The 126143-nt window shown below is 50.5% G+C and overlaps 5 protein-coding genes across 5 annotated transcripts; 2 read left to right on the top strand and 3 right to left on the bottom strand.

The window, feature by feature from the left end:
• The first annotated feature begins 7860 nt into the window (after positions 1 to 7860).
• Positions 7861 to 31815, top strand: NMT2 (N-myristoyltransferase 2). Its single transcript, XM_054385112.1, has 12 exons — positions 7861 to 7970; positions 17607 to 17742; positions 20257 to 20401; positions 21465 to 21583; positions 21686 to 21777; positions 21884 to 22000; positions 23475 to 23645; positions 25301 to 25409; positions 28052 to 28222; positions 29045 to 29212; positions 30957 to 31094; positions 31788 to 31815. Exons 1-12 carry the CDS (start codon positions 7861 to 7863, stop codon positions 31806 to 31808), a joined length of 1497 nt encoding a protein of 498 aa, XP_054241087.1. The 3' UTR covers positions 31809 to 31815.
• Positions 31816 to 36542: 4727 nt separating this feature from the next.
• RPP38 (ribonuclease P/MRP subunit p38) lies at positions 36543 to 37394 on the bottom strand. The gene has a single exon (XM_054385093.1). The coding sequence runs from the start codon at positions 37392 to 37394 to the stop codon at positions 36543 to 36545; it is 852 nt and encodes a 283-aa protein (XP_054241068.1).
• Positions 37395 to 46971: 9577 nt separating this feature from the next.
• Positions 46972 to 52741, bottom strand: OLAH (oleoyl-ACP hydrolase). The gene is made up of 6 exons (XM_054385067.1): positions 52600 to 52741; positions 51612 to 51750; positions 50218 to 50317; positions 48756 to 48931; positions 47316 to 47401; positions 46972 to 47105 (listed from the first exon to the last, which is right to left on the bottom strand). Exons 1-6 carry the CDS (start codon positions 52727 to 52729, stop codon positions 46972 to 46974), a joined length of 765 nt encoding a protein of 254 aa, XP_054241042.1. The 5' UTR covers positions 52730 to 52741.
• Positions 52742 to 66380: 13639 nt separating this feature from the next.
• CROT (carnitine O-octanoyltransferase) lies at positions 66381 to 83969 on the top strand. Its single transcript, XM_054384817.1, has 16 exons — positions 66381 to 66492; positions 68607 to 68731; positions 69545 to 69726; positions 69977 to 70101; positions 70937 to 71045; positions 72824 to 72917; positions 73012 to 73137; positions 74104 to 74205; positions 74799 to 74882; positions 74979 to 75086; positions 76204 to 76334; positions 76906 to 77029; positions 78279 to 78357; positions 79527 to 79620; positions 80650 to 80769; positions 83027 to 83969. The coding sequence occupies exons 1-16, from the start codon at positions 66381 to 66383 to the stop codon at positions 83145 to 83147; spliced, it is 1836 nt and encodes a 611-aa protein (XP_054240792.1). The 3' UTR covers positions 83148 to 83969.
• Positions 83970 to 85746: 1777 nt separating this feature from the next.
• Positions 85747 to 121922, bottom strand: LOC128970124 (ATP-dependent translocase ABCB1-like). The gene is made up of 27 exons (XM_054385144.1): positions 121831 to 121922; positions 119492 to 119546; positions 118845 to 118992; positions 116940 to 117033; positions 115909 to 116100; positions 114771 to 114942; positions 113111 to 113235; positions 111180 to 111351; positions 110741 to 110854; positions 108937 to 109047; positions 105699 to 105824; positions 105321 to 105524; positions 104776 to 104946; positions 101825 to 101986; positions 99970 to 100137; positions 97196 to 97342; positions 96128 to 96232; positions 94681 to 94758; positions 93820 to 93903; positions 92312 to 92515; positions 91218 to 91318; positions 90785 to 90925; positions 89716 to 89872; positions 88598 to 88795; positions 87614 to 87820; positions 86474 to 86620; positions 85747 to 85953 (listed from the first exon to the last, which is right to left on the bottom strand). The coding sequence occupies exons 1-27, from the start codon at positions 121920 to 121922 to the stop codon at positions 85747 to 85749; spliced, it is 3882 nt and encodes a 1293-aa protein (XP_054241119.1).
• Between the last annotated feature and the right edge of the window lie 4221 nt (positions 121923 to 126143).

The raw sequence follows: 126143 nt of genomic DNA, 5'->3' as shown, positions 1-126143 counted from the left end.
TCTCTTGATGAACATGTCACTACTTATCACTGAAGACTTTGGAAAGGAAACCCTGTACCACCAAAATGCTCTGTGGAGCCAGCTGTCCTGTGGGACCTGTCTTCTGAGATGTCAGTGGGTCCTTGGGCTCACTGCACACTTCCCACTTAATGAAGTATGTCCATCCAAAGGAGGTAAAGTGGGTGAGCCCCAATCTTGTGGGATCCTTGGTACCTTCTCAGTTTATCATGTCCCCATTCAGCTCTTTGTGTGCAGTGCTAGCAGCAGTTGTGCTTCATGAAGTCAATGGTTGTGTGGTGTCCAAAGTGAGCAGAGAAGGTGTCAGGTTGCCCCAGTTTGGTGGGCAGCAATAAGTTCTGACTCACTGCTGTTTTTCAATAGATGCCAAGAGAGTGGCTTACCTGGGAGTCTGGGCTTTTGCCTAGTCCCAGTTTCCCTGTTCCCAGGCCAGTGCCCCAGTGTCCCTCTCTTCCCCAGGGCCACATCACCTCAGGTTTGCTTTGATCCATGTTTGGAAGTGTGGAGAAAGAAGAGTAAAATCCCATTTGTGAGGGTGCTGGCGCCCTGGAGCAGGCTGCCTAAGGAGGGTGCGGAGGCTCCTCTGGAGACTTTCAAAACTCACCTGGACATGTTCCAGTGTGACCTGCCCTGGGTGATCCTGCTCTGGCAGGGGGGTTGGACTGGATGATCTCTAGAGGTCCCTTCCAGCCCCTCCCATTCTGTGATGTGTGGAGTGCAGTGCACATTGAAATCCCCCCCATGAGCAGTAAGTTGCCTCTGACTCATTGCATCCCCTCCAGCTTCTGTCCTCTTCTGTTTGGGAATCTTGCTGAGCTAACTCTGGGTTGCTCGTTGCCAGTCTCTGCAAGTGCACTGAACAGAGAAGTACAGCTGGCAAGGGGCAGAATTGATCAGGTGGCAGGCAGTGCTGGCAGCACAGCATCACTCATTGATCAGGAATCAGCAAGGAAAGGCTCTGGCTAAAACTCCCACACACTGCGATTGTAATGCTCTTTAATTTTCATCTTTCTCTTGTCTTAAATCTGTCCTCTTTAATTACATTCATCCTCAGAGTCCTCCACAAAGCTTCCATCATGACTGCCTTGTAAAGCTGCTATTAAATGGCAGTTGCTTTAGCCATGTAGGGTTTGTGTTTGGGCAGAGGCTGATGGGTTGCTGGTTTGTGGAGCTAATCCAGCAGATCTCTTTGGACAAACAAGGTGAGTGTTTTGCAGACTTTAAAGTGGCCTTTTTGAAACTGCTGTGCTGCCACCAGGCAGAGAACAGTTGGATTTTTCAGGGTGTTTTGTGAGTCCAGAGGAGGCCACAAAGATGATTCAAGGGCTGGAGCACCTCTGTTGTGAGGACAGGCTGAGAGAGCTGGGGTTGTTCAGCCTGGAGAAGAGAAGGCTCCAGTGGGACCTCAGAGCTGCCTGCCAGTACCTGAAGGGATCCTACAGGAAGGCTGCAGAGGAACTTTTCCTGAGGCTATCTAGAGAGAGGACAAGGGGGAATGGTTTGAAGCTGAGGCAGAGCAGGGTTAGACTGGATCTGAGGAAGAAGTTCTTCAGTAGGAGGGTGGTGAGACTCTGGAATAGGCTGCCCAGGGAGGCTGTGGCTGCCTCCTGCCTGGGGCTGTTGAAGGCCAGGCTGGATGAGGCCTTGAGCATCTGAGTCTAGCTGAGAGGTGTCCCTGCCCATGGTGGGGAGGTTGGAGGAGATGAGCTCTGAGGTCCCTTCCAACCTGAGCCATTCTGGGATACATGGTTTGTGAAATGTGATTCTCAGTGTCTCCAACACAACTGAGCCACACGTGGAATAAAAGTGGAACTGAGCAAGGGTTTTGAATCAGTCCTGCCCTTTGGGTCTCTAGCATTTGGAATTCCTAAAGCTGGGGTCCTTGCCACCTGGTGGTGGCTGCTTCTCTCTACACGTTGTGTGTAAAGACCTTCAGCTGTGTGTTTCAACCCCCTGATTCCACCTTCAGCTTTGTGCCAGACTAACACCAGTGAGACAAACAATGGAGCACTTCAATGACATTTGAGTAAAGCTGCTTTGAGGGGAGGATGAGGCTGGAGATAAAGGAAGACTTCTTCACTGAAAGGGTTCTCAAGCATTGGAACAGGCTGCCCTGGGTGGAGGCAGAGTCACCATCCCTGGAGGTGTTTAAGCAGCATGTGGACCTGGGGCTTAAGGACATAGTTTAGTGGTGACCTTGCAGTGCTGGATTGAAGGTTGGAGTGGGTGATCCTGAAGGCGTCTTCTAACCAAAGATACGCTGTGACTCTGAGGTGTTGGTGAGGGTGAGCTTTCCCAGCCTGCCTTTGCATGTCTGACATGAGCTCTGCCTTGACTGTCACACCTCCTGACCCTCCCTAAGATGACACAACAAGGGTGAGGGGAGCAGAACGTGGTAACCACCTCCCTCCATGTGAGGAGGGCTTTTCTTCTGAGAGCCGGACTGCTCCTGAGTCCTTTGAAGCCAGCCAGTTGTGTGTGCACAGGTACTTGCAGGCAGGAGTTTAAGACAGAAGCTGGTGCAGCTGCTGCTCTTAGCATTCCCACAGCCAGCAGTGCCAAAGGAAAGGTCACTCACCACGGCTGACTGGAAGAACCAGCCCAGGAGCTCATAAAGGCTTCTATTAATTAACTTAATTGTCCTTGTGGGCTGGCATTGCAGGTCAAAGCCGTGCTTGATGCTGTTCCTATTCCATGGGATTTACTCAGACTTGCTTAGACCTGATGTCTGAACTTTGTGATTTAAATTTAAACTGTTTTAAGCCATTTGCGATCATTGCAACATTTGAGAGGCTTTTCCTTGGCAGGAAAAACCATAAAGTTGTGTAAAAACACCCCCTAAATTGCCCAGAAATGGAAGAGTTAGTGCCTGAGTGTCCACATCTTCATGGCCAAGACCTTAGCCTATATTCAAGGTGGCTCAAAACCTCTTAGAAGGTTGCTCCTGCTCTGAACTGGAGCAGAGCTGGATGTGCTCAGTGCTGACACTGCCCAGCTCAGGCTCTGCTCAGTGAGGCACCTCCTGCAGCTCAGGGCAGGTTGGCACAGCCAGGGGTTGCTGCTAGCAGGGAGATCAATGATGGTTGGAGTTACTGCCAAGGGTTTCATGCAGACCAAGGGCACTGCTAAACTGTGTGCCCCATTTTGGGGTGCAGAAAGCCAGAGGTGACACCTGCAGGGAGGAGTGGACAGGACAGGCAGCTCTAAAGTGACCAACAAATGATTCCATCCTGTAGATATCTTCAGGATCAAGCTGAGGGATTATCAGGGTCAAGCCTCTTCCTCAATGGCTGGTGTCCCAGGAGGACTCTGTCCCTTCTGTCTTAGATCCTGATCCATGAGTTCCTGAATCCAGTTCCCATCTGCTGCGGAGTCCAGTCTGGGACTTCTGCCTCAGCATCGCTGGTGACAGTGACCAACTGCCATCAGGGGTTGGGTTCCATACTGGTTTGTGTCTCTTTATCTCATTTTGTTGTTTCATTAACAATGAAACCTTTGGGAAGGGAGAGGGGCTCATGGAGAGCCTCTGTCACTCATCTAGTCCCTAACCCTTGACATTGGCACAGGTTAGTTTGGTGTTGCCACAACAGACCCATGACTGCATCTGGTGTGGAGAGCTGAGGAGAGGCAGAACCTGGAAAGAGAGGTAGGATGAGGAAAGCTGGGATCCCAGAAAGCAGGGATTTATAGGTGCCCCTTACACCAGTGTGTTCCTGGGTGGCTGACACTGGTGGGAACAGTGGGCAGAGCTGCAGCTGCAGAGTTTCCCTAACCTGCCTCCCTTCCTTCCAATCTGTTGCCATAAGCAACCAGTAGCTGTTTTGGCCACAGGTAGCAGCAAACCTGGAGTCCCTGCTAAAGCTCTAAGGAGACCTTTGACAATAAAAAACCAGTCAATGAATAATTCATCAAATGCTTCAGTTATTCCAACTGATTCTGTGATACTCTATTTGCTGGGAAGTGTCTCCTGATTAGGCAGCCTCTTTCCCTCTCTTATCCCTCCCTTAGCTTTTCTGCTTGCTTCTTTCTCATCGTCATCCAATAAAAGGCTTTTCTCTCCCCCCTACATCTAGGAAGAGGAGTTTTCCATGGGTTGAATTCACACCTGCACAGGCTCTTTCCCTGGTAAGTTTAAAATGAACTATTTCTGATGGCTGTTGATGGCCTCTTTAGGCTGCTGTGTGGGGGGAGTTCCCAGATGCCCCCAGCTGCCACAGCAGGTCTGGGGAGTACAGGTGCCCACAGGCAGCCTCTTTGGGCACATCAGGTGCAGGGCTGATGCATTCCTCTAGCTTCTGGATGTGAGGGGATCTATCAATGTCTATAAACACCTGAGGGGTGGGTGTCAGGGCCAGGCTCTCTTTGGTAGTGTCCTGTGATAGGACAAGGGGCTATAGACACAAAGTGGAACCCTAGAGGTTCCACCTCAATGTTGAGAAGAAACTTCTTTGGTATGAGGGTGCTGGAAGCCTGGAGCAGGCTGCCCAGAGAGGTTGTGGAGTCTCCTTTGGAGACTATCAAGCCCCATCTGGATGTGATCCTGTGTGACCTGCCCTGGGTGATCCTGCTCTGGCAGGGGAGTTGGACTCAATGATCTCTGGAAGTCCCATCCAACTCCTACCATTCTGTGATTCTATGATTCTGGTCCACTCTCCACTTGTGGTACAAGCAGAAGTCACCTTTTGATGAAGTGCACAATTCAGTCTTGTGGCCTTCTGACAATGAGATCAGACAAGCTCAGCTGTGCCTTTGAAAGACAAACTGTGATAACCATGAGGATATTCCCCACACAGGAGTGCAAAACAGCAGCTGTTCTGCAGGTACATTCCTTCCCCTTCCAGGGAGACCTCCTGGCAGGGGGACAGCAGGTGGCAGCTTGCTGGGAGAGGTTTATTTTGCCTCTATCATTGTCACTGTGAACTGCAGGAAGAGTCAGGATCCAGGCTTCCTATCTCAGAATGGGAGGGGTTGGAAGAGACCTCGGGATATCATCGAGTCCAACCCCCCTGCCAGGGCAGGGTCACCTAGAGAACATCACACAGCAACACACTGTGCTGGTTTGAGGCCAGCCAGAACATCTCTTGCCCCGAAAGGGACAAAAGAATGACACACGCAAACGGATTGGAGAGTGATGGAAAAAATTAAAATGGAAAAACGAATTGGTGAAGCTACAGAAAACTACAAACTACAAAGCATAGTGGAAAAGAACATCCTAAAGCATACAGAATCCCCTCACAGGATTCCCAAAAGCTTCCCAGTCCTCCCTTCCTCCCACCTGAGGGTCTACCCAACCCCTCAGGGCTCTTCCTTCCCCCCCCCTCCTACTGCTAGGCAAGTCTCAGGCTGGCCAGGTCTGAGACTGCCTCCCCCTCCATTCTCCTCCTGGCATTAGGCCTAGTCAGGCCTAAGAGGCCTTGAGGATACTCCCCCGGCATTACCCGATAAGAGAGGACATCTCCCAGGGGAGCAGAGGGAAGAAAGAGGAAGAGAATGACTCTGCAGATGGCCTTATAGGGCGCAGGATTTATGGGTAGAAATACGCCATTTCCTGTGTCCACCCCTCTGGGTGGGCACCCAGGACACCAGAGGTGTATCTCATGTAGCAGTGGCAGGGGGCATCCAGCCTAAACTGCCACACACACCCAGGTGGGTTTTGAATGTCTGCAGAGATGGAGACTCTGCCACCTCTCTGGGCAGCCTATTTCAGGGCTCTGTCACCATCAAATTATAGAAGTTGCTCCTCATGTTCAGACGAACTTCTGATGTTCCGGTTTGTGCCCCTTACCCCTTGTCCTGTCCCTGGGCACCACTGAACAAAGCCTGGTCCCATCCTCCTGCCACCCACCCTTGAAGCATTGATCACCATTGATGGGATCACCCCTCAGGTTGCTCTTTTTCAGACTAACCAGCCTAAATTCCCTCAGCCTTTCCCCATCACAGAGACTTTCCAGGTCTCTCAGCATCCTTGTAGCCCTTTACTCCATTTATCTCAATGAAGTGAGGAAAAACTGTGGTGAAGGACAGAAAATGGCTCAGCCCCTAGTTTATCCAGCACTGATTCAGTCTAGCTGGTTAGTCACTGCCGCGCTGTTCTTCACTCTCTCCTACACATCATTCCGAGGGGGGGAGAAATCATTAGCAATTAGTGAATTAACTTCACTGCAGGCTCTGGGGCAGCTGCTCAGAATGGGGTTTGTTACAGAAAACTGCTGGGAGCTGTGCCTCTGGTTGGAGTTTTCCTTTCTCTCCCCTATGCCCCAGCTGAATGAAGGTTTCCTTCTGAAGGTCACTTCCAGAGCATGGTGACGCAGCAGACATCTTGCCCCCCTGAACTACAGCTGTGGCTTGATGCTGGGAGGTCACACTTGGCCAGGTGGTGATGACAGCCTCCATCAGTGCTGAAGGAGCTGGGGGCAGGCCACCTTTTTTTTCTCTCCCTGGATTCACTTGTGGAAGAACAGCAGCACCTTACCCTCACCATGCTCAGAAGTAACTGCTGTTGGTAAAGACACACATGCTATGCTATGGCTTATTATTTTGGACTATGCTGGTTGGTTATTTTCTAGCCTTACTGAGTTGGTGCTCTTGAATCCTGCAGTCACTGCAGCTAATATTTCAAAACTGTCAAGGCAGCAACTATCTGTCAGGTGCTGGAAGTCCAGCATAACTTAGGGAAGTGAGCATGCCCCTGGACTGGGCAGCGGTGAGGCCACACCTGGAATTTCTTTGTCCACCACTCCATGAAGGACATTGGAGGGCTGGAGCAGGTCCAGAGAAGGGCAAAGAAGATGGGGAAAGGTCTGGAGCACAGGGCTGGGGAGGAGTAGCTGAGGGACCTGGTGGTGTTCAGTTTGGAGGAAGATGAAGGGAAACTTCTCTATAGCACCCTGAGAGGAGGCTGGAGTGAGGTAGGGATTGGCCATGTGCATGAGGATGGGTCAAAATGGGATGAAACAGGGGTAGCCCTTCAATGTGAGAAGACACTCTGCCCAGAGCCATTGTGGCTATCCCATCCTGGAACCGTTCCAGGTCAGAGTGAAGGGGGCTCTACGCTGATTCTATGACTTTCAAGGGGTCAGTAGCGCAGTGATAAGGAGAAGTTACAACTGACACATGCTATTCTTACATTCTAATGTAGTGTTTGGCACCACTGCCAAACCCTAAGCACTCAAATTCTGAACCTCATCCAGAAATCTTGATGTGACCCTGGAAACCACAAGAGTTCAAACAATTAACACAACTTTCTCTACTTCTTTCCCTGGGTTCAAATCGCTACTGTTCACTCCAGCTTCTCTAGCCTGGAGCTCTCGGAAGTACAAAAGGCTTTGGGAAAAGGAGTGCAGGGAGAGCCGGTGGCTGCGGCCGAAGCGGGGAGAAGGCCGAGGATGGGCGCGGCTGTGCGGGGCGTGAAGGACGCTACCGGGGCCCAGCGGCTGCCGTCCCACCGAGGCCTGCAAGCGCCGACCCCTCGGCACGGGGACGACCCCCGTCGGGTCTGCTCTTGGGCCTCGCCCGGCAGCGGAGTGGTTCCGGCCCGCTGCGGAGACCCGAGGCCTGCGGGCGGGCCGAGTTTCAGGACGACCACGGGATGGGTCGGGTAGGGCCGGGCGACGGGGCGGCACCTCCCGGGAGCGAGGAGCTGTGCACGGCTCCGCCTCGGACCGGTCCCCTGCCCGGCAGCAGGGAGCGACCGGCCGGTCCCGGCGGCCTCCATCTCCTGCTCCAGCGGCACGGGGGAGGCCAGCAGCTAGAGGGAGCTCCTCCGGACTGCATCTGCCCGTGCGCCCCGGCTCCTTTCATCGGCCCGCCCGCCCGCCCCCTCCCCTCCTTCCTTCCCCCGTGATGGCGGAGGACAGCGAGTCTGCGGCCAGCCAGCAGAGCCTGGAGCTGGATGACCAGGACACCTGCGGCATAGACGGCGACAATGAGGAGGAGGCCGAGCACGCCAAGGGGTAGGGGCGCGCTGCGGGACGGGCGGGCACAGCTCATGGAGGCAGCCCCCGGAGGGCTTGGGGGTGCTGCCGCGGCCGCTGTGCGGGCAGGGCCGGGCTGGGCTTTCCTCGCCGCCCGGAGCGGGCCAGGCAGCAAAGCGGCGGGCGTGAGAGGCACGGGGCTGTCAGCCTTGGGGCGGCCTGCCGGGCCGGGCCCGGCGCTTCTCCGCGGCGCCTGCGCGTCTGCTGGCCGTGGCCGAGGGGGCCCCACCGGCAGGGCGCCGCGTCTCCCTCCTGGGCTGCCCCCCGCCGTGGCTGGCAGCGTGCGAGAGCCCTGCTGTGTCCTTGCTGTGGCGCCCGGCTCTGGTGGCGGCCTCAGCCGTGGAGAGAGGCAGGGCCCGGGCCCCACGGCCTGAGGTGAGGGAGATGGCGAGGCCGGCGCTTCCTGCCGGACCCCGGCCTGAAAAGCGAGCCTGTACACGCTGCTTTGCTGCTCGTGCTTTTGCAGGATTTGGGGGCTTTTCTTGTTTGGTGTTTGGGTTTTTGTTGTGTTTTTTTTTTTTTTTACCTCGGTCGTTGGGAAGCCCCTGTGGTGGGCCCCGGCGCTGTGGGGAAATGCCTTGGTGACGGTGGGCTCCAGCCGGCTCCAGCCGAGCGGCTCCCGTACTGGTGAACACCTTCTCGGCGTGCCGTACCCTAGCGCTCCCCTCCTCGGCCTGGGCACCTGGCCGAGCATCGCCTGTGTCTGTCCGTCCTGCGGACGCTCCTCAACGTTACCTATTGTGCGAAAGGCAGCGTTCCCTCCAAATGCCCGCGTTGCGGACAGCTGGGAGCCGGTCTGAGCAGCGGGAGTGGCAGCTGCCCGTCTGGTTGCCTTCTCCGCTCCTCTGGCGCTGGCTGCCCGCTGGGCTGCGGCCCCTGCCCGATGCCCCTGCAGGCATAGGGAGCCGATGGCCCGGCTTGCTTTGGGGGCAGGGAGGTGGGAGGAACGTACTTTAGACATCCGCTGCCTAAATTTACGTTCAATTTTTGGAGGGGTTAGAAAACGTGATTGCAGAGAGGAGGCTTTGTTGTTGCATCGAGGAGTGGCTGGAGTAGCCCAAAATAGAAAGAGGTTGATCAATATATTGCCACGCAGCTCTCTCCCGAATGTCTGTTTGGTCTGGTAGAGCGTTTCTGCAGGTGGCTGGTGTTTGAGGATGTTGATCGTTGGCTTCTGCCCCCACGATTTGCTTGGCAACGAACAGCTCTGCATCTTGGATGTGGCAAAGAGAATTGGAGGCGCTTGGGAGGGCTGGCTGGGCTGGAAGGCAGGGCTGGGGAAAGCGTTTGTGCTTGCTGCTGGCAGGGACTTCATGGTGTGTGCACTGAAGTAGCTGTGTCAGAAATAACCATAGTCATAGAAAGCCCCGGGAGGGGAGATTTAGACTGGAGGTGAGGAAGCAATTCCTGACAGTGAGGGTGGGGAGGCACTGGAACAGGTTGCCCAGGGAGGTTGCGGATGCCCCCTCCCTGGAGGTGTTCAAGGCCAGGCTGGATGAGACCTTGATCAAGCTGGGCTGGTGGGAGGTGTCCCTGCCCATGGCAGGGGGTTGGAACTGGATGATCTTCAAGGTCTCTTCCAACCATTCTACAAAATCCAGTATCCTCAGAAGAGACAAAGTAGTCTTTAATGATCTTGTTACATTCATGTAAATATGCTACAGTTGAGGAATCACAAACAGATAAAAGTGCTACTGCCAGCAGCAGAGAATGAGGGGTTTGTTGGTTTTTGTTTGTTTGGTTCGGTTTTGTTTTTTTTTTTTTTTACTGGTGGAAGCCAGTCTGAGGTGCCAGGCAGGTAGCTGGGTGATGCCTGTCTAGAGTTCATTGGTACTTCATCCTTACTTCAGTTTTTCCTGTTTGTGTTTGTGCCAGGGCTGGAGCTGCCGTCTGTACTCCAGCTGGGTTTGGCCACAGGCTCTGGCAGCTATGACAGCAAAGTGTAAGAAGCAGTTGAGGAGCAAAGAATTGCACTGCATGTGTTCTGGGTCACAGCTTACTGCTCTGCTCCACCTCTGGACTGGCTGACCTCTGAGGGACAGCTGTTGAGCGCTGCATGCTCTTCTCCCCAGAACTTGTTTTTGTTGAATATCCCAAATGTGTTTTCCTTAGTATTCCAAAGAAGCTGCTTTACTCACGTCTGAATAAGGATGTGGATGCTTCCCAGTAATGCAAAGTTTCATTACGTTAGTAGTAGATCATTCCATTAGAAAAAGCCTCTTAAGTATTAGTATAGTTTTTCTGTCATCTTTCTGATGGATGAAGTCTAATATTGACTTCTAAATTACGTTGTTTTCCTTTAATCTTCGAGGATCTTGTTTGCTGCTATTTGTATGCAGGCTGAAGTATGCAGATTCCATCACAGGAAAAGATTTTGATATTCCAGCAAACACAAAGATCCACTTTTGATCTGGAAGATGAACATCTGCTAAGAGGAACCCAATTACTCCCTGTTTTCTCCTTATCATAGTAGATTCATTTTGGAGGCAACTTTAAAGTTTAAGCTTTTAGATTAGGTTTTATAGACCTAAGTGATTGTGTCAACTGACTTGCTAAATTCTGAGTAATCTGCGCTGCTGCTGATTTCATCTCCTGCTATTTAAACTCCTTTTTTTTAATGAGGAGGTAGAGCATGTGTTGTGCAGCAGTCTATAGTAGGACTCCTTTCTAAGTGAAGTTACTCTCAAGCTGTTTCTTGAAGATAGGCCTTTATAATATTAACCACAAGTCCCCATGATTTGTGTGGGTGTATATATATGACTCTGATTTTATTTATCTTTTAACGTTGCTGGGGTTTTTAACGTGCTTGAGCTCTGAATGGCTGCAGTAGAAAATACCTTTTTATAGCTCTCAGCTATGCAAATGTCTTTGTCCTCTGTTTCTGCTTCTGTTTTTTAGATGCAGGATTATGTATGTTGTGTGACTCATTGCTGCTCTCTTATTCTGTCTGCAGCTTGCTCCTGCTAGATGCCTTGTGCTGTACTTGTTCTGTTTCATAATAAAGTGTTGTTTACAAAGTAGCTTTGTTCCTGGCCCTGTAGAGAAATGGATTTATTGTACCTGAACCAACCTGGCTGAGCCTGGCTGTGTGAGCAGTCCCAGTTCATCCTAAATAGCTCCTCATGCTCAGTGGCACAGAGCATTTAGTAAAGAGATGAGGAAAAAAGCACAACCTGTAAACGACTCCCCCAGGCCCAAGGAATCATTTGCTGTGAATGGTTGCAGTGCTCAGTCTGAGCAGGTGAGGTTCACGTCCAGGAGCACAGAGGGAACAGAGCTTTGAGGGCTGTTTTAAAGCATTGCAACTTGGTTTTCATGCTCAAGAACCTTGCATTTTCCAAGTACTGAAATGTATGCAAGTGAAATTTTCCTCCAGAGAGGAGGTTAGCAGTGGTAGTTTGTTAGTAAAGGGAATTGGAAGGGCTTAACCCTTTCTTTACGATGAGGGTGGTGAGGCACTGGAACAGGCTGCCATGGGATGTGGTTGAGGTCCCATCTCTGGAGACATTCAAAGTCAGACTTGATGTGGCCCTGGGCAGCTTGATCTAGCTGGAGATGTCCCTGCTGACTGCGGGGGGGTTGGACAAGATGAGCTTTGAGGCTCCCTTCCAACCCGATGCAACCTGTGACTCTGTGAACCCCTTCTGACAGGACTTTCTTGAAGTGGACCAGTCTAACTCAGCCCTTTGCAGCCTCCATTTCCTCTATGAAGCAGGGCCAGCCCTAGTGTAAATAAAAAAATATTATTTGGGAGTTTTCTGGAGTCTTACCCATATAGATGAGGTCTGATTTTTATGATCCAAAAGGCCTGTTGAACATCTTCAGATAGGTGGTTTTGCAGCCTCACTCACTTTGAAGACAAAAAACCACACAAGCCTAGGCCTTCTCAGCATGAAAAGAAGCATCTGAAGTACATGCTTGGTTTGAAATTGGAGAAATCACTAATTTAAAATTACCACTCCATCTCATTTAAAACACATTTATAGATTCACAGAATGGTTTGGGTTAGAAGGGACCTTGAAGATCATCCAGTTCCAGCCCCTTGCCATGGGCAGGGACACCTCCCACCAGCCCAGCTTGCTCAAGGTCTCATCCAGCCTGGCCTTGAACACCTTCAGGGAGGGGGCATCCACAACCTCCGTTGGCAACCTGTTCCAGTGTCTCCCCACCCTCACTGTCAAGAATTTCTTCCTAATTTCCAGCCTAAATCTCCCTTCCTCAAGCTTCAGTCCATTCCCCCTTGTCCTATCACCAGAAGCTCTTGTAAAAAGTCCCCTGCCTGTTTTCTTGTAGGCCCCTTCCTGTACTGGAAGATACTGCAAAGAACTGTTTCATCTAAAGCAGAATTCAGTGTCTAAAAAGGCAACTGAAACAACTGACAAATATCCAGTGGGAAAGAAAATCTCAACTCCACCATGGGAGCCAAAACTGTGTGACCACCTGAGCTGGGTAACTGTGGTGCTCCTCCTGATTCTTCCATGTCAGGTTGTCATAGATTCTCTTGGAGCTCCACAAAGGAAATTTCTCTGCCTTTAACATGCTCCTTCCAAATGCAGCAAGTGTCCTTGTATTTAATTTTTGTGAAAAACAAAACAACAGATGCAGGGGAGAAGCAAAAGTCTTGTTTCACGTCTCTGCAAAACACCAGATACGTGCACATAAGTGGAAAGGTGTGTGGGTGGCACCATGGGCTTGCATCTGCAGCTTGCACACAAAATCATCCAACTGTGGGCCCAAGTGACTGCCTCAGAGTCATCTCCACAGACTCTTCCTGTGGCAAGGTTAAGCCTTCTGGGGCAGAGAGAGATCTTTTGACTCTTGCCTCAGCTGAATTTGGATTTGCATCTCAATTCTATGCTGGCCTCCCTTTTTTCTCATTCATCAGGCTGACAAAACTCTCAGGGTGGGTGCAGTTAAAGAAAACTTGGACCACATCTGTGCTTGGTTGTGGCAGAGTCTTGGTGTGTAGGCTCACCCTCCTGGTCTCGGCGTGTCTCACTAGACTGGCACAGTTAGCACCTTCCTCAAGTCTTGGAGTATTCTCCTCAGTGTAACCAGCTGTGACTCTAGTGGGCAGGACTGGAGCAGCTGTGAAAAGGTGGTTTCACCTGGCAGATGTAGCACCAGCCTGAGCTGCACATCCTTCTCCTCCCTCTCTTGTGGGACCTGTGCTCGAGTGTTGTCACTTCAATGGTAGCAGGGTGGTTCAGCAGCAGAGATTCCATGCTCAAGGGTCACTTCCATAAAAGTGGGTAGCTTTTTTTCCAGGCTTCATATAATCACAGAATCACAGATTGTCAGGTTGGAAGGGACCCCAGGGACCATCTGCTCCAACCTTTCTAGGTGACAGTGCAGCTGAACAGGCCCAGCACCCTGCCAAGCTGAATCTGCAAACTGCCCAGTGCAGGGGACTCCACTGCTTCCCCTGGGAGATGATTCCAGTGTCCAACTGTGCTCGTGGGGAAACATTTTCTTCTGGAGTCCAATGGGAATCTCCCCAGCAGTAACTTGTCCCCATTACCTCTCATCTTTCCCATGGGACTCCTTGGGAAAAAGGGAGTCTCCATTGTCCTAGACTTCTAAGTGTGAGATGAATTTCATGGTATTGTTATCTAGATGTGAGATACATTTGATGACATCTTCATGTTGCTGTACCTGACCAGACAAAGGAGAGCTCAGATCTTAGTCAGCACACAAGGAGGTTTAATTAAGAGAAAAGCTTTTAATAGGAGTCTTGGCTCTTAATCTTGTTACCTTTGCATATCCTTCATGCAGTTGTGTCCAGCGTAATTACAAGAAGCGAGCAAAGAAGTTCCTCACTTCCCACCATCCTCACTCCCAGTTTTAGAGCCTTTTGGTTCTTTGCAAGGACAAAAAATGCTGAGGTGTTTGGGTTTTGCTTTTGCCCTGATTTGCTTGCTATCTCTGGTTGTTGTAACTTGTGTTGGACAAACCTGTTTACTCAGTAGAAGTTTCTGCCTGCTGCCAAATCTCTGGGTTGCAGGCTGTGTCGGTGTGAGCTGAAATTCCCCCCCACCGACAATAACCAGGCTAGCTCAGTGTGGAAGCAAATGAAAAGCTGTATTTACAAGCAGATGAAATGCAATGAATATGTGCAAATATACAAAATTCACAACACTTACAAATATATACAATCAACAGAAAAACACACCCAAGCTCCCTTTGCTCCCCCCCCCCCCAAGGGGACCCTCCCAAAGGGGCCTCCCTCTCCCAGGAGCTTCCCCCCCAGACTCCCCTGGACAGAGAAGCAGAGTTTAGTTAGAGCAGAAAGTTGTTAACTTAGCTGCCAAGGTCAGTGTGTTATCTTCAGCCAGAAGAGAAGAAGAAACAGCAGCCAGACAGCCCAGCAACTGCCCCCACTGCAGAATGCAGAATGTGCAGAATGCCTACTTTGTTTTGGGTAATAGTTCTTAAACATTTCTATCTATCCAATGGAAGTGTTTAGAACAATCGTTATTTTGCTTTCTTACACCCAATAGTGACTTATTTACATTCTTTCACTTTCTCTGTTCTGAACTTTGCAAGGAAAAATTAAAAAGACAGTTTCAAACCACCACACAGGCGTGCCTAAATAGGTGAAGGACAAGTGGGGCTCTCTTGAAATCCTCTTATTACATTTTGTGGTCTGTAACAGTAAAAACAAACAAACAAAGAGCATAAAGAGCTGCTCTGAAAGGTCCCTGGATGACCTGTCAGACAAAGATACTGATATTTGTTCTGCAGGAGGCAGTGTGAAAGCTCTATAAACATGAAGGTTGGGAACTGGGGTCTGAGTTTTCAGGTGACAGTAAGTTTTAAACACCATGTCTTTTTTACAGCTATTACTCCTGGCTTCCCTCTTTCCCACCTCAAAAGTGCACATTTCTGTATGAAAAAGACCTTGAGTTGGTCAAAGAACAAACTAAGATTATCCTGATAAAAGCAGAGTTTAGCTGGGGATAGCATTAGTGAGGCTTGGCAAAGCTGCTTTTTGTCTAGAGCTGCCAACCCCCTTTTTTTTGAGTACAGTTGGCTCATTATTTCACCTGACTAAATTAAACACTGAGCCTCAGGTAATCCCAGCAAACACAATTCCCAGGGGTGGGACTGGAGCCAGATCCTGCTAAAGGGCAAGAAGAGAAGTAAGACTTAGAGCTTGGTGCCTGCTGGGCGTCCCTGGTTGCTGAAGGTCCTGGTGGACTTGTGCTCAGTGCAGAAGCTCTTGAGAGGCAGCTCAAGGACACAGTGGCATCTTTTGCTTGCTTTTGGAGGAGAAGGAGAAAGTCTGGAGATGTTCAAGGCTAGGCTGGATGAGGCATTGGGCAAGCTGGGCTAGTGGGAGGTGTCCTTGCCCAGGGCAGGAGGTTGGAAGTGGATGATCTTGAAGGTCCCTTCCAACCCAAACCATTCTGTGACTATGATTTCAGGAAAGTGGAAAAGTCATTGCTTTTCATCTCTTTTCATAGAATCATAGAAAGGCTTGGGTTGGAAGGGACCCTGGAGGTATTTACTCCAACTCCCTGCCGTGGGCAGAGACACCTTCCACTAGAGCAGGTTGCTCAAGGCCTCATCCAGCCTGACCTTGGACACCTCCAGGGAGTCCCTGGTCTTGCACATGTTTGGTTTTTCACTCTGTCATGTTTTCAACTTCTTGCCAGGCCTCAAGGGCTGTTGTATGTTTTAATTTCTGTAGAGGCCTTCAAATAGCTTGAAATTTGGTTATTTAAACTCAAAGTATAGAAATTGTTGACAGAGTCACCTGGGTGGTCAGGCAGCATCTTCCTTCTGCCACAGAAAATGTTCTCCCTGCCTCACTTGCACAGCTTCTCCTTTTGGTTCTGCAGGCTTCTAGTAAATACTGCAAATTCTCTTCCTCCTCTCTTCCTCCTCTCTTCCTCCTCTCTTCCTCCTCTCTTCCTCCTCTCTTCCTCCTCTCTTCCTCCTCTCTTCCTCCTCTCTTCCTCCTCTCTTCCTCCTCTCTTCCTCCTCTCTTCCTCCTCTCTTCCTCCTCTCTTCCTCCTCTCTTCCTCCTCTCTTCCTCCTCTCTTCCTCCTCTCTTCCTCCTCTCTTCCTCCTCTCTTCCTCCTCTCTTCCTCCTCTCTTCCTCCTCTCTTCCTCCTCTCTTCCTCCTCTCTTCCTCCTCTCTTCCTCCTCTCTTCCTCCTCTGCAGCCTGTCCAGCTCCCTCTGGATGGCCCCATCCCAGCCTTCAGTCTTCTATCAACCACACCACTCGGCTCGGTGTCCCTGCAGACCTGCTGAGGGTGTCTCAGCCTTGCTGGCGATACCATGATCTTGCAAGTGAATGACATGGCCCTTGCCAAGCACATTGATCTTAATTTCAGTTTTGTTCTTCTGAGTTCTCTTTATTTTGGCTGGATTATTCTTTTCTCCCTCTAGAATTAAACCAAGCAATTGTTTGTTCCATTGGCTGTTCTATTTTCCAGTGAAAACTACCCAAGCCCCAACATTGCCTTGAGCTCCATGCTGGGACATCAACTTCTTGAAGAGGATTCAGTGTTAACTGACTCACTGCCTCCTTGCTTGCTTTCCATCTGAGAGCTGCCAACACTTCCCACACTTGCCAATTCTCATCTAATCTTCAGTCTAGATCTCGATTATTTGTTCAATTAGAATCTCCTTAAGGAAGGAGTTGTACTATCAGCATCAAAATAGCTCAGGTTCTGCCAGGGGGCTTTAAACTCTGTTGTGTTTTGGGAGTTGTTGTTGTTTGTTGCTTTTTTAAAGGTGACCCCATGGTGCTTATTTTGAAACACAAATATTTGGTTAGTTTTGCCTTACTGAGATTGAAGCAAGACTCTCAGCACTACTGGAGCTACAAACAAAATGCCCTGAAAACAGAGTGTTTGTGTTTCAGACCTGTCTGAGCTTTGAGCATGAAGGGAAAAAAATCTCAGGCCACTAACAGGTCACTTTGCTCAGTGCCTGTGCTTCCCTGAGTCCCTCCAAGCTCAGCTGATTTTAGGCATTCCATCCTTGTGTTTGGAATGGTCAGGAAAAGAGCACTGGTTGGTATCTGGCGTCATGGTTTGACACTAATGTGCTGGGGGCTGAGTGGAAAACAAATCAGAAAGCACTTGTAGGAAGCTTTACATCACTGTTCTCATCCCCTTCCCTCTCTCCCTTCCCTCTCTCCCTTCCCTCTCTCCCTTCCCTCTCTCCCTTCTCTCTCTCCCTTCCCTCTCTCCCTTCCCTCTCTCCCTTCCCTCTCTCCCTTCCCTCTCTCCCTTCCCTCTCTCCCTTCCCTCTCTCCCTTCCCTCTCTCCCTTCCCTCTCTCCCTTCCCTCTCTCCCTTCCCTCTCTCCCTTCCCTCTCTCCCTTCCCTCTCTCCCTTCCCTCTCTCCCTTCCCTCTCTCCCTTCCCTCTCTCCCTTCCCTCTCTCCCTTCCCTCTCTCCCTTCCCTCTCTCCCTTCCCTCTCTCCCTTCCCTCTCTCCCTTCCCTCTCTCCCTTCCCTCTCTCCCTTCCCCCCTCTTTCCCAGTGCTGTTAGTTTTTTCATATTAGGATGGTGTTTTTTCTATACTTCACCCTTTTTCCTGAATTTGAAGCTCAGTGGTATTGATTTTTCTCATTGCACATTCTCTGACTCTCTGGCAGAAGCCCTGGAGGAGATTTGGGAGCAAAGAAGAAGAAGAAGAAGCAGAAGAGAAAAAAGGAGAAACCAAATTCTGGAGGCACCAAATCAGATTCTGCGTCTGACTCCCAGGAGATTAAAATTCAGCAACCTTCAAAAGTGAGAGCCTGGTTCTGGTTTAAATCATGCTTGCTTTGGAATTTCATTTTAATTTGTGTTGGTTTTTTGTGCAAGTGAGTTGGTAGCTGTGCCTCAGCATGTCAGAGCTGAGCAGATGGTTCCTGTCCTGAATGGAGACAGACACGAGGTAAGAGGCAGTGTTTGCAGATCATGTGGAGTCACCACCATGCTGCTCTGCTCTGAGCAGAGAGAGAGGAGGTTTGTCTGTCTTCTCCAGCAGTTAGAATTCAGGCTGGTGACAGCTTTGTCCCAGGGAAGGTGCCTGCTCTGCTTTAACCAGCCTCCTGTGGGCAAACAAGCACAGGGCATCACATAAAATGTGGTCACCTCACACATGGACATACAGACAGAAGAAACTTCTTGCCATCTGAAAGACCTGAATTGTCTCAGGAGATGTACCATCTTCAGAGAGTCCTGGAATGGTTTGGATTGGAAGGGACCTTCAAAATCATCTAGTTCCAACCCCCCTGCCATGGGCTGCTTCATGGCTCACTCAATCCAGCTCCTTCCAGTTTGTGGCCATTGACCCTCACCCTGTCATGTCACACCTAGGGAAAAAGTCCCTCCCCAGCTCTCCAGTAGCCCCCTTCAAATCATGGAAGGCTTTTCTGTATCCCTCTCCAGACTCAACAACCCCAATTCTCCCAGCCTGTCTTCATAGCAGAACTGCTCCAGCTCTTGGATCATCTTGGTGGCCTCTTTTGGCCTTGCTCTACTACTTCCATTCCTTGTGTTAGGGGCTCCAGAGCTGGACACAGGACTGCAGGTGGGGTCTCAGCAGAACAGAGGGGCAGAATCTCTTCCCATGACCTGCTGGCCACAATCTTTGTGGGCTTTGTGATGAAACAGCATTCATTATCTGTGTAGTTCTGACTGCCTTGTTCTGAATGATGGGACATGATGGCTTTTAACAGACAGCACAGCTCTTAGTTCAAGAGAAGTCTGAGCCTGAGAACGGAAGTTTCTAGCATGGTGAGAAGAAAGTTGCTGGACCATTTGGCATATTGAAGCAGTGGAGAAAGTTACCCTCGTATAACCATTCACCCTGCAAGATTTGCCAAGTAGCTAACCAACAGATTTCAGGGAAAAAGCTACATGTTTTCATACTGCCCAGGGAGGTGGGGGAGTCACCATCCCTGCAGGTGTCCAAGAAATGTGTGGCCATGACACCTGGGAACATGGTTTAGTGGCCATGGTGGTGCTGGGTTGATGGTCAGACTGGGTGATCTTAGAGAGCTTTTCCAACCTCAATGATTCTGTGATTTCTGAAGCTGCCAATACAGGACTGCATAAGAAGTAACCCCAACCTGCTTCCCAGTGGGAGTGAGGGCACTTTTAATCTTATCATAAACACAGCGTTCCTTCCTGTGGTCTTGGGAATTCCTTGGTTCTCTGCTGACCAAACTTCATGTTCCAGATCTTGCTTCTGATTCAATAAAATGAGGCTGCTACACTGTTTTTTGCTTCCATGTGCAAGATTTTGGTCTTCAGCACCATGCAGTCCTGTACATTTTTGAGCTGGGGTGCTGCACTTTGCAGATCATCATTCCATGGGGTTTATGGGGAAATTGGTGGGGATTCTGATGGCGATTTTTTCCACACAGGAATCCTGGAAAGAAACTGAAATGCAGAAATAGTAATCCATTGGCATTCAGTTAAAAAAGCACATCTGGCCTTAAGTCTCTCTGCAGAATTCCTTAAGGTTTTCCAAGGCATTTGGGACTATTCCCTGAAATGTGTTTGACTGCGGTCTTGGCAAAGCTGAGTACAGCATGCTGGCAGTGTGGCTCAAAGCAGGACTTGTCACTTGGGAGACACATAACCAAACAAATGCATGGTCAGTTGACTTTGCTGTGCTGAGACCTCACCTGGAGTGCTGTGCCCAGCTATGGGGCCCTCAACACAGGAAGGACAAGGATGTGATGGAGCAGGTCCAGAGGAGGGCCTCAATGGTGATCGGAGGGCTGGAGAGCCTCTGCTATGAGGACAGGCTGAGGGAGCTGGGGTTGTTCAGCCTGCAGAAGAGAAGGCTCCAGGCAGACCTAACAGCAGCCTGACAGTACCTGAAGGGGGCTACAAGAAGGCTGCAGAGGGACTGTTTGCAAAGGCCTGCAGGGACAGGACGAGGGGCAATGATTTGATATGAGAGCAGAGCAGATTTAGATTGGATGTGAGGAGCAAGTTCTGCACCATGAGGGTGCTGCAACACTGCAACAGGTTGCTCAGGGATGTGATTGAGGCCCCATGCCTGGAGATCTTCAAGATGAGGCTGAGAATGCTCTGAGCAAGCTGCTGTAGTGGAGGATGTCCCTGCTAAGTGCAGGGGGGTTGGACTGAATGAGCTTTGGAGGTCCCTTCCAACCCAACCCATTCTGTGATTGTGTGGTGAGAAGAGTACATGAAAGCCTCTGGAACAAGAAAATCAATGAACACATTTGCACGAATGATCAGACGTGCACAGTAAGCTTCCTCTTCCACTTTGTCTCTCTGCAGAATCCAGCCATTCCCATGCAGAAGCTTCAGGACATCCAGAGAGCAATGGAGCTGCTCTCTGCATGCCAAGGCCCAGCAAAGAACATTGATGAGGCTGCTAAACGTAAATACCAGTTTTGGGACACACAACCTGTACCAAAACTCAGTAAGTTTAACTGGACCTGGGCAGGATACCTGCCTCACTGACCACGGGAGGGATATTTGCCAGCTGTGTGGCATCATCTCCAAAACCAGTGTCAAGGGTCAGGGCAGGGCCATACCCATGGTGGACTGCTGCTTTGAACCCCTTTGCTTCCCAAAGGGAAGCGAGAGATAAAGGACAGAAACTGATGGGTTGGGAAAGAACTAAACCAGCTTGAATGAAGCAGCAAGAAAATGAGATACACAAGTCGTGCTCAGGTGGCCAAGAGGGCCACCAGCATTCTCTCCTGGAACAGCAGTAGTGTGGCCAACAGGACCAGGGATGTGATTGTGCCTCTCTACTGGGCACTGATGAGGCTGGGTTCAGTGTTGGGACCTCTCACTCCAAGAAGGACGTTGAAGGGCTGGAGCAGATCCAGAGGAGGGCAAGGAAGCTGGGGAAGGTTCTGAAGAACAGGGCTGGTGAGGAGCAGCTGAGGGACCTGGGGGTGTTCAGCCTAGAGAAAATGAGGCTGAGAGGAGACCTCCTTGCTGTCTACAGCTCCTTGAAAGCAGGATGGAATGTGGTGGGGGTTGGTCTCTTCTCCCTAGGATCAGGTGATAAACAAGAGGAAATGGCCTGAAACTGTGCCAGGGGACAGTTAGGTTGGAGATTATGAAAAATTTCTTTGCTGCAAGAGTTGTCAGGGATTGGCACAGGCTGCCCAGGGAGGTGGTTGAGGCTCCATGCCTGGAGATACTGAAGGTGAGGCTGGCCAAGGCTCTGAGCAAGCTGCTGTAGTGGAGGATGCCCCTGCTGAGTGCAGGGGGGTTGGACTGGAGGACCTTCCAACCCAACCCATTCTGTGATTCTGTGCTCTGCGTTGTGATATTCCTTGTTCTGAGGTGATCTGTGAGAATCAGCAGGAGCAGGTAACACTGAGTTTTCCCAACATCTTTTGAAAGCCTCCCATAACTAGGAGAAAACACATGATAGGAGTTTGGAGAACTAGAAGCAAAGCCAGCAATGTAACTCGACGTCCTTTTTTCTTTCTTCTTCGTTTTTTGCTCCTTCTCCCCCTCAAAAGATGAAGTGATAACTTCCCATGGTGCCATCGAACCAGACAAGGACAACATCCGCCTAGAGCCATATTCTTTGCCCCAAGGTTTTATGTGGGACACACTGGACCTTAGCAATGCTGAAGTTGTGAGTACACCAATTTCTGTGCCTCTCTGAAAAACGGTTGAAGTTTCTTCTGCTGGCTTGTGTGTGGATAAATCTTTGGGTTTTTTGTGTGTGTGTTTTCAGCTGAAGGAGTTGTACACACTGTTAAATGAGAATTACGTAGAAGATGATGATAATATGTTTAGGTTTGATTATTCACCTGAATTTCTTCTGTGGTGAGTAACAAGTTCCACATTCTGCTCTGGCTGGAGTGCAAAGAAGGCTGTTTTTATGACATCTTCTTAGGCAGTAATTTGCAATTCTTTCCGTCATCACTTCCAGGGCGCTGCGTCCCCCGGGCTGGTTACCCCAGTGGCACTGTGGGGTCAGAGTGTCCTCAAACAAGAAGCTGGTAGGATTCATAAGTGCCATCCCTGCAAGCATTCGTATTTATGACAGGTAAAATGCACCATGCCTTTTGTGTTTCTGAAAGGGTAACACCAGGAAACACACCTTAAACTGGTAACCAGAGAACAGAGAGATCAGGCTCAATGACCACCACCAGGCATAGAATCACAGAAGGGGTCAGGTTGGAAGGGACCTCAGAGCTTGTCTGCTCCAACCTCCCCACCATGGGCAGGGACACCTCTCAACTAGACTCAGCTGCTCAAGGCCTCATCCAGCCTGGCCTTGAACACTCCCAGGGAGGAGGCAGCCACAGCCTCCCTGGGCAGCCTATTCCAGAGTCTCACCACCCTCCTACTGAAGAACTTCTTCCTCAGCTCCAGTCTAACCCTGCTCTGCCTCAGCACCAAACCATTCTGCCTTGACCTCTCTCTAGACACCTTCAGGAAAAGTCCCTCTGTAGCCTTCCTGTAGGATCCCTTCAGGTACTGGAAGGCAGCTCTAAGGTCTCCCTGGAGTCTTCTCCAGGTTGAACACCCCCAGCTCCCTCAGCCTGTCCTCACAGCAGAGGTGCTCCAGCCCTTGGATCATCTTTATGGCCTCCTCTGGACTCACTCCAGCAGCTGGGGACACTGTGTCCTTCTGTGTCCTTCTGCTGGGGGGGACACCAGAACTGGAGGCAGGATTGGAGGTGGGGTCTCAGCAGAGCAGAGCCAAGGGGCAGAATCCCCTCTCTTGCCCTGCTGCCCACACTCCTCTGGATGCAGCCCAGCACACAGCTGCCCTCTGGGCTGCATGAGGGCACTGCTGGCTCATGGGGAGCTGTTCAGCAGCCAACACCCCCAAGGATCTTCCTGCAGAGCTACTTTCAACCCCCTTTCTACCCAGTCAGAGTAATCATCTCTAGGTAGCAGAGATTTTTTTTTTTTTAACTCTTTTTTTGTTAGTTTTTTTCTCCCTTGTGCGCTCCTTACAATGAGGATCAGTAATAAATTGGGTGTTTTTCAGACTTAGCTTGACAGGGTGCTGGGCCCTCTCATTTAAACTACACAACCACCTAGAAAGGTTGGAGCAGATGATCCTTGGGGTCCCTTCCAGCCTGGCATACTGTGATTCTGGGAAATACTGAAGGCATGTGCTTACTGGCAGATGATCCAGAGAATAACTGAAAGCGTTTAGAGGACAGTCTGTCAGCTGGACTTCCTTGGCCAGATCTTCAGACACTGACAGTCATAAATGATCCAAGGTAGCATGTGCTTGGGGCCTTTCTGCATCTGAAAGTGAGGTACTTGGTTAAATCTGGGCCGAATTCTGCAGGAGTGTTGCAGACACCTCAGACCCAGCCCTCATGTCACACAATCTGCCACTGCAGTCACCACGCCGTGGAGTTGTCACAGATGTGCTTTTTCACAGGGCAGTTGATTTTTACCTCTAATTCTTCTGTCACAACACAGAAAACTAGAGTTGTGCAAAGAAAACCACCCCCTGTGCAACTGTTTAACTTGCCTGTCGCTTCTCATCCTTGCAGTGTGAAGAAAATGGTAGAAATCAATTTTCTTTGTGTTCATAAGAAGCTGAGATCCAAACGGGTCGCACCGGTACTGATTAGGGAAATCACCAGGAGAGTAAACCTGGAGGGAATTTTTCAGGCTGTTTACACTGCTGGAGTGGTGCTCCCCAAGCCCGTGGCCACTTGCAGGTAACTTGGGTGATGGTCTGAATAATGCCAGTTCCTACAGCAGTCATTTGGAGAAACACTGTATGTAATTGGATGGAAACAATAATTTAGTATAACACAGGAATTAAATCTCATGGCCTTGGCTAACCTGAAGGCCTGAGCGTTGGCAGGGTGGGCTCTTTCATTTCTGTCTCCTTTCCCCCCCTCTCCTCCTTCTTTCCCCCCTCTCCTCCTTCTTTCCCCCCTCTCCTCCTTCTTTCCCCCCTCTCCTCCTTCTTTCCCCCCTCTCCTCCTTCTTTCCCCCCTCTCCTCCTTCTTTCCCCCCTCTCCTCCTTCTTTCCCCCCTCTCTCCTTCTTTCCCCCCTTCTCCTCCTTCTTTCCCCCCTCTCCTCCTTCTTTTCCCCCCTCTCCTCCTTCTTTCCCCCTCTCTCCTCCTTCTTTCCCCCTCTCCTCCTTCTTTTCCCCCTCTCCTCCTTCTTTCCCCCCCTCCTCTCCTCCTTCTTTCCCCCCCCCTCTCCTCCTTCTTTCCCCCCTCTCCTCCTTTCTTTCCCCCCTCTTCCTCCTTCTTTCCCCCTCTCCTCCTTCTTTCCCCCCTCTCTCCTTCTTTCCCCCCCTTCCTCCTTCTTTCCCCCCTCCTCTCCTTCTTTCCCCCCCTCTCCTCCTTCTTTCCCCCTTCCTCCTTCTTTCCCCCCTCTCCTCCCTTCTTTCCCCCCTCTCCTCCTTCTTTCCCCCCTCTCCTCCTTCTTTCCCCCCCCCTCCTTCTTTCCCCCCTCTCCTCCTTCTTTCCCCCCTCTCCTCCTTACTTCCTCCTTTCCCCCCATCTTGCTTCTGTCTTTTTCCCATATCAGATGTTTTTGCTGACCTGCTGGTGGAAGCCATGCTAGCAATGACACCATTCAGTAGCTGTTAGCCAAGAGGCCTGTTTCTGTGGTGGGCCATCTCCCTGCTTGCTTGCCAAGGGTGGCAGAGCACCTCTGGGAACTGTAGATTTGGGTTTTTTAGATACTTTCATCTTTCCTCGAGAAAGGAAGATTTGTTAAAGATGGGAAAACTGTCCTGTGGGAAGGGCTGTGTGTAATCAAACAGCAATTTGTTTGCTTGGCATGGATTTCATTCCTACTGGGAAAAGTTCAGTTCCAGCAGCATTATTTCAGCTGTCTGTCCTTCTGCAGGACAGGGTACTTCCTGATTTGAAATTGTGTTTGTACCTATCAATACCAAAGGTCCTGTAAAGTCTGTATGGAAGGATGGGAAAAATCACAGTTGTGCAGTGTTAGAGTAACCAGGGCTGGTCTGCTGGTGTTCATAGAATGGTTTGGACTGGAAGGCATCAATCTTCTAGGAAGAGATCTCCTTCCACCAAGTACCTAAGACATGAGCAGAGAGTCCTGCCTGTACAGGAAATGAAATGTCACCATGTCAGTGCTGAAATGCTCAGCCCTCTGGTTACTCATGCTGGAATAAAAAGTGTTTGCTTAGATTCCAAACATGATGCTAGCAGGCCTCTTGAAAAGCCCTTCCTTGGGTAGAGCTTTGCCTTTTGCTGCTCAGGCTTCCTACAGACATCCTACAGGCTTACTTAGAAACAAAGAGGAGAAGGAGCATTGTGAGAAAGGAGGGAAGTGGAAACTGACACTTAAAATACCATCTGACCTCATTATTCATTTCATTTCCAGGTATTGGCATCGATCACTGAACCCCAGGAAGCTGGTGGAGGTGAAATTCTCCCATTTGAGTAGAAACATGACTCTGCAGAGAACAATGAAGCTCTACAGACTCCCTGATGTAAGCAGTGTCACTTGCAGAGAATCCCTATGGTTATTGTGAGGCCCAAAATAACCTTCCATCTGTCCCTGCCAGCACGGGCTTTGCTGGGGGAAAGCAGTGCTGCAGGACAGCACCAACAGCAAAAAGCTCTGCTGGATGGAAAAGACCTTAAGGGCTGTACTAAGCAGGAGATTATTGCTGCAAATGTAGATCTCTGTGGGGAGAAGATAGACATTTTGGCCTAAAAGCTTTACAGAAACAAAGCAAAACCCATAAGCCTTGACTTCATAGGTAAGTGACATTGATTTGAGGATGCTTCATAGTATTCTCAGGATGATGAGTCTGGTAAAAGATTACTGGGACAGCAAATTAATTCATGGCTTAACATTCTCAGAGACCTCCAGCAGAAAGGTGGGAGTGCTGACTGCACTCTAACTCACAGCTTTCTCTTCTGTCAGAGAATCCTAGAATGGGTTGGGTTGGAAGGGACCTCCAAAGCTCATCCAGTCCAACTCCTGCACTCAGCAGGGACATCCTCCACTACAGCAGCTTGCTCAGAGCATTCTCCAGCCTCACCTTGAAGATCTCCAGCCATGGGGCCTCACCCAGCTCCCTTGGCAACCTGTTGCAGTGTTCCAGCACCCTCGTGGTGCAGAACTTGTTCCTCACATCCAATCTAAATCTGCTCTGCTCTCATTTCAAACCATTCCCCTCGTCCTGTGCCTGCAGGCCTTTGCAAACAGTCCCTCTGCAGCCTTCTTGTAGCTCCTTCAGATACTGTCAGGCTGCTGTTAGGTCTGCCTGGAGCCTTCTCCAGGCTGAACACCCCCAGCTCCCTCAGCCTGTCCTCGTAGCAGAGGCTCTCCAGCCCCCTGATGATCTTCATGGCCCACCTCTGGACTTGCTCCATCAGGTCCTTTCTGTGTTGAGGGCCCCATAGCTGGGCACAGCATTCCAGGTGAGGTCTCAGCAGAGCCAGAGCAAAGGAGCAGAATCCCCTCCTCCATCTCTGGCCATGCTGCTTTTGCTGCAGCCCAGCCTGCCATTGCCATATCCCATATCATAGCAGAAACCCTTTTTTATTTAACCAAACTCTCTGTTTCGGTTGCAAAACCCAACTATGAATGAGGAAAAAAGGCACTTAGGGACAATTGATCTGGCCTGACAGGACCCTGTCTGTTGGTTTTATTTACCTTGATGCTGCAGGTTCTCCTCGAGTATTTGAATCCTATGCTGAATAATACTGGGTGTAAAGCATGAGCTGAACTCCTGCTGCTCTCAGACTCCTTTCCCTTGCTGCCTGCTGCACACCCAGGCTGTCCCTTGCGTCCACAGCAGCAGTTTTCAGAACTTGAGGATTAATAACCAAAATAATTAGGTTTTAATCTTGGAGAGCTAAATATAGTTTGTGTCAAGTCTTGAAGACATCTTTAATAGCCTAAAAAAAGTGCAGTAGGCAGTTTGAAATGCAGGGTTTGGTGGCATCTGTGGGCCTGTTTTGCATGGAAACAATGCAGGAAAAGAAATGTTTAAAGAGTGAAGTATATTAGATACTCTGAGAAACAACAGCAGTTGTACCCTGCTTGTCTTTTCCCATAAAGCCCAGATTGCAACAGCAGAATGAATTCTGGACAGCAGAGCACATCAGGTCTCCTACTTAAAATACAGGCAGAGCAAACACCCTGTGCAGAGATGTGTAGAGAGAAAACAGCTGCCTTGGAAAGCAGCTTTCAGCAGCCAGCCCTGTAGAAGTCCATATGCCTCAGATACTGACTTATTTTTAGACTGGACTTGGGAGCTTCTCCCATGGAAAATAAAGATTTAATCTTTGTGCTCATGTTTTCTTTTTAGGTCTTGTACTTTGGTTTTATTTGTTTTGTTTTGTTTTTCCTAAGAAAAAGGGCTTAAGTGCTGTTGAGGATCTTTATCCTCACTTCCAGGCTGTTATCATAAACTCCTGTCACACAGCTTGGTTTATTCAGGCCACGCTGTCCTGTCCCCAGCACCTAACTCTGCTTCTTGCATTTTAACCTCTTTCCTTAGTGTCCTTGGAATATCATTGCCACTGGGAGCTCATCTCTTTTTGAGAGGAATTAATCATTCCTACTCACTTGAATTGCAAAGGTTTTCAGAACTAATAAATACTGTAATTAATAAACGCCACCATCATGAAGGCTGTGTTTGTGCAGGTACCTCTAAGTATAAAAAATAAAGTTGGGGCTTTTTCTAAGTGTTCAGTCTCTTGAGCAAGGAGCTTTCTGACAGAGCTCTTTAGGATAAGGACAGGAGAGGGTTTTTTTTTCTTTTCCTGCCTCACTGAGGTCCTGAGCCAGGGTAGTCAGAAATAACAACATAAAGGCTGGCCTGAACAAGCTGCTAATAACAACACAAACTGTGCAGTCCAGCCTGGTGGCAGTGGGACCTCTTTCCCTGGAGAGGGGAAGTTGTTTCAGTAATGAAATAAAAAGGCTGAGGTGCCCCAGAGTGTCTCAGTGATGAGAAGAGAGAAGGGGGTTCTGTAGAAAGCTGTTTATAAAGCAGGCTTCTGGATTGGGTGACTGGGTCAAAGCAGGCTGCTGCTGATGGCTGGAGCAGCCTGCTTCTGTCTGCGCTTTGCCTTCCACTCTCTTCATCTTTCTTCCTCTTTTCTTACACTAAAGGCCACAAAGACTTCAGGCTTGAGACCCATGGAACAAAAAGATACTAAAGCAGTACAAGAACTAATCAACACTTACTTGAAACAGTTTGATCTGGCTCCTGTGATGGATGAAGAAGAGGTAGCCCACTGGTTCCTCCCTCGGGATCACATTATTGACACTTACGTGGTAGAGGTAAAACTTGCTTTTGTGCTGCACCAGTGTGTGTGGATGTTCAGCTCAGCAGCTTTTCAGGGGCAGACAGCATGATCTAAGCATGCTGTGGGTAGAACTGGATGTTGTGATTGCAAGCTCTGTTCTCTGCACTGCATTCTGTCAGCCAGAAAAGGTTTGGGGGTGCTTTTCAAACAAGACTGCTGGAATCTCAAGTACCACCAGCTCAGAAATGCTGAGAAAGCTTCTGTAAGAGGCTGCAGCTTTGTCTGGTGACTGCTGGTCTTGGTGGGACTTGCGCTGTTGTCTAGCAGATGGACTGTGCTTGTTGCCTCATAATCATTAGAGCTGATGGAAATCTGCTTTGTACACCAGCTCAGCGTGGAGTTTCAGACAGTTGAGGAAATGATTCCTTCATGTCAGCTTAGTCAGATTGTAAACATGTTCTTTCAAACATGAATTCAGTTGGGAGCCACTTTCTCTGCTTGCTGTGGGAGTGTGCTTTGCTAGCTTTGCTTGTAGCAGGATAAGCTTGGGAAGCAACCTGAAGTGCTTTGGCAACTGGTTGTCCAAACATTCTTGTTGAAAGAGACTGGAAAATTCTGCATGTTGCCTTTTCTGGGGGGCCATTCCAAGCTTGAGTCTCCCTGGGATGTGTGGATACATCCTTGGCAAGAGCTCAGTTCCTTCAAACCATGGCCAGGATTGCCTCTTACACCAGAATGTTTCTAGTGTGCAGAGCTGTGCTGCATTCACTGCTCTCTGTGGAGCAGCCCTGTCAGCCTGACCAGTCACTGAGCAGCTGCTTCTTACTGACTGAGCTCTGTTTATCTTTTGTTACAGGGCTCAAATGGTACCTTAACCGACTTCCTGAGCTTCTACACCTTACCTTCAACAGTGATGCACCATCCTGTCCATAAAAGCCTCAAAGCTGCCTATTCCTTTTACAATATTCACACAGAGACACCCCTCTTGGATTTAATGAATGATGCACTCATTATAGCAAAATTGGTAAGTGGTAGGGCTGGGCTTTTTCTGCTGCTTGCAGACAGTTGTTCTTGGGAGTGCTGGCAAGTGACAGCTGGCAGCAGTTTGTCCAGGCTCTTGAGTTCTGGTTTCATTTACTGGCCACAGCAGAGTGCAGCTTGTGGGGCATGGGCAATGTCTGTGTTAAAATACAGATGATTGTGCTTGCTCTGAGCGATGTTAGGGAATGCCAAGAGCATGAAGATCAGCTGTTTGCTGTGGCTTGGACTCTGTAGAACTCCAGCACACGGGTGACCACACTCAGTAAGCACCAGAAGAATGGAAAGTATCATTTCAGTGGTTCCCTTTGGAGATTCAGAGATCCATACAATGAGTTTGGTTTGGAAGGACACCTCCCAGCCCAGCTTGCTCAAGGCCTCATCCAGCCTGGCCTTGAACACCTCCAGGGAGGGGCATCCACAACTTCCCTGGGCAACCTGTTCCAGTGTCTCCCCACCCTCACTGTCAAGAATCTCTTCCTCATCTCCACTCTCAATCTGCCCTCTCCCAGCTCAAAGCCATCACCCCTCATCCTGTCACTCCCAGCCCTTGTCAAAAGTCCCTTCCCAGCTCTCCTGTAGCTCCCTTCAGGTACTGGAAGGCTGCTCTGAGGTCTCTCTGAAGCCTTCTCTTCTCCAGGCGGATGAGTTAATCAGCTCTGTTATATGCAGTTTGGGTTTTGCTTTAAGCTGCTTTACATTTGTGCAAGTTAAACAGGCTTCTTGGTGCAAATTGTGTCCCTGCCTCTTGCCACTAACTGGTGCCTGCAAAGCTCTCTAGATGGCATGATGTAGCTTCCAAGCACATCTTCATGGGTGGAATGGCACTGCTGGATGATTTAGTTGAGTGGAAGAGGCTGTAAGTGAAGTTTTTAACCCTGAGTTGTGAGAGTTTAGTGCTGTCTGATGGAAACTCAACACTCAGCCCTTAGCCAGCAGGGTTCCAGGGGGTGCAGGGCAGGCTGTGGCAGGAAGCCCTGCAGGTGATGCCACTCCTGGTGCTCCCCATGACTTCCCAGAGAGAGTGCACAAGCTGCATCCATCCTAGCAGCCATGCCCAACACACTGCGGGGCATGGGCTTGTTCTCTGCTCCTCAAGCTTGAAGCTTACCCCTCCCAAGTGTTTGTTAGACCTTCCAGATGAGTGCTCAGCACCAGCCAGTGCTGGCTGTGCTCCAGCTGACCATGTTCAGAGCCACCCATGGGTGACCTGCATGGAGCCAGTGATGGTCTGCAGAGGCAGCAGCGAAGGAATTCCTCTTTCTGCTTTGCTTGTGTGTGCAGCTTGTGCTTTGTCACCTGCATTGCCATTCTTTGCACTAATAAGTGCCTTGCTTTCCTCCTGTTTGCTCCCTACCCTGAGGGAGAGAAGCAAGCAAAAGGCTGAGTGGGTGTTTGGCTCTTGGCAGGGGACAACACCCACAGCCCTTTCTGGGCTTTTACTCCCCAAGAGTGCATTTTGGAGGTGCAAATTGAGTTCAGCAAACTGCATTGCATTCAGGGTTTGCATGTCAGTTTAAGGCTGATTTTTATCTTCATCTCACACTACAGCTTTTACATCTCACTTTTTACTGGGACAATGCCTAATAAAAATCAAGGTTTATTCCCCTGACTTCTCCCACCTCATTTGCCAGCCTCTTGGCTGTTGTGTGCCACCCCCATGTGAAGTGTCCTTTGTGTGCCTCTTGAAACTGCAAAGTCAAATTGAAAACATGTTTTGCTGTTGCCAGAAAGGATTTGATGTGTTCAATGCACTGGATTTAATGGAAAACAAAACATTCCTGGAAAAACTCAAGTTTGGGATCGGAGATGGAAATCTGCAGTATTATTTGTACAACTGGAGGTGTCCTGGCATGGAATCTGAAAAGGTAGGAGAGATGCAAAAGGGCTTCTGAACCCTGTTGGGTGTGGTGGTACCTGATGTGCACTGGCCAGCATGGGCAGAAGTTTTAATGAGACTTTTTTAATTGGTCATATTTATGATCACAAAATGGGAGGGGTTGGAAGGGACCTCTGGAGATCATCAAGTCCAACCCCCTGCCAAGGCAGGGTCACCCAGAGAAGGTCACACAGGAGCACATCTAGGTGGGTTTGGAATGGCTCCAGAGATGGAGACTCCACCACCTCTCTGAACAGCCTGCTCCAGGGCTCCATCACTCTTAAATTAAAGTTGTTCCTCTTCATATTCAGATGAACTTCTGATGTTCCAGTTTGTGCCCCTTACCCCTTGTCCTGGCACTGGCCCCACTGAACAAAGCCTGGTCCCATCCTCCTGCCACCCACCCTTGAAGTATTGATCAGCATTGATGAGATCCCCCCTCAGGCTGCTCTTCTCCAGGCTAAACAGCCCCGGGGCTCTCAGCCTGTCCCCATCATAGAGATGTTTCAGTCCTCTTAGCATCTTTGTAGCCCGTTGCTGCCCCCTCTCCAGCAAGTCTCTGTCCCTCAGAACTGTCCCCAGGACTCTGGCTGTGACCTCAGCAGAGTAGATCCATGACAGATGCTGTTTTGCTTTACTGCCATACAGGAAGCACACTCCTTAACGTGTCTTCTTCCTTTAGGTTGGTCTGGTGTTACAATGAGGACAGGTGTTGGTGGAACTCTGAGGTCATGGTTTGAGTTCATCTGCTCTCCATCACTCTTGGAACCCTGTTGTTCAAGAGGAGTAAAAGCACAATGTCTGTGACACGGAAACAGTCTCCATTCAACCTAGCCAACCAAGACATCCATGTGTGACCAAACCTCTGCATTTCCAGCTAGATCAGAAGGTCCACCAAACTCTTCTGTTGTCCATGAAAAGAGAAGCACATTCATTACAGTTTCAAAGCTTAGCTTGCACCTTGATGAGAAGAAGGTATTTTTTTTTCCCCACTCTGTAGAAAAGACTCATTTTGTATAAACTGGACTTGAGTGGTGGGTAGGGCACAGACAGCCTTGGCTCTGAGGTGGAGGAACTGCTGCATTTCTATTTATTAAGTGGTGGTGTAAATGTGTCAGTGTCACAGGGGTGAAGGACGCAGACCTGAGGACCTTGGCTTAGTTACTTCACGTGGAGATTTTCATCTGGGGGAAACTGAGGAAGGGTGCTAGGTTTGTAGGTGGAGGGAAGGCCTGGCTGGTTTGTAACTGGAGCAGTGTGGCCATGTGCTGGTGGACCTGGTGCATTTGTTTCTTCATAAGCAGCGCTGCCAAATCAATAAAACCAGGAGATTTGTACTTTGATCTTCAGCAGCTGGGTGGATTGATTGACCAGCATCGAGCCGCTGAGTGCCGGCGTGCTCTGTCTTGCTGCAGTGCTCATCCTTTGCTGTCCTGACTTCTCAGTCTGTGGCACAAGCCCTTAGTTTTCCCTCAGTACAGAAGCATCAGGCTGTGTGTAGATCCAAGCCCTCTAGTCATGCTGGCAGGATGGGTAGAGCCGGAATGTTTTCCACGCTTCTGCGGAATTGCACATCCTCCTTTGTCTCCTCTGATTTCCTAGCAAGCCTGTAACTCTGATGAGAAGTACTTGCTGTAAATATGTACTCTCAAACTGTTCCTGCTAGTGTTTTTACCCTGACTGTGGAACAAGTTATGCTCTCTGTGTGGCTGGTGAGCAGAAGAGGAAAAGCTCTGCCCTGCTCTCTCAGCAGCCTCCGTTCCACGCCTGCTGAAGCGCAGGAGGGCTGGGCTGTGTGTTTGAGGGGGGGAGCTGTTCTCCTTCCCTCACCAATGCTTGGCAGCCAGAGCAGCTTCTGAAGCACTTTATGGTCCAGCGTGGCGTGGCAGTGAGGTGTGGCAGCAGTTCTGCCAGCTGCAGGACCCTGGGCACCCAGAGGACCTGCGGTGAGGAACTGTTCCAGCAGGAAGTGCCAAAGCCTGGTAGCGAAGCCTCTGTGCTGTCAGCATCTCTTGAATGTGACTTGAATCATCTCCTGAAATGCAAATGTCTGAACTGTCCTTTTAACCATGCCTGTAATTCTGACAGCAGATTTTGCTGAAAGTTGAATTCTGTACCTGAAAAGATGACTTTAGATAAAGATAAACTTGTGTGTTCTTCCTCCCTGCTAGCCCTGCCCCCCTCCTCCTAGCAGTGGGGGTTCTTCCCCACTTTACTGCTGCACAAAGGGTTTGTGGTTTGTTGCCTTGTGGTGAGAGGATTCTGCCCTGGAGACAGTGGTCAATCTGCTCCCTCCCTGCTGATAGCTGTGATTAAAGCTTTTCACCTCCTGCCAACAAAGGAGGGGGTTGAACCTGGTTTGTCTCACCCCTGGCTGTGCACCAGCTCAGGACCTGGTGAGTTTAGAAGGCCCTCAGAGGAGATCTGAGACATTCAATGGTGCAGTTGGGCTTTGCAGCCGTGGCCACTCTTGTAGCTGTCTGCAGATGGTGCAGAGGGAGCCTGGGCTCCCTGCTGTGAGGCCTGAGCAGAGCTGAGTGCCTGAAGGTTGGTAGTGATACCTGAGGTACAAGGAAGATTTCATCTCAACTCCATTGAAGACTTGAATTCTTAATTGACAGAGGGCAGGGAGGTGCCTTCTTGGCTGGGCATTTGCACTGGAGCCTGCTGGGATGAGGAGGTTCACCAAAGAGCTGGGTGCATTCTGCTCTAAAGGCAGGACCTGGGCTGTCTTTATGCAGCTGCTTTATGCAGCAGGGAGGAGCTTTGGCCTCCTGGCTGAGGCACTGCCTTGTCAAGTGACCACAGCTCTTCCTCACCTGGATGTGCCAGGAGAAAGGTCTGATCATGTTCTCTGCCTTCCCTCCCCTCAGAAAAACCCAGGTGAAGGCAGTGGTAGGCAGACATGTTCCCCTCTCCTGTCTTTGAAATCAGCAGGCAAATCCTCCCTGGTACTGTCGTCTGAAAAAGCCTTGAGGCCACCATGGGGCCAAACATGTTCAGGTAGAAAAGGACAGACTTGAACCTGGGTTTCCTGTAGCCTGGCTTTCTGCCCTGATCTTGGGGTAAGTGCAGATGGAGGAAGGAGTGTGGCCACTCTTGTGCTGTCTTCTGGGAGAGCTGCCATTTGCTTCTGAACCTCAGGGGTGAGCTTCTCCACGTTGTTCCCTGGCTGGGGCTGCACACTGAGGAGGGCTGAGTCCTGGAAGCTGTACAGAGAAAATCTCTTCTGTCTTTCCCAAGTGCTCACCCCTTAGGGCAGCCATGCTCCTCACCTCCAGTGCTTCACTCAAGTGTCAGAGCAAGAGGAGGTGGCTCTGGAAGCTGTCCCAGCCTGCAGCCACCAGCTGCAGTCACTCGGGAGGTGGAATCATGGCAGCTTGCTCTGGCTTCCTGAGCAGGGCCTCAGCCAAAGGCTCTTGCCTGTGTGGGGGCCGTGCCAGCAGCTCTGCAGGAGAGGCTCTTTTGCTCATTCCAAAGCAGAGCCTGCCCATGCAGGAGGACAATACCAGGTAAGACTCCTCCAAACCTAGCAGACAGTTTCACAAAAGCTCACTCCAGCACCTTCCCCACCAGTCCTCTGAAACATCAGCGATTTCCTTCCCAGAGCAACTTCCTCTTTGTGGGGTGGGAGGACACACAGCCCTGGGCAGCTGGAGGCCTGGGCAGGCAGCAAAGTGCTTGAGGTGCTTGCTGCAGTGAAGTTCCTTCCAAAGTTGATCCTCGGGCTCTGCTCAAAGGCTGGGGTTTGAATGTTAGTGAACCAGCACAGGAATTAACTACACCAGGGCTAGCAGACCTTCAGGGGTGTCCACTCAAAAGCCAAAACAGGACATGGGTGGCCTACAAAGCAAGGCAAAACCTCACCTTGCCTTGCCACTCTTGGGCAGGGAGGGCAGAACTTTCGGTGTTAAATGTGTTGGTTTTGTTTAAACTTAAGAGAGCGTGCTGACTGGTGAACCACTGCTGCTGGCTCCCTTTGTAGCTGGTGTCATGAACTAAACTAACTCCTAAGTGCAGGATGCCCTGGAATCTCTGATGGTACTGGGGGTCAGGAGATCTCTGGAAAGCACAATATATAAAGAACAAGTTAAGGATCATCTCTAAGTCACTCAGAGAAGGTACTTTTATGTTCTACAGTACTGTACTGCCCTTTGCTATGCTGTCACAGTCACAGAATTGTTTGGGTGGGAAGAGACCTTCAAGATGATCCAGTTCCAACCCCCTGCCATGAGCAGGGACACCTCCCACCAGCCCAGCTTGCTCAAGGCCTCATCTAACCTGGCATTCAACACCTCCAGGGAGGGGGGTATCCACAACCTCTCTGGGCAACCTGTTCCAGAGTCTCTCTACCCTCAATGTCAAGAACTTCTTTGTCATCTCCAGTCTCAATCTCCCCTCTTCCAGCTCAAAGCCATTGCCCTTCATCCTATCACTCCCAGCCCTTGTCAAAATTCCCTCCCCAGCTCTCCTGTAGCCCTTTCAGGTACTGGAAGGCTGCTCTAAGGTCTCCCTGGAGCCTTCTCCTCTCCAGGCTCAACAGCCCCAAGCTATCAGTGCCAAGTGAAACTCTAGGCTGTGCTTTTGTCTGAGTTGCAGCACAGTTCCCTTCCCACAGCACAACTGGTTTAGTAGGAAGCTGTTTGTAGCCCTCAGTACTTAACTCCAGGGACCTCATGAGTTGGTTTTGGTCCTGTGGCAGTTACAGCTGCCCCAGCTCTATACAGCAGCATGAGGCTTATCTCTGGCTCCTGGAGGGTCATTCTGAACTCCCTTCAGCAGTCAGGCTGCGTCCAGGTTTGTTTCCAGTCTCTCATGGGATGTGTGTCAGTAGTTTGCACACAGGAGTTTTTTGTGTAAAATATAAGCAGTTTTGTTCTGTAACTTGAAGTTTTTTTCCTCAGCATGTGGGACAGGAGGTGTCTGATGAAACCAAGTCTGACCCAAAGAAGGTTATTGTTCAGCTGAAAAGTTCCACAGGGAGGTCTGCTTGTGCTGTTAGAGCTAAGCAGTGACCCAGCTTTACCTGGGTTACCCCAGCATGGACCTTTGCTTAAACAAACTTCTGGTACTGATTTGTTTGAAGATATACCTGAAGAATTTTCTAATTTATTTGAACATTTATCCTTAACCCTGATCTCTATAAAACCCCGAAGTTAGTTTAATGCCTTGCATTCACCCCAAAGATGTGCTTATCTTTGAATCCCTCTGGCATCTTCACACCTGATTGTAAGTCCAACAGCAGGTAAAATGTTTACCTCCAAGTAAAGGCTGACACCCAAGTTTGAGCAAGATTCTTTATTGGAGCAGAAGGTAGCTCAGCTGGACACAATATGAGACTCACCTCATTAAAGTAACCAACAGAGCAGCTCAGCCAGAGTTGCAGTCCATGCTGCATTCAAAGGTCAGTTTCAGGTGAACAACTGAACTCAATCAGTTATGCTGAGAAAGCTTTCTTCTTTCTGCGAGGTGGTTTCTTGATCTTGTTTGGATTTGGGACAAGCTTCTTGATTTTCAGAGGCAGCAGAACCACGTGTGACAGCTGCAGCTGGTGGCTTTCTGCGTGCTTCCTCTTCTGGCTGGGAAGCTCATCCCCCGACGCCGCTACCAGCTGCTCAGGCTCCTCACCCTCAGAGGAGTCAGACTGCACCTGAGCCATGGGTTCTTCAATTGTGCTCTGGAACCAGGGCACCTCCAGAGCTGGGATCTTGGGGATGATTGCTTCCACTACCTCACTGAAGGCATTGGCCTGCTTCTTAAAGCCCAGCGCCAAGGTGGAGGCCAAGCCAAGCAGCGGTGCCACGGTCTGGCTGAGCCGCGGCACCTGGCCAGCTGGCGTGGCACGGCTGGCGCTCAGCTGGATCAGGTGGGTTGTCAGCAGGGCAGGGCTGGCAGACTTGCACACCAGCAGCAGGAGTAGTTGGTTCCTCTCCAGGGCTTTTGTCACTTCGTTCACTCCAATAGCAAGCTGTCTCCTGATGCCTATGTCTGTCCATCCTGCTATCTGGCCACAGCCACCTCGTGCCTCTTCTCCGGGGAGCTGGGCACTGCTGGCATCGCAGTGTCCTTCCATTTGGATTTTGGCAGGGGAATGTTTTTTCCTTCTTGGAGTCTCAATCTTTTTAAGCCCAATGTGTTTGATCCTTTCTTCTAAGGTGTGCAGTATAAACCGCATGTCCTCGCCATCGATGGTCTTCCACTCAAACACGAAGGGGTTGTCCAGGCACGTCTTCACGGTGACCTTCTTCGCTTTCCGGAGCGTTGCTGTCCCCTTCTGCACCACGGCCATCCTGGGGGGGTGTTTTGCCACCCAGCTGTGGAGGGAAGAGACAAAGGTGAGTTCAACCCCTGCTGTGGACAGCATCACTGCGGAACAGTGGAGATACGAAGGTGTGGTTGCAGGCCTGGTACCACAGGAAGTCCCCATGCTCCTGCTTGTGCCCCTATTCCCCATCTGCTTGCTCAGTCAGACTTGACTGGCTAAGAGCAGCTCAGGTTTCACAGCAGGAGAAGCAGGGCATCTCTCTCTCCTGGTTGCTCAGGCAGACATAAGGACAGGGTTTCTGTACAGCTTGAGTGGCAGCCTTTAGAGCTTCAAAGGACACCAGTTTGCTAGTCCCATCTGCTTGGCAGTAGGAGGGCTCTGCAGAGGGACCTGGACAGGCTGAAATCTTTGATGTGACTGAGTTAGAAATCATAGAAACCTGGACTGGTTTGGGTTGGAAGGGATCTTAAAAGATCATCCAGTTCCAGCCCCCTGCCATAGCCAGGGACACCTCCCACCAGCCCAGCTTGCTCAAGGCTTCATCCAGCCTGGCCTTGAACACTGCCATGCTTGGAGCCTCCACAGCTCCTCTGGGCAACCTGTCCCAGTGCCTCACCACCCTCATGGGCAAGAATTGCTTCCTCATGGCTCATCTCAGTCCAGGTTCTTCCAGTCTGAAGCCATCACCCCTCGTCCTGTCGCTACATGTCTCTATCTGTCAGACGTCCTTCCCCAGCTCTGCTGGATCTACAGCTCTGGGTTCTCGTTTATAAAGCTCTCGGTTAGGGATGTTCTGGTGACCTGTTACAAAGGCCGGCAAGCAGTCAGCCAGCCACAGACTGGTGTGTGAGAAAGGCGCAGAGCAGGAGCGATGGCACAGCAGAAAGGCTCGGATCTTTTCAATGCGGCTAAGACGCGTGCGGGAGGGAAAAGAGAAACGCCGTGCTGCTCCAGCGGGCAGCAGGGCCCCGGCCCCTCGCTTCCTGCCGAAGAGAGCGCCGGGAAACGCCTCCCGCCCTGACGCCGCCAGAAGCCGCTGCCCAAACGCTCGCTTCGGAGCCCTCCGCGGACGCCTCCCGCGGGAGAAACCGAGGCTGGTGGCAGGCTGAGCTGAGAGGGGGCTCCGGGGGAGCGGGGCTCTGTGGGAGTGCTCTTCCCGCCGCCTCACCCGCCCCGCCGAGCAGCTGCAGGCCGGGCCCAGCCTACCGCGGGTTCCGCGCTGCCGCCGAGCGCGCCCTACCTCCGGCGCGGCTTCCCGGTACGCGATGCGTCCGCCGCACGCCAGCCCCGCTCCGCCGCGCTGCTCTTAGCCCGCCTTCATGGGCGGGGTCTCTCGCCGGCTTTTCCCACCCAGAGTCCGTGTCCCGAGCGGGCTGGCGGGCGAGCCAGGGCAGCCCTAAGGAGCTGGGGCCGGCAGTGCTCCACGAGAGCTGCCGTGGAGCAAAGGTTTTGGGGGTGAGGGCTGAAGTGCCTTCAGCTAACGGCATTCGCATCTACAGCTCCTCAGGTTGTTGTCTCTGTTTTTTTTCTTCTCTTTTAAAAAATCGCCTTTTATTTACTGAAATTTACTTGCATCCTCATTAAGGCCTGGCTTAATTTAGCCTGGACTTAAGTTGAAGTTAATTATTTAATGTAAAGAAATTTTTGACAGTGAGGGTGGAGAGACTCTGGAACAGGTTGCCCAGGGAGGTTGTGGCTGCCTCCTCCCTGGAGGTGTTCAAGGCCAGGTTGGATGAAGCCTTGAGCAAGCTGGGCTGGTGGGAGGTGTCTCTGCCCATGGCAGGGGGTTGGAACTGGATGATCTTAAAGGTCCCTTCCAACCCAACCCATTCTGTGATTCTATGAACTTAACTTGGACTTCACCTGAAGTTAATTGGTTGAACCTGACTTAGGCTGAAGTTAATTTAGCCTGGACTTATGAAGGGAACCACTCTTTTTCCATGGGTTTTGTAGAAGTCAGTGGATTTAGAAATGCTGTGGTCTCACTGTGGTTAGACCATGCTGAAGCCATGAGGAATACAAATGTATAGGGGCATGCACATAAATGATTTATGAGCTGACAGAGCAGGTAAGCAGGGATGGATTTTTTTTGTCCCTTTGGTGGCTGTTACCATTTAATTTCATACTCTGTTTTTGGCCTCTCTTTAGTAAAGCAAAGGAAAACCCAGCACTGCCAGGGTGTTTCACAGACTCCCAGGATGATAGGGCTTGGGTTCTCTGTGTGTGGCAGTGCTGCTGTGGTGCTCGGGGTGACTCCCCCCCCCCCCCCCCCCCCCCCCCGTTTTCCAGATGCAGCTGGAGGATGTAAGGGCACAGGCAGGGCAGTGACAGAGGGCACAGCAGTCAGAGCAGTGCTGGCTGTGGTCCAACTCGCTCAGGACATTGCTAAGCAAACAGCTTGGTCAATGCTGCCGTGTCTCGGCTCTCAGGCTGGTGACCCTATCCTCAGGAGTGTGGAAATGAGCTCAGGCTTTGTGACGGGACCAGCGTGTGCTCAGTGCCACCACCCGCCGGTGCCCAGCATTGGTGGCTGCCCAGCTGTCCCCGCGTCCCGGAGCTGAGGTCACCCCCACAGCCCCACGCCCTCTGCGGCGCTCGGCCCCCGCTCCCACCCCGCAGCCGAGGCAGAAGCGCCGCGGCCCCGCTGCAGGAGGAGTGAGGCCGGTCCTTGGGCATCCTCCCAGCGTCATGACTCTCCAGGTGAGGAATTTTGCTTCTGGGAGAGTAGAAAAGGAGGAGAGAGGGGGGGAGGAGGGGAGAAAGGAGAAAAGCAGAAAAGGGGGAGAAAAGGAGAGCTGCGCTGCCCGGCTGTGGTGCAGTGTCGCAGGCGGCAGGATTACTGCTGCAAAACGAAGGTTTCCTTCTGGCAGGGAGGTTTGCTGCAGCCTTTGGAGCTAAACTAACTCATTGCTTGCTTCAGATGAGGGTGAGAGACACAGTACTTGCTCTGAACTACTGCTAGCTCAGGTCGTTTGCTGGAGCCTTGCCTGTGCAGAGCACACCCGAATGTTTCTTCTGTTGTGACCATCGGGTCGGCCGGGACTGGGTGATGCTCGGAGAGGCAGGCGCACGGCTATGATTTTGGGTTACATGCGGCTGTAGAAGGAGGAGGGAAACTTCTGACACTGAAGCCACGGTGTGTGTGAAGAATTCTTGTGGGAGCTGTGTGGAGTTTTTTAGGCTGTGGCACGTCCTGATGGGGTTTTGTTTTGGTAGGACAGCTCCTACCTTCTCTCCGACTCCAGACCTAAACAGCTCTTAGGGGCACGATCTACAGTGCTGGCTTGCAGCCTGCTATCGTGGCAGAGCGCGATGAATGCTGCCCTTGTCTTGCCCGTGCCCTGCTGGATTAGGCTGTTTCTCATGCGGCTCTCAGTTATCCCTTTCACTCCCAGCTTTGTCAGCTCTTTATCCCAGGCTGACTACCCCACGGGTAGGGAGCAGCACAATGCTCTGACCTAGATGCAGGCAGCGCCATGCCAGCAGCTCTCTTCTGAGCACTGGCACAGAGGGTGCATTGTGGTGTCCTGCACATACAAGGGGGGACCCTCATTCTTTAGTGGGGCAGAGCTGCCAAATCCCAGCATAACACCACCCTTGTTTAAGCAGTGAGCACTGAAATGAGAGCCCTGGGGCTGTTCAGCCTGGAGAAGAGCAGCCCCAGAGGGTAGCTGACCAATGCTGATCAATAGCTGAAGGGTCGGGGGCAAAAAGAAAAGGCCAGGCTCTTTTCAGTGGTGTCCTGTGACAGGACAAGGGGCAATGGACACAAACTGGAACCCAGGAGGTTCCACCTCAACATGAAGAAAAACTGGTTTGAGGATGCTGGAGGCCTGGAGCAGGCTGCCCAGAGAGGTTGTGGAGTCTCCTTCTCTGGAGACTTTCAAGCCCCATCTGGGTGTGTTCCTGGGTGACCTGCTCTGGCAGGGGGGGTGGACTGCATGATCTCTGTAGGTCCCTTCCAACCCCTAACAGTCTGTGAGTGTATGATCATCAGCAAGAGCTGGGTGCTGGGGATGTGCTGCTCATCACTGTATGCTATGACACACAACAATCAGTGCTGGCATATTGCAGTGTCCTGCACACTTCTGCACCAGACACCAGGCAGCTTTTCTATCCACTCTGGCTGGCAGCTGCCATCCATAGCCATGGAATGCTGGAGCCTGCAAGCAGAGAGCAGAAAGGTGGCACTGACAGCCAAAAAAGCTGCCTTTGACCTCAGTGCTCTGCTCACACAGCAGCTGTGGCTCTGCTGCAGCACTTGAGTGCTACTCTGCCCTCAAGATCAAGCACTTAGTATCATGTAGACCAATTATTTATTGTTTTTAAAATCAGTTTCACTGCAACTCAGAGTGAGGCTTTTAGTCTGAGTTAAAACAGAGCTAAACAAGCCCCTGAAACATTAACTCTGATCTGTGACAGGAGATGTTATGAAACGTTGGCCAGTTTACTCTTTCAGCTGAGCTGGGAAAGCTTCTGCTGCAGTTTTCTCACCTTTCAGGAAAACAAATAATCACTTCTCTGGCATTAAACTTGGTAGAAGAAAAATATTTTTTCTTTATCCACAAAAAAGAAGCAAAGCAGCTTTTGTGGCCCACATAATCCATTTTTTTTTTAGCTCTGACCCAAGCTCGCTAAATTCAGTTACTTAAAACAGTTTTCACAATCAGTTTAATTCCTGTTAAAATGCTGATTATTTTCTTGTAATTAAACAAGAGAGTCCTAGAGTGCCTCAGGTTGGAAGGGACCTCAGAGCTCATCTCCTCCAACTTCCCAGCCCTGGGCAGGGACATCTCTCAACTAGACTCAGATGCTCAAGGCCTCATCCAGCCTGGCCTTGAACACCCCCAGGCAGAAGGCAGCCACAGCCTCCCTGGGCAGCCTGTTCCAGAGTCTCACCACCCTCCTACTGAAGAACTTCTTCCTCACATCCAGTCTAACCCTGCTCTGCCTCAGCTTCAAACCATTCCCCCTTGTCCTGTCTCTAGACACCCTCAGGAAAAGTCCCTCTGCAGCCTTCCTGTAGGATCCCTTCAGGTACTGGAAGGCAGCTCTGAGGTCCCCCTGGAGCTTTCTCTTCTCCAGGCTGAACACCCCCAGCTCCCTCAGCCTGTCCTCACAGCAGAGGTGTTCCAACCATTGGATCATTGTGGCCTCCTCTGGACTCTGTGTCCTTCTGCTGGGGACACCAGAACTGGAGGCAGGATTGGAGGTGGGGTCTCAGTAAGCAGAGTCAAGGGGCAGAATCCCCTCTCTTGCCCTGCTGCCCACACTCCTCTGGATGCAGCCCAGCACACAGCTGCCTTCTGGGCTGCATGAGGGCACTGCTGGCTCATGGGGAGCTGCTCAGCAACCAACGCCCCCAAGGCTCTTCCTGCAGAGCTGTTCTCAACACCCTCTGCACCCAGCCTGGATTTGTTCCTGGGGTTGGCCTGCCCCTGCTGCAGGACCTTGCACTTTGACAGTCCATTGAAACAAAAAAAACTTCTGAGAAGAGATGATGGAGAGGGCATTTCAGCACTGGTGAGTCTGCTTTTACATATGTCTAGAGTACACAATTTGGATTTATCTAAATTAATACATATAAAATACTCTGAGTGGTTTGGGCTTTTAATTCTAGAAAAAGTCCTTTATGTAGCTCATAGAGTTCCTTAATATTTGGTTGCTTCAAAAATTAAGAAGAAATCCACAATTTTTGGTGGTTGTTGAAGGAAATCAGACCCCAAAAATGGACTTACAGCTTTGTGCTTTTATTAATATTATTGTTTTTATTAATATTGAGAATTAGTTTCTTTAGGAACAAACTGCATGGGCATAGTTTCATTTTGTGATCTATGAAGCTGATATTTAAGAATATAATTTGGAAGTCATTTGGTTTAGGGTTGGATATGGTGGCTCTGCCAAGTTCTGTACTTTATGATAGGATCAAGTTTCAGAGCTTGTAGTGAACAAATGAGACTTGGAACCTGGTTATCTAAAATCATAGAATCCTAGGGTGGTTTGGGTTGGAAGGGACCTTAAAGATCATCTGCTTCCAACCCCCTGGTCCTGAAGGTCCCTTCCAACCCAAACCAGCGCTCCAGAGCCTGAGATGTAGTCTCTCCTGAGGTGTGGTGTAGAGAGCAATGGCTGTGGCCTTGGGCTGCTGTGACCATGGGCTGCATGCTGATGCAAGAAGTAAATTCACACCTCACTGTATTTGGGATTTGGGTGTTGGAGGTGGTCCTGGCAGTGGCACTACACATCTGTGCCCGCACTTTGCCACCTACTGTGGTGCCAGCAGAGAAAGGGGACTGAAGGTGGGCAGTGCCCCTCAGACGGTACCCCAGCTCTGCTGCTCCATTCAATTCTGCACAGTCAGGGCCAGAAGAATCCAGTGACTGCTGCCTGGGGTGCTTTGTGGAGGGAGCACCCCCGGGGTGACAGTGGAGGTGTGTACAGCATGGGCACTGCAGGGGCTGTTTGCCTGCTGCTGGGTGCAGAGTGGAGGGAGCACCCCCAGGGTGACAGTGGAGGTGTGTACAGCATGGGCACTGCAGGGGCTGTTTGCCTGCTGCTGGGTGCAGAGTGGAGGGGCACCTCCAGGGTGACAGTGGAGGTGTGTACAGCATGGGCACTGCAGGGGCTGTTTGCCTGCTGCTGGGTGCAGAGTGGAGGGGGCACCCCCAGGGTGACAGTGGAGGTGTGTACAGCATGGGCACTGCAGGGGCTGTTTGCCTGCTGCTGGGTGCAGAGTGGAGGGGGCACCCCCAGGGTGACAGTGGAGGTGTGTACAGCATGGGCACTGCAGGGGCTGTTTGCCTGCTGCTGGGTGCAGAGTGGAGGGGGCACCCCCAGGGTGACAGTGGAGGTGTGTACAGCATGGGCACTGCAGGGGCTGTTTGCCTGCTGCTGGGTGCTTTGTGGAGGGAGCACCCCCAGGGTGACAGTGGAGGTGTGTACAGCATGGGCACTGCAGGGGCTGTTTGCCTGCTGCTGGGTGCAGAGTGGAGGGGCACCCCCAGGGTGACAGTGGAGGTGTGTACAGCATGGGCACTGCAGGGGCTGTTTGCCTGCTGCTGGGAGCAGAGTGGAGGGGGCACCCCCAGGGTGACAGTGGAGGTGTGTACAGCATGGGCACTGCAGGGGCTGTTTGCCTGCTGCTGGGTGCAGAGTGGAGGGGGCACCCCCAGGGTGACAGTGGAGGTGTGTACAGCATGGGCACTGCAGGGGCTGTTTGCCTGCTGCTGGGTGCAGAGTGGAGGGGGCACCCCCAGGGTGACAGTGGAGGTGTGTACAGCATGGGCACTGCAGGGGCTGTTTGCCTGCTGCTGGGTGCAGAGTGGAGGGGGCACCCCCAGGGTGACAGTGGAGGTGTGTACAGCATGGGCACTGCAGGGGCTGTTTGCCTGCTGCTGGGTGCAGAGTGGAGGGGCACCCCCAGGGTGACAGTGGAGGTGTGTACAGCATGGGCACTGCAGGGGCTGTTTGCCTGCTGCTGGGTGCAGAGTGGAGGGGGCACCTCCAGGGTGACAGTGGAGGTGTGTACAGCATGGGCACTGCAGGGGCTGTTTGCCTGCTGCTGGGTGCAGAGTGGAGGGGCACCCCCAGGGTGACAGTGGAGGTGTGTACAGCATGGGCACTGCAGGGGCTGTTTGCCTGCTGCTGGGTGCAGTGTGGAGGGGGCACCCCCAGGGTGACAGTGGAGGTGTGTACAGCATGGGCACTGCAGGGGCTGTTTGCCTGCTGCTGGGTGCAGAGTGGAGGGGGCACCCCCAGGGTGACAGTGGAGGTGTGTACAGCATGGGCACTGCAGGGGCTGTTTGCCTGCTGCTGGGTGCAGAGTGGAGGGGGCACCCCCAGGGTGACAGTGGAGGTGTGTACAGCATGGGCACTGCAGGGGCTGTTTGCTTGCTGCTGGGTGCAGAGTGGAGGGGGCACCCCCAGGGTGACAGTGGAGGTGTGTACAGCATGGGCATTGCAGGGTTTGCTCACATGGATGTGTCTGCCCACATCCTGGCACTGGGCAGTCTGTGGTGCTTCCAAGTGGGGAGATGCAAAATCTGACTTCTTTGAGCAGTGCTGCCAAGCAGGCCTGTCCCTCTCCCTAATCATGAGGTGGGGTTTAAGCTTCTTTCAGTAGGCAATGCCTCAGCTGACCAGTAAGCCCAGGGCAGTAACTGGGAGTCTCCAATGATACTGCTGTGCTTGCCAGACTTGATGGTTCAAGCTGAGCCCTGCAGAGGAAGCCTAACCCTTGCTTTTCTTTCTTCAGGCTGACTTTGAGGGTGCTGCAGAAGATGTAAAAAAGCTGAAAACCAGACCAAGTGACGAAGAGCTGAAGGAACTGTACGGGCTCTACAAACAGGCTACGGTTGGAGACGTTAACATTGGTACTGGAGACGTTAATATTGGTATCCCTCTTCCTGTACACACCTCCTCCCGTTGCTTGATGACATCAAGCAAACATTGTGTCCACCTGCATGACACTCAGAGGTTTGCATTTCCTTTGGCAGAGTGTCCAGGCATGCTGGATGTGAAAGGCAAAGCCAAGTGGGAGGCCTGGAACCAGAAGAAAGGTGGCACAGCAGGTCCCTTTGCAGTAAGTAGTGGTGGTTGTAGGGTGCCAGCCCAAGGTAATGACTCCTGCTTTCCTTTGCAGGGCTGTCCCAGGAGGATGCCATGAGTGCCTACATCTCTAAAGCAAAAGCCATGGTAGAAAAATACGGGATCTAGAATCCTGGGCAGAATTCCCACTGATGCCTAACTCTTGAGCAGCTAATGAACTAACTGTGGAGACAGGGCCAGCACTAACTCCTCGCTGTGCAGCCTGGTAGCAAAAGCTGGCTGGAAGGTGCATTCACACACATGCTCCATGCTTAGATTGTGTCCTGCCCTGAATAAACCTGAACCTAGTGAAGCTTTCTGGAAGCACTGCGGCCTTTTGTGGGGGGTTCAGCTCTGCTTAGCAAAAAGAGAAGCTCCCTAAGTAAAATAATGTGAGTTGTTGCAGAGGTGGTGAAGGGTTTGTGCAAGAGGAGGAGGGGGGCTGTGCATGGAAATCACATCAGTTTTGTTCTTGAGACCCAAAACCACTGATGTTTAATTTACAAAAAATGAGAACACCTTCCCCTTTTAAAGGGTTACAGAGGAGGAAAAGAACAACTCATAGGCAGAGCAAAGGCTGCAGGGAGACCTTCTGGTGGCCTTTCAGCACTGAAAGGGGCCACTCTGAAAGCTGGGGACAGGCTTCTGAGCAGGGCCTGCTGTGACAGGACAAAGGGTGATGGTTTGAACTAGAAGAGGTGACAGTTAGACTGAAGAGAAGGGTGACAATTTTTACAGTGAGGGTGGTGAGACCCTGGCCTGGGTTTCCTGGAAAGGTGAGAGATGCCCCATCCCTGGAAACCATTCCAGGTCAGATTGTTTGAGGCTCTGAGCAACCTGCTCTGGTTGGGAATGTCCCTGCTGGATGCAGGAGTTTGGTCTTGAGCTGAGGAGCTTTAAAGATCCCTTCCAACCCAAAGCATCCTATGGTTCTATGACTACATGCAGTTTACAGACTTCTTGTGGAGAGCTACAGACTATCATCCACTCCTGCTTCTAAAAGAGAGGGCAATGCTCATAGCCCAGCATTCTCTATGCATCTTGTGATGTGTTTTGCCAGGAAGGTCTCATTGGAGGGTTCCAGCAGATAAAAGTGACCTCCAGGAAGCTTGTATGAGGAAATGTCTCCACTTGTCATCTCAGGCAAGGCTGAAAGAGATGAAATGGCAGCTGTGGGATCATTTTACATCAACTATTTCCAAGTCCTTCTTTAATAATGATTGTCAGTCCCACATCAGCTGGTTTGGTTGAGGCATGGAGACTTCTGTACTGCTGTGTTTGATTTCAGGAGATAAAAGACTGCAGTGACCTCTCCATTAACTCTTTCAACACAACAGGGAAATGAAGCAAACAAAGTACCTTTTAAATCATAGGGCTTGTCCTCAGACCCATTGAAGCAGGTGATGTCACAGGAGAGGAGAATGTTTCTCTCTGCCTTCTCAAAGCTGTGAACAGAAGCAGCAATGACATTTTCCATCAGATACTGAGATTTGGGGGTTTCTTCCAGAATAGCTTTTACTTTCTCCTCCCAAACCTAACAGTAATTTGATTCTCCAGATCAGGAGTTACTATGAGATTCTGAGCTCCTTACCCTAATGCAAATAGATCTACAGCTTTAAAAGCAACTTTAAGGAGAAAAAGAGCTTCAACCTGCAGTAAAAGCCCTCACATACAGTAAGGGACCATGTTGGCTGTTTCTCTTCAAGTTCTCGTGTTTCTGGGTCTTACCAGCCTCAGGCTGCTCTGGCTAAAAGTGTCCTGTAGCAGGGGAAGAACTTGGGCTGCTGTGTGGGGCCAGCAGCTGGGACAGAAGCAGCTGGTTGCTCTCTGGAAGCTTAGACACAAGGACTCTGCCAGCCCTCCTTAGGCTAGGGTCCTTGGATCAGGAGGCTGAATGCAGTGAGCCTGAAGCATCATTGACCAGCAGGGCAAGAGAGGGGATTCTGCTCCTCTGCTCTGCTGAGACTCCACCTCCAATGCTTTTCCAGTTCTGTGTCCCCAGCATGAGACAGACACAGAGCTGCTGGAGTGAGTCCAGAGGAGGCCACAAAGATGATCCAAGGGCTGGAGCACCTCTGCTATGAGGACAGGCTGAGGGAGCTGGGGGTGTTCAGCCTGGAGAAGAGAAGACTCCAGGGGGACCTTAGAGCTGCCTGCCAGTACCTGAAGGGATCCTACAGGAAGGCTGCAGAGGGACTTTTCCTGAGGGTATCTAGAGACAGGACAAGGGGGGATAGTTTGGTGCTGAGGCAGAGCAGGGTTAGAGTGGATCTGAGGAAGATGTTCTTCGGTAGGAGGGTGGTGAGACTCTGGAATAGGCTGCCCAGGGAGGCTGTGGCTGCCTCCTCCCTGGAGGTGTACAAGGCCAGGCTGGATGAGGCCTTGAGCAGCTGAGTCTAGCTGAGAGGTGTCCCTGCCTGTGGTGGGGAGGTTGGAAGAGATGAGCTCTGAGGTCCTTTCCAGTCTCAGCCATTCTAGGGTTCTGTGATCATCCCCTGGCCTCAGAAACAATAAAAGCTGAGAGAATGCTCCTTGCAGTGACTGCTAACTTTGGCTCCTAAGCAGAAGTGTGGTTCTGCTGCTGCAGTCAGAGCAGAGGGTGCTACAGTAAGCAGTGTTTACCCAAGGCTTAAGTACTGTGCTGTAAATGGAAAAGCAGAGCAGAGAGAAAGCTGCTCCATGAGGTCTGTAGAGCAGAGGGGAGAGCAAAGGACAGAGAGCAGAAAGGAAATCTGAGCTGATCAGACAGGAGTGAATCTGTGAAACAGCGAGAGATGGAACAGAAAACTGTCAACTTACGAGGAGGTCTGAAGAAGTCTGACGTCCTCTCTGAAGGTCTGGATCAGCTGTTTCTTAATCTCCTCACTTTGCAGAAACTCAGAGGGAGTTCCTTCTTGAATTGTTATATATTTAATAATGTCTTCATCTGCTACATCATGTACGGGGATGCATTTGATGTGAAGAAGTGCCTCAGACTGTCAGCACCAGCCAAAAGAGATCAGGTGTGGTACAGAACAGACACAGCAGCATACTTTCAGTGATAACTGTACTGAAAAAATGTGCAGTGATTCTCTGGCTGCAAACCAAGCTGCCTGATGAGTTGGACAGCTACAGAGAATGCTTCTTGGGAAGGGTTAGCAGACTGTGTAGGCTGAAAACCCAGCTTATGAGCAGCCAGGTACCCTCAGGGTCTGAACCTTCCCCAGACAATAAACCTTCCCCGTTCGCTGACTTTTGCTCCAAGTTTGTCCCTCACTATTGGAATACAGCCAAGAAAATATTGAAGAGAAAGCAAAGCCTGGCAGCGGCTACTGTCTGCTGGAGGGAGCAGCTGAGGGAGGACATTTGCAGGAGTAGTAAGTGCTAGTTCACACTCAGGAGTACTAAGAAGCCTCAGAAGGAGAAGAACAGGAAGAGTGAGGAGAGGAGGACTGGGGAAAAGCCACCCCACTGCTGTTATCCTAAGATTAGCAGGACCACCAGAAGCTCAGGGTGAGAGACTTGGGGTTGTTCAGCCTGGAGAAGAGAAGGCTCCAGGCAGTCTTTATAGCAGCCTTCCAGTACCTGAAGAGGCTACAGGAGAGCTGGGGAGGGACTTTGACAAGGGCTGGGAGTGACAGGACAAGGGGTGATGGCTTTGAGGTGGAAGAGGAGAGGTTAAGACTGGAGATGAGGAAGAAATTCTTGACAGTGAGGGTGGGGAGACACTGGAACAGGTTGCCCAGGGAGGTTGTGGATGCCCCCTCCCTGGAGGTGTTGAAGGCCAGGTTGGAAGATCTTGAAGGTCCCTTTCAACCCAACCCATTCTAGGATTTTATGAAGTGAGGGCAGATCAAGAAGCCAACAAAGAATGAGGAGGGCAAGAAATGAAGGAGCAGATGTACTGCAGGGTGCTCAAGGTGCTGAGGGTGACTTCAGGACAGTTATCCCCAGGGCAGAGAGCAGGCAGTGGCACTCTGCAGCTTGTTCTTGATGGTTTTTTAATATCAAGACAAAGGCCACAGCCAATAATGCAGTGCTCCAAAGGGCAGCAGGAGCTGAGGGAGACTGAAGGCTGTTCCCTCCCAGCCAAGGCAGCTGGGATTCTCCACCCTCCTCAGCATTAATTCCCTTGAAGCTAACCACATGTTTCTGCATCTCTTCCAAAGCCATGCTTGCTTTGTGTTCAAGCCACCCTGCACCCCTCCCTGCACCACACTGGTTTGCTCTTGCTACTTAATGCACTGCTTGGTTCTGCACAATTAACAGAGCTGCAACTTACGTTTGGGGCATGTGCCCCTGACACAAAGAGGTGGAATGGCTCCAGTCCATACTTCTCTTTCAGCTGGAGTGCAACTGCAAAGCTAACGTAACATCCAAAACTGGAGAGGAAAGGGAAATGAAAGCAAAGTAAACAAAACCCATGTGTGAAAACTGGGAATGTAAACAGAGCTTCAGAGCTCATGACTGCCTGTATGAAGGGCTAAATATTGGACCAGAAAGGCATTTGTAGATTGGGTATCTTCTCCGATTCATAGGATCCTACTATGGTTTGGGTTGGACCTTCAAGATCATCCAGTTCCAACCCCCTGCCATGGGCAGGGACACCTCCCACCAGCCCAGCTTGCTCAAGGCCTCATCCAGCCTGGCCTTGAACACCTCCAGGGAGGGCATATCCACAACCTCCCTGGGCAACCTGTTCCAGTGTCTCCCCAACCTTCTCATAGAATCATAGAATGGTTTGGGTTAGAAGGGACCTCCAAAGGCCATCCAGTCCAACCCCCCTGCACTCAGCAGGGACATCCTCCACTACAGCAGCTTGCTCAGAGCATTCTCCAGCCTCACCTTGAAGATCTCCAGCCACGGGGCCGCAGCCACTTTCCTGGGCATCCTGTTGCAGTGTTCCAGCACCCTCATGGTACAGAACTTGTTCCTCACATCCAATCTAAATCTGCTCTGCTCTCATTTCAAACCATTGCCCCTCGTCCTGTCCCTGCAGGCCTTTGCAAACAGTCCCTCTGCAGCCTTCTTGTAGCCCCCTTCAGGTACTGGCAGGCTGCTGTTAGGTCTACCTGGAGCCTTCTCTTCCCCAGGCTGAACACCCCCAGCTCCCTCAGCCTCTCCTTGCAGCAGAGGTGCTCCAGCCCTCTGATCACTGTCATACCAGGCTGATGTAGAGTCATTTGATGCCATCTCTACAGTGAATTGTTTTTCAAAGGGAATCCATCCCTTTCTTCTCTGTACCTGTCTGAGCATTGCTTTGAACACCAGCTCTTAGCTGCCTGCTATGGGGTGCATTCCTATCCAGCCTTTTTAAACCTCTCCTAATTATCCTCTCTCCTTACCTTGCAGTAAGAACAATTATTCTGACTCCTTGGGCCTAGGTGAGCTCCCAGGCCTATGTTTTATGAATGGTTCACCACTGCCACAAACATTAACAGTAAATACAGGAAGAATTTATCAGTGTAAAGCCCCAAAGCAATCCCAGTACTGCCATGTTCAGAAGACACTGTGCCTGAAGCAATAAAGAACTAAGCAGAGCCTCTGAGCTCAACAAAACACCTTTGCGGAGGGGTATTTTTCTAGTTCTTGCAAACCAAGGTATTGAGTACCCATTCCTGGAGCTCAAAGATAAAGCTCCTTCAGCAGGCTGCCTGCAAATGTGAACCTTTTTACCTGTGACCAAAAAATGCAAATGGTTTTTCTTGCAGATCTTTGAGCAGAGCAGTTATGATTTCAGTAACCAAGCTCGCCATGTCCTTTGCAGAAGGCTCCTCCAGACGACTTTCTCTGCCAGGAAACCTCAGAGAGTACACTGCAGAAGAGGAGAGAGGCAAGAACTGGGGTTATTGACAGCAGTAACATCATTGTAGTTAAGTTTTTTTTCATCTCTTCTGCAGGATATTCAGATTATTGAACTCCATCCTCACAGCTGCTGCAGGCTTTCTGCTATTGCTGCTCTTGGCTTTGGATGCTGGGAGGGATTTGGTGCCCATCCCTCCCTTTACTCACAGATGTTGCCCCTTCCAATGATTGAGCTGATTGGTGAGTGCCTTGGGTCAGAAATCCACAAGGTCTTGATCTCAGCTGAGACTGCAAGGTAACTTTCCTGGTAGTGATAGCCAGAGATGAATTACTCTCAGTAGCAGTAAGTGTGAGGGCTGTGCAAAATGCACCCTTTCAGGGGCAGCCTGTTAAGAGTTGTGCACCCTGGCTGGATTCATCTGTGCCTGCAGTTACTCCTAGGCTATCTCCTTAGTAACTTCGTAAGAGGTGGTTCCAGGGGACCAAATCCCTTTTTTTGGTTAAAATGGGAAGGAAAATGTGCCTGGTGCAGCTGCTGACAGGCAGCACCCAGGTGGCTGCAGGGCTGCTGTAACTGCAGTGGCAGTGCTCTCCAGAAGTGCCACATCATCGGTTTCTCTCTGTGGAAGGTCTCCATGGAAAGCAGCCTTGGTTCCTCCTCCAACATTTGGAGTGCTGCTGGAGCCTGGCAGCAGTCCCTGGGCACCGAGCTAAATGTCAGCACTGCTAGAAATCCATAGGAATTCCCTCCTGGCTCACACTTGCAGTGCTCTCCAGCATTCCTGTTCCTTTCAGAACCAGTACCCACCAGGTGTTTCAGCCTGGCTTCCCTTCTCCTTGGACTAGGCAGGTGACTAACCTTCAGTTGAGCTGCTGAAGAGTCTGCCCCATCGAGCAAGGGCAGAAGTTCCACCTGCAGCCCACGGAAAGCAAATCAGCCTACAGAGGGCATTTGGCCTTTTGTAGGGACAAACCACCAGCTTCTCCATTCCTAAAGAGAGCCAAGAAAACATGGTTCAAGAACAAGACCCCTCAGGTACAGGAGAATCAGAGTGAATCCAGGCTCATCTGAAATGAGGGGCTGCAGGATTTTCTGTCACCAGCGGTGCTTGTGACACAACAACATTAGATAGGAGGCAGCCTTCATGCAACACTGCAAACTAGGTATGCTTCTAGACATGGTGCTGGAATAGTTTGGGCAATACCCTTGGTTTGAGTCATAGAACCATAGAATGGTTTGGGTTGGAAAATCCCTCTGAGATCATCCAGTCTAACCTTCAGTCCAACACCACCATGGACACTGAACCATGGCCTCAAGTGCCATGACCACACATCCTTGAACATCTCCAGGGATGGGGACTCCACCACCTCCATGGGCAACAAAGTCACAGCAAAGAACAGAAGCAGCAGCAGAACTGGGGAGTTTCAGGATGGCCATCAAAACACATAGGCTTGCAGAACAGGCACAAACATACAAGGTTCATCTAAAGACCTAGAAGATGTAAGGACCAGCTGTGACAGGGGTGAAATGGATGTCTGGATGCAGTTCCTTGTCTATAGGAAACCCCTGTGAAGTTCTCTTTCTTGTATATCTCCAGCCTTCCCCTTCAGTGTCTGTGAGCAGCTGGCACCTCTGCAGGGAGCTGCACAGCTCTGCTCTCTGCTGCATGGAGAATCAGCTCCTTTCTGTCTGGAATCCACCTGCAGCTTCCCGTGGTGGCCACCGGGTAGCACAGTAAGGGCAGTGAAGGCTGCACCCCAGCGTCTGCCCAGGAGCAGTTCTGAGCTCTGCTGTCACACTCCCTGCCAGCTCCTCTGCTGCAAGACAAGGCCTGGCCTGCCCAGGTACCCCTCGTATGGCAGAGCCTCTGCACCCCTGCCCAGCTGTGGACTCTTTCTGACTGCTTTAGCTTCTTTTTTTTTTTTTTTTTTTTTGAGCTGCTGGAGTAACCAGAGCTACCTTCAGCTGTCCCACAGCAGCTTTAGCACTCTGGTTTCCTGCCTGACAGAGTTCCCAGCAAGATTTAGAACTGCTCTTTCCTTCTGGCTGAGGAGGTAGAATGGCATGGAAGGAGGCACCTGCCCCTCTCCAGTGTCAGACACAGGCTTTGCAGTCTGAGAGGAAAAGCAGCTCCCAGCCACTTTGATTTCTCTTTCCTGATTTTCATAGATTCACAGAATGGTTTGGGTTGGAAGGGACCTTCAAGATCATCCAGTTCCAACCCCCTGCCATGGGCAGGGACACCTCCCACCAGCCAAGCTTGCTCAAGGGTTCATCCAACCTGGCTTTGAACACCTCCAGGGAGGGGGCATCCACAACCTTCTTGGGCAACCTGTTCCAGTGTCTCCTCACCCTCACTGTCAAGAATTTCTTCATCTCCAGTCTCAGTCTGCCCTCAGGCTTCAATCCACTCCCTCTCATCCTTGGGGTTGGACTAGATGACCTTTGGAGGTCCCTTCCAACACAACTCCCTTTGTGATTCTATCACTGGGATTTTTTTGTCCTTTTTCCTTGCTGATGAGGTTTGTGGACATAAGCACTGAGTGTGTCAGGCTGTGCTCTGTCAGAAGCCCCTGAGACCATCCCATACAACACAAAGAGCTGGTAAAGGCCAAGGAGAAGCAACAGTTTGACAGAACTAAACAACAAGAAAAGGTTTCCTGCAAGCATTAGAATAACTCATGTGTGCTTGTCAAAAAAAAAGCCCTTTAAAAGCAGTAATTAGAGGCTAGCAAGCAGCAAAATTCCATTTCCAAAATGCTGCAACTGACAGTGGGTGTTGCTTGGAACACAGCTTAGTGCAGACAGGACCTGCCTCCTGTGCCCACACGCTCTCCTCTGCTGCACAAAGAGGCTGAGAGCACGCAGCAGCTCCTGCCCAGCCTCAGACCACGCCACATGAGCGAAGCAGAGCAAAACCTGCCCCAAAGTTGCTGTGCCATTGTCCTGGTTTTCACACAGGCTTCAGCTGGGAGGTTTGACAATATTTGTTAAGAATCACAGAACTGGTTGGGTTGGAAAAGCCCTCCAAGATCATCCAGTCCAACACCAACCCAGCACCACCATGACCACTAAACCATGGCCACACGTTTCTGGAACACCTCCAGGGATGGGGACTCCACCACATCCATGGGCAGTCTGTGCCAGTGCCTGACCACTCTTACAGCAAAGAAATTGTTCCTGATCTCCAACCTAAAGTTCCCCTAGCACAATTTCAAGCCATTTCATACGAGAGAGGTAAAAAGCATCTACCAAAACTCCCTGAGCTGAAGGATGGTGGAACCAGATTCTCTAGATAGATTCCTTTGGCTTCAGCAGCAGGAGTTCCATTGCCACAAAAAGATCCAAACCCCAAACATTTCTCAAGCCAGGGTTGGAGCCTGGCAGTCAGACGAGACACCCAAACCCTTCCTCAAACTGGTTCCCAAGGTGCCACAGGAATGTCAACGTGCTAAAGAAGCCTCTTTAGCCCAAGTCCTGGAAGTACTCAGACAGCAGCCACTGAGAACCTTTCCCCCTTCCTCCTCCAGCAGCTTTATTCCATCACCACCTACCTGAGTTGAGACACAAATACCTGAGTGGTGGGAAGCCCACTGGTGCAGCAGTGCCAGCCCGAAAGGGCCTCCACATTAAGCAGCAGGAGTTGAGATCTGTGGGTATCAGCAGTTGGAGGAACAAAGGCACAGCCTCTGCTTTTATGGCTTCTGCAGGCTGGAAGGAGGAGCCCATAGCCTGGAGAAAAGGCAGGGACTCAGGCAAAGCATCCCAAAGGGAGACAGCAGTAGTGTGCCAGGGGTGACACAGTGCTTGGCAGCAGCAGAGGGAAGGTGTGACCAATCAACCCTGGCTTTGACATGTATGAGTGCAGAACCTGAGCCACACCAAGCCAGGCTGTGAAATGAGTGCAGAACCTGTGCCACACCAACCCAGGCTGTGGAATGAGTGCAGAACCTGTGCCACACCAACCCAGGCTGTGAAATGAGTGCAGAACCTGTGCCACACCATCCCAGGCTGTGGAATGAGTGCAGAACCTGTGCCACACCAACCCAGGCTGTGGAATGAGTGCAGAACCTGTGCCACACCATCCCAGGCTGTGGAATGAGTGCAGAACCTGTGCTCTGTCTGCTTCTGTTTACTGCAGGTAAGATTTGGTGGGGAGACACTGGAACAGGTTGCCCAGGGAGGTTGTGGATGCCCCTCCCTGGAGGTGTTCAAGGCCAGGTTGGATGAGGCCTTGAGCAAGCTGGGCTGGTGGGAGGTGTCCCTGCCCATGGCAGGTGGTTGGGACTCGATGGTCCCTTCTAACCCAACCCATTCTGTGAATCAATGAGTGTATGAAACCCATAGCAGGGTGAGCACAGGAAGGCTCACAGCCTCCCCAGAGGAAGGATGGAATAGGTTGGCAGGTATGGAACAAGGCCTCCCAGGGAGGTGGTAGAGTCCCCATCCATGGAGGTGTTCCAGAAATGTGTGGCCATGGCACTCTGGGCCATGGTTTGATGGCCATGGTGGTGTTGGGTTGTTGGTAGGACTGGCTGATCTTAGAGGGCTTTCCCAATGGGCACACAAGGTGTCTTAAGTTAAGCAGTAGGGTTGGACTGGATGATCTTAGAGGGCTTTCCCAATGGGCACACAAGGTGTCTTAAGTTAAGCAGTAGGGTTGGACTGGATGATCTTAGGGGGCTTTCCCAATAGCCACACAAGGTGTCTTAAGTTAAGCAGTAGGGTTGGACTGGCTGATCTTAGAGGGCTTTCCCAATGGGCACACAAGGTGTCTTAAGTTAAGCAGTAGGGTTGGACTGGATGATCTTAGAGGGCTTTCCCAATAGCCACACAAGGTGTCTTAAGTTAAGCAGTAGGGTTGGACTGGCTGATCTTAGAGGGCTTTCTCAATAGCCACACAAGGTGTCTTAAGTTAAGCAGTAGGGTTGGACTAGATGCTCTCCAGAGCTCCCTTCTAACCTCTGGCATTCTGTGGTTCTACCTTTCCATGTCAGCTGCACTGCTTTGTCATTTTCCTGTTGTCCTTCATTCTCCAACATTCCTCTTCATCACTGCAGGGAAACTGAGCCAGCAGTGGTGTGGAGAGAGCAGCCTGGCTGGTGTAACTGGGCAGCAAGCTCTGCTCCTTGCCCTAACCAGGGCTGCTCTCTCAGATTCACAGAATGCATCAGGTTGGAAGATCAAGATGCCTCAAAGGTCACCTTGTCCAATGCCCCAGCAGGGACACCTCCAACTACATCAGGCTGCCCAAGGCCACATCAGGTCTGATCATTGCCTACAGAAGAACTCCTCAGTGCTTACATCCTGGCTGAGCCACCAGCAGCAGACACCACTACAACATCTCCTTTGTTTCCCTTCCACCCAATGCCTCAGAGGCTGCCAACCATACAGTCACTGCCTGCCAGGCTGTATAATCAAACCCCTCCTGCAGCTGCAATGCTGCACCTGCGCTCCCTGCCCTGCCCAGCAGCCTGCAGCCCCCAGTCAAGCCCTCCAGTCCTGGCACCCCTCCCACCAGCTCCCACTAACAGCGGTGGCAGTGTGGCTCTGGGTGCTCAGCAGCACTTGCAGTCCCTCCCCTGTGCCCCTCATGCTGTGTGTTGGTGCAGGGGCGTTTCAGGAGCGGTGCAGATGTCCCCACCAGCACTACCACCTTCAGGTGGTGCCATGCCAAGCCCTGCTGGTATCCTCTTCCCCTCATCCATTCTAGCTTAAAGCTGTCTTGATCAGTCCCACCAGCTTGCACCTTTCCCCACTGAGACAGGTGGATCTCCTCAGGGCCCAGCCCACTTCAGGACATGGTTCAGTGGCCATGGTGGCATTGGGCTGGACTTGATGATCTCAGAGAGCTTTTCCAAACCAAACAATTCTGTGGTTTAATCCCCACCACTTTGCTGCAGTCACTAGTCCTGGAGCTAGGTACTGATGTCCTGGGCTTGCTTGGATAGCAATCTCCCAAGGTCTCCTCCCATCTCTGGAGCACACCACATGCTTTCCTCTCTTCCCATTGACCTCAGAGTTCTTATTGCAACACCATTTGTTCCTCCATTAGCTAGCAGGAATGGATAATGGTCTGTAGGTCACACTAGGCTCTTCATTTGTGTGGTAAGGGCCTTAACTCAGGTCCCAGGGAGCCACATTCCCTGAAATGAGGCTTCAGCCTGCAGCTGGGTGCTTCTGCTCCAGGAGGGCATCCCCACCAACCAGGGCTTGTCACTGTTTCTTCTTCAGGTAGGTTTTGGTGGGAGGGGTTGGTCTCTCTGACCTTGGCAAGACTGCTTGCACAGGTTCCTTCCTATCTCATGATGTGCTTCACCTGTCAGAGCCAGGGCCTCACAGCTGCTCTGTAAGGGTATGGGAGAGGGTAAGGAAGGGTTTCTCGGACCACGCCACTGTGACCCCCTTCCAGCCCTCCTTAACCCTTGTGATGCTGCCTTCATCCTGGTACAAAGCAGCTCCAGGACCTGCCTCCCAGTGGCAGGAACACAAGCAAAACAGGCTAGGAAGAAGAGCCTGTCCCTGCAGCTGCCGCCTCACTCCACCAGCAAGAGCTGAAGCCTCCAGGTGGGGGAAAGAAGCACACAGAGGATGTGAGGAGAAAATATTTCTGTTTTCTGGGCAGTGATGTTGGTGAGGATGCACAAAGCTTTAGTCCAGGAGGCTGACAAAGTGGCTCCCCTCTGCTAGGTCACTGCCCAAGCATGGCAGAAGCAGTTCTGCAGGCAGCCAAAGCAAAAACACTTGCACAAGAGTTATTAGGTATTGGACAAGCAGGTGACAGCAGGGAGGCTTTGATAGGTCTCTGATGAAATTAAGAACCAAGCTGTTTACAAGAGTCACTTTGAAAACCTTGTCAAGGGCCTGGTAGAAATCAACCCACACGGTTGTGCTCTAGTGGCAGGATTCTTAACCCAGAGGCTTTGCCTTGAGAGGCTGTAAGCAGGAGGAAGTTGAGTTGGTTGTCACCCATGACTAAGCTCACAGGACAGCAGCCATGCTGAGGGGTCTTCTGCTGAGAGCTGGGGAGCTTTCTTAGCACTGTGAGTCTTCATCCTCAAAGATGACAAAGCTCCTTCCTGGTAGCTCCTCTGCTCAGATCCATCTCCTCCCAGACCCTGCTGTTGAGCATGGGCTGGTTCAAACTAGCCTCCAACAGGATCCTGGAGCTCATTGCTGTCTTCTTTTATCCCAGTTTGGGATCCGGTTTGGATCCTAGACCTGGATTTGAGGCCACTTATTCCTCGATGCTCCCTGTGTACAGCTTTGCTCTTCAGGAGAGGTCAGCTTGGAAACCCTGCTCAAAAGTCCAGGTCTAAATCCCAGGGGCCATGCCCAGCCCTGGGAGTGGATGAGACAAAGAGGGGAGATTCAGGCTAGGTGTAAGGAAGAAGTTTTTTACAGTGAGAGTGGTGAGAGGCTGTCCCAGGTTGCCCAGAGAGGTGGGAGATGCCCTGTTCCTGGAACCACTGCAGGTCAGGTTGTCTGGGGCTGTGAGCAACCTGCTCTGGTTGTAGATCTCTATGATGTCTGCAGAGGGTTTGGACTGGATGAGCTTTAGGGGTCCCTTCCAACCCATTCCATGGTATCTGGAACCTTTCTTTTAGTAGAAGGGTTGAGTTCATGCAGGTGTTACCATCCTTAGCAGCTCCACGGCACCACCTGCAGCTTTCCCAGCATCTCAAACAGGCAAACCCAGAGGACCAAAGGAGAATTTGGTAGCAGAGCTTTACACCAGGTAAGGAGCAGCCCGTACTGGAGATATGAATTCACCAATGGACACAGAGCAGAGACTTCTCCTTCATGGGAAGGGGCTTCTGACAAGGGTTTGTAGTGATAGGACAAGGGGGAATGGATTGAAGTTTGATGAGGGCAGACTGAGACTGGAGATGAGGAAGAAATTCTTGACAGTGAGGGTGGGGAGACACTGGAACAGGTTGCCCAGGGAGGTTGTGGATGCCCCCTCCCTGGAGGTGTTCAAGGCCAGGCTGGATGAGGCCTTGAGCAAGCTGGGCTGGTGGGAGGTGTCCCTGCCCATGGCAGGGGGTTGGAACCGCATGATCTTCAAGGTCCCTTCCAAACCAACCCATCCCATTCTAGGATTCTGTATCATCTTTGGCCCGTGCCTGACACTTGAAATGATTGCCATTGCCTCCCTGAGAATGGCAATGGGGATTGCCATTCCCCCTCCCAAAGCAGAGGGATGAGGAGCTCTGCTGATGCCATGGTAGATCCATAACTTGCTCACACAGCCCTTCTGCTCAAGCCTTTGCTAAAGCAGGCCTCAAACTGCCACTAACAGAGCAGAAACATGCTAATGGGTCATGGAAACTAACACAGGAGCCCTTCCAAACCAGCAGGTGTGTTATGCCAAGGGCACCTACAGCAGTATGTGGTGACAAAAGCAGTTTAGGTGCACTCAAAATCCAGAGTCCTTGCTGCAGGGCTCTCACCAAGATGTGAATGCCTCTGTATGTATGAGTGTGTCTGCTCCTGCAGAGCTGGGTCCCCTGGGGCAGCTCCCCTTTGCTGAACAGAGGATCATCTACAGAGGAAGGACCTAGAGAAGGTACCAAGGCTCAACACAGTGTCCAGAGGGACTTCCAGTTGGCAGCCATAGCTGTTAGGATGCTTCTGCACTCTAAAGCTAGCAGTAGTGAGGCAGCTGTTGCTGCAACAGTGGTCACAGAACAAGTCTCATTTTGTTGCAAAATCTGTGGGGAAGGCAAATATGGGGAGCAGATCAACTGGAAGGTTCAGAGAGCAGCCAGAGACCAAGCTGTAGATGAGGTGCAGATTTGGCATCAGCTGTGTTTGATCCTGCTGCCAGGAATGTCTCAGCTGCTCAGGCCATCAATTTCTACCCCAATCATTTTGTCAGCACTAGTCAGGGCACAGCTCTGGAGTCACAGCACCTTAGCAAGCTGAGAACTCTTGTGCTGTAGGTTAGTTATCACCCACCTCAGGCAGCTGATCTCACACAGCCTCAGTGTCCTCCTGCTAAGAAGGAAAGGGGCCTCCTTTCACCAACTTCTGGCAAGCTTTGACCCACTTAAACCAGCTGGAAAGGGGCAGGTTGAGCTGGCAGGCAGAGCCCCAGGCTCTGGCTGTACAAGACACACATGTGTGTGCTCACCTAGGGGAGTCACTTGTCCCTAAGAATTCTAATACAGCTCTCAGAGAAACAAAACAAACCTGCAGAGTCTGTCTTACTGGTTTCAGAGCTGCATCCAGCTGGTCTCATTTCCATTTGGGGAAAAAATACATATAGTTAAGCCACACAGAAGTAGGAACTGCTGCAGGAATAAAGAATCTCCTTTGGCATGTGTTCAGCTGAATATAGATTGACTTGAAGTCAGAGCATAGCTGGGTAGGGAAAAGATTTCTCTCTTTTGGTCCAATTTTGGGTTCTTTTCTTGTTTACAAGGCAGCAGTTAAAAAAAAAGTAGATGAATTCTACATTGTCTTTATCTTTCCACTGATCCATCTGTTGGCTTTATACCTATGATCTGACTGAGACCATATTACAGTGAAGAAAGGAGAAAGAAGAATTCCTCTGCAAAGCCAAGATTTCCCTGAATTCTGTGGACCCAAGATTTCCCTGAATTGTAAAGTTTTCAAGAAAAACAAGCATTTATTAAAATCAGCTTCTGATGGAGCAGGTTCAGAGGAGGCCCATGAAGATTATCAGGGGGCTGGAGCAACTCTCCTACAAGGACAGGCTGAGGGAGCTGGGGTTGTTCAGCCTGCAGAAGAGAAGGCTCCAGGCAGACCTAACAGCAGCCTGACAGTGCCTGAGGGAGCTACAAGAACGCTGTGGAGGGACTGTTTGCAAAGGCCTGCAGGGACAGGACAAGGGGCAATGGTTTGAAATGAGAGCAGAGCAGATTTAGATTGGATGTGAGGAACAAGCTCTGTGCCATGAGGGTGGTGCAACACTGCCACAGGTTGCCCAGGGAGGTGGCTGAGGCACCATGCCTGGAGAAGGCTCTGAGCAAGCTGCTTTAGTGGAGGATGTCCCTGCTGAGTGCAGGGGGGTTGGACTGGATGATCTTTGGAGGTCCCTTCCAACCCAAACCATTCCAGGATTCTATGAAAAGGATCAACATAACCTCCGCTCCTTCCTACAGGTTCTTCTCTCAGCCAGCTTCTCCTGTGGCACACCTGCATAACCTTCACCTCCATTTTTGAGGAAATCATTAAAGTGAGAGAAAAAGCTTTGAAGAAGTCCATAGTGTCAAGTCATGAAATGTAAGGAAGGTAAAATTGGACATAAAGTGTGCAGCCATGCAGCAGCTGAAGGTTCAAAAGGACAAAGGTAGAAAGGTAGAAGGTAGAAAGACAAAAACATCTCAAGGGAAAAAAAAAAAAAAGAAGTGGAAGATGGTGGCACCAAGCAGCTGCCACAGGGAGCATCAGAAGCTGCCCCATTTCCATCTGCCTAGCACAGCCTCTGCAGGTGGACAAGAGATTCAGCAGATGATCCATGCTGGGTGTTTTCTGTGTGTGCCAAGCACAGAGCAGCTGCTGCACATGCAGCTGCACATGGCAAAAGGTGGCTGAACAAAGCAGCCCCAGGGAGGGACAGCTGGGCTGGGCAAGGGGAGAGCTGGGCTGAGCAAGGGAAATCCATTCCAGCAACTCAGGCACACAGCAACAGTGACGCAACCTGGGGGTGCCACTGCTGCAGGTGGAAGGAGGGAAGGAGTCAAGGCACAAAGTCCTGTCTGCACAAGCTGCAGAGAGAGTGCTGCTGGTTTGTCCTCAGCATGGCAGTGACAGCACAGAAAGGATTTTAAATGGATGCCAAGGCCAGGAAGGAAGTGAAGTCAGATGAAATGATCCCTGCTATGCCATCTTCTGTCCTCCATCCTGCTGCTCTACAAGTGTGCAGATTTCATAGAATCCCAGAATGGCTCAGGTTGGAAGGGACCTCAGAGCTCATCTCCTCCAACCTCCCCACCATGGGCAGGGACACCTCTCAACTAGACTCAACAAGACCTCATCCAGCCTGGCCTTGAACACCCCCAGGGAGGAGGCAGCCACAGCCTCCCTGGGCAGCCTATTCCAGAGTCTCACCACCCTCATACTGAAGAACTTCTTCCTCAGTTCCAGTCTAACCCTGCTCTGCCTCAGCTTCAAACTACTCCCCCTTGGGCTGTCTCTAGACACCCTCAGGAAAAGTCCCTCTGCAGCCTTCCTGTAGGATCCCTTCAGGTACTGGCAGGCAGCTCTAAGGTCTCCCTGGAGCCTTCTCTTCTCCAGGCTGAACACCCCCAGCTCCCTCAGCCTGTCCTCATGGCAGAAGTGCTCCAGCCCTTGGATCATCTTTGTGGCCTCCTCTGGACTCACTTTCTTCTTAGGAACAGCAGAGTAGGACTGAGCAGCAGTTTAGCAGGTGAACAGGTTGGCCACTTTGCTTTCACAGCTCCTATGCTAGGTGTGCTCCTGTGCTTGCTCAAAACCACATCCAACCTGCCTTTGAACAATTCCAGGCTTGGAGCCTCCTCCACAACTTCTCTGTCAACCAGAGCAACAATTGCTCCAAACCCTTGGTTAAACTACCTTGTCCTCTTGGTGTTTTTCTTTTTTTTTTCCTTTTTAGAATCATAATATACCTTTGCTTCTCTGCACAGGCTACTTATTAGATTTTTTAGATGAAGATGTGATTGCTCTTGATTTTAATCTCTGAGTCCTTTGGACATACCTGGAAATCACTGAGCAGGCTCAAGAAAACATGCAGAATGAAAACCCATGGTGTGCCAGGAAGCTTTGATGAAAGGGAATACCACAGGGATCTGAAGTCTACAGTCCCCACAAGGGAAGAGGGAGGGGGCAGCCCTTACATGGCCCATAATAGCAAGGACACCTGGAGGCTGGTAGGGATGGAACCCAGAAATCTGGTCTGCAGCATGGTGAGGGTTTCACAAGGTTTCTGTAGGTCCCATGTCTCAGTCTGGAGGTACTGATGGCAGGCATCAGGCTACATTGCCCACCCACGGTTGCAGGTGGCACAGAGCCCTGAATTCAGCGAGCCAAAGAACAGTCCTGGCAAGTCACTTTAACTGTGCAAGTGGCACCAGGTAGTCCTCAAACTGCTTGTCCAGCACATGTGTTCTTTCAGCATGCAGTGAAGAGCAGCTGAGGGACCTGGGGTCGTTTAGCCTGAAGGAACTTCTTGACTGAAAGGGTTCTCACAGCCTGGCATAGGCTGCCCAAGGAGGTGGCTGAGTGCCCATCCCTGGAGGTATTTCGAAGAGGCAGAGATGTGGTGCTGAGGGCCATGGTTTAGCCCCAGCCTTGGCAGAGTTAGCAAATGGTTGGACTGAATGCTCTTCGAGGTCTTTTCCAGCCCAACCCATTCTGTGATTCCATGATTCTGTGAAGTATTTGCTCTGGGGCACCGGGACTGCCCTGCTTCCCCCACTCTGCCTCACTGCTGGTGATCAGTGCGTGCCCCATTCATGGAGCTGCCCATCTGTGATGGTTTTAAGACTTTTAAATTTTTTTTCACAAAGTTCAAGCAGAGAAAATGAAAGAATGTAAATAAATCACTATTGGGTGTAAGAAAGCAAAATAATGATTGTTCTAAACACTTCCATTGAGAGATAGAAATGCTTACGAACTACTACTCAAAACAAGGTTGGGGAGTTGGACAGTTTGGTTCTCAGCTTGCTTGCTGGGCTTCTGTCTTCTTTTCTGGCTGAAGATAACACACTGACCTTGACAAGCTAAGTCTGACAGCCTCTCTGCTTCTGGACTCTGCCTTCTGCCAGGAAGGTCTGGGGGAGTCCTTCTGGCTAGGGGGGGAGGCCCCTTAGGGGAAGCAAAGGGAGCTTGGTTGTGTTTTTCTGTTGATTGTACATATTTGTAACTGTTGTGTATATTTGTACATATTCATTGCATTGCATCATGGATTGTAGTTTTGCTTGTAAATACAGCTCTCACTTGCTTCCAGACTGAGCTAGCCTGGTCACCGTCGGTGTAGGAGGGGAATTTCAGCTCTCACAGTTGCAACAGTGGCTAGAGAGCAACACCTCTGGTACAGACAATACAGAAGGGCACCAGTCCCAGCCCTGCCTCCGTGAAACGCCCTGGCAGACTCCCGCGCTCGCTGACTCACAGCGCCAAGCGGCCGCTCGCGTCCGGGCCGGGAGCCCCGGGGCCGGCCGGCCATGCCGCCGGGCCCGCCAGCCTGGGAGAGCCCTTGACCGCCACTGCGGGCACAGGCCGCGGGCTGCCCCCGGCGCAGTCCTACCTGCCCTTTCCCCCCTTCTCCGCCATCTCACACCCCCACCCCGTCACTGCCTCCCTCTCGCAGGCCCCCCGCTGCTCCCGCCCCCTGCGGCCGCCCCGCCCCGGCCGGCTTCCGGGGCCGTCCGCTTGGAAGTGGGGCAGAGGTGAAGGCAGGCGGGCAGCAGACCGGCAGCGCCTCCGGCCCAGGGTAGGTGGTGTCCCGGGGGGTGGGGGGGTCCTCCGCCTGCACTGCCGCCTGGGCTCGGAGGTGCACGGCGGTGGGGCAGGGGCCGTGTGGACCGCTCGGCTCGGCTGTTTTGTTGCTCCAAAGCCCGGCCCCATCCACCTGAGCCTCCCCGCGGCAGCCCCTAGCGCCGGCCCGAGCCGCCCGAAGTACCACAGCGGTGCGGTGGCGGCCCCGGGCCCCGCTCGGCCAGGAGCGGTTCGGGTGGTGCAGGAGGCACGGCCGGGGCCCAGGTGGGGGCTGCTGCGTGGTCTGCGGCTGTGGGGGCCGTGGGGGGCAGCGAGTTGCGGCACGGTGGGCGCCAGCCGAGCCTGGCTGCTGGGGGTGGCCGTGTGAGCGAATCCCCTGCCCCACTGAGCCTCAGGCGGTGGGGCCTCGGGGCTGGCCTCTTGGGACGGAAAGCAGCAGGTCTCGAGTGGGTTTGTCGCGATGTACCCGGAGAAAGTTCCCACAGCCGCCGGGTCACAGCTTCCCCCTGCTGTGTGGGTGCCTTCCGTGGCTCCAGGCCGAGCGAGAGTCCCTGGTCCCGACTGTTTCGGGGGCACTTCCCTCATGGGCGCCTTTCACCGTGTCATGACTGGGGTGGGGAGAACACAGTGTGGGGAGAGACATCATCTATGGGACCCCCAACACGAGAGGGTCATGGCCCTGCTGGAGCAGCTCCAGATGAGGCAACCAAGAGGATCAGAGGGTGGAGCATCTCCGCTATGGGGACAGGCTGAGAGAGTTGGGGCTGTTCAGTCTGGAGAACGCTCCAGGGAGACCTCAGAGCAGCCTTCCAGGATTCGAAGGGGGCTACAGGAAGGGTGAGGGATTTGTTTACAAGGGCCTGTAGTGAGAGGATGAGGGACAATGGGCTGTTACTGGAGCAGGGGAGTTTTAGGTTGGACATCAGGAGGAAGCTCTGCACAATGAGGGTGGTGAGACACTGGAACAGGTTGCTCAGGGATGTGGTTGAGGCCCCAACCATGAAGACATTCAAGATCAGACCTGATGTGGCCCTGGGCAGCCTGATCTAGTTGGAGGTGTCCCTGCTGACTGCAGGGGGGTTGGGCAAGACGACCTTTGAGGGTCTGTTCCAACCCAGTGCAATCTGTGACTCTGAGTCATCTAACCTCAGCTTCCTTAATAGGCTGCCTGGATTGTGCAGAGCTGCATCATGGAGAAGCACCTCCTCACCTCTGAAGAGAGAACCTTTCAGTACCAGGATTCTCTGCCTTCGCTGCCAGTGCCTCCTCTTGATGAATCCTTGAGTAAATACCTTGATGCAGGTAATGGCTTCGTTTTGAAGTGTGGCATCTGCTGTTGTTAGCATGTGGAGGTGCTTCTGGTTTGCAGAGCTAGCACCAACTCATGGATTTGGGCTGGGGGAGCCAGGCAAGTTTAGAGGCCAGAAAGGCTTTTTCAGATTCAAAAGCCCAGAGCAACCTGAGTATAACTTTCTCATTTTACCCCTATTTGCCTTGCTTCAAGGGAATTGGGCATGTCAGAAGGTTCAGTGTTTCCATTTGAGTGTTTCTTGGTTTGAGTTTTTGTCCTTCTAAAGTGTTTTTTGTTGTTGTTGTTTTTAGCTATACCAGCTGGTCTAATGAAAGATATTTCTCTACCAGTTTTGTGGTGCTTAATAATTGCTTTCCTTGTTTCTGACTGTATTTGCCCAGAATCTTTATTAAATACACATTCTTCTTTTTCACCATTCATACACATTCTTCTTTTTCACCAGTACCATTAACTGTACAGCAGCAGGAGAAGGCAGAGGTGGGTGGCTTGGGGGCTAATTTCACTTGGATAATTTCTGCCTTGAAATGTTGGCTTTGTAAAGAAGATCCCAGGAGGAAATCTTTGCAGACATCAATGCAGGGGTGTCCAGCTGTTTGTAAACTGGTTGGTGCTTTATTATCACAGCAGGCTTTGGTATGGTTGGGATGACAAAGGTCTGTGGCCTTTTATCTTGATATTCTTTTCCTGTGTTTCATATTTTCAGAGCCCTGAGACATTGAGCTTTTATTTTCTGGGACATTTGCTTTGTGTCTTACCTGTAACACAGGAATGCTGACAAAGCAAGATCTGCACTTCTTTCCTTAGCAGGAACCCATTGCACCAAACACCGAGAAATCCTCTGTTCCCTTTGATTCTGTGTGTAATGGGATGTCCCAGAGACAGTAACTGAGGTAGTCTTTGGTGTTCCTTATGCTTTTGGAAGCAGAATGTTGCAAGGTTTGGTGTAGAGAAGAAATGTGGTGTGTGAACTCTGCCCAGACTCTGGTTGGAGTGCAGAAGACCTGCAGTAGCAGAGCTGCCCTTTGCAGCTTAGTTCTGTAAATCCAGCTGCCTCTCCCAGTTGAACTCCGCCATCACCTAGAAAGGTTGGAGCAGATGATCCCTGGAGTCCCTTCTAAGCTGGTATTCTGTGATTAATATTTCTGTGGAGTGATAAACTGTGGTAATTGATTTGTTTGCCCTTGTTTTCTGATCTGTGTTGCCATAAACGCCTTGTATTCCATGCCAAAGGTACTTCCTACTTCCTTGCACAGAAGTCATTCTGTAACTTTGGTCTTGAGTGCTGATATCCTTCAGTGTCCTTCAGGTTGGAGGACAGTTGGTCCAGTGGTTGTTGTTCTGCCACAGTCTCCCCTCCTAGACATCATTCCAGACAGAATATGCAATGTGTGGTTCTGGACACTCACTTGGTGATGCTAATTGCTTCAGTTTGGCATTTGTTTAGTCTGCGAAGGTGAGTGAAGGAAAGGAGGTCCTGCTGAAGAACAGTTCCAACTCTGAACTGTGAGTCATTCCTGTCAGGACTGGTTGGAGGGCTCCTCACATTAGTCAGTTGCCTGTTGGTACAGCTCTTCTCTGTTTAAGTCAAATCAACTGGAAAAGCTGGACTGAGTGTGGCTCAGAAGGTACCTTACAGAGCTATCTGGGCTCTGGACTCACAATGGCTAATCTGCTTCTGCAGGTAGGCTTTGAGCTGAGGGGAGACCTCATTGCTCTTTACAACTCCCTGACAGGAGGCTGCAGCCAGGCAGGGCTTGGTCTCTTCTCCTTAGGAACAAGTGACAGGAGAGGGAATGCACCAGGGGAGGTTTAGATTGGACATAAGAACCTTCTTGACTGAAGGAGTTAGATACCTGTTGCTTCTTCCAGGTGGTCAGAAGCTGCTTTCATCTGCTGCCATCTGTATCTATTAAAAGTGACATTCTATGTCTTGTTAGAACACAGGCACTTAGAGTTTTTCAGAGGTATTTTTCCTCCAACTACTTGCTTCAGAAAAGTAAATGTTGAGCATTTTCTTCCACTGCCATGCCTGTGGATATCTGAATCCAGGAGAAAACCTCAGCATGCAGCTGTCTCTAACCCAAAACCATTTTCTTTCCTACAGTGAAACCTTTCCTAAATGAAGAAGAATATCAGAGAACCCAGGAGACAGTTAGAAGATTTGGAAATGGGATTGGGAAAGAATTGCATGAGAAATTACTGGAGAGAGCTAAAAGCAGGAGGAATTGGGTAGGTATTGAGTTCTGTAAGACATCATCCTTGAGCCGATGGAAAGCTGGTGGTTCAGGACACAATCTAGAATCACAGAATTCTAGAATGGTTTGGGTTGGAAGGGACCACCAGAGGTCATCCAGTCCAACCCCCCTGCACTCAGCAGGGACATCCTCCACTACAGCAGCTTGCTCAGAGCCTTCTCCAGCCTCATCTTGAGTATCTCCAGGCATGGGGCTTCAATCAGCTCCCTGGGCAACCTGTTGCAGTGTTCCAGCACCCTCAACGTGCAGAACTTGTTCCTCACATCCAATCTAAATCTGCTCTGCTCTCATTTCAAACCACTGTCCCTTGTCCTGTCCCTGCAGGCCTTTGCGAACAGTCTCTCTGCAGCTTTCTTGTAGCCCCTTCAGGTACTGGCAGGCTGCTGTTAGGTCTGCCTGGAGCCTTCTCTTCTGCAGGCTGAACACCCCCAGCTCCCTCAGCCTGTCCTTGTAGGAGAGTTGCTCCAGCCCCCTGATCAAGTTCATGACCATCCTCTGGACCCATTCCATCAGGTTCATGTTTTTCCTGTGTTGATGATTGATAGATTCACAGAACGGGTTGGTTTGGAAGGGAACTTTAAAGGTCATCCAGTTCCAACCTGCTGCCATGGGCAGGGACACCTCCTCCTAGCCCAGCTTGTGCAAGGCCTATCTGTTGGCTAGGAACTGCCAGCCAGAATACTGAAGCAACACCAACAAAAAGTGGCAGGAAACTGAAAGGCCAGGTGGTTGTTAAAGAATTCATGACTCAAAGTGAATTCTGATGCCAAACCTTCTTGATTTTCAGCTGGAGGAGTGGTGGCTGAACGTGGCCTATCTTGACCTTCGCATCCCAACGCAGATCCACTGCAACATAGGAGGGCCTGGTCCCTACATCGAGCACTTCTGGCCTCCAAAAGAGGGCACCCAGATAGAAAGAGCTTGTGTGCATGTGTGGCACACTCTGAGGTACTGGGAGATGCTGCGAAGGTGAGGCTCTGCAGGAAGAGATTTGATTTGAAGTGAAGAGATTTGATCTTTAAGGGAGAGCGAGCTGATTTTAGGTGAAAAAAAATGGTTTGAAGTGATTTTCACTACTAATACTGTGTGTGTGTTCTGCAGCTGCAGAGACACACTGGTGGTCATTGCAGGGCTTCTTGGCACTGCCAGCTGCCTTTCTCTTACCTTGATTTCCTCTCATCACTAGTTGCCATCTCTCTTGCTTGATTGCCTCCTGCAGAGAGAAGGTGGCCATAGAGAGATCTGGCAATGCCATTCTGGACATGAGCCAATTCCGGATGCTCTTCTCCACTTGCAAAATTCCTGGGATTACCAGAGACTCCCTCAGCAGTTATTTTAAAACTGGTAAACAGCTGGAACGTGGGAATTAAGCAAACAAAGGATTTGGTGTTGGTGGGCTGCTGGGGAGGTCATTTTAGCCATCAACCACTTCCTTCCTCAAGCACCAAATACTGGTTGTTGAGTGCTCATTTAAGGAAGCAGGATCCATGTCCTTGTGCTGGGGGCTCCAGAGCTGGCCCCAACACTGCAGGTGGGGTCTCAGCAGAGCAGAGGGGCAGAATCCCCTCCTTCCACCTGCTGCCCAGGATATGGTTGACTCTTCTGAGAGGCATCAGGCTGGTAACACACAATTTGAAGCAGGGCTTTCTTTTAATCTTGTTTAGTAAGGACTAAATTTTGGACTGGAAAGTAGATCAAGTGTTGTCTTTGCTTCAGAGAATCACAGAATAGGTTGGGTTGGAAGGGACCTTGAAGATCATCCAGTTCCAACCCCCTGCCATGGGCAGGGACACCTCCCACCAGCCCAGCTTGCTCAAGGCCTCATCCAACCTGGCCTTGAACACCTCCAGGGAGGGGGCATCCACAGCCTCCCTGGGCAACCTGTTCCAGTGTCTCCCCACCCTCCCTGTCAAGAATTTCTTCCTCATCTCCACTCTCAATCTCCCCTCTTCCACCTCAAAGCCATCACCCCTCATCCTGTCACTCCCAGCCCTTGTCAAAAGTCTCTCCCCAGCTCTCCTGTAGCCCCTTCAGGTTCTGGAAGGCTGCTCTCAGGTCTCCCTGGAGCCTTCTCCAGGCTGAACAGCCCCAGGTCTCCCTGGCTGTCCCCATAGGGAGGTGCTGGAGGTCTGATGTTGGTGGTGGCCCATTCCATGTGCTGTTTCTTGTCTCCTTGCAGAGAGTGAAGGTGATTGCCCGTCCCACCTGACGGTGCTTTGCCGAGGCCGCGTGTTTGCGTTCGATGCCCTGCATGAAGGCCACATGCTGACTCCTCCAGAGATCTTCAGGTTTTCCAACTACCACATTTCCACTCAGCTGTCTTGTTTTAAGCTGCATACCAAAAAGTTCTTTTCCTGTCCCTTTCACCCCAAAGGACTACAGCTGAGAGAGACTGCAGCTTTTTCTCTAGCTGAAGGCTCAGGTTTGAGTAAATTCTTCTGCGGTGGTTGGCAGCTTGTTGCTCTGAAGCCTGGTGACCTTGTGCCCACAGAACATCACACAATAGGGCTGATGGAGATCTTTCAGTAGGAAGCTGTGAAGCTTTTTGCCATGAAATTCTTAGTAACATCATTCCTTTTAGGACCAGTCCACACTGATGATTGTCTCAGTGCTGCTTAAACCTTTTCAAAGCTGAAGCCCCACTGTTGTGTTGATTCCAGTCTAGTACCACACTTGTGGTCCTTGAGTAGAGAGGCTGGAATTTTGCTAGTACAGAAGAATCCCAAACCATAGGGTATACTGTCTGGCATCCTGCTAGCTGCAGAGCCCTGCATCAGCATTTCACTTCATTCCTTGTCTTTGGGCCACACCTGTGGCCACCAGCTGTGTTGGTGGCTCTTTTCACCTTCCTGAGCTGCTGCAAAGGAACAGAGAGAAAGAATTTGGTTCTTTTAAACACTAAATTTCAGCTCTAGTGGAGTTGCTTGTGTGTAAAACTGTGCTGTGCTCTATGTGCTACTGGCACATGGAGGTGCTGGTTTTCAGGGGGTCAATGCAGCTGTGACATGAGGGTTTGTACTCTGTTGGTTGTGCTCTGATGCCCCATGGGGAGGTGGTTTCAAGTGAACCATCAGGGATCTGCATGCATCTACTTGGTAGTTGTGCATTTCATCTAGGAATGTCTTGCTGCAGAAGACTTGTCATTAAAATTGGCAAAAGGTGGATGCTCAGATTCCTCAGGGAAGGCAACAACCTGTTGGAGAAGCTCTGAAGTCTCTCTTTTGGAAATCTGGTGCCTCAATAATCAAGATATCTCAGCTTTCATGTTTCTGATGACTGTGGTTTTATCTGTTAGAGCAAGCAAGGGACAAAAGAACAGCTGGAGTGCTGCCAGAGAACTCTAAAGCTTTCCTTTGTCTGTGAAAGGGCAGGTTGGGGTGGGGTTTTGTGGGGTTTTGTGTTTTGGTGTTGGCTTTTTTAATAAGCTCATTATGGATGTTTTAGAATTTTGACTGCTCATGATCAGCAGTGAAGTTTAATGGGCCAGAGGGTCAGGGCAAAGGACAAAGCAGGTTAAATGCCTGTCAGTTTTGGAGCTTCTTTAACACCTAGAAGGACATGATACAAAAAACTGAATTTGCAAATTCAGAGTTAGCTCTCTGTTAGTAGCTCTTCCAAGGGCCAATGCAGGGCAAAGGTAAGAGAAACGTTGCTGTGTAGCTCACTCTGCATTTAGGATGTGCTGTAGCTGCTGTTCTGCTTCACATGGCAGGAGCTGTCCTGGGTGGAAGCTTTGCACTCGTAGCTGGTGAGCTGCTCTAAATGCTGCAGAGCTGCAGGTTTGAGCTGCACTGCTGAAGGCTTCAGTCTAGTTTTAAATGAAGTGCATGGTGGCACTCCAGGACCATGAGTGTTTATCTCTGAGTTTGGCAGCTGCAGTTTGAATTAGTCATTGGTGACCAAGAGCAGAGCTTCAAAATTCAGACTTCGGCTGCTCTTCCAAATTCAAATCTGTTCCTGAATGTAGAAGCAAAACTTGGTAGAAAAAGAGAGGGATAAAAAGGATGCTTTTCATCTTCCTTCCCTGTGGTCTTTGTTAACTTGAGTTTCTGAACTCTTCTTAAAGGCAACTCGCATACATACAGAAAAGATGCCACAGTGAACCAGATGGCCCAGGACTGGCAGCCCTGACAAGCAGTGAAAGGACAAAATGGGCAGAGGTGGGAATGCTTCCAAGAGCTGATTGCAGAGGGGAGTGTTGTGGTGGCTGGAGCTGTATCGTTTCACTCAGCTTTGTCTTCTTCTGCTTCCTAGTTACGGGAATATTTGATTGGCCTTGACCCAAAGAACTTAACTCACCTGGAGAAGATCCAAAGCAGTTTGTTTGTGGTCTGCCTCGATGGTGCCAGTCCCCATGCCACTCCTGAGGACTACTCTGAGGTAGCTGAGCATTTCTGATGGGTTGTATCTAGGCTTCTTAGTAGAGACAATTATTCTGCATGTGCGGGAGCACCACTTACTTGGTTGGAGCTGGAGAAGAGAAGATTGAGACTGGAGGTGAGGAAGCAATTCTTGACAGTGAGGGTGGGGAGGCACTGGAACAGGTTGCCCAGGGAGGTTGTGAATGCCCCTCCCTGGAGGTGTTCAAGGCCAGGCTGGATGAGGCCTTGAGCAAGCTGGGCACCAGCTTGCTGCAGCCCAGGATCCCATTGTCCCTGCCTGTGGCAGGGGGTTGGAACTGGATGATCTTGAAGGTCCCTTCCAACCCAATCTGTGAAGATGGAGCAGGCAAATGTGCAAACAGTGCTTCTGGTTGGTCTGTGGGAGCACTTCAGGAGTTGGGCTGTTGGGACATAGGGACTGGGGATGGCTGAAAATCACAGAATCATCTAATGGTTTGGATTGGAAGGGACCTGAAAGATCATCCAGTTCCAAGCCCCTGCCATAAGCAGGGATACCTCCCACCAGCCCAGCTTGCTCAAGGCCTCATCCAACCTGCTGCTGAACACTTCTGGGGGGGACACATCCACAACCTCCCTGAGACACCTGTTCCAGTGTCTCCCCACCCTCCCTGTCAAGAATTTCTTCCTAACCTCCAGTCTAAATCTGCCCTCTTCCAGATTCAATCCATTGCCCCTCATCCTGTCCCAACAACAAATCCTTTGGCTGATCTTTCAGCCCTCTGCCAGGCAGCATCCTCAGAGGTGCAGCCCTCAGCTTCTGTCACTCTTTAATGCCAGCCCTGGTGCTTCTGTTTCAGTGCCAGCCCTGTTTCGCCTTCATCTGGCTGAGGATGTCTGCTCTGACTGGTGGCCTCCCTGCCCTGCTGTGGGCTGTGCTCGTTGGCAGAGGTGGGCAGTGTGCTCAGTGCTGTCTGTAACACACTGTGTGTGCCTTCTGCTGTAGGTGACCAGGCTGGGGCTGGTGGGGGACCCAACCGTGCGCTGGGGAGACAAATCCTACAACTGTGTCTTCTTTGCCAATGGCGTCTGCAGTGCGTTTTCTGATGTGAGTTGAACTTTCTCCCCCACCTTTGTGAGCCTTTCAATTTTTTGTTTAGTGAGTTCTTCCTTCTGGGGTTTGGTTTGAAGTGCTTCATGTGATCCTCTCTAGTGCAGCCTTGTTTAGCAGGCACCTTGCCTGGCCAGGGCCCCACAGCAGCCTGCTTTCAGAGCCTGGTGTTACACCACAGCTGCACTGAGAGCATGAGGTCTGCAATCACAGCCTTATCTCTCTCACTGTTTAGTGAGACAGCTCCAGAGACAAACCCCACATTACACAAGCAGGCTGACACTTAACCCCTTTCATGCTGTATCTCTTTCAAGAGCTGTGGGTTTTAAACTTGGGTGTTCTTAAACTCATTATTGACTGGCCAGACCCTCACTGTCCCCTGAAATCTGCTTTTCCATGGCAGTGGGGATGGTGCCTCCCTCTCTGGCTGCTGAGCAGTCAGAGCAGGGTTGGACCTGGCATTGTGGAACTAGAAAAACAAGTCCAGCACTGTGCAGTAGAGCACAAGAAAGAGTGGAACAGGGGAAGGAGCAATTTGATGCTCTTGCAGTTACGTAAATGCTGTAATATCTTGTTTTGTGTGATTCCAGCATGCTCCTTTTGATGCCATGGCTTTGATTACCATGTTGACTTATGCTGACAAGATGATCATTGAAAATGAAGGAAAGTGGAAGGTATCCATCCTTTAAACTTGGAAGTTTAGTAGTTGGTGTGTCTTTTCTTATGGATAACACATTCTGGTTCCTTTCTTTCTGTCTGCATCCTGCCAGGGATCAGATAAAGTGAGGGATATTCCATGGCCAGAGGAGCTGGTGTTTACAGTGGATCAAAAGCTGATCAGTGAGATTGGACGTGCCAAAGACTTGTATTACAGAAAGGTGACCTTGGCTGCTGCTGCTCTTCTGTCACTCATTGTGTCCTATTTACAGGGTTACACCTGGTCTGGAGAACAGGGCTGGAGATGTTGATAAACTGATAAATGAGGAGGGTTAACACCGAGCTTGAATTGGTTACATTGCTGGTTTAGAGAATCACAGGATTGTTTGGGTTGGAAAAGCCCTCCAAGATCATCCAGTCCAACCAGCAACCCAGCACCACCATGGGCACTAAACCATGGCCCCGAGTGCCATGCCACACATTTCTTGAATACCTCCAGACAGGGTCACTCCACCACCTCCCTTGGCAGCCTGTGCCAATCCCTGACCATTCTTGCAGCAAAGAAATGGTTCCTCATCTCCAACCTAACCCTTCCAATTCCAGGCCGTTTCCTCTTATCTCCTGTTCCTAGGGAGAAGAGCCCAACTCCTACCTGGCTCCAGCCTCCTCTCAGGGAGCTGTAGAGAGCAATGAGGTCTCCCCTCAGCCTCCTTCTCTCCAGGCTCCTCACCAGCCCTGTTCTCCAGATTCTTCCCCAGCTTCCTTGCCCTTCTCTGGACCTGCTCCAGCCCCTCAATGTCCTTCTTGGTGTGAGGGCCCCAAAACTGAACCCAGCACTCCAGGTGTGGCCTCCCCAGTGCTGAGTGCAGGGGGACAATCCTTGCCCTGTTCCTGCTGGCCACACCATTGCTGACCCAGGCCAGGATGCTGGTGGCCTTCTTGGCCACCTGGGCACACCCTGGCTCATCCTCAGCTGCTGTCACTCAGCACCCCCAGGTCTTTCTGTGCTGGGCACTTTCCAGCCACTCTGCCCCCAGCCTGGAGCCTTCATGGGGTTGTTGTGACCCAAGTGCAAGACCCAGCCCTTGGCCTTGCTGAATCTCATACAGCTGACCTTTGCCCTCTGATCCTTCCTGTCCAGGTCCCTCTGCAGAGCCTTCCTGCCCTCTGCAGACCAACACTGCCACCCAATTTAGTGTCTCCTGCAAACTGCCTGAGGGTACCTCAATTCCCTTGTCCAGATCATTGATAAAGATGTTTTAGGTTGTGTTTTATTTGGGGTGGACCAAGCTGTGATGTTTCTTGGGTTCTCTAGCCTTCCCTCCTTTGCTGTGGCAGGTGTCTGAGGTGCAGCTGGTGAGTTATGCCTTCACATCCTTTGGCAAATCCTTGATTAGAGCCAGGAAGCTTCATCCTGATGCCTTTGTGCAGCTTGCCCTTCAGCTAGCTTATTACAAGTGCCATGGACGGTAAGAAAACTCCTTAGCTACCTGGGGGATAAAACCCAGCCCCTTAGGAAAGGGTGGGTCTGGGGAGATGTGCCCTGGTGTCATTTGCGGTGGAGACAGAAGAAGCCATAGGTTCACAGAATGGGTTGGGTTGGAAGGGACCTTCCAAGATCATCCAGTTCCAACCCCCTGCCATGGGCAGGGACACCTCCCACCAGCCCAGCTTGCTCAAGGCCTCATCCAACCTGGCCTTGAACACCTCCAGGGAGGGGGCATCCCCAACCTCCCTGGACAACCTGTTCCAGTGTCTCCCCACCCTCGCTCTCAAGAATCTCTTCCTCATCTCCAGCCTCAATCTCCCCTCTTCCACCTCAAAGCCATCACCCCTCATCCTGTCACTCCCAGCCCTTGTCAAAAGTCCCTCCCCAGCTCTCCTGTAGCCCCTTCAGGTACTGGCAGGCTGCTCTAAGGTTTCCCTGGAGTCTTTTCTTCTCCAGGCTGAACAACCCCAGCTTGGCAGGGCATTTTTGTTGCTTGTTAGAGCACTTACTTCCAAGTTAACAAGAAACTCTTGGCTCCTTTGCCTCCTCAGCCCAGGCTGCTGCTACGAAACGGCCATGACGCGGCGCTTCTACCACGGCCGCACCGAGACCATCCGCTCCTGCACTGTGGAGGCAGTGGAGTGGTGCAAGGCCATGCTGGATCCTTCTGAGGCTGTACGTACTGAAATCCTGCTTTAAGCATCAGAAGGCCTGTTGTTTCAGCTGCTTAAAGCTCATTTCTCTCTAGTCTTCTCACTGGGAGTTGGCCTGTTTCCAGTGGGGCAAATGGGAAATACTATGGGTTGCCTGAAGTGTGGTTGTGGTGGCTGAGGTGAGCTGGCCTGGCTTGGTTTTCTCTCCTGTTTATCTTTTGAAGAATGTGAGTGTCTGGCCTGGTTGTTTGCATGCCTCACTGGGGGTTAGGAGCAGTGTGTCCTGCTGGGGAGTGGCTCTGCTGGGGGGTTAATTTTTCAAGTGAAGTCAGGCAACGTTTTGAGTCTGAGAGCAAAACTGAAATCCCTTTGTCCTAGTAGCAACAGGGACGTGTTCCAGAGCTGGTCTCTGAAGAGCTGAACTGGTGCCCTTCTCTTTTCCCAGCAGTTAGCCTCTAGTGCTTGGCTGGCAAAGCATCTCAGGCCTTTCTTGCCAATAAGAGCTGTACTCAAGCTCTTTCTGGTGGCCTTGCTGCATGTTTCTCAGAGCTTGAGAAAAGGAGAGGAGGTTTGACACAATTAGGAACTGCAAAGATTTTGTGTCATTAATGCTTCTGAGAAACAGCCAGGGATCTGGCAGTCATGAAGTAGGGGGTGCTGAGAACCAGAGTCCTCAAGAGCAGATTTTCCTGGCATCTTCTGGCATGTGCTGCAGAACCATTGCCCCTTGTCCTGTCACTCCAGGCTTTGTCAAAAGTCCCTCCCCAGCTCTCTTGTAGCCCCATTCAACTCCTGGAAGGCTGCAGGGAGACCTGGAAGGCTGATCTCAGATCTCCCTGCAGCCTTCTCTTCTCCAGGCTGAACAACCCCAACTCTCTCAGCCTGTCCCTGTAGGGGAGGTTCTGCAGCCCTCTGATCATCTTCATGGCCTATTCTGGACCTGCCCCAGCAGCTCCATGTGCTTGGGATTGCCCTGACCCAGGTACACAATAGTACCTGGTTGAGCTTCATGAGCTTGATCTGGCCCCACTTCTGCAACCTCTAAAATCTGTATTTGTGTTCTCCTCTCTCTGAGAACAGAGAGAAAGGAAACAAAAGGAAGGAATTTGGCTCTGGGAGAAAGCACTTGAGAAAGCTTCTAAGGTACCTTTCAAGTTAATTTTCCTCTATCTAAAATGGCTAGAAGCCGTGAGAGGGAAGAAGGTTGCTGTGGTTCCTGATGTGTTACTCACCTGGACTGTTTTTTAACCCTTTCTCCCCTCTCTGCACAGACTTACCAGCGGCTGCAGCTGATGCAGAAGGCATTTGCAAAGCACAATAAAATAAGGAAAGAATGTGAGAATGGAAAAGGTACTCTGGGGCCAAAAGTTCTTTGGGGCTTTTGTTTGTTTTTTCCCTTGTGGTTGCTGTCTAGCACATAAAATCCTGGAATGGTGTCAGGGTGGAAGGGACCTCAGAGCTCATCTCCTCCAACCTCCCCACCATGGGCAGGGACACCTCTCAACCATACTCAGCTGCTCAAGGCCTCATCCAGCCTGGCCTTCAACACCCCCAGGGAGGAGGCAGCCACAGCCTCCCTGGGCAGCCTATTCCAGAGTCTCACCACCCTCCTATTGAAGAACTTCTTCCTCAGATCCAGTCTAACCCTGCTCTGCCTCAGCTTCACACCATTCCCCCTTGTCCTGTCTCTAGACACCCTCAGGAAAAGTCCCTCTGCAGCCTTCCTGTAGGATCCCTTCAGGTACTGGCAGGCAGCTCTAAGGTCCCCCTGGAGTCTTCTCTTTAGGCTGTACACCCCCAGCTCCCTCAGCCTGTCTTCATAGCAGAGGTGCTCCAGCCCTGGGTTCATCTTTGTGGCCTCCTCTGGTCTCTCTCCCACAGCTCTGTGTCCTTCTGTTGGGGACACCAGAACTGGAGGCAGGATTGGAGGTGGGGTTGTGCCCAGCTCAAGATTCTTTCAGAATCCCCTGTGGTCAAATACCTGCTGGGCTGGAAAATAGATAAATGCATTTTTTAAAGCCAGGGTAGGGGTGGGGACATTCCAACCCATCTGTGTTAGCTTGTGGCTACTGTGAGTGAGAAAGAGTAGCTGGGAAGTAATCAGCTGATGCACCTTCATACTCTTTCCTTCCTGCTTGGTGAGATATCCAGGCAGTTGTGCCCTGAAAGCCTTTTCACCTTGTCCACAGACTTGCCAGTGGGCCAGTTGCACTGTGTGGAACTTCTCCTCCTCCTCCTTCTCCTCCTCTAAAGGGAAGCTTCCTTGGTGTTTGTTTTCCCCACCAGCTGTGCTGGGTTTATGTGACTTTACTGCATTTGTGTTTGGGCAGTGTTGCAGGCTGGAAGTGGTGACTGGCTTTTGGATCAAAGACTTGGAAGATGTTTTGTGTGCTGCAGCGTGAATCTTGGTGTGTGGGAGGGTGGCATTTGTCTGGTCTTCAGCTGCTGAGGCCAGAAGGAGCAGAAAAGAAAGGGGAGCTGCAGCTGTGGGTGATGCAGAGTCTGCATCTCTTTGACAGGCTTCGACCGTCACCTCCTGGGTCTCCTGCTCATAGCACAGGAGCAAGGACTGCCTGTGCCAGAACTCTATGTGGATAAAGCCTTCACAGCCAGGTAACTCCTGTTCTTGGCCTCTGGGGAGGGTGTCTGCCTTGGGTCTGAGGACTCTATTGCCTTAGGCTTGCTGATTTATCATAGAGAGGTTTGGGTTGGAAGGGACCTTCAAGATCATCCAGTTCCAACCCCCTGCCATGGGCAGGGACACCTCCCACCAGCCCAACTTGCTCAAGGCCTCATCCAACCTGGCCTTGAACACCTCCAGGGAGGCATCCACAGCCTCCCTGGGCAACCTGTTTGTGATGGTTTTAAGATTGTCTTTTTAATTTTTCTTCACAAAGTTCAAGCAGAGAAAGTGAAAAAATGTAAATAAATCACTATTGGGTGTAAGAAAGCAAAATAATGATTGTTCTAAACACTTCCATTGAGAGATAGAAATGTTTAAGAATCTCAAAACAAGGTTGGGGAGCTGGGCATTCTCAGCTTGCTGGGCTTCTGTCTTCTTTTCTGGCTGAAGATAACACACTGACCTTGACAAGCTAAGTCTGACAGCCTCTCTGCTTCTGGACTCTGCCTTCTGCCAGGAGGGTCTGGGGGGAGTCCTTCTGGCAGGGAGGGAGGCCCCTTGGGGGGGAAGCAAAGCGGGCTTGGTTGTGTTTTTCTGTTGATTGTACATATTTGTTAATGTTGTGAATTGTGTATATTTGTACATATTCATTGCATTGCATCATGGATTGTAGTTTTGCTTGTAAATACAGCTCTCACTTGCTTCCAGACTGAGCTAGCCTGGTCATTGTTGGGGTGTGGGGATTTCAGCTCTCACACTGTTACACTGTGCCAGTGTCTTCCCACCCTAGTGGGCAAGAATTTCCTCCTGGTGTCTCATCTCAATCCAGTTTGAAGCCATCATCCCTTGTCCTGTCACTCCATACCTTTGTCAGAAGTCCTACTCCTGCTTTCCTGGAGCCCCCTTCAAATCCTGGTCTTCACAGTAGATTTCTTGGTCTCTAGGACAAAATAACCTCTTGTGAAAGTCCCCTTTTTTTGAAATTAAAAGTGCTGCTGTTGCTTGTTGTTGTCTTCCAGTGGAGGAGGTGGCAATTTCGTGCTTTCAAGCAGTCTGACTGGCTACACCAGGTTGAGTGGAGCTGCTCTCCCTATGGTAGATCATGGCTATGGCTTTTTCTATTCCATCAGAGATGACAGGTAAGGAAAGCGTTTCATCTGGGGTATGGTTCAGACTGGCACAAAGGGAAAGGAATGATGAAAGCCAGGAGACAGAAGAAACATAGCTAAACATGTCAGAAGAGGTTGAGAAGTGAGGTAGAGGAGCATAGAGGCATGAATGTTCTGGGAAGGCACCTACGGAAGGAAGCACAGGCAGTGGAGGTGAAGTGAGCAGCAGGACTCTGACAAGAAGCAGAAAGAAAAGGGTGGGGAGGAGAGAGCAAGAAGAGAGCAACAAAATAAGTTACCTTAGTTTGAAACAGTGAGTTAGAGATCAGTAGAGGTAACCTGCAGAGGTAACTTTGAACAAGTTGCAGTTGACTGAAGTAGACCAGATTGACAGAATGGTTTGGGTGGGAAGGGACCTTCAAGACCATCCAGCCCAACTCCCTGCCATGGGCAGGGACACCTCCCACTAGCCCAGCTTGCTCAAGGCCAAATCCAACCTGGCCTTGAGCACCTCCCTCTCCATTACTCTTGGCAGTGGCACACACAGCTCTTGACTCAAACCAGCCCCCTTTTAGCAGAAGCTAAAACATTTGGGCTTCACTTCTCATGAAATGGGAGGTTTGGAAAAGATCCAGCTCTGGTTTCTTGCTCTTATGTACAAAAAGGATTGGTTCCAGAGCAGAGCTCCTGAAGGGCTGTGATGATAACATGTTGAGATAACTGTGTGGTTTATGACTTAGCTGGGATTTGGGTGACTCCTTCCAGAAGCTCTATAGGAGTTGTGTGCGGGTTTGTGGCAGGCCAAGGACACAAACCATTTACACTTTGATCTTTGACTCTGCTCAGGTAAACAGAGCTGGGTAAAGATTTAACTTTCACTGGGTAAACATAGACAAGTGCTCTGCACCTGAAAGCAGCTGCAGATGAGCAGCAGCTTCCACAGCATCTGCAGGTGTCAGTGTACTGCTTAAATCAGCTGCAGCATCTGTCTGCCCTCTGCTTCCTGAAGGCACTGAGTCAGACAGTCACAGGTTGCTTTGGGCTGGAAGGGACCCCCAAAGCTCATCTTGTTCAACCCCCAGCAGTCAGCAGGGACACCTCCAGCTAGATCAGGCTGCCCAGAGACACACTGAGTCTCATTTTGAATGGCTTCAGGGACAGGGCCTCAACCACATCTGTGGGCAACCTGCTCCAGTGTCTCTCCACCCTCACTGTGCAGAACTTCCTCCTGATGTCCAACCTAAATCTGCCCTGCTCCAGTGTCTCACCACCCTCACTGTGCAGAACTTCCTCCTGATGTCCAACCTAAATCTGCCCTGCTCCAGTGTCTCACCACCCTCACTGTGCAGAACTTCCTCCTGATGTCCAACCTAAATCTGCCCTGCTCCAGTGTCTCACCACCCTCACTGTGCAGAACTTCCTCCTGATGTCCAACCTAAATCTGCCCTGCTCCAGTGTCTCACCACCCTCACTGTGCAGAACTTCCTCCTGATGTCCAACCTAAATCTGCCCTGCTCCAGTGTCTCACCACCCTCACTGTGCAGAACTTCCTCCTGATGTCCAACCTAAATCTGCCCTGCTCCAGTTTCAAACCATTGCCCCTCGTCCTATCCCCACAGGCCCTTCTGAGTAGTCCCTCCCCAGCCTTCCTGTAGCCCCTTTCAGGTACTGGCAGACTCCTGTTAGGTCTCCCTGAAGCCTTCTCTTCTGCAGGCTGAACACCCCCAGCTCCCTCAGCCTGCCCTCATAGCAGAGATGCTCCAGCCCCCTGATGATCTTCATGAACCTCCTCTGGACCTGCTTCATCAGGTCCATGTGCTTCCTGTGTTGAGTGCTAGAACACAGCACTGCAGGTGAGGTCTCAGCAGAGCAGAGGGGCAGGATCCCCTCTCTCCATCTCTGGCCACACTGCTTTGGATGCAGGCCAGGCTGCCATTGGCCTTCTGGGCTGCCAGTGCCCATTGCTGGCTCCTGTCCAGCTTTTCCTCCACCAGGACCCCCAAGTCCTCCTCTGCAGGGCTGCTCTCAATCTCATCACCCCCAGCCTGGATGGAAATCCAAGTGAGCAGGGACACCTCCCAACTAGATGAAGCTGCTCAGGGCCACATCAAGTCTGACCTTGAATGTCCCCAAGTCCTTCCTGAATGCTGAGGCAGGATGATTGTGTGACACTTCTTTTGCTTCTGAATTTCTGTCACTAATGTCACATCTAAGGTGAATTTGTGTGGCTTTGCTTCTAGCCCATGACAGTTGGGAGTGGTCACCTCTTCCTCTTCTCTCTCGACAGGATTGTTGTGTCCTGCTCTTCTTGGAAGTCGTGTCCAGAGACCAGTGCAGAGGTGCTCTGCAGAACTGTGTTCCAGTGTTTCCAGGACATGCTCCAGCTAACAGTGACAGCTCAGCTGTGAGGTTGGTCATGATGTAGGAAGCTTTGCAAGCTGTCCAGTTAGGTGTAGTACTTACAAATGGGATGCTACTCAGAGTATCCAAGTTAAGTCATGTGATGAACTGTGTGAAGCCTGTTCTGATGGGATTTACTGTAGGAATAGCAGCTGTGGGAATGTCATCTCCCAGCCCATGGCAGGGGGGTTTGAACTAGGTGATCCTTGTGGTCCCTTCCAACCCTGACTGATTCTATGATTCTGTGTGCACCAACAATGCAAGCAGTAGGACCTGTGTAGAACTATGCAATATTAAAAGATGCCTCATCAATGCAAATGGCCCTGAGAGATGGGCTGGTGGAGGAGCTGTAGGAGCAGATACTTGCCATCTTAGGAGTTACACACAGAAGACTTTGTAGGCTCCTGACCAGTGGGGCACTTGTCTGCATACTTGGGAGTAACCACCCTCTCCTCTTAGACACTCACACTTCCTGCTCCTGGTGGTTGAGGTGGAGGTGGAAGGGCCAGGTGGAAGGACAGCCTCCCTCAGCCTGGGGAATAGTTAGAAGTTCTCTTTCACTTTGGTAACTAATAAATATTGTGTCTGTCCATGGGGATGTCCCCACTACCTTTATTCTGTGAGAGGACTGCAGCCTGCAGTGTTTTGAGGCAGGAGCTCTCAGGAATGCAGAAAGCAGCACAGAAGTTCAGGTTCCTCAGAAGTTTCACCTTCTGGTGGACCCTGAATGTCTGCTGCTTTACTGATCATGCAGAACAGAAGGGAGCTCTCCAAGTGGGCTGGGGGCATTCTCAGGAGTTGAAGACTTGATTCCTCTGTTTTGAACAGCTTTGTATTTTCCTGTCCTAGAAATAAAACTCTTGTGAAAACTCAACTTTGTGTTGGGGACTGCTGTGGGTTGTGGCTGCTGTGGGTTGGGGGCTGTTTAATCTGTAGCACCTAAATTTTGGGAAAGAGAGATGATCTTAGGGCCAGATGAACTTGAAATGGGCTGGAAATGGGCTTTTTTTTTTCCCCCCTAGTGCTTTGGAACTTTTTATAGAATGCTTTGGGTTGGAAGGAATCTTAAAGATCCCAGCCCCTCCAAGAACCTGCTCTGGCAGGGGGGTTGAACTTGCTCTTTCAAGGTCCTTTCAAGTCTGCTCTGTGATGCAGTGGTTTCTGTAAGGCAGGGATTTGGATCTAGCTCTGCATGGTGGGCTTAGGTTGATGGCTGGACTCAGTGATCTGAAAATTGTTTTCCAACCAAACCACTTATTTGATTCCAGGATGACTTTTATTGCTTGATTTTGATTTTTTTTTTTTTTTTCACAAGTTCTGCCTGGCAGTGACAATCTTTTATCCCTCAGTTGGGCTGGTTGCAGTAGTGACCAGGACAGTTTGCTTTGACCACTCACATGAGGCAGCCTGGAAGCTGCTGCAAGGTGTCAGTTATTTCCATTTATTATTTTCTACCCCCCTGACTTCCTGTGGTTTTTCTGGGAGCACAGAGATCCTGGCAGAAATACAGGAACAGGGAAACTATTCCGGCAAGGGGCTCACTGAGAAGTTGTCCAGTGTGCAGCTAAGCAGAATTTTCTGTTCTTAGAGGAACAGACAGCAGCATGTCCACAGAGACCAGAGGTAGCTTCTTGGAGTTGTGAGAGCTCCTTGTGCTGGGGCTCCATGAATCCACGAGTGGGGTCTTCATGTCCTCCTTGTAAGGAGTAAAGCAGGGTGGATTCAGAGATGTCCTGGGAGGTTTCTGCCCTCCTTCTGTGGACCGTGTGGGACTGAAGCACAAAGTGCAGTGGACACTCTCAGTGTGTGGAATGTATGAGCAGGGCAGAGGGGGCTGCAGGTCAAGGTGGTGGAGCTGAGCAGGTCCCTTGTCACAGGCAGAAGTTTATTCCTGTGAGGATGGTGGAATGCTGAAACAGGTTATGCAGAGAGATGGTGGAGGCCCTGGGCAGCCTAATTGAGTTGGAGATGTCCCTGCTGACTGCAGGGGGGGTTGGACTAGGTGACCTTTGAGGGTCCCTTCCACCCCAAGCTATTCTGTGATTTTATTACAGGCACCATTTGCTTTGAAGACTCTCAGACTGCAGCAGGGAGGTGGCAGAAGCTGGCTGCACCCATCAGTGCTTGGGCAAGCCATGAGTAGGAGTCAGGCTTCTGCACTGTGGTGACTGAGCCAGTTGCTCATTCCCACAGGAATCCTCTTCCCCTTGCTCTGGGTTGCATGTGCATTTAAACCTGTTCTCCAGGTCCTTCACCAGCTTCAGTGCTCTTCTCTGGCCCCTCCACAGCACCTCAATGTCCTTCTTGGAGTGAGTGCCCCAAAATGGAATACAGCACTCAGGGTGTGGAGTCCTTCACATTTCACTATGGCAGGTCAGCAGAGCCTCTTCATGGCTGCTGTGAAACCTTCAGGAGGAGCAGCAGTAAAGGTTTGTGCTGGTGGAGATGGTGGAAGAAGGAAGTTTGTTTTTTTTTAAAGTAAATGTCCCTCAGTTCTTTAGTGGTTGTGGGGTTTGAGGAAACTATTTACAGAATGTGCCCAAGCCCAGCAGTCAAGAAGCATCCTTGGCAGCAGGCTGAAGTCGATGGTGCAGCCACTGCCCACCGTCAGATGTTGCTGGACCCGCTCTGCACATTGACCAGGGAGTAGTAGATGCCTTTGTGAGCCAGCAGCTGCTGGTGGGTGCCCTGCTCCACCACCCTGCCGCCGTCGATGACGGCGATCTTGTCGGCGCTCTGGATGGTGGAGAGGCGGTGAGCGATCACGATGCAGGTGCGACCTTCCCGGGCCTTGTCCAGGGCCTCCTGCACAACCTGCACGGGGAGCAAAGCACAGGTGAGCTGGGCACTGCTTAGCCTGCAGCAGCTCAGAGCTCTCTTCCCACCTCAGCAGCTCTCTGCTATTCTGCCAGCTGGTGGGAGACACCTCCACTGCCAGCTTGTGGATGTCCCTCCCTGGAGGTGTTCAAGGCCTTGAGCAGCCTGGGCTAGTGCTCTCCTCTCCCTAGTATCAGAGAGAGATGGCTTCAAGTTGCACCAGGGGAGGTCTAGGTTGCAGATGAGAAGAAACTTCTTGTCTGAAAGGGTTCTCAGAGCCTGGCACAGGCTGCCCAGGGAGGTGGCTGAATGCCCATCCCTGGAGGTGATTCCAAGAGGCAGAGATGTGGTGCTGAGGGCCATGGCTTAGCCCCAGCTTTGGCAGAGTCAGAGAATGGTTGGGCTGGGGGATCTGAAAGGGCTTTTCCACCCCAAACCATTCTGTGACCCTGCAATCAAAGCCCACGCTGGGTAGTCCTGCAGCCCAGCTGCTGAGCACTGGGGGTGGTGTTGTTACCTTCTCGCTCTCGGTGTCCAGCGCAGAGGTTGCCTCATCCAGCAGCAGGACGCGGGGCCGCCGCACCAGGGCGCGGGCGATGGCGATGCGCTGCTTCTGCCCCCCGGACAGCTGCGTGCCCTTGTCCCCCACACGGGTGTTGTATTTCTGGGAACAGAAAGCAAGCAGAGGGCTGAGCCTGGAGCTGTTCCCGGTCCTGTGGGACAAGCTTTTGAGCTGCATGGCTGCTGAGCAATGGGGTTGGAGCAGGTCATTTGCTGGTCACTGGGGAGGAGGAGGTGAGGATCTTAGGCAGAGTAGTTGAGTTGAGAAATTTCTGACTGTTACTGCAGAGCAAATCCTGTGCAAATCCTTGCTCTGTGGTAGGCAAACAAGGTGCAGAGGAGCTGAGTGCAGGGTGCCAGAGGAAGTCTGAGATGTTCCTGGGAGAGTACCCAAGAGCCAGCAGCAGGCAGCCTGAGCAGGCAGTGCTGTCACCACCCTGGTTCGCTATAAGAAAACTCAGCTTGAGAGACATGGAGTGGTTTAGGGGGAGTCATGAGATTGATTGGGTTGAAAAAGCCCTCTAAAACCATTGACTCCAACCACCAACCCAATGACACCATGGTCACTAAATCATGGCCCCAAGTGCCATGGCCACATGCTTATAAATCTCCGAGGACTGTGACTCTATCACCTCCCTGTGCCAATCCCTGACCGCTCTTGCTGCAAAGAAATTTTTCCTCATCTCCAACCTAACCCTCCCTTGGCACAATTTTAGGCCATTTCCTCTTATCTTATCACCTGATCCTAGGGAGAAGAGCCCAACCCCACCTGGCTCCAGCCTCCTTTTTTTAGGGAGCTGTAGAGAACAATGAAGTCTCCCCTCAGCCTCTTCCTCTCTAGGCTAAACACTCCCGGGTCCCTCAGCTGCTCGTCACCAGCCCTTTCCATCTTCCTTGCCTTTCTCTGGACATGCTCCAGCCCTCCAGTGTCCCTAAACCCAGCACTTAAGGTGTGGCCTCCCCAGTGCTGAATGCAGGGGGACAATCCTGCAGCTTGGTGCCATCTGCAAACTACCTGAGGGTGCCCTTAGGAAAGGCTGAATGGGTCCTGTTTTTGCTTCCCCAGTTGCCAGCTGTCCATGGAAGGTATGGTTACCTTTGGCAGTGAGTCAATGAAGGAGTGGATGTTGGCCTCTTTGGCTGCATGCACGATCTCCTCGTGAGACACCTGCCGGCTGTTGTCCCCATAGGCAATGTTCTCAGCGATGGTGCAGTCAAACAGGATGGGCTCCTGGGACACGATGCCCAGCTGGGCCCTCAGCCACTGCACGTTCAGGGCCCTTGCATTTCGCCCATCCAGGAGCTGGGCAGGCAGGAAGGAAATAATTTAAACATAGAGCACTGGGTTGGTGCTTGGGTTGAGTGGGGGCAGTGTAGTAGACTTAAGGCCCAGAGAAAGCTGGGTCAGGGGGAGGGGTCCCTGCCCATGGCTGGGGGTTGGAAATAGGTGATCTTGAAGGTCCTTTCCAACACAAACCATTCTGTGAGTCTGAATATTAATGCAATAGAGTGAGTGTGTGCCATGGGGCTGGCACTGAGACTCATAGGGTCACAGAATGGTTTGGGTTGGAAGGGACCTTGAAGATCATGCAGTTCCAACCACCTGCCATGGGCAGGGACACTTCCCACCAGCCCAGCTTGCTCAAGGCCTCAGCCAACCTGGCCTTGAACACCTCCAAGGAGGGGGCATCCACAGCCTCCCTAAGCAACCTGTCCCAGTGTCTCCCCTCCCCCTCCCTGTAAAGAATTTCTTCCTCATTTCCAGGCACAATCTCCCCTCTTCCAGCTCGAAGCCATCACCCCTTCTCCTGTCACTCCCAGCCCTTGTTAAAAGTCCCTCCCCAGCTATCCTGTCAGATACTGGCAGGCTGCTTTAAAGTCTCTCTGAAGCCTTCTCTTCTCCAGGCTCGACAGCCCCAAGTCTCCCAGTCTGTCCCCATAGGGGAGGTTTTCCAGTCCTCTGATCATCCAGCAGCTCTGTGTCCCTCTTATGCTGGGGGCACCAGAACTACACCTATAATACTGCAGCTGGGGTCTCAGCAGAGCAGAGGGGTAGAATCCCCTGCCTTCAAACACTCACCAGTTCTCCATGGAGGGGATCATAGAACCTCTCCAGCAGCTGCACAACAGTGCTCTTCCCACAGCCGCTGCTGCCCACCAGAGCCAGGGTTTGTCCCTTTTCCACATCCACGGTCAGACCTCGGAGCACTTGGACCTCTGCTTGAGCTGGGTAGTTAAAGACCACATCTCTGAACTGTATGTTCCCATCAAACGTTTTCTGAGGGAGGACAGCAGAGGTAGGTCAGTGCTGAGGCTCACCCAACAGATGACAAATGTGAAAAGTGTTCAGAGAAGAGGGCAGGGGAAGGTTTTTGGAGCCTCAGGCTTCTTTCCTCCTGCCCAGATTGATTTGTAGTGAGAAGCTCCTGCAAAAAACACAACTTGTCTCCTGACTGCTCTGCCCTGCAGGTCTGTCCTAATTAAAATCCTGTTCCATAAATAGGGATTCTGACAGCTCCTCTCACACCACCTGCTAAAGGAGATGACATTGGCAGAAGGAACAATAACTGGAGGTGGCTTTGCAAGGACCTTGTTCAGATCCTTGCCCTGCTCTTTGCTGATTTTAGTTTCATTTTCAAACTTAAAGCTACTGAGAAGGAGCTGCTCTTTTTGCACACAACCCATTCTTCTGCTGCAAGAGCTGTTCTAATTAATTTTCTGTGGAATTGGTGGCCTCAAGTTGCATCAGGGGAGCTTCAGGGTGGCTATCAGGAATGATGTCTTCCCAGCAAGGGTTCTTAGGCACTGCCCCAGACTGGCCAGGGAGGTGGTAGAATTCCTGTCCCTGAAGGAGTTTAAAAACCACCTGGATGAGGTGCTGAGGCACGTGGGTTACTGGTGGTGGCTCAGCAGTAGTGGTGGGACTGTGAGCTCTAGGTGATGATCTCAACAGTGCTATGGTTCTCAGCCTGTTTGTTTCTACGGGCTCTTGAAGGTGTTTCACCATGAAACAGGTGAGGATTTGGCAGAAGACAGAAAGCAAAGCTTAACCCCAGTGTGACTCATCAGTCAGTGGGGAATGGGCTCACCCAGGGCTTGTTCTCAGCAGCTGTGGTGTGGGTGGGAGGAAGACAGAACAAACCAGGCCTGACCTGAAGCAGAGGCTGCACTGCTGTGCCCCACACCATGCTTACTCACAGGCTGCTCCCCGTCCTCGCTGTAGCTGTCTATGGCTGGCACCCTCTCAAACAGCAGGAACAGGTGGGCAGCTGATGTCTTGGCTTTGGCATAGTCTGGAGTGAAAGAGGTGCTCTGCCCCAACGCCATGGCACCAAAGACAATAGCTGAGAACACTCTGTGAAGACCAAGAGGAGACAAGGACACTTCCATTGGTGTGGCAAAGGAAAGCAAGGCTTTGATGGGCAGATTGGAAGCTTCAGGTCCGTGCTCTACTGAATGTGGGTGAGGCAGGGTTTGTGACCTGGCTACATCTGACACGGGACTTGGGCTACTGCAGGCTCTGGGATTTTTTCCCATACTGAGAAAAATCCATAATTTGCAGGGAGGAAAGTAGCACTGGAGGTCAGGGTAGAGGAAAGAGAAGGTGCCAGTTGGTGGGAACAACTTGCTGGAAACACTTCCAGGGTGCTGGAAACACTTCCAGGGTGCTGGAAACAGTCAGAGAAGCTTTTTCAGTTCTGTCTTGATGTTTTCCAGGCTGGAAATGTTTGCTGAACCTTTCTCCTGCTCTTCGCCTCTCCTGTCCCAGGGTTTATTATTGCCTCACCTCAGTTTCACTTGTTCCTTGCTCCACTTACCTTTTGATCTCGTCCACCTAAGAACGCTGCAGCTAAGCTGTGTTATTCTCTTGTTAAAGAAACCTCATTGGCCATGGAAACAAGGAGTGGCTTTACTTTGCCTCTCCTCTTGTTGCCTTCCTTTTAACCTGGGCAACCCAATGTCTAAGGAAATTGTAGGGAGGTAGCTAAAGACAAGCTGAAAGCATCAGTTCTGGATTGGGAAGAGGGGAAGGGTGAGGGGGAAGAATGGAAGACAGAAGCATTTACCGGTTATTTCAGATCATAGATTCATAGAATGGGTTGGGTTGGACGGGGCCCTGAAGATCATCCAGTTCCACCCCCTCTGCAACAGGCAGGGACACCTCCCACTAGAGCAGGTTTCTGAAGGCCTCCCTCGTGATACCTCCAGAGATATCAAATATAACCTCCCCCGTGGATAGAAAGCAACCTAAGGAAGAGCTACTTACAGAAGCACATCTTTAAACCTCATGTGTCCATTCCTCACGAGGTAGGCAGCAAACCTGAAGCAGCCAGCATAGGTGAAGTACATGATGGCTTGGGTGAAGGCAAAGGTCAGGCCAAAGATGTGAGCTTTCCTTACAGAACTCCTGCATCAGAGCAAACACCTGGTCACCACCAGACTGCACATCAGCCTGCAGCACTATAATCACAGGACAGTTTGGGTTGGAAGTGACATCCAAAGGTCATCCAGTCCAGCCCCCATGCAGTCAGCAGGCACATCATCAACTAGAGCAGCTTGCTTAGAGCCTTCTCCAGCCTGACATTGAATATCTCCAGGGATGGGGCCTCAACTACCACCCTGATTCAGCTTCTTGATGTTAATTTAGCTTCACCTGCCAAGGGACTGTTTTCATGCCCTCAAGAGAAGCTCTCTTTTACCTGTATGATGCTTGCAAACTCTGGCTATACATCAGCTCAAATTTCCTTTCCTGAGTCAAAGTGACCACAGTTCGGATGTTCTCGATGGCCTCTGAAGCAATCTGTGGTGAAGAGCAGGCACTGATCAGCAGAAGAGCAAGAGGAGATGCAAACACAACCCAAGCAGTAGGATCAGGGCAGCAGGAGTGGGTCTGCAGCGCTGGTGAGAGCCTGGTGGAACGTTGGTGGCTGTTAGTTAGAGTGGATGAGAGCAAGGATGGGGAGACGCAGATAGAGCAGGGGCCTGAAGCTGGGCATCTGCAGGAAAGGGTTTTGGTTAAATGTGGTCTGTCACAGCCAGGTCATCCACTAACAGTCATAGCATCATAAAGGACACAGAGCTATTGGAGTGGGTCCAGAGGAGGACACAAAGGTGATCCAAGGGCTGGAGCACCTCTGCTGTGAGGACAGGCTGAGGGAGCTGGGGTTGTACAGCCTGGAGAGGAGAAGGTTCCAGGGGGGCCTTAGAGCTGCCTTCCAGTACCTGAAGGGATCCTACAGGAAGGCTGCAGAGGGACTTTTCCTGAGAGTGGCTAGAGACAGGCCAAGGGAGAATGGTTTGAAGCTGAGGCAGAGCAGGGTTAGACTGGATCTGAGGAAGAAGTTCTTCGGTAGGAGGGTGGTGAGACTCTGGAACAGGCTGCCCAGGGAGGCTGTGGATGCCCCCTCCCTGGAGATTCATAGACAGGGACACCTCCCACAGCTTGCTCAAGGCCCCAGCCAACCTGCCCCTTAAGGCAGGGGGCATCCACAACTTCCCTGGGCAACCTGTTCCAGTGTCTCCCCACCCTTGCTGTAAGGAATAGGGATCCCCAATGCAGATCTGGGACAGACTTGGGGGCCCCAGGACTTATGAAATGCTCAGTTTGGTCTGAAGGCTGCCAACAGCTGGAGAACAAATAATAGTAGCTCACCTTTTCCATTCTCAGCTTCACATTTGCTGTACCACCACTGTGGCAGAACAATACAACAATGCAGACTTGGACTTCTTTGAGGGTATTCTTGATCCCTCACCAGTGTCACACCCAGATAGAACAACACATCTCTGAACCCACCTTTCCTGCCCGTTCCAGTTCCTTCCTGTTCCTCTTTGCATGCCCAGCAAGCATCTTCATTTCGACGATTCCTGTGACAGCGATGATTGGCACCACAGCTAAAATCAGCAGGGTCAGCTGCCAGCCATGGATAAGTGACAGGACAATCCCAGTCCCAAGGTTAGCCACATTTTGGGCAACCAGCGCCAGTCTGGAGCCTGTAGCCTGCAAAAGAATGGAAGTGGCATAAATTCCTCTGCTTTTCTTGGAAACTGAGCAGGAAATGTTTGTTACCTAGACCCATAAAGATTTCTTCTCCAGAGGATGCCTGCAGGTTTGGTCTGCAGAAGGGGATGCTTTGGTCTGTGGTGCACCCCATGCAAACCTTCCCTGTCTTAGCTACTCCTCCTCCTCTGCTCCCATCTATTCATCCAGACTTCCAGTCCTTGCTTTCAAGTTTTGCCCAAGAAAACACATCAATATTTCATACATCTCACATTTTTTTTTTTGCATGCAGAACCATGGCTTCGGACTTGGTCTTTGAAACACAGCATGTCCTAGTTCAGGGGGCTAGAGAACCATGTTTTTCTCTCTGCAAGGGGAGCAAAGCTGATTTTGAGGCAGACACCTCAACATTTGATTAATGTTTGTAGCACTGAGCATGGAAACACAACATCAGGCAGGATGGAGAAAGAGCTTCAACCAAAGAGCCCTCATGGAGGGCTCATTTTTCCTGCTGCTAACAGAGCTGAACCTTCGTATGAGCTAAAACCAAAGATCTATCTGTAAAAAAATACACAGATCTTAAGAGATGACATTTTTGTGTGGCACCAATAAAGCTTTAATAAATACAATGCTATTCATTATTAAATAATAACAGATTCCAGAGGCTTGCAATCTTGTGGTTACAAAAGGAATGTTGCTGTCTGCTACAGCATCCCAGAATGGCTCAGGTTGGAAGGGACCTCAGAGCTCATCTCCTCCAACCTCCCCACCATGGGCAGGGACACCTCTCAACTAGACTCAGCTGCTCAAGACTTCATCCAGCCTGGCCTTCAACATCCTCAGGGAGGAGGCAGCCACAGCCTCCCTGGGCAGCCTATTCCAGAGTCTCACCACCCTCCTACTGAAGAACTTCTTCCTCAGATCCAGTCTAACCCTGTTCTGCCTCAGCTTCAAACCATTCCCCTTTGTCCTCTCTCTAGACACCCTCAGGAAAAGTCCCTCTGCAGCCTTCCTGTAGGATCCCTTCAGGTACTGGCAGGCAGCTCTAAGGTCCCCCTGGAGCCTTCTCTTCTCCAGGCTGAACACCCCCAGCTCCCTCAGCCTGTCCTCATAGCAGAGGTGCTCCAACCATTGGATCACTGTGGCCTCCTCTGGACTCAATCCAGCAGCTCCGTGTCCTTCTTCTGCTGGGGACACCAGAACTGAAGGCAGGATAGGAGGTGGGGTCTCAGCAGAGCACAAACCAGTCTGTGGTTCACTCCCTGCTAAAGCAGCTGTGGAAAGTGCCAGTGCTTGTTACTTACTCCTTTCACCTCTGAGGTATCGTTAGCAAGTCTTGTGATTAGTGCTCCAGTGTTGTTCCTGGGATCATCAAACCAGCTGATATCCTACAACACCAGATGAAGTTGTTATGATCTGAAAGAATTCACCTCACTGGGCTACACTAGAGGAGTGAATCACATTGGGTGCCAAGGGGATGACACACGATGGGCTGTCCTCTCCAGCTAACTACAAATACAACAGATCATGGAATCACAGAACTGTTTTGGTTGGAGAAGATCATGGAGTCCAACTACCAACCCAACACCACCATGGCCACTAAACCATGTTCTACAGGGCCATGGCCACACATTTCTGGAACACCTCTGGGGATGGGGACTCTACTGCCACTCTGGGCAGCCTGTTCCAATCCCTGACCACTCCTGCACCGAAGAAGTTTTTCCTCATCTCCAACCTAATCCTCGCCGGGCACAATTTCAGGCCATTTCCTCTTGTTCTGTCTCATCCACATCCAACCACTGCATACCAGGAGTAATTTGTGTCCATGTTTACACCCCTTCCTTGAATATCCTGTAGCAGACAGCACAGAGCCCTAGGTTTTAATGCTCTTGCTGTTATCCCTACCCAGAGCAGTTCAGAATCAGGAACAGTGCACTAAGATCCAAAGGCTTGTGTAGAGAACCCAAAACCAATTAAAATCTTTTAAAGCCATTTAAAATCTATTCCTGGCCCTGGGATGAAGACTCAGTCCTGCCAGTTTCTAAGCTGAGCTGAAGAAAGCAGTGAGGCATCTTTGGGGGCAGGACTGCAGCATGATTAATAAACACAAACAGCATTTCTGGCATTTCTAAGGCACCAGCAAGCTAAAATCAGGATGGTTTTACCTGTCTCAAGATTGCTCTGAATGCCATGGACCTGAGCCTCATTGTAAGGATTTCTCCAGCTTTTCCAAAGGTGAAACCCTAATTGAGGGGGGAAAAAAAAAAATCAAACCCAAGCAACCACCACCACCAAAAAAACCACCCAGCCAAACATCAACAAAAAACAACTAAGCAAAACAAACGAACAACACCAAACCCAAAACCAAGAAACAAACCCAACCTACTGAAATCCCCAAGCAATCAAAAAGACAACCCCCAAAAAAGCCAAAACCCCCACCCACAAAACACAGAACACCCAACCAAAACCAAAGCTTTTATAATTCCCTAATCCCAGTTTTGGTCCTTTTCAGTTGAACAAAGTGCCTGTCTGCATGGACTGTTAAACCTGATGGCCTCAGTAGAAGACATTCCAGCTCTAACTGAGGCAGTCTAAGGTCTGAAAGCCAGATTGATCCCCTCTAAGGGTAGAGCAAAGAATGGGATGTTGTCTTCACAAGGTCAGACACAGGTGGGTGGAAGAATACCCATAACAGCTCCACCACCAAAATGTTTACATTACCAAGAGCATCCAGTAAGTAGGAATTGTGGGGGTGATGCTTCCTGAAGTGAGGCCAAGGGCTGGAGGCCCTTTCAGAAAGGCCACCCTCTTGTCTCAGGGCCAGAAGGCAGCAAGGTGGTGTTCAGGAGTCCACAGGTGATTAGGCAAGACCGACACAAGTAGCTGAGCAATAACTAAGGGGATCTGGGGACAATGATGAAGGAATTTGGGGACCTCAAGTCCCATAACAATTGAACTGGTTTAGAGATTAACTTGGCAGTTCCCTGCAGTTCCCCATTTCTAGGAGGTGGCAAATGCAGATTTCCATGCACATGGTTACCTGTCGCTGGGAACTGAGGCTCAGAAAGTGTGGTCAAAGTCGTTTGGCGCTGTGCAGCCAGAAGGACACCTTCCTGTAGGCCTGAGAGGCGATGTGAAATGCTCTCTAGCTTGCATGGTATGGATGTGGATGGTCTCAAGCACATGATATGGTCTTGCTCAGTTTCTCTTGGTGCAGGCACAGGTGGACTGAGTGCAGCCAGAGCAGACACTGGTAGGTGTGTTGCATGAATCCCAGAGCAGGTCTTGGGTACTCAAGGCAGGAGTTTCCAAGCCTGGTCTGAACCCCTGCTGCTGAGGCTCCCATCAGCACTACCAGGGCTGGTACTGTGGGGTTCTCCTGCCCAGGCTCTGCTGAAGCTTGGCCCTTACACCTAAGCCCTCCTTTGCTGGGGAGGTGGGGGTCAGCTCACAGCACTGAGACCATCTGAAACTTTTTCCTACACTCTGAACCTACCTGACAGTGAAAGCCCATCGTTGTTTTCCTTCTGCTTAACATGAGGGTGTTGAGAACTTAGTGCAGCCGAGCTGGACTGCCCAGACACCACGAAAACTGAAGCAACAAAAACTTACCTGGAGAAAGCAGGTGACGAGAGAAATGAGGCCAAAGCCTAAGAAGAGCAGTGCATATGTGCTGTTTGTCTCCCTGATGGCAGTCTCTCCTTTTTCTACAAACATCTAGGAGACAAAACCCCCCTGCGTATTTATTTCCTGAAGGTGCACTGCAAGAATTTCCCCTCTCACACCCATTTTCTCTCTCCTGCATCATCAAAACCACGATAAGATTCATCACTGGATCAATACAGACCATAAAACTGTGGAGGTTGGCAGAGACCTTTGAGATCATCAAGTCCAACTGCTCACCCAGAGCTCACAATTCCACCACTGCTGCTAAGCCATTGCCACTAAACCATGTCCCTCAGCACCACATCCAGGGATGGGGACTCCACCACCTACCTGGGCAGCCTGTACCTGTGCCTGAGAACCCTTGCTGGAAATAAATTGTTCCTGATGTCCAACCTGAGCCTCCCCTGGCACAACTAGAGCCTGTTCCTCTTGTCTTGTCAGTTCGTGCCCTTTGACACCTTTCCAACAGTGTGTTCTGACTGAAAACCTTTACAAATTCCACCCAGTGCCACTCCAGTGTCTCTTGCTGGAGAATGGAGCTTCATTTTCTAACCCTGGACATGCAGCTGTTCAGAAATTCTCTTTATAATGCAAAGTCTGCTCAGCAGTCTTAGTTCTCACCCCTTCCATCTCATTGCTTTTGCACTGCCAGGCTTGGAGCCTCCACAGCTCCTCTGGGCAACCTGTCCCAGTGCCTCACCACCCTCATGGGCAAGAATTGCTTCCTCATGACTCATCTCAATCCAGTTTCTTCCAGTGTGAAGCCATCACCCCTTGTCCTGTCCATCCATGCCTTTGTCCAAAGTCCTTCTCCAGCTCTCCTGCAGCCCCCTTCAAATCCTGGAATCATGCTCTATGGTCTCCCTGGAACCATCTCTTCTCCAGGCTGAACAACCCCAACTCTCCCAGCCTGTCTCCACAGGAGAGCTCTTCCAGCCCTCTATCCAAGTCATTAGGAGATAATGACAAAAAGGAAAAGCACCCAGTGAAGATTTGCACATCTTTGTTACTCACCCCTATCACATCTGAGATGATGACTGAGAAGATAGGTTGCAAGGCCCCGTTGACAATTGCACACACAGTTCCAACAACAAAGTATGGCCACTCACTCTGGGTCAGAGCCATGATTTTGAAAAAGGAAGCTGGAGGTAAGTTCTTGTCCTAAAATAAAGGTATTCCAACAGGATCAATCACATACGTCAATGGAGGGAAGGGAAGGAGGGCATGGGCTTTGTGATGAGCTCCTTAGTCCATGGTGGGAGACCCTGGGGTGGGTGAGTGTGGGGAGACACCGGAACAGGTTGCCCAGGGAGGTTGTGGATGCCCCCTCTCTGGAGGTGTTCAAGGCCAGGTTGGATGAAGCCTTGAGCAAGCTGGGCTGGTGGGAGGTGTCCCTGCCCATAGCAGGGGGTTGGAACTGGATGATCTTGAAGGTCCTTTCCAACCCAAACCAGTCTGTGGTTCTATGATCTCTAAAAATAATTAATTAGCTGCAGAAGTTGTGACTGTTTCTCAGTAACCAATATTAATAATGTAAAAGAAGAAGGCCAATGGATATTATCGAAGACCTCCTTTCTTCCAAGAATAGCAATTTGAGCCTTTTCCTGAAGGACTTACTCACAAACTCCGCTTCCATGGGACTATCACGGAACGGCTCAGGTTGGAAGGGACCTCAGAGCTCATCTCCTCCAACCTCCCCACCATGGGCAGGGACACCTCTCAACTAGACTCAGCTGCTGATCAAGGCCTCATCCAGCCTGGCCTTGTACACCTCCAGGGAGGAGGCAGCCACAGCCTCCCTGGGCAGCCTATTCCAGAGTCTCATCACCCTCCTACTGAAGAACGTCTTCCTCAGATCCAGTCTAACCCTGCTCTGCCTCAGCTTCACACCATTCCCCCTTGTCCTGTCTCTAGACACCCTCAGGCAAAGTCCCTCTGCAGCCTTCTTGTGGGATCCCTTCAGGTACTGGAAAGCAGCTCTAAGGTCCCCCTGGAGTCTTCTCTTCTCCAGGCTGTACAACCCCAGCTCCCTCAGCCTGTCCTCATAGCAGAGGTGGCCTCCTCAAAGATGATTCAAGTTTGAAGCACATCTGCTATGGGTAAGTGCTACATCTACATGCTTCTTGGTCATTCTCCAGCTTCACATTCATGTCTTTATTACAATTATAATTTATTATTAATACACAGATATTTATAGTCATTTATACCACACAGGTATTATTGTATCTGTGATTTGCTGACAGAGACATTTTAGACAATAAAGAGCAAAGCAGCTGGACAAAAATAGTCATTATTTCCTACTCAGGGTGTGTTGGTGCAATTCTTTGGCTAATTACCTGTCCTGGGGTTTGTTCTATAGTTAATTTAACTCTCTCCTTACACTGTTTCCTTACTCAGTGCATTTTCTTACATCACATTACTCAAAGCAGTGCCCTCATGCAGCCCAGAAGGCAGCTGTGTGCTGGGCTGCATCCAGAGGAGTGTGGGCAGCAGGGCAAGAGAGGGGATTCTGCCCCTTGGCTCTGCTCTGCTGAGACCCCACCTCCAATCCTGCCTCCAGTTCTGGTGTCCCCAACACAAGAGAGACATGGGTCTGGAGGATTGAGACCAGGTGAAGGTCATGAAGATGATCAGAGGGCTGCAGCACCTCTGCTGTGAGGACAGTCTGAGGGAGCTGGGGTTGTTCAGCCTGGAGAAGAGAAGACTCCAGGGGGACCTTAGAGCTGCCTGCCAGTACCTGAAGAGATCCTACAGGAAGGCAGCAGAGGGACTTTTCCTGAGGGTGTCTAGAGACAGGACAAGGGGGAATGGTTTGAAGCTGAGGCAGAGCAGGGTTAGACTGGATCTGAGGAAGAAGTTCTTCAGTAGGAGGGTGGTGAGACTCTGGAACAGGCTGCCCAGGAAGGCTGTGGCTGCCTCCTCCCTGAGGATGTTGAAGGCCAGGCTGGATGAGGCCTTGAGCAGCTGAGTCTAGTTGAGAGGTGTCCCTGCCCATGGTGGGGAGGTTGGAGGAGATGAAGTCTGAGGTCCCTTCCAACCTGAGCCATTCTGTGATTCTATGAATTTTCAAACAGCAACAAAAAAGTAACTCTAGCCTCAGGGCAGGAGGCTGTTTCCACAGAGCTCTGGGTGGCTGTACCACTTCATCCAGCTTTCAGCAGACACGTGCTGCCCTCCCACATTTTCTAACCAAGTCACTCCCTGCTGCCTGGGATCAGTCTTCCTTATCCTGTTAGTTACAGAAAACAAACAGGAGGAGCAGAACTAAAAGAGCAGAAACAGACCTCCTGTACTGCTCTGAAAGTTGTTGTTTTCTTCTGCTAGAGCAGTGAGCACAGGAGCCTCACCATGCAAGGCTCCCAAAGCAGCACCCTATCCATGCCACCTGCAAGCACCATGGCCAACAGTTGTTGGCTGTTGTTAGAGTCACAGATTGCATTGGGTTGGAAGGGACCCTCAAAGCTCATCCTGTCCAACTTTTCCACTGTCAGGGTGACGGAGCCCTGGAGCAGGCTGCCCAGAGTCTCCTTCACTGGAGACATTCAAAACCCACCTGGATGTGTTCCTGTGTGACCTGCCCTAGGTGATCCTGCTCTGGCAGGGAGGTTGAATTTGATCTTTTGAGGTCCCTTTGAACTTCCAACATTCTGTGATCTGGCACTGGTGGCCAGTGGGGACAGAGCTGCCATCAAATCCCAGGTCTGTTAGGTCTTCCAAAACCAGATGGAGAGCTCACCAGGAGGAGGGAACATGTAGGAGATGTTACATGAGATGAGGGTTACACTCACAAGCTCAGCAGCTGTAGCATATGGTTGATCACTCTCTCTTCTCAACCTCCTCAGGCTTTTCCGAGTGGATTGTCTCTTCAGCCTGCTCAGAGCTGCTCCCTCCCGTGCCTCCACTGAGACAGCTGGGCCAGCACCTTCTTCCTCTAATGGATCCTCAGCTCCTGATGCCTGAAATGAGGCAGTGTTGTTTAGGACCATACTGTGCTATGCTTCCAAATATTGATCAGTTCTAAGCATCAACAAGTTAAGCAAAGGGAGGAGAACCGAGCAATGGTCCAGAGCCCAAGCAAGTCCTGAGGCTTCCTGAAGTGAAAACCTTGCCAATGCATGAAAGCTTACAAGGAGGGAAAAGTTTTAGCCATATTCTTATTTTTTGTGTCCTGAAAACATCCAGGAGAGTTAACTAAGTGAAGAGACCTCCTGGAAAGTTTCTTCAGAACGCTAAAATGGTATAAAAGAGCCTTAAAGAGAATCAGAAAGTCATTGAGAATCAGAGAATTGTTTGGGTTGGAAAAGACTTTTAAGATCATCAAGTTCAACCATCAACCTAACACCATCATGGCCATTAAAACCATGTCATGAAGTGCCATGTCCACACATTTCTTGAACACCTGAGAGTGTTCAAGAGGGAGCCATGAAGAACAGTAGCAAAACTTCCAGCTACTTCAAAGTTAAGGACAAAAAGAGAAACAGTTTGAGAAGTTCAGGAGGCAGCTTGGGAGCTGCTACCAATGTTCAAGCTAGACCATGTCTGAGTGACAAAACTCAAGATGCCTGAGTCACCGAGCTGCTGGTGACTTGCAAAAGAACTTGCACTAGGGGCTGAGTTCTCACAATAAAGGTGGGAGACACTGGAGCAGAAGGGTGTGGAGTTTTCATCCTTGGAGCAATTCCAGACTCAACAGGACATGGCTCCAAGCAACCCACTCTGACCTCACAGTCCACCAGTCCACCCCAGAGCCATTGGTGGGGTTGGACTGGATAAGCCAGCAAGGTCCTCTCCACTCTGAGTTATTTCACTCTATGGTTTGGAAAAGAGCTCTGGGGAATCTGTCAGCACCAGCTCCCCACAGCAGGGGTTGGAATCAGATGGTCTTTGAGGTTCCTTCCAAGCCAAAGCAGTGCAGGATTCTCTGATTTTGCTCAATGTGAATTCTTTGTAGCACAAAACTTAGCACTTTTAGGGCAACTTTCTTCTCCCTAGAGTTTCTCTAATGAGGAAACGCTGCAAGGCCGGAGACACCTCAATTTGTTTAGATCACAGATTGCATCAGGTTGGAAAGGACCCCCAAAGGTCATCTTGTCCAACCCGCCTGCACTCAGCAGGAACACCTCCAACTAGAGCAGGGCCACATCAAGTCTGATCTCGAAAGTCTCTAGGAATGGGGCCTCAACCACATCCCTGGACAGCCTATTCCAGTATTCCACCACCCTCATTGTGCAGAACTTCTTCCTGACATCAGTCTAAATCTACCTTGCTCCAGTTTCAAACCATTGTTTCTTGTTCTATCCCCTTCTGAACAGTCCCTCCCCAGCCTGTAGGTCCCCTTCAGAGACTGAAATGCAGCTCTAAGGTCTCCCTGGAGCCTTCTCTTCTACAGGCTGAGCAGCCCCAACTCTCCTAGCCTGTCCCCATAGCAGAGGTGTTCCAGCTCTCTGGTGGTTTTTGTGGCCTCCTCTGGACCTGCTCCATCAGCTCCATGTCCCTCTTGTGTTTGGAGCCCCAGAGCTGGATACGTGGCTGCAGGTGAGGCCTCAGCAGAGCAGAGCAGAGCAGAAAGGCAGTAACACAGAGCAGAGTTCAGTAACACAGCAGATGGTGCGAGCTCTGAAGAGCTGTTGGTGGAGAAGCTACCTGCATGTTGACAAACTTGTAGTAGATTCCCTTCATCTCCATCAGCTGGCTGTGAGTCCCTTGCTCGGAGACAGCGCCGTTCTCAAACACCGCGATGAGGTCCGCGCTGCGCACCGTGGACAGCCGGTGGGCGACGATGACGGTGGTGCGGCCTCTCCTCACCTGGGGAGAGCACCATGAGACCCCACCTCAGCATCCTCAGGTGGGGCACATTTACAGCTGGACAAAATGTCCTGACTGAAGAATCCTCCTTGGAAATACAGAGAAAGGGCAAAAAAACTGGTGAGGGGGTTGGAGAACTTGTCTTAGGTGGAGGGGCTGAGGGACCTGGGGATGTTTAGTCTGGAGAAGAGGAGGCTGAGGGGAGACCTCATTGCTCTCTACAGCTCCCTGAGAGGAGGTTACAGTGAGGCTGGCCCTGGCCTCTTCTCTTAATTAACTGAAGACAGGACAAGAGGAAATGGCCTCAAGCTGTGCCAGGGGAGGTTTAGGTTGGATATTAGGAAGACTTTCTGGACTGACAGAGTGACCAGACATCAGAACAGGCTGTCCAGGGTGGTGGAGGAGTCACCATCCCAGGAGGCATTCGAGAAACATGTGGACAAGGCACTGTGGAACATGGTTTGATGGCCATGGAGGTGTTGGGTAGAAAGCTGGACTTGATGAAAGCTAATCATAGAATGGCCTAGGCTGGAAGGGATGTTAGAGATCATCTGCTTCAAACTCCCTGCCAAGGTTAGACTTGATGATATTCTTCAATATCCTCTTCAATGATTAGAAGAGCTGGACATGGCAGCTGTTCAAACCACCCTGTAAGAACCAGTGGGCATTTGCTTGGTAGTCTGGAGGCTTCACTATGTCTGAGATGGGCTTTAAAAGTTAGAATCACTTCAAAATTTAGAAAAAAATCAAGTTAATTTGCTCAATTATAAAAAAAAAATGCTTACTTATAAAAAGCAGAACAGCCCATCCATGTAAATGGTAAGCAGAGCTTTAGCAAAGGTTTCATAGATCAAATCACAGAATCGTAGAATGTGGTGGAAGGGATCTTCAAGATATCCAGCTCCAACCCTCTCCCATTGGCAGGGACACCTTCCAGCAGCCCAGCTTGCTCAAGGCCTCATCCAGCCTGGCCTTGAACAACTCTGGGGGCATCCACAACCTCCCTGGAGCATCCTGGCAAAGCCTGCAGGGAAACATGGTCTCCTCTAGAGCTGCTGTAAACCTTTTCTAGGGGAACATGCATAGCACATTGAGGAAGGTTAAAAACACGCAAAAGGAGGACAGATAAATGTTTGGCACACGAGCTTAGCTTGGTCTTGCTTAACATCAGCAATCTCAGGGCTAGTCTAGTCTGAGTAAGTCTTTGTGGCATGCTGTACCAGAAACATCAGCAGGCAGATTAATTTCACCACTGGCATATTTTCAAGGTAGGTGGGAGAGGTGAGAGGCCAAGGAACTTGTTCAAACCAGCTGTGGAAGTTTTATATTGCAGCAGACAGTTGGGATCCAAACAAATATGTCTCTATCAGCAGGTCTCCACAAGGCCTTTTGTGGGGCATGAACTGGGAGGGAGATCTGTGGGTAGACTGCCTGCTGGGGTTTGACAGTGGTGGGAACCAGCAGCTACTGGAAACAGTTGTGATGGTTACCTCCCTTGGGAGGTGGATCTGGGGCGGATTGTGATGGTTTTAAGATTGTCTTTTTAATTTTTCTTCACAAAGTTTGAGCAGAGAAAGTGAAAGAATGTAAATAAGTCACTGTTGGGTATAAGAAAGCAAATTCATGATTGTTCTAAACACTTCCATTGGAGAGGTAGAAACATTTAAGAATCACTACTCAAAACAAAGTCTCTCAGTCTCAGCTTGCTGGGTTTCTGTCTGCTGTTTCTTTTCTGGCTGAAGATAACACACTGACCTTAACAAGCTAAGTCTGACAGCCTCTCTGCTTCTGGACTCTGCCTTCTGCCAGGAGGGTCTGGGGGGAGTCCTACTGGCCAGGGGGGGAGGCCCCCTGGGGAAAGGCCCCTTGAGGAAGAAGCACAGCCCCGTGAGGGGAGGGGCCCAGGGGGGCTCAGTTGTGTTTTTCTGTTGATTGTACATATTTGTTAATGTTGTGAATTGTGTATATTTGTACATATTCATTGCATTGCATCATGGATTGTAGTTTTGCTTGTAAATACAGCTCTCATTTGCTTCCAGACTGAGCTAGCCTGGTCATTGTCGGTGTGGGAAGGGGATTTCTGCTCTCACACTGTTACAACAGTGGACAGAGAGCAACTTTCACTGCAATCAGTGGCATTTACATACCTAAGTGAGAATGAGGGACTGAAACATCTCTGAAGATCAGAAAGCAGATTCTGTTGTCTGCCTGAGGGAGCTGGGACTGTTCAGGTTGGAGAAGAGAAGACTCCTGGGAGACCTTAGAGCAGCCTTCCAGTACCTGAAGGGGTCTACAGAAGAGCTGGGGAGGGACTTTTGACAAGGGCTGGGAGTGACAGGACAAGGGAGAGTGGCTTTGAAGTGAAAGAGGGGAGACTGAGATTGGAAATGAGGAAGAAATTCTTGACAGGGAGGGTGGGGAGACACTGGAACAGGTTGCCCAGAGAGCTTGTTGATGTGCCCTCCTTGGAGGCGTGGAAGGCCAGGTTGGATGAGGCCTTGGAGGTTGGAAGGAGACCTTTGGGATCATCAAGTCCAACCACTCACCAGAGCTCACAAGTCCGCCAGTGCTGCCAGGCAGCTGCCACTAAACCACATCCCTCAGTAATACATCCACACAACTTTTGAACACCTCCAGGGATGGTGGCTTCCTGTTGCGGGAAGAAATTGTTCCTAATATCCAACCTGAACCTCCTCTGGCCGATCTTGAGGCCATTTCCTCTTGTGCTGTCACTTGGTGCATGTGAGAAGAGACCAACCCCCACCCCTAAAGAGCAGAGCAACTCTGACCTTGTCGAGCGCAGCCTGCACGACCGACTCGCTTTCGGTGTCCAGGGCTGAGGTGGCCTCATCCAGCAGCAGGATCTTGGGGTTGCGCACCAGGGCCCGGGCAATGGCTATTCTTTGCTTCTGGCCTCCGCTCAGCTGGGCTCCTCTTTCTCCAACCAGGGTCTCAAACTTCTGCAAGACAACCACAGACAGTTCCACAATGCTCAGGGGCAAATCCTTTCTCCAAGGGAGGGAAGGGCAGAGAAAGGGCTCAGCGGTGTCCGCAGCCCCAGCAGCATCTTCCCCTTCCTCTGCAGGGGAAACAGCCTCTGGGAGGGCTCTGCCTGATGGCTTGTGTCCCTGCAACTCTGTAGCAGCTCTGCAAGTGCTCATCAAGCCAGGACCTAAAGGTCTCCAGTGACCATTGCTCTCAAAGCTTCTGAGGAAGCTCTGCAGACCTCTGCACGTCGGCAGCTTCCTCTCCTCGCGAGAAGCCCTTCTGAGGAAGCCTTTGGCACCAGAAGGCCTAGGAGGAAGGATTTCAGCAGCAGAGCTGCTTTGCTTACGTTGGGCAGCCTCATGATGAAGTCATAGGCATTGGCTTCCTTGGTGGCTTTCTCAATCTCCTCCATGGTGACGTCCTCCCGGCCGTAGCGAATGTTCTCGGCAATGGTGGTGGCAAAGAGCACAGGCTCCTGGTTCACCACCCCGATCGCCTCCCGCAGGTACCTCACGTTCAGGCTCCTGATGTCCTGCCCGTCGATGGTGACCTGAGCACGAGGCGGAAGACAACCCCTGCGGACCGATGGCTCTGGCCAGGGAAGCTCTCCCCAGGCCCTGCCGGGGGACGCTTTGCCAGGCTGCTGGGACAAGGGCAGGGAGGCCAGAGCCAGACCTGCAGCGGCAGGGGGGCAGGGAGCAGGCATCTGCTGGAGGGAGCTTACCGTGCCCTCCTTGGGGTCGTAGAATCTCTGGATGAGCTGAACTGTTGTGCTTTTCCCACAGCCACTGCTACCAACCAGGGCCACTGTCTGGCCACTGTTCACTTGGAGATTCAAGCCCCTCAGGATCTGTGCACATGGGGAAGGCAACCAAAGCCATGGCAGTAAGGCAAAATGTTAATGGCAGGCTGGAGAATCCCTTAAAGACCAGTAACATTTTGCCAGAGAACCTCAACTACTAAAGGAGAAGAACTGCATGTGAAGTCATGGAAGGCCTGGTGTGGATTTTATGCAGACTGACTGCTCCTTCTGCTCATCCCTTCAAAACACGGCATTTCACACTTAAAGCTTTGTTTGCCATGCAAACTCACTTACTCCTCCCTCAAGCAGTTTGAAGTTGCTAGTGGAGATGCCAGGCAGCAATCCCTGCAGATGTAGAAGAGAAGAACTTTTCCTCTTACACTGCTGTTGACCTATTGGAACTTTTCACTGTGGCCTTCTCTAAAACTTCAATCAGAGAGACCTTTGGGAACCTCTGTGCAAAGAGAGGAAAAGGAACCTTTGCTGCATACTTCCTTTTCAAAGAAGGAACAGTTTTGGGTTTGCATTTTTAGATGGAATGTCATTTCACTGCCACTAAGTCAGTTGGAGGCCATCATGAGGACATTCACAGAATGGTTTGGGTTGGAAAGGAACTTTAACATCATCCAGTTCCAAACCCCTGCCATGGGCAGGGGTACCTCCCACCAGCCCAGCTTGCTCAAGGCCTCATCCAACCTGGCCTTGAACACCTCCAGGAAGGGGACATCCACAACCTCCCTGGGCAACCTGTTCCAGTGTCTCCCCACCCTCCCTGTCAAGAATTTCTTCCTCATCTCCTCGTCCAGCTCAAAGCCATTGCCTCTTGTCCTGGTACTCCCAGCCCTTGTCAGCTTTCCTTGCATCCAAGGTGGGAGAGCCAGTATTCCAGTCAACATCTGCCAGGACTCCTCTTGTTTCAGTTCACCGGAGGAAACCAAACACTTTCACTTCAGTATTACCACAACCTCTGAAATTTTGGCATTTTAAGGAAAAATATTTTGAATTGTGAGATTCAGATGATGTTGAAAACAAGCAAGTGTGAGCTAAGCCAACCTAACTGAAACCCTCAGGCTACCTTAGAACTCCAGCAAAAGTCTTTGTTTTGTGGGATTTAGGATGGAAATAAACTTACTACAGTGTTAGACACCTACAGGGGAGCCAGCCCTGGAACAAGATAAAAGCTACAAGCCTGAGCCAGGATTTGAAGATGCAAATGGGAACATCTCGCTGCTTTCAGTCGACTTGGGGCCAAATACTTTTCCTCTGCTGAACTGGGAAGAATGAAGCATTTTCACAGTATTTTCTCACACACAAAGATATGAGATAACAAGTGCTGGAAGATGGAATAGTCCTATCTGAGGGCATGGTGCAGGTTCCATCTGCATCCTACCATGAGCTAACAGGAGAGAAGAAGCCCAGCTAGGCTAAGCTGCAACATGGCTATGACAGCAGCAAGCCTGGCACAGCCACCACACACCAGCAACTTGTCTTGGGAAGGTTTGCAGCCCTTGTACCTGCAGGTATCACATGGGATGAATTCCCAGCCATTGATGTCAGGTCTATCTGCAAATGCATGGAGAGTTCTCTACTCTGCCCTATCCTCTTAGCCCTCACTGTTGGCAGCAGGCACAGGCAGCCTGGCAGCATGCAGTGCCATTTCCATTAACACTTTCTGTTGCTTTGCATCCTCTGCTCTCACTTTCCATTTCTTATGCAACATCCTTCACCCTATCTCACCAGGATGAAGTGCTGAAAAGGTGCCCTCTGCAACAGAGGAGAAAGCCAAACCCCGAAGCCCTTCTCTAATACCAGATAATCTTATAAACAAGTTAGAAACCTGGCACAGCCCTGACTGGGAACACTGCTCTTCCTAGGCCTCACAGTGATTGCAGTGGCACCTGATAGAAATGCCAGACTGGTTTTCATAGATTCATAGAATCCTGGAATGGTTTGGGTTGGAAGGGACCTTAAAGATCATCCAGTTCCAACCCCCTGCCATGGGCAGGGACACCTCCCACCAGCCCAGCTTGCTCAAGGCCTCATCCAACCTGGCCTTGAACACCTCCAGGGAGGGGACATCCACAACCTCCCTGGGCAACCTGTTCCAGTGTCTCCCCACACTCACTGGCAAGAATTTCTTTCTCATCTCCTGTCTCAACCTCCCTTCTTCCAGTTCAAAACCATTCCCCCTTGTCCTGTCACTCCCAGTCCTTGTCAAAAATCCCTCCCCAGCTCTCCTGTAGCCTCTTCAGGTACTGGAAGGATTCTCTAAGGTCTTCCTAGAGCCCTCTCTTCTCCAGGCTGAACAGCTCCAACTCACTCAGCCTGTCCCCATAGGGAAGGTGCTCCAGCCCTCAGAACATCTCTGGGACCCACTCCAACAGTTCCATGTCATGCTTATACTGGGGGCACCAGCATTTAGTTTTTATCACCATGCAGATTTCAGTTATCTCTTCCGAAACTCTTAGGCTGGGATATTTCCTTTGCCTACTTGGTTAAAGGATGGCTAAGAGGGTCCTGTTCTTCTCTGCCTTCACGTTCCACCCAAAACAAAATGGGAAGAGCTCCCCTGTGATAGATTAGTAGCAGAGAACTTCCCTCACCCTGGAGGTGATGATTTTCCAATTTTTAATAGATTTTTAAGAAATGCATTTTCAGAAACCATTCAGACCCTTTCCCCAGCTCATTGCATCAGGACTTCCCTGGCTGAGAGTTCCCCAAGCAATCACTTCCTTCACAGGGACATGTTTTGCATTGCAAATGCAATAAAGGAGCTGTTGGATCTGCTGCCAGGTTCTCAAGGAAATCCTTTTCCCAGACTTAGGGTGGACTCTTTGGCAGATAATGCAGTGCTTGAGCATTTTTGCTCAGTTAAAACAAGCACAGCCCCAGCGAGGGGGGTTATTAGCTTTGTGACTTGCAAGGATCTCCAACTCTTTAGCTTTGAGGGGAAATATCATGGAGTTATGTTTTATTTTCAAAGGTTGGCTCTTAATGGAGTTAACTGGCCAATTCTGGTTGAAGTGTATTGTCAGGTCTAGAGAAAAGCAAATGTTTCCATTGTTTCTAGGACTTGAAGAAAAAAAAAATGATAGCAATTGTTTTTCTCCAAAGCAATCAAGCTGCATAAAAATGGAGTCTACATCAGCTCCATGCATACCTCAGCATCTGGCCTTGCAGGATAACTGAAGTAAACGTTTTGGAATTCCAAATTCCCCTGAATGTGGTTTGGTTTATAGCCAGCATTGGAGGAACTGTCAATCTGAGGCTCCTGTGCAGAAAAAAGGGGAAATAAACCACATTGTTTAGATTCATAAGGACACCCTAGCATGATACAAACTATGATATCTTCTCAGTAATGCCACCAGAATACAAGGCACGGCAGGCAGTACTGTGAAGCAGCTGCAACTGCTCAGAGATCCATGAAGGTGACAGTCATAGAGTCATAGAATTATTTGGGTTGGAAAAGCCCTCCAAGGTTATCCAGACAACCATCAAGCCAACACCGCCATGGCCACTAAAACATGTCCCACATGTGTGCCATGGCCACACATTTCTGGAACACCTCTGGGGATGGGGACTCCACCACCTCCCTGGGCAGCCTTGGGTTGCAATCCTTGACCACTCCTGCACCAAAGAAATTTTATCTCATCTCCAACCTAACCCTTGCTGGGCACAATTTCAGGCCATTTCCTCTTGTTCTGTCTCATCCACATCCAGCCACTGCATACCAGGAGTAATTTGTGTCCATGTTTACACCCCTTCCTTGAATATCCTGTAGCAGACAGCACAGAGCCCTAGGTTTTAATGCTCTTGCTGTTATCCCTACCCAGAGCAGTTCAGAATCAGGAACAGTGCACTAAGATCCAAAGGCAGACATACAACTTGAGTAGACCACCCAGACTTGGTTTTAAACAGCATGTAGTCACTATGGTACTACAGCAGTAGGCTTACAGCACCTTACATGTGCCATCCAATATGTCCTAGTTTCCAGGCCCAGTCAGGCAGTATGGCCAGTAAATATTCTATCTCAAACCAGTCCTTCTTGAGGACCTGTTACTGGTATCTCGTCTGGTTGCTGGAATCAAAAAGGATGTGATTAATAGATGCATAGATTCACAGCATGGTTTGTGTTGGGAGGGACCTCAAAGATCATCCAGTTCCAACCCCCTGCAATGGCCATGAACACCTTCTACTAGACCAGGTTGCTCAAGGCTTCATCCAACCTGGCCATCAAATCCTCTCTCAGTTGTTTGGTTTTTTTTTTTTCCCTTTATTTTAAGAATGAAGACTGAAAAGAAGTTATTCAGGAAAGCTTTGCAAGAATTTCTTTCTCCTCTTTAACTTGCTTTTCTGGGGACAGGCTGCGAGAGCTGGGGTTGTTCACCCTGGAGAAGAGAAGGCTCCAAAGAGACCTAATAGCAGCCTTCCAGTACCTGAAGGGGGGTACAAGAAAGCCAGAAAGGGACTTTTCATAAGAGTTTCTTGTGATAGGAGAAGAGGAAATGGATTGCAGCTTGAGGAGTGCAGATTTAGACTGGAGATTAGAAAGAAATTCTCGACAGTGAGGGTGGGGAGACACTGGAACAGGTTGCCCAGGGAGGCTGTGGATGCCCCTCCCTGGAGGTGTTCAAGGCCAGGTTAGATGAAGCCTTGAGCAAGCTGGGATGGTGGGAGGTGTCCCTGCCCATTGCAGGGGGTTGACACTGGGTGATCTTTAAGGTCCCTTCCAATCCAAACCATTCCATGATTCTATGACTCTATGAACTATCAGATAGACCAATGACTGGTAAGAATTTGCATCTTCCTCAATTCCTGACTCCCATTCCAGGATTTAGCTGCTTCTCCAGTATCCAGCACTGTGTTAGGCAGGATTTTTTACATGATGTGGTATTGGACACACAACTGCTAAGTTTAATTCAGAAAAGGAGGCAGATGTTGACAGACATGGCAAAGATACTCACATTGTCTATAACACTGAAGATGGCATAAGCAGATACTCGTGCGTTGGCAAATGCCTCCATACTTGGGGAAGTCTGTCCTACACCAAAAGCTCCAAGTAATATAGAAAAAAAGACCTAAAGGGGAAACAAACAACACTAAAAGCTCTAAGTAATACAGGAAAAAAAAAAAAAGATGACCTCAACCAAACCAACCCAAGCTATCACAATGCAGAGCTAGAAATTCATGACTCTAAGGAGCTGGCTGCATCTATCTGGGAATATTGGCAATGCTGGAGTTCCATGCAGTATGAGGAAGTCCAGAATCAAAGCAGCAATGAATCAGATGGGAAGCTTTTCACTAAAGGGAAACACCCACAGGACAAAAGGAACTCAAAGCTCCTTCTTCCATGAGTGGGTCATAAGAAGGACAGGCATTGTTCAGCTGCTGGAGAATACAGACCGTAAAGACTTTCCCAACGGTGTAGTCATCGGAGAGTATCAAAGTGGTTCCATACCAGAAGGCCAAGGCGTATGATGAGTAAGTTAGAAAGAAAGCAACACCCAGAGAAATGCTGGCTGAAGTGGCCTTTTTGATGCCAAGGCCTTTGGCATCTTCTATTCTTTTTTGGTATCTGAAAGACAGAAGAAGAAGAAAAAGAAAAAAAAAAAAACAACAAACAAAAATGATCATAGAATCGCCTGGGTTGGCAAAGCTCTTTCACATCACCCAGCCCAACCATTCTTTATCCCTGCCAAGGCTGGCCCTCAGTGCCACATCTCTGCCTGTTGGAAACACCTTCAGAGATGGGGATTCAGCCACCTCCCTGGGCAGCCTGTGCCAGGCTGTAAGAAACCTTTCAGTCAAGAAGATTCTTCTCATGTCCAACTGTGATGGTTTTACACCAACCTAAACCTGTCCTGGTGCACCTTGAAGCCATTTCATGAACCAGGTCAGTCAGAACATAGAGGATGAGGACTGGCTGAGGGAGCTGGGGTTCTTCAGCCTGCAGAAGACTCTGGGATGACCTCAGAGCTGCATTCCAATATTTGAAGGGATCCTACAGGAAGGCTGGGGAGGGACTTTGCCTGAGGGTGTCTAGAGACAGGACAAAAGGGAATGGTTTGAAGCTGAGGCAGAGCAGAGTTAGACTGGAGCTTAGGACAAAGTTTTTCAGCAGAAGGGTGGTGAGACTCTGGAACAGGCTGCCCAGGGAGGCTGTGGCTGCCTCTTCCCTGGGAGTGTACAAGGCCAGGCTGGATGAGGCCTTGAGCAGCTGAGTCTAGTTGAGAGGTGTCCCTGCCTGTGGTGGGGAGGTTGGAAGAGATGAGCTCTGAGGTCCTTTCCAGTCTCAGCCATTCTAGGGTTCTGTGATCACCCCCTGGCCTCAGAAACAGTAAAAGCTGAGAGAATGCTCCTTGCAGTGACTGCTAACTTTGGCTCCTAAGCAGAAGTGTGGTTCTGCTGCTGCAGTCAGAGCAGAGGGTGCTACAGTAAGCAGTGTTTACCCAAGGCTTAAGTACTGTGCTGTAAATGGAAAAGCAGAGCAGAGAGAAAGCTGCTCCATGAGGTCTGTAGAGCAGAGGGGAGAGCAAAGGACAGAGAGCAGAAAGGAAATCTGAGCTGATCAGACAGGAGTGAATCTGTGAAACAGAGAGAGAGATGGAACAGAAAACTGGATCACAGAGATGACCTCTGAGGTCGTTTCCTACCTAAGCCAATCTATGAAATTGCTCTTTCTTTTCTTGTGCATATTCATAAATTCCCCATAAAGTATACTGAAGGCACAGAACATTTTTGTAAGCCAATTCTGAAAAAGATCTTGCTAAGAGTAGAAATTCCTGGACAGCCTGCTGAGGTGAACCTGGAAGTGATGTGTAGATACCCAAGTGGACTCTTTCAGCTGCCTGAGCAGGGCAGCAGTGGTGGCTAGAGCCTACAGTGAGAAGTAGGTAAGGGGATAAAGTTGTGTTTTCAGTGGGTGACACAATGGTTATTGACCTCTGAGTTTGCAGCCCTCCTGCCAGTATTCGTGGTCGTGCTGGTTAATCTGTAGATAACAGATCAAAGTGGGGGCAGGAAGGACAGTCCATAGAATACTACAAATAATTGCATCTGCATGCCCTTGGCTGGTGACCTCACTGCTCTGCTGGGCTTTTTTTGCCACATGCTTGTCTTCTTCCTCACAGCTCTTGCTGGATTTATGGGAGCTGTAAGACTGGGCCCCCCTGGGGAAGGAGACTGCACCTCTACACATTTTAGGATGCTTTTGGAGCCTAACAAAAGAGGAGAGAAAGCAACAACAACAAAATAGCAGCAAAGATATAAACCCTTCAAAAATATCTTTAGTCTCCCTTCTGGACTGAGCTGACAGGTGGAAGCTTTATTCTCACCTCTCAATTTCTTTCCTCTGTCCTCCAAATGCTACCACAGTTCGAATTGCTGCCAGGACTTCTTCTGCAACAGCTCCTGCTCTCGCATAGGCAGTCAGCTCTTTGTTGGTGAAGGCAGAGATTATCTGGGTGGAGGCAAAACATTTTGACTTAGGAAGCATAGGAACACTCCTGAACCCTGAAGATGTCATCATGGAATTCTAGAATGCTTTGGGTTGGAAGGGACCTTCAAGATCATCTAGTTCCAACCCCCCTGTCATGGCCAGGGACACCTCCCTGTTCAAAACCTCATCCAGCCTGACTTTGAATACTTCCAGGGAAGGGGCAAGCACTGTCCATGGCAGGAGGTTGGTACTAAATGATCTTGAGGAGACATTGAGACTGGAGATTAGAAAGAAATTCCTCACAGTGAGGGTGGTGAGACTATGCAACAGGTTGCCCAAGGAGGTTGTGGATGCCCCTCCCTGGAGGTGTTCAAGGCCAGGTTGGATGAGGCCTTGAGCAAGCTGGGCTGGTGGGAGGTGTCCCTGCCCCTGCAGGGGGCCTGCAGAGAGGTTGGAACTGGATGATCTTCAAGGTCCCTTCCAAGCCAAACCATTCTGTGATTCTGTGACCTTGAAGGTCCCCCTAGCCCGTTCTGTGGTTCTCAGATTAGGGTCTGCACGTATCCCATAGGGTTGAAATTTTCATTTTAGCTGAAAGGGCAAGGCTGGCCAGTGTCACTGAAGCTTGGTAGCCAGTTGGTACTCAGCATCCTGGTGGCCTTTTGGGAGTCCTAACCAGAAGAAGTCATTCCTGCAGATGAAATGTGTCTGTCTCTCTGGGTGGACAGCATCCACCTCTAGCCTGCCATTTCCAGCAAGTTACTGGGAGTTGAGCAAATGGCACAGGGATGTTCTAGAGCAGAGTTTGTGGCCTTGCCACTTCTGGTCATGTCTTTATTCTGCCCCTGTGGACAAAGTCCTCCTCTCCTTGGAGTCCAAGCCTACAGATGGACCTTATCTCAGAAACCTGATTGACTGCAGGTCTCTGCCAGGCCTTGGCGTCAGTCACTTGAGCTGACCGCAGCGCCACTGCCTGACCTCAGTTCTGTGTTTGTACTGACAGCTCCAGTGCCTCCTGGTGCAGCTGTCATGCAGCCATGGAGAAGGCAAAGGGCAGGGCCAAAGGGCCTGTACACACTCAGCAGCAACACAGCTTAGTCCATGGTAGGACACAGCAATCCTCCAGCTCTCTCAGTGTGGTCACACACCTATTCACACCTTCCTGCACGTGGCCAAGGGCTATGCTCACCAAGAGAGGACAAGGGGCAGTGAACACAAACATGACCACAGGAGGTTTCACTTGAACTTAAGGAGAAACTTCTTCCCTTTGAGGGTGTTGGAGACCTGGAGCAGGCTGCCCAGAGAGGTTGTGGAGTCTCCTTCTCTTGAGAGATTCCAAACCCACCTGGGCGTTGTGGTACTGGGCAGCCTGCTGTGGGTGACCTTGTTTAGCAGAGGGGTTGGACCAGATGATCTGCAGAGGTCCCTTCCAACCCCACCATGCTTGGATTCTGGGGTTCTCTAGGAGGCAGGCTGCACTTTGAAGTCTTACAGATACCAAATGGGGTTATGGAAGACACATCCCAGCTCATTGGAAATTCTCCCTTTTTGCCTACCTTTGCCCAGAGGGCTGAGGAGAATCCCAGGACAGGACTGAGTGCCAGGATCACCAGGGTTAATTTCCAGCCTTTTGTAAACCCAACTATAAACCCAGAGCAGAAGGTAGCCACTGCCTGAAAGAACATTGCCACTTTTTCCCCAATTCCTTCATCGATCTTGGAGATGTCACTGTGGGGGAAAAAAACCCAACACAAAACAACACAAATTGTAGCCAAACAAATGAGAAAGTCAGGAAAAGATAAAAATTAACTCTTTGGTTGCAACACATATTGCCACTGGTCCATCATGGTCTAAAACCTGCAGCTCCTGGCCAGGGCGGATGAGGCCTTGATCAAGCTAGGCTAGTGGGAGGTGTCCCAGCCCATGGCAGGGGGTTGGAAATGGATGATCTTGAAGGTCCCTTCCAACTCAATCCATTCTAAGAATCTCTGAAACTCTACAAAGCTAGAAGTTCATAGCCCCAGAAGGCATGAAGAAGCCTTCTCCAACATCTGACCTCAGCATAAGAAGGACACAGAGCTGGTGGAGTGAGCACAGAGGAGGGCCAAAAAGATGATCCAAATGCTGGAGCACCTCTGCTATGAGGGAGCTGGGGTTGTTCAACCTGGAGAAGACTCCAAGGGGACCCTAGAGCTGCCTTCCAGTACCTGAAGGGATCCTACAGGAAGGCTGCAGAGGGTCTTTGCCTGAGGGTGTCTAGAGACAGGACAAGGGGGAATGGTGTGAAGCTGAGACAGAGCAGGGTTAGACTGGAGCTGAGGAAGAAGTTCTTCAGTAGGGGGGTGGTGAGACTCTGGAATAGTCTCAGGGGCTGTGGCTGCCTCCTCCCTGGGGGTGTTGAAGGCCAGATGGATGAGGCCTTGACTCACTGAGTCTAGTTGAGAGGTGTTCTAGTTGAGCTCCCCATGGTGGGGAGGTTGGAGGAGATGAGCTCTGAGGTCCCTTCCAACCTGAGCCATTCTGGGATTCATTTCAATGGTCCACGCAAATCCCGGGATCCATATGGATGTAAAATTACAGAGAAAGGAGTCTAATAAGATATAAACCATCCGTGCTCTGAGGGAAGCTGTAGAGCTGCTCTTCAATAATTAGAATGAATGCTTAGCTGGTAATCAGCTGCTGATCAATACTTACTACAGCAGTCTAGAGTTAAGTTCTCCTACATCATTGACATCAAACCACCCAATCTCTTGTCGCATGACAGCATGGAAGAATTCTTGTCTGATTCTTCTGATTTGCCTGTTAGCAGCCAGTTTCCAGAATGAAACTTGAATGTAGGCAGCAAAGAGGACCCCAGCTCCAATGCCAGAGTAGTAATAGGCATATCTGAAAGGAGACAAAACAGGTGGAAAATGAGGGTCATTCTTCCCCAAGCCACCCTAGCTGCCTGTCCCTTTCTTCACTATAATAAATTTTAAAATATATTTTAAAGTTCTTCCAGCATCAAATTTCAGTTGTTTTCTCTTGCTAATTTATTGCACAACTTCCACAAAGCACAAAAATAAGAATAATTAAAAAGTGATATCTCTAAATTCTTAAGGATACCTTAAAGAAACAAGCTGAGAGTGGCCAATGACAGTGAATGCCAAGTCAATATTTTTAAATTCCCTGTCCCAGGTGATATAAAAGCAAAAGGAAGTCAGGTTTTAGGGTGTTCACTTCCCTTTAAATGAAGTAAAAATAGAGATAAAGAATTTTAATTCTTTGCATGCTGTTGTCACTGGACTCGTTTTTTTTGCTTAATCATTCTTGGACTGTTTTTTATCATCACCCTTGAGAAGTGTTAATCTGGTTTAAAACTTTGGACATTCCTAAGCAAAACTAAACCAAATTAACATCTAGGTGCTTTGTGCTGTTGTAATTATGGCAAAATAAGGCTTCACACATAGAAAGAAAAATCAATAAGAAAAAAAAAACATGAAAAAGAAAAACAGAGAAAGAGAGGAGAGGGAGATAGAGAGAAAGAGAGGAGATGGAGATAGAAAGAGGAGATGGAGATAGAAAGAGAGGAGATGGAGAGGAAAAAAGGAGGGAGAAAAAGAGAGGGGAAAAAAGGGGGGGAAGGGAAAAAAACCCAAACAGGCCAACGTTGGAATAAAGTGTGGAAGCCAATCTCTTGAGCTCTTTGTTCCAAGCCATGCAAAGACTGAAAGCTTTGCTCTTACCCAGTCATTTCCTTCTCCAGCTTTCCCCTCAGAGCATAGAAGAAGAACTCCATAGAGTAATTGGTGAAGGTTCCGTTGAGGAAGGAGAGGTTTTCTGGGGAGAGGAGGAGACAGAAGCTAGGTCATTGCTCCTGTTGACTCAGATGGGAATCATTTCCTTCTGTCAGCTCCTGTCCCAACAGTGCTGAATGAAGAACAAGAGCACCTAGGACCTCACCCTGCCCATGGTCACAGCACAGGAGCTGTGCACCAACACCTTACAGAGAGTTTTCTGAAGCCAGCAGAGAAAGCTCCACCTGCAGAACAATAAACACTTCCCAAACCTGTGGGATTCAGCTACTCCAAGTTCTCCAGCCTGAATCCCTCCTTTCAAACCCAGCACTTTCTCTGCAGGGTGTGCTGGGTTTATTTATAAAACAATCCCCTGGAGCTTTGAAGCCCACCTTGGTGAGTGTGGTAGTTTTAGACTGTGCCTTTAAAATTTTTCACAAATCTTGAGCAGAAGGTAGTATAAATGTAAACAAATCACTATTGGGTGTAAAAAGGAAAAGAATGATGATTCTAAACAATTCCATTGGAGGGATATCTCCCATAAGACTTGGTTCCCAAAGCAATTTCTCCTCTCCTCTCACTTCTTCGCTGGGGAGATACTAACAGGCTTTGCTGACCTTGGCTGCATCTCTGCTTCTCTCTCTTTTCCCTTGTATGCAGGAGGATAAGGGGGAGGCAGGAAGAGAGAAGCCATTACAGCTTCCCTGGTCTTTGGCCAGGGGGGTCCTTGTGCTGTTTGCTAATTGTAAATACCTGTAAATATTGTAAATCCTGTATATTTGTACATATTCATTGCATTCCATTGTAGATTGTAGTCTGGCTTGTAAATACAGCTTTCATTTGCTTCCAAACTGAGCTGGTCTGGCAAAGTTAATGTTGGGGGCTTGGAATTTTCAGCTCACTGCAGTGAACACCCCTCCAGTGGACTTTACAGAAGTAAGGACATAAAGAAGATAATTAATGCCAATGGCATCAGGGGCTTTCTGCTGCTTGTCCAAAGGATGCCTTTTATTTCATCAGTTCTTGCTGCCAGAGGTTAAAGATGCAATTAAAGTATAGAAGGATTAATCTAGAGGCCTTGAGCAACCAAGTCTAGTTGAGAGGTGTCCCTGTCCATGACAGGGAGGTTGGAGCAGAGGATTTCTAAGGTCCCTTCCAACCTAAGACTTTCAATGATTCTGTGATCTCCATATGAAGCTCATCAGGAATGAGCAGTTCTGAGACATGCATTTGGTACTTAGATTTCAGGGTAAATGTGGCTTGTTCTGGTGTGGCTCTAGGAGAGCTTAATTCCAGACTAGCAGAGTAAGAAGTGATCCTGAAACCTCCTCCAGTCTCACTACTGCCCAGCCCAGGGGGACAATCCCTGTCCTGCTGCTGCTGGCCACACCATTTCTGATCCAGGTCAAGATCCTGGTGGCCTTCTTGGCCATCTGGGCACACCCTGGCTCATCTTCAGCCAGCTCAGCTCTTTGTTCAGCATTCAGCTACTTGCCCTCTATACCTTGTCTGTGTTTGTGATAAAGAAAACATGGTATTGGTGAACCACTCCAGTGTCTCACCACCCTCATGCTCATCCATCTTCTTCCAGTCTGAAGCCATCACCTCTTGTCCTATCCCTTTGTGCCTTTGCCAAAAGCCCCTCTCCAGCTCTCCTGGAGCCCCCTCACACATTTAATTTACATGTTTAGCTTTGTTGGAGATCTGCTTCTGCTTCCAACCTGTAGCACCACCGATTTCCTTTCTGTCTCTTCTCCCATTTCCCATGAATTTCATACTTTAACCCAAACTGGTCTGCTTCAAAACGCTGGTCACGTTCCAGCGAGAGCAGCGAGGAGCTGCAGCAGCTCTGACCTGGGTAAGTGATGTTTTCTGATGAAATAAAGCTGTCTGTCATGTCCCCAAAGACAATCATCATCAGGGGCAGAGCTGCTCCGTGCAGGATCGCCATGGCAGTGCCCAGCACCATGAGAAGCTTCTCCTGCCATTGGGAGTATCGGAACTGGAAGGGGAAAGAGACCTGCCTGAGAACTTCTGCAGCTGCAGTGAAGGTGGCTGAGTGGCAGCACTGGGAGAGCAGGGCAGGAAGTAGCAAAAAGGAAACCAACAACATCATTTTGTTATGAAAAAGTGGCAAAAGCATCAAGGGAACAAGGGAGTTCTTAGTAATGGTGGTAAGGATAAAATAAAGGCCTTCAGGAAAGAGTAGCACCAAGAAAATAGTACTAACAGTAAAATGGTGTTAAGAATTACATATTATTAAGAATAAAAGGTCATTGAGAATAAAATGTCATTGAGAATAAAATATTGATAAAATAGTAGTACTAGTAGTCGTAACAAAATATTATTTAAATATTGTTAATAATCAAATATTAGTACGACTAATAAAATAATAAAATGCTAGTAATAACAAAATGTTAGTAATAATAAAATACTACTGCCAATAAAATACTAGTAATAATAAAATGGCTGCTAGTAACCCACAAACAGGTGACACTTACCACTTCCAGTGGGCTGACCAGGTTTGGTTGCTCAGTTTTCTTCCTTTTGTCACTGCTGAAAAATGATGATTGTATTTTCAGGAGGAGCAGCACTTCAAGCAGAAAGCAAGGCCAAGCCTGCAGCATCAGTACTACAACTGCTGGCTCTTCACTGTGCCCAGGGGCAAGGAGCAGGTGAAGGAAGTTGAAGTGAGAACTTTCAGGGCTTTTCTCTGAGCAATGCCAAACAGACTTCTAGGAATTGAGCCTGTGAAGCCTTCTATTCAGCCTCATGCTCACACAGAGGCTATCTGGGAAGAAACACCCAGCTGCAGGTTAAAAGCTACCCCAGAAAGACTAAAATCACAGCTCCCGTGAAGGACTACCAGGAATGGCTGCAGCTACGCCTGCAGAGGGGCTTTGATAATGCAGCAAAGGCTTCTGGCAGCCATGGTTTGGGTCCTCCTAGCCACACTCCAGTCTTTTCCTTAAAGGGATTGAGAGCTTCAGAGAATGGGTTGGGTTGGAAGGGACCCAAAGATCATTCCAGTTCCAACCCCCTGCCATGGGCAGGGACACCTCCCACCAGCCCAGCTTTTTCAAAGCCTCATCCAACCTGGCCTCGAACACTTCCAGAGAAGGGACATCCACAGCCTCCCTGGGCAACCTGTCCCAGTGCCTCACCACCCTCACTACCAAGAAATTCTCCCTAATCTCCATCCTAAGTGGTTAAGTTCTTTGATGGTTAAATTCTCTGAGGATTAAGCTGCCTACCCTTCCCAGCCTAGGCTAGGCTGGAGTGGTAGCTGTTGGCACCACTAATCTAATCACACTGCCAGCTGCATGTCAAAGACCTCCCTTGAGTTCAGGTTGGACTGCAGTTGGTCACTCTAATCATAAACATAAGACAACAAGATGCCATCCAGAGGGACCTTGAACAGGCTTGAGAGGTTGCCAATACCAACCTCACAAAGTTCAACAAAACCAAGTGCAAGGTCCCTGCACCTGGGCCAGGACAATTCCAAGGACAAATCCAGGGTGGTGGAGAATGGCTGGAGAGCAGAGCTGAGGAGATGGACTTGGGGGTGCTGGGTGAGGAGCAGCTCCCCATGAGCCAGCAACGTGAGCTGGCAGCCCAGAAACCAACCCTGTGCTGGGCTGCATCCAAAGCAGTGTGGGCAGCAGTGGCAGGGAGGGGATTCTGCCCCTCTGCTCTGCTGAGACCACACCTGGAGTGCTGGGGCCAGCTCTGGAGCCCCCAGCACAAGAAGGACATGGAACTGCTAGAGTGGGGTCAGAGGCCACCAAGATGATCAGAGGGCTGCAGAACCTCTGCTATGGGTATAGGCTGAGGGAGCTGGGGCTGTTCAACCTGGAGAAGAGAAGGCTGCAGGGAAACCTTAGAGCAGCCTTCTAGTACCTAAAGGGGCTCAAGGATAGCTGGAGAGGGATTTTGGACAAAGATCTGGAGTGACAGGACAAGGGGTGATGGAGGAAGCTGGACTGAGGTTAGGAAGCAATGATTATCAGAAAGTGAACATTCTTTTGTCTGGCAGTGACAGTTTAGACCCATGGAAAGAAAAATTAACATGAGTAGAGTAGAATCACAGAAGACAGCAGATTTAGAAGGCATCTCCACAGAAGATCTACTGCAACCTTTGGTGGGAATACTTTTTTCTTCTGGACAGTAAGTTGTCCATGGGACAGCAAGGTGCCCTCATGGCCAAGAAGGCCAATGGTATCCTTGGGGTCATCAAGGATAGTGTGGCCAGTGGTTCATGGGAGGTTCTCCTTCCCATTTACTCTGCCCTGGTGAGACCACATTTGGAGTACTGTGTCCAGTTCTGGGCTCCCTGTTCAGGAGGGATAGGGAATTGCTGGAGTGAGCCCAATGGAGACCATGAGGGACTGGAACATCTACATGAGGAGGAAAGCCTGAGAGCCCTTGGGCTGTTGAGCCTGGAGAAGAGCAGCCCCAGAGGGGATCTGATCAATATCTGTAAATATCTGAGGAGTTGGGGGAAAGAAGGGACCAGGTGGTGTCCTGTGATAGGACAAGGGGCAATGGATACAAACTGGAACCCAGGAAGTCCCACTTCAACATAAGGAAAAACTTCTTTGTTGTGAGGGTGCTGGAGCCCTGGGACAAGCTGCCCAGAGAGGTTGTGGAGTCTCCTTCCCTGCAGAGTTGCAAGCCCCATCTGGATGTGTTCCTGTGTGACCTGTCCTGGGTGACACTGTTCTGCCAGGGGGGTTGGACTGGATGATCTCTGTAGGTCCCTTCCAACCCCTGGATGATCTCTGTAGGTCCATTCCAACCCCAGGATTCTGTGATTTTTGAAATCAACTGCTCCACTTACCATTTGACTTCAGATCCACAGCCCTGGTGCAACACAGCACCGCTGGCATCCTTCCCATTGCCGGAGGACTTTGTTTCATCTTCATAGTACATGACAACCTGTCTGAGAGACACAGCCCCTCAGGAGACACCACCAGGACTGCTTGGCCTGGGAGAATGCAAAGCCAACGATCTGAAACCCTCCATCCTGCTGTGCTGTCTGGAAGCAGCCTGTGTGCACTTTTCAAGCAGGACCTCTAATGCTGTCCCCTGCACAACCCCTGGCAATGTGACATTGCAAAGCCTGGAAAGTTCTGCAACTGAATTCAGACAAACTGAACAAAAGCAGGGAGTTTTAAGAAGGAAAGCTCAATTAGAAAGAAGACAATGCTGCATCTACCCAGGAATACCAGCACTGGAATCTCTCCTGCCATCAGGTTTAGTCACAGAACCAGAGAATGCCCCAGTTTAGAAGGGACCTCAGAGCTCATCTCCTCCAACCTCCCCACCATGGGCAGGGACACCTCTCAACAAGACTCAGCTGCTCAAGGCCACATCCAGCCTGGCCTTGTACACATCCAGTTGTACACCTCCCTGGACAGCCTGTTCCAGAGTCTCACCACCCTCCTACTGAAGAACTTCTTCCTCAGATCCAGTCTAACCCTGCTCTGTCTCAGCCTCAAACCATTTCCCCTTGTCCTGTCTCTAGACACCCTCAGGAAAAGTCCCTCTGCAGCCTTCCTGTAGGATCCCTTCAGGTACTGGAAGGCAGATCTAAGGTCCCCCTGGAGTCTTCTCTTCTCCAGGCTGAACACCCCCAGCTCCCTCAGCCTGTCCTCACAGCAGAGGTGCTCCAGCCCTGGGATCATCTTTGTGGCCTCTGGACTCACTCCAACAGCTCTGTGTCCTCATGCTGGGGACACCAGAACTGGAGGCAGTACTGGAGGTGGGGTCTCAGTAGAACAGAGACAAGGGGCAGAATCCCACATTGCAACATTAATTTGGTTGCTTGGTTCCCTCCACATCAATCCACAAGAACCTAATTGAATGATTCTTCAGCCTCCTGTCCCACAGATCATCTCCTCCAGAAGAGCTGCATCAAAAAATTGGCTTCAGGTACCATCCACACCTGCCACTGAATCAGGAGCTCTGACATTTCTGTCACTATTTGTAGTGTACAACTGATTTTCCAACGTATTTTAAGGTTTCCCTGACAAACAGTATCAGGAGGGAGCCTCGTCCAGTGTAATAAAAGGTCACCAGATCATAGAACCATAGAATCATAGAACCATAGAATCATAGAATCAGTCAGGGTTGGAAGGGACCACAAGGATCATCCAGTTCCAACCCCCCTGCCATGGGCAGGGACACCTCACACTAGATCAGGCTGGCCAGAGCCTCATCCAGCCTGGCCTTAAACACCTCCAGGGATGGGGCCTCAACCATCTCCCTGGACAACCCATTCCAGGCTCTCACCACTCTCATGGGGAAGAACTTACGTCCAGCCTGAATCTCCCCACTTCCAGCTTTATTCCATTCCCCCCAGTCCTATCACTACCTGATATCCTAAAAAGTCCCTCCCCAGCTTTCTTGTAGGCCCCCTTCAGATACTGGAAGGCCACAATAAGGTCACCTGGGAGCCTTCTCTTCTCCAGACTGAACAGCCCCAACTCTCTCAGTCTGTCCTCATAGGAGAGGTTCTCCAGCCCTCTGATCATCCTGCTGGCCCTTCTCTGGACACCTTCCAGCATGTCCATATCCCTCTTGTAATAGTTTTGCTTGGATTGCAATAGTCACAGCTGAACACTGAGCACCCCTCTTAGACAAAATAAAGGTGCTGACTTACCAGGGGGTGATCTGAGTCTGTTCTCACCTCTTCTGAAAGGCTGGGCAGCAGTCAGCGGGGCTGGGTTGGTTAGCAGGCAGCAGGACTGGCTTGGTTGGGAGGACGGAGTTGGTTGGGACTGAGCACTGAGCTTGGACTTTGCTCAATTTACGTAAAACTCTGAGGAAAAACTTTCCAAAAGTGGTGCCTGGCAGCCTCCTGCAGCACCCATGGAGCTGCAGAGCACTCTCTGCACACCCTGCTCCAGAAACAGAGGGCTCAGCAATGAGCAGTTCCAGAGAGCCTGCACTGTCATTGCCACTCCTGAATGCATCCAAGAAGCCTCTTCTCAGCTCTTGTCAAAGAAGGACTCTTTGGTCATAGTTTAATTATTCCTTATAAGGTCACAGCTGATGGAGGTGGTAGGAAATGCACCATTTGCCAGAGCAGACCATTACATTGGTCCAGGAACCCAACATAAGGTGCTCAGGGGAAGGTGCTTTGTCACTGCTGTTCGGGCATCCATGATCAAACTGATCCTGGACACACAGAATCATAGAATGGTGGGGGTGGGAAGGCACCTCTGGAGATCGTTGAGTCCAACCCTTTCTGCCAAAGCAGGATCACCCAGGGCAGGGTAGAGGGTTGGGCTGCATGATCTTGAAGGTCTCTTCCAACCACATATATTCTGTGAAGACATCCAGATGGGGCTTGAAAGTCTCCAGAGAAGGAGACTCCACAACCTCTCTGGGCAGCTTCTCCAGCCCTCCAGCACCCTCACTTCCGAGAAGTTTCTCCTCATGCTGAGTTGGAACTTCCTGTGCTCCAGTTTGTGTCCATTGTCCCTTGTCCTGTAACAGGACAACACTGGCAACTGAATTAAAATTGAATTTTATTGTAATTTAAGGAACCATAACAAATGTGACAGTCTGAGAGGAACTGGCCAGCAGCTTAGTGGATCCTTCTTCTTGATGAAGCTAGAAGCAAGGTTCCACATCAGCTTTCAGACGGCTATAGCTGAAGAACAGCTGTGCAATGGGAATGGATTTTCTGGGTCACTTGTCATCAAGACAACAAAAGGCAGGGATTTCCTGTGACCAAATAGTAGAACACATCTGCCTCTGCAGACAGAAACCCCACACAGAGAGCCAGCTGAGATCACAGGGCTCCAGGACCTGGCCAGTGTGTGACTTCAGTAGATATGGGAGCAGTGAGGTCAGACCTGCAAATGGAGACTACTCCTGTAGGCAGAAATGAGTGAGGGTCCTGGAGAGGAACCAAAGCCTGGTGAGAACGTTGCTCTTTGGGTTAGACAGATAACTGCTGTGCTGACCTGAACAAGATACACCAGCAGGAAAAGAAATAGCTAAGAGAAGATGCAACTTGACTTGGGTGATGTCTGAGGAGAGGAGGCCATCATGTGGCAGCTTACAGATATGGTCACAGACAGCAGTCACTGGGGTTGATGATAATGAGGAACACAGAGTCGTGAAATTGTTTGGGTTGGAAAAGCCCTCTGAGGTCATCAAGTCCAACCATCCACCCAACACCACCATGGCCACTAAATCATGGCCCCAAGTGCCATGGCCACACCTTTCTTGAACGCCTCCAGGCATGGGGACTCCACCACCTCCCTGGGAAGCCTGTGCCAGTGCCTGACTACTCTTGCAGCAAAGAAACATTTTCATTTTAACATCTTACCTGTTCATAGAATCATAGAATGGTTTGGGTTGGAAGGCACCTTCAAACCCCATACATCTCCTAGGCCTGTGAGCAGCCATTCAGGTGATCCACAGCACTGCAGAACAGCTTGGTGCTGTCTGCTGCTGCTCCTCTCTTCTTCTAGGTAGCCTCAGGTTCCAGTTCTGCATGGCCACTGCATCTGTCACTGGGGTGAAAGCTCTGAAACACTGAGATCCTGTAGCAAAAAGCTTCTGACTGCTTCTCCTGCACAGAATATGGCAGAGATTCATGGAATTATAGAATGAATTGGGTTGGAAGATCACCTGGGGTTCAGTTCCAACTCTGCTGCCATGGGCAGGGACACCTCCCACCAGCCCAGCTTGCTCAAGGCCTCATCCAGCCTGGCCTTGAACACCTTCAGGGAAGAGGCATCCACAACCTCCCTGGGCAACCTGTTCCAGTGTCTCCCCACCCTCACTGTGTCTGTGCTGTGCTGTAGATGGGTGCAAGGACTACTCACTAACAAACGCTTCAAGAAGATCTTTGGTGCCCTGCAGAAATGGATGCTAGCAGGAAGGTTGTTTGCATAGCCAAAGGTAGCAGCCAAGAAGAGAGCAGGACTTCAAAGGATGTCCTCCTAAGGAAGGAGCTGTGGGTCCATCAAAGCTAATTGATGTGTGGCGGCTGCAGCCACCCTGACACAAACCTGACAGAAGCCCTGCAGACACCTGACAAAGGCCAGGGCTTACCAGAGACCTGATCATGATCAGCTTGATGCCTCAAGGTCATTAACCAGCACTCAGAGGTCGTGTTCTCATCCTGCCTTT

Source organism: Indicator indicator, chromosome 11 (genome assembly GCF_027791375.1).
Source record: "Indicator indicator isolate 239-I01 chromosome 11, UM_Iind_1.1, whole genome shotgun sequence".
NCBI lineage: Eukaryota > Metazoa > Chordata > Aves > Piciformes > Indicatoridae > Indicator > Indicator indicator.
The sequence above is the reverse complement of the archived record's forward strand: the minus strand, read 5'-3'. Positions and strand labels throughout refer to the sequence as shown.

Excerpts from the sequence above, each read along its gene's own strand:
- OLAH (XM_054385067.1), bottom strand. The coding sequence starts at position 52,729 with ATGGAGAAGCTGGTGGTTTGTCCCTACAAAAGGCCAAATGCCCTCTGT. Across the intron at positions 50,318-51,611 it reads TTTGCATTTTTTGGTCACAG|TTTTGGATGTTACGTTAGCT; the intron begins GTAAAAAGGTTC and ends TTTCCTCTCCAG. Across the intron at positions 47,106-47,315 it reads CAAGCCCTATGATTTAAAAG|CCTTGCCTGAGATGACAAGT; the intron begins GTACTTTGTTTG and ends CATCTCTTTCAG.
- LOC128970124 (XM_054385144.1), bottom strand. The coding sequence starts at position 121,922 with ATGTACTATGAAGATGAAACAAAGTCCTCCGGCAATGGGAAGGATGCC. Across the intron at positions 119,547-121,830 it reads TGTGGATCTGAAGTCAAATG|CAGTGACAAAAGGAAGAAAA; the intron begins GTAAGTGGAGCA and ends ATCATTTTTCAG. Across the intron at positions 116,101-116,939 it reads CTGGAGAAGGAAATGACTGG|ATATGCCTATTACTACTCTG; the intron begins GTAAGAGCAAAG and ends GTCTCCTTTCAG.
- NMT2 (XM_054385112.1), top strand. The coding sequence starts at position 7,861 with ATGGCGGAGGACAGCGAGTCTGCGGCCAGCCAGCAGAGCCTGGAGCTG. Across the intron at positions 17,743-20,256 it reads AAATTCAGCAACCTTCAAAA|AATCCAGCCATTCCCATGCA; the intron begins GTGAGAGCCTGG and ends GTCTCTCTGCAG. Across the intron at positions 25,410-28,051 it reads AGCTCTACAGACTCCCTGAT|GCCACAAAGACTTCAGGCTT; the intron begins GTAAGCAGTGTC and ends CTTACACTAAAG.
- CROT (XM_054384817.1), top strand. The coding sequence starts at position 66,381 with ATGGAGAAGCACCTCCTCACCTCTGAAGAGAGAACCTTTCAGTACCAG. Across the intron at positions 68,732-69,544 it reads CTAAAAGCAGGAGGAATTGG|CTGGAGGAGTGGTGGCTGAA; the intron begins GTAGGTATTGAG and ends CTTGATTTTCAG. Across the intron at positions 69,727-69,976 it reads TACTGGGAGATGCTGCGAAG|AGAGAAGGTGGCCATAGAGA; the intron begins GTGAGGCTCTGC and ends TGCCTCCTGCAG.
- RPP38 (XM_054385093.1), bottom strand. The coding sequence starts at position 37,394 with ATGGCCGTGGTGCAGAAGGGGACAGCAACGCTCCGGAAAGCGAAGAAG.